This window comes from Tenrec ecaudatus, chromosome 12 (assembly GCF_050624435.1).
Source record: "Tenrec ecaudatus isolate mTenEca1 chromosome 12, mTenEca1.hap1, whole genome shotgun sequence".
NCBI lineage: Eukaryota > Metazoa > Chordata > Mammalia > Afrosoricida > Tenrecidae > Tenrec > Tenrec ecaudatus.
In genome coordinates, this window is record NC_134541.1 from 23,659,103 (window position 1) to 23,781,232 (window position 122,130).

The following is a 122,130-nucleotide window of genomic DNA, read 5'->3' on the forward strand; positions in this document are numbered from 1 at the left end:
CTTGCCCGTGTAGCAGCAGACCACTGCGGCGAAGATGATGAGGAACAAGCCCAGGTAGCCGCCGTGCAGGATGGCGTAGGGCAGGCCCAGCACGAACATGCCCTGTGGAGCAGAGAGGCAACCAGACGAGGGCGCTCAGCAGACGCTGCTTGGGAAGTTGGGGGATGGGGGGGGGGCGAGACCCAAGTCTCCGGCAGTGGGGGCTGGACGTAGGCGTCTGGGGAAGGAAGGCTTAAGGCTGGACTAAGGACAGAAGCCCAAGGTGACACAATGGTTAAAGTGCTTGGAAACCACTAGTGGCTTGACCGGGAGAAATGGGTGGTAATGGGCCTCCCAGATTTACCGACAGATCTACGTCTTATAGGGTCCCTGAGAATCGATTTGGTTTCCTTTGGAATAAAGTTGATGGGTTTGTAGGGGGACCTTGTGCAGAGCCTGGGAGCTGAAGCAGATCCCGAGGTGCACCTCTTTCTGCGTGCTAGAAAGGGAGCTGGGGGTGGGCGAAGCTCCTGGGAGGGAAAAGAAATGTGGAGACATTTGAAACCCGTTCCTGGGAAGGGGGCCCAGAGGGAGGTCACGAGCCAGTGAACAGAGGAGGACAGGGAAAAGGGGGCCAGAGAGCTGGACACGAAGGAAGGGTTTTCAGTTGGGGTTGGAGTGCGTGCTAATGGGGGAAACACCAGTGTCTGGAGGCCGAGCCCTAGAGAAGGAAACGGGAAGGAGGCAGCGGAGGGTAAGGAAGGGGTCAGGCAGGAAAAGGCCTGAGGGTGGTGCAGTCACCCAGAGAGGCTGAGGATTCAGGAAGGAGCTCGACTTACAGTGGGGGGTGTTAGCGGAGGGACAGAGGAGCATTGTTAATAAGGGGGTCTAAGAGCCAGACAGAGTAGGGTTGGGTCTAAGAGAAGGGGATTTAATTGGGTGGTGGAAGCAAGCAGTTGGTGGGGTCTAAGTGGGGGAAGGGAGCAGGGACGGGACTGCGTGAAAAGCCAGAGGCAGCCTGAGGGATCTAGGGCCCGAGCTGTCCGGAGGGCTGGTCGGATTCGAAGGAGAGTTTAGAATCCATAGGTGAAACAAAGCTAACGAAATCCAGGGTCTTGCAGGCCTAAGGACCTCCAGCCTCCCGCCCTGACCTCCCCCTGTGCTTACCGAACTCGGCCCGCTAAGAGCACCCCCCCCCCCCCCCGACGACCACCCTGTGGGTGGCAACGAAAGCGGATGCGGCCCTCCATCCCTGGCCCTGCGTGGCCCTCTCGTGGGCCCTGTAGGGAGAGGCACCTCCAGTCGGTTGTCCAGTTTGCAGGACCAGGGAGAGGCCCCCCACCCAGTCTGGGGTACTAACAACCCCGTCATTTCCTTCCGCTCCCGAGAGACCTGCGTCCTGTACCCCAACGACTGTGTGCTCTTAGGGCATCTGGGGTGCCAAGCCGCAAGTCCCGGAGGCGCCTAGGGCGGCGGCCTCCTCCGCACCACGAGCCGCAGCCTGCAGGGCCTCCAAACCCCCTCCTGGCAGAGTTCCGCGGAGCGGGGGTGGGGAGGGGCTGGGACCCCTTGGCTGCACAGCCGCTCTGGACACCGAAAGGGCCTTGGCAGGTCTCCCTCCGGCTGTCTCCTGGGGTGCATCTGGGGTTTCGGGAGAGAGGGGTGAGTGTGCGCAGGGAGCGCACGTGCTCCTGCTGCCCCTGACAGTGCAGGCTGGGCCCGGTGTGCAAGTGTTCCTGCACGAGCGTTCTGGTCAAAAGTGTGTGTGTGTGTGTGACGCATTGGTATGCGATTCTGTGATGGGCGCTAGTGGGGACAGTTCCGTGGTGTAAATATAGAATCATCTCGGGGGCGCCCGTGCGTGCGCGTGTGCTCGTGGGAGGGGGGGCTGTGGCATGGGTGTCTGCCTATGTACGCGTGTGCTCGGGTCTGTGCGTGTGTCTGGGGGAGGAGACTCCCAACTCAGTAATTTCCTCCTGAAAATGCAGTTGTGAGTCCATTCCGGAGACCCAGCCACACCGTGCGTGCATGGAATCCTGATTTTCCTTCTCTCTCAACCCCCACCCTCCCCAGCATCTCCCCAGCGCCCCCCACCCCCGCCAGGTTTTCTGTTCTCCTTTCCCAGTTTTGCTCGGTCCCAGACAGGTGTCTCTAGCTACACCTCAGCCCCCGCTATCCTGCAGTTAGGGTCTTGGGAAGGGGACATGACCAAGGGCAGAAACACCTCCCCTGCGCTCGCAGGGTTGGGAAGGATGGGTTCCGGTGGGAACCCAGGGCCATGATCCCACTGAGACTCCGTTCTGGGCTGTGTCCTTAGCACCGGGTTGGAGGGTGGGTTGGGGGGCGGCCAGCAGAGCCCGGAATCCCACCGTAGGGCGGCGCGCCCTGCGCTCACCTGGATGGCGTTGGTCACGTTCCAGCCCGCCTCCCACGCTGTGATCTTGGGTTTGTCTTGTCCCCCGAACTCGCCACCAGCCCCTAAGGCCTGGTCCTTGGAGCCCGAGGGCGGCAGCGGCGCGCCGTCGCCGCGCTGATAATGGATATCTCCCTCGACGGGCGGCCCAGCGCTGTCGTCCCCGCTGGGTTCTCCTTCGGCTTTCAGGACGTCCATCTGCAGGCCCTGGCGGTGCTCATAGTCAAGGTCGTCGCAATGCGCGAAGCCCACCGCCTCCTCATCCGTGGCCGCCTGAAAGCCCATCCTGGCGAACATACCGCTCACCTTGGCCTGGGACTTGTTGGACACGGATGTGGCCACGTTGGACAGCTTGCTGCGGAGGAGGGTGGCCATGGCGGCAGCGAAGCCCGAAGGGGCTCGGGGAAGAGCACGAGGGACCGGGACGCGGGAAGGGGGCGGCGAGGGCCGGAGGCCGCGCGGCTGCTATCTCAGTTCGCTCTCCCCGCGGCGCCCCGGGGCGCCCTGGTTCATGACCCTCGCTGCGGGAGGAGAGGCTTGCTGGGGTCGACTGGCAGGCGGGCGGCGGGGCTGGCGGAGCAGCGGCGGCGAGTGCACTGCGGAGCTGCCGCGGGGCGCGGGTTGGGCTGCGGAGGGCGGCGGCGGCGTCAGAGCAGCGACGCGAGGCTGGCGCGGCGCCCCCACCCGTGCGCAGCCCTGTGCGCTTCAGCCGCTCGGCATCCAGGGGGGCCGCTGGAGAAGGGCAAGCGCCAGGAGGCAGGGGGCATGGGGAGGGGGCGACAGGATTCTGGACCTAGGAGACGGGGCAGGGGGAGGGCGTCCTTGGAAAGGGGGCGGGAGGGAGCGCACGGAAAAGGAGGGGTGCGGGGGTGGGGGACCCCAGAGCTGCATTTCTGGGGGAGGTGCTAAGCTCTGATCCTGGCCCTTCCCACCTCGCATCCGCACGGAGGGGGGGGGCGGGACGAGCTGATCCTCGAGGTACCCCGCCCCCAGATCATCCCCTCCAGAACTGGGGAGCCGCGCGTCAGGAGATATCTTGGCCAAGGACTGGCTTGGGCGCCCAGAAAGCCAGCAGGGCCAAGTGGCTGTTCCCGGGCCGCGAAAGGCGTCTGGACGTCGGTCTGCCTCGCTCACATCCAGTGCACTTAAATCTGGCCGCCAGACCTGCTGAAGGGCCGAAGAGTCCGACTTGGGCTACCCTCACGCCAGCCCGCTCCGTCTCTGGGGCTGAGCCTGCGCGTCCAGGGACGCCTCGGTGGAAGTGAGTCCGCGGGTCGCTAGTCCACCAACCCGCTCTCCAACTGTGTGCAGAACGGAGGCGAAAGGTTGGCTTTTCGTTTTATTTTCGTTTCGAGGGGGAAGGGAGGGGCTGCAAGAAGGCAGGACTCGGTGAGGACCCCTCTCAACTGCTTCGTGGAGGGTCGGGCGAGAGCCTGGGCGATCGAGGGGCGCAGCTGGAGCTGGTGCTGAGGAACGAAGGGGCTGGCAGCGATGCTGACCAGGGCAAGGAGGCGCGCGCGGCGCGTTAGAACGCTGCCGAGTCTCCTGCCGCTGCCTGGACTCAGACCCAGACCCTGACAAGGGAGCCTGAGCTGTTTTTGTTGAGGCTGGGGCGGGAGTGAGGGGTCCAGATATGTGTGTGCACGTGTGTGAGTGTGTACGTGCCCGCGCGCGCGCACGCGCGTGTGCCAAAGACTAAAAGAGAGCCAGAGACAAAGACAGATAGTGCATCAGAAATTATTATTACAGCCTGGATCTGTGAGCGTCTGAGAGGGCAAGACTTTACTTAAGTGTGTCTTTTGTGAATGTGTGGTTTTGTGCTCACAGAGAGCAGCTGGGTGTCCCTGTGATCGTGCATGTGTGAGTCCTTTTTCATATGTGGCACTGCTCTGTGAGGGTGTGTGTGTGTGTGTGTGTGTGTGTGTGTGTGTCCCTGCTGTGCCTCCAACTGGGCTCCTTGAAACAGTTCAGGGTAGGGCTGACCTGGCAGGGCCACCTCTGTGGCTGTGACTAGGGGGGAGCCCGAAAGAAAGGAAAAAAAGAAGGGGTCTCCAATGTTTTTCTGTTCAGGCTCTTTCTTTCTGGGACCCCGGTCTTCTACGCGCTGCAGGGTTTACAGATTAGCTCAAGTCAGCGCATAAGTAAGGCGGCCTGAGGGCTTTGACGAGGCACTTGGACCTGCCAAGACTTGTCAGGCTGGCCCCTCCCCCACTTACATTCTTCTGGAAGCTCCTTCCTAGGTAGGGAATCTCCACCATCTTGGACTGAGGTGTTCTGAATCCCTCCTGGAGTTCAGGAAATCCCTGAGCCCAGCCCAGCCCTAGCCCTCTTAACGGAAGAACTCCCCTCTTCCCCCAGCCACTATGCTGAACAACCTCCCTACTACAGAGCCCTTCCCTAAACAGACCCTCTCAGGCAGGCAAGTCTCTCAAAGACAGGGCAGAGACCCTCGGCCCCCCTCCATCTCAAGCACAGAGATCCTTTCTTCTAAGAAGCTCTGAAATAGAATTGAACTCCCATCCCAAGATTAGCCCTGTCTAGACAGATCTCTCTCCTCAACACCCCACTCCCAGAGGCTGCAGAGAGATTCTTGCCTCTGTCTATAGGTTCCTGTAGACAAAGATCTCCACTGGCTAACCCCATCCCCTCGCCTTTGTTTCCGGTGCAAATCTTTAGATCCACTGGGACCATCTGGAAAGAGAATTTGTAGGGTTCTCTGGTGCCTGTTCAGCCCCCCTCCTCCACATCCAGACCTTGAGATGACATTCAATGCCTTCCTTGACAGGTGAACCAGTGACTCAAGTTGGTTGACCCTTGTTGATTCAGGTGTGGCTTTTATGAGGACTCAGGTGCTTACTCTCTCTTTTATTGATTATAGTTGTTGACGACAAAGCATGCTGTGGTACTCTTTCATCAGAGTGGGGGTGAGAAAGAGGGTCATTCATTCAGCAAACATTCTCAGAGCCCTTTTTATGCAGAGGACTTTTCTGGCTGTGGGAGGATGCACCAAGAGGACCCAAGCATGGTCATTCCTATACTCCTCACCCCGACCACATCTTGTTCCAATTCTCGCCCCCCCCCTCCCATTCTTGGCTGGTGTCTGATCATCTCACTGTTCAGATAGAGAAAACTCAAAAGCAGATTCTAGCCTCCCTGGGTGCCAGCAGTTGGGGGAGGGGACTCCTCTGTTTGCTCCTTTGCCTTTTACAAGAAATGCTGCTTCCAAGGCAGAAAGTGGCAAGTTTCCAAAAGCAGCCCTGCCCCATGATGGGGAGTCCTGCCCATCACGTGCCGTGTCACTCTGGACCAGTTCCTTCACTTCTCTTTGCTTCCCTTTCTTCATCCATAAAATGGAAAATAGTAACAGCCCTGTCCAGTTATTGAGAGAATGCAATGTCGTATATAAAAGGCCTACCTCATACCTGCTAGATGATAGCAGTTAGTGTTGTTTGTTACTGCATCTGATGGCCATTTGTCATTTTGGGGGGAAAATGCCTTTCCCAGAAAAGGCCTGTGAGTCAGTCAGAGCTTTGGAGTGCATTGAATATAAGTTCTCCGCCCTTACCTCACCTCATTGTCCCCCACCCCTATCCAGCTCACCTGCAGGGAAGGGAATGGAGATCAGGAGGAGAGGGGCCAGAGAGCCCTGGAAGGCAGGCAAGAGGACTTACCTAGCTTCTGCCTGCCCTTCATCCTTCAGCTCCCTTTACCCCGGAACGAGCTGGGTTGGGCTTTCGTGAAGCCACCAACCTCTAGATGCATGGCTTGCATGTCTCCTCTAAGGGTCCCTCGATGAGAGGCCATTACTGCAGCCTGCCCCCCACCCCCACCCCACTGACACACTGACACCCCACTGACACACACACACACTGACAAACCCAGCTGACAGCTGCACAAAGATGTGGGTCAACCCACAGATTGAGCACCTGGTCAGATTCACACAGATGGACAGAGCAACACATCCAGGTCGAGGACGGGCTGGCCCACAGACACATCCTCCAGCTTATTCGGAGACTGCCAGGTGCACAAAGAAACCAGGACAGACTCCCAGACACACTCACCTGGGCAGAGTCATCGGACTAACAGGCTTAGACACCGAGGAGCAAAGACAGGCACACACAGAGAGTCAGATAGGCAGTGACGACAGCCAGGCACAAGGACACATACACTGAGACTCCCTTGAAGACCAACAGCCTGTGCCCTACAAATGCATCAATGCCCCCTCCCCCTTCCCCCCCCCATGACCACTGAAGGGGAAAGGAGGAGAGAACAAAGGGAGGGAAAGGGGGCAGGGGCAACACAGACTGATCCAGCAACAAGAGGGTGGCAGGGAAACAGAAAGGGGCATTCCAGGCGGAGGAGCAAGTCAGTGGGGCCAGAGAGGCAGAGATCCCACAGCCTTCCTCTGCCAGTGGGGATGGAAGCTTGGTGGGGGCATGGTGTGCCATAGGAGCAGGAAGAACCTGCTCAACCTGGGAGTGGGCAGAGGAGCTTCCCCCTAGGGCCACCCAAGGACCCACTAGTCTTGGGGGGACCCAGGGCTATGGAAGAGTCAGATTCCAGAGTCCAGACTCCTGGAAGCTGGGCCCAGCTGAAAGGCACACTCCGTCCCTCCCTCTAGACTGGGCCTCTGGTGCCATTGCTACCTAGGGGTGAACTGCCTGGCTAAACAATTTGGAGACCACTTTGCAGGCAGGAAGGGGGAATGAATAGGGTTAAATAGAACTGGGCTTATCTCCCAGAACAGGCAGCAGCATTGGGGCAGGGGGGCGGGGGGAGGTCCTTGAATTAATGGCCTGGAAAGCCATCATCATGAGCATCATTTTGGGGCTGGATAATCACAGACAGACCATTTCCCCTCCTCCCCACATCCTGAGCTCTGGCTTGGAGCCCTCTAGGGGACGAGATTCATCCAGACTTCTGCTTTCTAGTCCTATTGATACCGAGGGTCAGGTGAGAGATCTGTCTTGGACATCTCATGAATAGTTACAAATTCTATCCACATGGTTACAGTGAACATTAGCATGGAACACAAGTTTCTTCTATGCCAGGTTTCAGGCTAAACATCTTAGAAGTATTCTCTCACTGAAGCCTGACCACATCCACTGGTTGGGCTTGGTTTTGTGTCCATGATGAAGATGAGGACCATGGGGTGTGCAGCGTAATTGGCCCAAAGTCTAAAAGCTAGGTTGTCGGATGCCAGTGGAGGTTCAGGAGTCCAGCAGAGGACTTTCTGATCCCAGAGCTGACCCTAGAACTTCAGCACTCTGGGTGAGTCTGCCAGGAAGGACCAGGCGGGTGTGTGTGTGTGTGTGTGTGTGTGTGTGTGTATGTATCTGTGTGTGTGTGTGTCTCCACTCTGAGCCACCTTTATCCTCCCAACTACAGGAAGGCAGGGACACAGGGCCAGCACATGGTCAGTGTGCACAAGAGCTGATAGAGTGTCTGAACAAGGGGGTGCTGGACCCTTTGTCTTCAACTTTCCAGCTCCCTAAACACCTGGTCCTTGCCCATGGGGTGGCTTCGGCAGCAAGCCCTACATAGCTGATAAAGCCCTACACAGCTCTTGAGTCGTTTATTGTTTCCTAACCTGGAAGTTGGGTTTTGGGCTACTCACCTCAAGGTCATCAGTTCAAATCCACCAGCTGCTCCTCACACCCCGGGAACAAGCGCTGGTAAAGATTGATAGTATCAGAAACCTCATTTAGTGAGGCTGGCTATGGATCAGAACCCATTCCATGGCAGTGAGTTTGGTTTGGGTTGAAACCTGGGCTCTGAGATCTCCCCCAGCTTTGGCTAATGCCCTACTTTTACATCTAAGAAAACCAAAGTATACTACTATCACATGATTCTAAATCTCCGGAATGACCAATTACCCCTGTTGCCATCTGGGGTCTCCTGACAATAGGGTGGGAGGGTGGGGAAGCGGGCTGCATACCGAAGCAGACAGAACCACCTCCACCACACTGTGAGCGGCCATTTAATCTGGGCCAAACGTCATCCATCACATTGAATTAGTCGTGCGACTGAAATTTCTGATGCTGTCGCTTGGTCTGGATGGTGCTGGGAGAGCCAGCGAAGACAATAAAGGGTGTGGGCATAGCTTTACGTTTGTGCCTTGTTCAGACAAATTGTAATAAAGATAATCTGTCAACTGTTGGGGGCTGTGGTCCCTGCACCTCCCGTGCCCCACCCCACCCCCCTTTGAAAATGGCTTGTGCACTACTCAAGTGTGAGAAGCATGCGGTTAATTCATTCTGACCAAGGAGAAAATAAGCTTCACACGCCGGTGCCCCCCATACAGTCCCTGCCACCTGGACGTCCCTCCATCCTCAGCCTGGCTCCCCCACGGCTGCCTTCAAGGGGAAATATGACAGCGTAATGAACAGTTGTACGACGTGCTATAAAAAGGCAATTAAGGGAACTATTGGACTGGGACAAGCCAGTGCGACCTGGTTAATAGCTCTGAGCAGAGCCAGGCCGTGGGGAAAAGCTGGTGGAGGAGGGGGAGCGGGGCTCACAGTTATACAGTGAGGGGCTGAAGTGCTTCCAAGATAGCCAGGCTGGCCTTATGACCATTGGCTGAGGCACCTATGGGTTCAGAGCTGAACTCTGGAATCAGCTGTGCCACCCGCTCCTGGGTCAGTGACCTTGGGCAGGTCTCAGCCTCAGTTTACTCCTCTGTAAAATGGGTGTGAACACCTCGGTCTAGAACGGAGCCCTCGGGAGGAAGGAGTGGGTGGTGCAGTCACTGTTCAGCTGCACCTGGGCAGAGCTGCACCTGGGAGCCCAAAGGTTGCTTGGAACGAGGTGTGTAACTCCATGTTCAAGTTGGCTCCTTCGGTGCAACACCGCCCCTGGCTCTGTGTGTGTGTGTGTGTGTGTGTGTGTGTTCTGTCCAGTCAGCCCACCCAGGCCCTCACCCTCTGCAGGATCAGCGCTCTTTGATCAGATCTTAGTGGTCACCCCTTCTCCCCTCTCTGGCACCCCTCCCCCCAGTGCCTCAGTCCTTGTCCCCTTTCAAATGCCCTTGGTTGCTAGCCACCATTGGTGCATCTCATTCAACAGAAGAGGTTCAGAGAGAAGCACTTCTCACCCCACCCCTCCCCTCTACTTCACAGGGTGGGAGGAGGAAGGATTCCCGAGCCAGCCGTGGTGTGACTAGGATGCAGTGAAGCATGTGGCACACAGTCAGTGCTCAATGAAAAACAAACTCTTGTGATGATCCTTGTCACCATAGGAAAGCTCTGGGTTTATAGGCAACACCTGGTACAGTGCCTGAACACATAGTAGGTGCTTCACAAATGGCTGTTGGACGGATTCACATGAGCGATGCTCTCAACTTGGGTCTACTATCGCCTAGCTGTCTGGTCTCACACACTAACCCCTCACAGAGTCCCTCTGAACTATGAGGTCCCACCCATGGTGGGAGCTGGTTGTAGTCAACCCGTATCCATGCCCCACTTGTCTGTGCCTGACGCATGGATCTCTGAGAGCCCAGGGGCTGCTCAGCCCCCATGACACTCTCCCCTCTTAGGGTGATAGAAAACAGAATGAAAATAAACAAACCGACTGCCATCAAGTTTCCTGAAATGGGAAAACAGTGGTGCCCATCGCTCTGCATGGCCTGGTGGACCCCCACAGCACCCTACAGCCCCCCTCCCACTCCTGGAAGGAAGTGGTGCTTAGAGGCAGCCCAGGGACAAAGGAGCAATCAGGAGTGATTACGGCTCATTGAGGGCAGCTTTGACTATTGGCTGAGAAGCCCCCATCTCGCTCCTCATAAAAGATGAAGAGGCTTTCAGGAGGCTGCCGGAAACCGGGTCCCCTGACTCCTTCTCTGCAGGGATGGAGCCCCAGGGAGGCTGTGAAAGGCAGGTGGTGTTCGGGCATCTAGAGTGACCCTCCAGACCTGTGCCTCACTGTCCCTAGCCACTGCAGTTAAGGGTCTACCTGGTAGAGTACTGAAGTTAAGTCTGTCCTTCCCATCACCCAACAGTCCTTGGATCGGGCTCCAAACTCCCAACACTATGGTCCCAACCTGCCTCAGCTGCCTGCTCCCCAGCAACTCGACAATATCCCCTCAATCGGGTACAGGAAGGGACCTCTTTCCAATGCCTTTCTTGTTTACTCCATCTCTGGAGATCAGAACACACTTCCTGAAGACAGACAGCTAAGTTCAAATCCAGTCCCCATAATGTTGTAGCTGTTTACCTAAGGAGTCTCATGTTAACTAACGATCCTCAGTTTTCTCATCTGCTCAGTGGGGGTAACCAGACCTCTTAGTAAAGACTGAATTGAAGGAAATAAATACACACGAAATACAGCCTCAGGGATACTAGCTGTTTTCACTCTGTAAATCACTCCAGAAAGCTGTCTGTGATTCTCCAAGTCTGGGAAGAGCCTTTGATAAATGCACTGTGCCTGTGGGCACGGCTGCTCTTTCAGCCACTCTGTACCCTGGGGCTCAGCTCACAGCCTGGCATGGAGAAGGCTTGCCACAGGTTTTTGGGCAAACCAGGGTGTTGACAGCCAGATAGGGACCAGAAGGGCCCTCTGCCCCACCACAGGCTATCTCCGTGAGTGTTTATCTGCCCTGATTCCGTACTCGCTGAATACTTGGAGTAATCCTGCAGCAGAACTAGCCCATTGTTATCAAGAGAATTCTGACCCATAGTAACCTTACAGGCCAGAGCTCAGCTGCCCTGTGGGCGCATCTTTGGGGGAGTAACCCATGGAGAAATGGTGGGTGGGAACCACCCAACGTTTGGGTTAGCAGCTGAGTCCTTGAGCCACGGTGCCACTAGGGCTCCTGATTGTAATAATTGCTGATCATTACCCTTGACATCCGAGTCTACGTGTACTAATACATGTCATTTTTGAGACTCTATGGGCACAGTTTTTATAAAGTTCTTGAGACTTTATGGGTGCTGACAGCTTCATTTTTCTCCTGTAGAGTAGCTGATAGATTTGAACCCAAGGTGCCACCGGGGTTCCTTTATTGCAATAACAGTTATCCCTTACCAAATACTTCTTTTTGGTTGACCCTCTAAGTTCCCAAGAAGGACATCTTTTTACAGGGACCGGTTCCTTCTGATGACATGTCCAAAGCACATGAGATGGTGTCTCACTGTCCTTCTGTCTAATGAGCATTCTAGCTATACTTCTTCCAAAATAGATGTTTCATCTTTCTGGTGGAAGACCCTCGATGAGACGGATTGACACTGTGCCCGCCGCCATGAGTTCCAACCCAGGGAGGAGTCTGAAGATGGCACGGGACTGGCAGGGTTTCCTTCTGTTGTATGTTGAATGCAGCACCCAGCACCAGCAACCCCGATGCCTTATTGTTCCCCTGTGATGTACTGAGTGCTCCTCATGTACTACCTCCTGCTACTCTCCACCTTAACCCCTCGCTTAGGTCAAAAGAGGCATTGGCGGGAGGGACCATAGGGTCTCAGTAATTGTGGGAAGGACAGGGAGGAACAGGACCTCAGGAGAGCTGGACCTGGGTCCTCTCTCTGCTCTCTCTTGCTTCTCACAATGGGCTGTCTTCCTTCTCTTCTGCCGTCAACCAGCTTGACCCGTGTCGAGAGCAACATAACTCCTCACAGCTCTCAAACATCCCTTCTTCTTGTCACCACCAGAGTGGGGCTGTTTGTCTTCTGTGTGGCTGGAAAAGTACCAGGGCATGGTTACCACTAGCTCCAGTCAAGCTCTGACTCCTGAGCCCAACAATTATGGTCAGAGGGTCAAGGTTATGTAAGATGATGGCCACCCAACTCTGGCCCTGAAGAATGGGGGTTAGGGAAGATAGTTCTCAGAGCAAGGAGGGGTACTGAGAAGGCAAGGACCCGAATGTCCACCAGATGTCATTAGATGGTGCTGCCCACCTGGAGAACAAGAACCAGAGAGCAGGGGCACCTCACCCAAGGCCACACAACTTCAGGTGCCAGATTTGCCACTTGAGCCCATGTCAAAGTCAAATGATTCCCCAGAGATGCTCCTGAGGGACCAAAGCCAACAGCAAAGACTCTGGAGAAGTCTTAATGATGCAGGGAGTTTCAGGGGAAAGAATCAATTCCTTGTTTGTGGAGGTAATCAATGAGAGCCTGGTATAATGTTGTTAAGAGAACTTATTCTGGGAGCAGGCTGCCTTGATTTAAACCCCAGCGTGCACACTGCTACCTATGAGACCAATGGAAAGTTGTTTAACCTCTGACTCTTTTCCTAATCTCTAAAATAGGCTACTGGTAAGTAGTAGAACCTTTCTCAGAGAGTTTTTGTGAGGCTAGAGGGAGCTTGGTGCCTGAAGCCCAATGCCTTTCAGTCAACACTCCGTAAACGTTGTTGTTCCTATGACCAGCTTTGGTCATGTTCAGGACCCCTGGTGGTGCACTGGCTACTCATTGGGCTGCTAACTGCAAGGTCACAATTCAGAAACATCATCCACTCCCCAGGAGAAGGATGAGGCTTTCCACTCCCGTAAAGAGTTATAGTCTCATAAACCCACAGGGGTAGTTTGACTCTGTTCCCCAGGGTCCCTATGAACCGGCCTAGAATCATGACCCTGGGTTTGGTTGATCATGTTGCCGTGGGCACATGGGCCTTGGGGTTCAAGAGAGAGGGTGGGCTAAAGAGCAGGGCTCTTTCCCAGGCAGAACCAGCTGTTGTGAGAAGGGCTTTTGTGGCCAGGAGGCCACTCCTCAGAGCCTTTTCCACTGCAGCTATAGACCCACAATCAGGGCCACTTTGTCTGCCAACATGAAGGTCATCCACGAGTACGAGGCCCCTCCATCCAAAGATGTAAAGCACAATGAGTGTTCTCACCACTGAGCCTCAGGTACAGGGTTGGGGACACAGAGGCCATAAGTCAATTTGAGGAAAGAGGTCCTCATCATGCGTCCAAGTCTTGATCCCACAGGCAGGGAGAGAGCCTGCCTTTCCCTCTAGAGCCTGGACAACCTCAGGGTTGGGCCAGCCAGACCCAATAGCCCCTTCCTTGCTTGGCCCAGAGGCACCTCTGACCTAAATCTGGCTCTGCAGATCCCTTTTCCCAGCTCACCAGGCAGGGGCTCAGTCCCGCGGGCCCTCCATGCTTTGTGCTCCTTACAAACATCCGTGATCCTCCACACTTGGCTATGCCAATGTAATCCTGATGGCGGCTGGGTGCTCTCTGGCCCCGCCCCCTCCTCGATTACTCCCACTCAACTCCATGGGTTGTGTGAGTCTCTTCACAAGATACTGGCTGTTACAGCATTTTTCTGGGACGGGGAGCAGGGAAGGGAGGGACAGACAAGATTCCATGTTCTTGGCCCCCTTGGCCTTGGCCTCTTGTATTCAGGCTTTTGAGCGTCTCCTCTTCCCCTTCCTCCCCCTTCTCCTCCAGGATGGCCATCCATGGCCCCTTTTAGAGGGTCTGTCTTCCCGATGCCTGTAACCTCAGGCAGCCACCCCCAACTCTGTGCCTCAGCCATAATGGGAGCATGCAGGGGCTGTCACCAAGAGAGATGTGGGGTTTGTTGGAACCATTTTGGAAAGCTTGAGGCTTCTGGGAATTCACCTAATGTTTTCTAATCTCAGATCAATAGTTTGGCAATCAGCAAGCCCTTAATCAAACGGGCCCTTGATAGGATGAGATGTAACGAGGTGCTACCTCAATTGCTTTTCTTCCACAGTTCTCAGGCAAGGAATTCCTCTTCTGCAGCCTTGCCTGGGAGTGGGGGTGGGGATAGGGGTAGGGAGGCAAGCATTTCCTACATATTTTGCTTTTTAAAAATCCCACCACCAGGAAATAAAAACATATAAACTGTATATAGTGAGAAGTTTTCCTCTAACTCCTGTCTCCCATCCACCCATTTCTCAAGTCTCTCCTCACGACTCACAGAGACACAATAGGACAGGGGAGAACTGCCCCTGTGAGTTTCCAAGACTGGAGCTTTAATGAGAGTAGAAAGCCCCGTCTTTCTCCCGAGGAGCAGCTAGTGGTTTCAAACCTCTGAGCTTACAGTTAGCAGCCGAACACATCACCCCTATACCACCAGGGCAGCTACTTCTTAAATAACCTTCAATTGCATATTCACGTGCAGGCACATATTAACAAACATATGTTTGTATTGTTCTCTCCATTTGTGTTTCCTTTGCCTTTATCTGCTTTCTTTGTACTTTACAGCCTGCCTTCACTGGGTACATTATCTATTCCCCAATCTCCAATCCCCTACTCTGGACCGGCCCCTTGCTGAATGCTGAGGATGAAGGAATGAGTGACAATCTCCTCCCCCGAGGATCACAGGCTTGGAGGAGGCAAGGCATGCCCAGTATTAGGGACTGAATCATGAATGTGTGCCGAGAGCCCTATCCCCCAGCCCACTGGAGGGGTCATGGGATGGCAAGAGCAGTTTGTAACTGACTACTAACTTGAAGGTGGGTGGTTTGAATCCACACTGTGCTGCGGCAGAAAGGCCCGGTGACCTGCTTCTGTAAAGATGGCAGCCCAGAAATGTCAGCGGAGCAGCGCTCTAACAAACCGGCTTTCCGGAACTTGTTTTTGTTTTTTCATACCCGTGGATGCAATCCCATTTGGGATTAGTGTCTTCTTGATGTGGCCAATCAGGGCAGGGTATGTCTCCTACCTAGCAACTTTTGAGATTAAAAAAAAAAAAGCAACATTTTCACAGAAGCACAAGAGCAGCGAAGTACAAATAGGGGAAAGAGGGAGGCCACATGGAGGTCGCCAAGGAATGACCTGAGAAGACACCTAGGGAAGCCTGGACAAGGATCCGCCCTGTGGGCAGAGAGCACCTTCTCCTAGAGCCAACCCGGGGCTTGGACTTTGAGTCCCCTAAACTCTGAGGGGTAAACTTCTGTTTGTTCAAGACACCCACTTGGTTCGGTCTTTCTCTCGTAGTAGCATTCGGTCACTAAGACACCAACGAGACTTGGGTGGAGGTGGGGGGAGGGCACAGCCCGGCTCACCTCCATGGCTATGCCTGACCTTCTGCATGACTTTGATCTGGGCTGGTTCCTCTCTTTCCCTCCTGTGGCCACAGCTTGCCCACCTGGAAACTCACCGCCATCGAGTGGACTCCTACCCACAGTGACCCTGGTGGACGGGGTAGAACTGCCCCTGTGGGTTTTGGAGACTAACTCTATGGGAGTAGAAAGCCTCATCTTTCTCCTGCAGAACGGCTGGTAGTTTTGAACGACTGACTTGCAGTTAGCAGCCCAATGTGTCTAGGGGAGATCAATTTTACCTACTTGGGAGCAGAGTTTCCAGGTAGTTTGGGAGACTTTTATGAATCCCCACAGGAGTGCGTGTCCACATTAACAAAACAAAAAAAGGCAAACTCATCCTTACAGTACGACCAGCTCTTCCAGGAGCCAAGACACCCCCAGGATCTCCTTCGCACCAAACCTCAAAAGTGTCCCAACTGAGCTTGTTGGCTGGTGAGGCGAGCAAAGGGTTCAGCATGCGCCGGAAGGTGCCTGCGATGTCGGCGAGGGCATGTGTCCTAGTGAGTGATGATGGCTTTCAGATGGGCAGAGAGCATGATGTGGTAGAGTGGCCACTGCACTGGATGAACCCAATGGATTTCTATGGGTTTCAAAGGACACAGTAGCACCTACCCTCCACAGTGGACCCAGACATGCCAGGCAGGTGGCATGGCCCGGGCAGTGTTCCGATCTGTTATACACCAGGCCCCCATGAGCCGGGGCCAATCCTGCCTGACAGTGACCCTTGAAGGTTCCATGTTGTTGTTGTGCCCCCAAGTTGACAGCAGCGGCAGCAAGCCCATGCAGGCTCTTCTATGAGGAGGTGTTTACGATGGCAGGTGGCCAGATCCTTTTATCTGCAGAAAGGCTGGTGGGTTCTGAGCATTGACCTTCTGGCCAACAGCCAAGTGATTTCTTTACCTGAAGACCACCTTCTCCAGTGACACGGCTACCACGGATGGAATATAAACACCACGCACTGTCCCAGTGACCCTCTGGGGCAGTATGGCCACCATCACCACTCTGCAGGCCAGGGAGCTGAGGAGGGAGGGACGTGCATGGGTCTGCCGGACCCTTTCCTGAGCCTTCATTCAACCGCCCCCTAGCGACCGGTGCACCTCTCTGGGCCTTGATCTTTTTCATCTCTAACACAGACCTAGACCAGTTCACTGCAAGACAGATGGGCAGGTGAAAAATGCAATGCTTTCCGGAGTGCGTCACCCAGGGCCTGATGGCACACTGGTTTAGTGCTCAGCTGCTCGGAGGTTTAAACCTACCAGCTGCTCCCCGGGAGTAAGGACCCAGGGTTGTGCTCCTGTCACAGAGCACAGCCTGGGACAGCCCCACCCCCATCCCGGGGCAGTTCTACCCCATGCTCTAGGGTGGCTGTGAGTCAGTGTGGGCAGAAGGGCAATGATGACGAGATCCTCACCCATGGCACTGTCACGCTCACGCTGCAGGAAGGAGACTCTGTGCAGGGCCTTGGGAAAAAGACGGCCGCTCATGGGAAGAGTCCAGAAGAGGCCCTGAGGAGGTGTCGGGGCCAGCTCATTATTTTCATAAACCCCAGCCCCCACCCCACGTCCCTGGCACCCCTCCTCTGCTGAGCATGCCAGAGTCCCCCTGGGCAGGGGAGTCTGTTTTGGTCCCATCTTCATTACACACTTGGCTGAGCAGGGGGGAGGGGAGCCAGCAGGCGCCAGGCAGTAATTAATTGCCTATTTGGCCTCCTGCTGTTGCCTGGTTGGAGGATGCAGGGAGACTTCCACCTGGGCCGGTGGCCTGAGGGCCCACAGGAGGATCCGGTCTATGTACCTTGGCTCCATTGCCCCATCTAACTCCGTGTCCAGGCTATTCTGGGAGGACCTGTCTAAGAAAGCAAGACACACGGGAGGTCCTCTCCAGTGCTACTGTCTGTGTTACTGGCCCCTGACTTCCTACTGTACGGTTTTCCAGGCAGCACTCTTTGGAGAGGCAGATCACCAGGCCTTTCTTCCGCAGCACTGCTGGGTGTGTTTGAACCACAGGCCTTTAGGTTAGTGGCAGAGTGTAAGGCTCCTGCGCTACCCATGCTCTCGGTGTTCCCAAAACCTAAACAAATCAATCAACCCCACCGCCATCTAGTTGATTCAGGCTCTGTGCAGCCCTATGTAGAGTTTGTGGGATGATAGATCTTTACAGGAGCCGAGAGCTTTATCTTTCTCTTACAGAGAGGGCAGCCCTGTGGTTAGGAGCCCAATGCCTAACTCAGCGCCACCAGGACACCATTCTCCCCGCCCTGGAGGATTGCTACGGGTCGGAATGGACTTTGCGGCAGTGGATCTTGGGAGCCCCCTCACAGTTCTCTGTGTGGGGCTCTCTTGAAGACAGGAAGGGCCACTTGCTTTCGCCTCTATGTTAGTCCAGGTAGACTAGAGAAGCAAATCCAGGGAGACACTGATATACATATAAGAAAGAGCTTTATGTACAAGAGCAACCGAATAGCGAGAAAACATCCCCGCCCAGATCAAGTTCATAAGTCTGTACTAGCCCGTATGTCCGACACCAATCTAGAAATTCCTCTTAAGACTCATACAATACATGCAATGATGCTGAATGCAGGAAGGTCACAGGCCAGTGGGTGGAAAGTCTATGGATCCAGTGGCATTGTAAGCGACGCAGCACTGGCAGGGGTCTCCACGTGACTCCTCTAGCTTCAGAGCACTAGAATAGCTTCATGTGCCTTGTCAGCTGCAGGGTCTCCCAGGGAGTGAGCCAAAAGAGAGTGGTCTGCTGCCTCCAAGGAGGAATGCCAGAATTCCCAGAATCCTCAGGAGAAGGCCATGCCCACACAGAGGCCTCAGTGACTATGACCTGATTGGCAGGCTAGACTCCATCCCTTCACTCTGAATCCTCTCAAGTCGGCACACAATTACTTACCATATATACTGGTATAAGTCGAGTTTTTCAGCACATTTTTAATGCAGTGTTTGTGGTAAATTTAGGTGCCTCAGCTGATATTCTGGTCAGCCTATACTCGAGTATATACGGTAACTACCAGAGTCTCTGAGAAGCGCTCTAATAAAGAGAAAAGTGCCCTGAGCCTAATGTTCTGAAGCCTGAGTTTCAGTCCTAGGCCTCCCACTCACTGAGTGTGGGCCTCCAAAATCCTGAGCCTCACCCCCCTCCTCTGTGAAATGGGAGAGGCAGCCATGCTCCTGGGGACTTGAACTCGGCTTTCCTTCCAGAATCTTCATTCCTTTGGGGAACCACCTGTCCCTCTTGGCGTCCATGGACATCCTCCCCAGTCTATGTGGTTTGGAAGGAGCCGATCCTGCATATGTTTGAATATATTATTCCCTTTTACCTACAACCCCGAGAGTCCTCAAGAATGCTTATGGGGACTCACTGTGGAGACAAGGGCACTGACAGTCCTTTGCAAATCTCAAGGTAGGAAGGAGGAAGATTGTCCTCCTGGAACAAGTGACAATGGAACGGACACTATCTCCTGGACGTCAAGGAGCCTTCCCGAGCCTCTTCATGCTGAGATGATGCTGGCCCCTCCACGCTCCCTCTGTCCAGGACACGCCCAGGCTTCTTATCTAAGTGACCATCAGCTCCAACAGACTATGAGCCACTCGCCTCTGGTCCCTCCCAGATCCTGGTGCTGGCATGGAATTCATGCCAGGAAACCTGGCTTTCATGGCACTTTTATCTTGGGCAGGGGTCCCCCAAAGCAAGGGCTCAAAAACAGGTGGTCTGTTCAGGAGATGATCCCAGAATGAGGAGGGAGGAGAGAAAGGAGAGTGGAGAAAACAGAATAAAGGAGGTGCTAGGAAATTGATTGTTGCAGGGTTGGCAGTTCGAACTTAGCCGCCACTCCTTGGGAGAAAGATGAGGCTGTCTGCTCTCATGAAGACTTGTAGCTCCAGAAACCCTGCCCTCTGGGTCGCTGTGAGTTGGAATTGGGGTCAATGACACTGGGGTCTTTTGGGTGGGCAAGTGAGGCTCGGTTCCATGGAGGACCCTTTGCGGAAGTGAGTGGAATGTGTCTCATGATTGCCTCACCGAAAGATGGTGTACTGGGTCAGTTTGACTGGACCATGATTCTCAGGGCTTTGGCAGATGCTGGATTCTATCCATTATGTACTGTAATCACTTTTCACGATGGGATCATCCAGTCACTTGAAAGGGGTGTTTCCTTGCCATGATAGCCTGCCTCCTGGATAAAGACAGCTGTCTGGCAAAGTTGACTCTCTTTCTATCTCTCTCCTGCACTCTGCTCATTGCCTGGCACTCTGCTCATACACGTTAAGAAGTCTCCAGCCTGCCACCTGACCTGCAGATTCTGGATTTTCCAGCCCCTGTGACCCAGGTCTCCAGCTTGCTGTAGTTTGGGACTCACCCACCCTAAGAATTGTGTGAGCCATTTCCTTGAAGTAAATAAATCAACCAATCTCTGTGTGGGTGTCTATGTCTGTCCGTCTCTCTCTGTACACATTCACTGATTTAGAATAGATGGGGAATCTAGAATATTTATCCACTGACTCTCATGTATGTGTTGAGTTAATTCACTTTCATGGCAACAGAGGAAGAGCAGAGTGCTTGGGATGGATGCTTGAGACAGGAAGCTGCTAGAAGGCTCTGGAACAGCCCACTGATGCTGGACATGAGTTTAGAGGTAACCCAGGGAACGTGAGGGAGGCATAAGCAGCCTGCTACCATTCTGTCCTAGGCCCCAAGCCCCTCTGTAATCTTTCCAAATCACACATTCCTCAGAACCCTTCTTAGCATGGTGCCATTGACCAGGGTGGCATTTAAGAGGAACTGTGTTTGCTGTCCCAGTGGAGACCCAGGGACCAGACCCAGAGGCTCTGTTCTCCATTCCTGGAGGGAAGACCAGAGTGGAGCTGAGCACACTGAGATGTGCTGGGCACTTGTCAGAGGTCGGCACTGAAAGGACCGCAGAACCGAACTCAAAGTCCCTCCTCACAGGGGCTGACCTTTGGGCAGCTGGGCCTTATCTCGGATGACTCTTTCCCCCTGGTCTGCCTTCCTCCAGCCAGTTCTCAGGCAGATGGAGGATCCACCTCTGGGAGACGGAGCTGGGCTTTACGGAAGAGCAGGAACATCTGACAAGGCCGACACTGCTCCCAAACAGTCTGGAGCACAGGCATTTCATCCAGATGGAGCTGGAAGCAGTCCTCCAGGAAGGGAACTGCAGAAGGTTTTAGAAGAGGCTGCCCTCCCCAGGCTACCCTCCCCAGGCTGCCCTCCCCAGGCCAGGGACATGGAGAGTGGCCCTGGGAGGTAACTTGGAGTAAAATGACTGGCTGCCAGGCAGTCAGGGCCATCGTTTGTTCTTCAAGCACACCCAGAGGAGATACAGATTTTAAGGGTCAGTCAAACAGAACCCAGGCATCCAGACAAGGGAGGGAACAGGGATGTGGAGGCTGTGAGCAGCCAATGTAATGCTCTCGGAGGAAGGTGGGAGGAGCCATTGGGAGAAACCTGGGGCCCTAGCCCAGTGTTCTTCCAGCTGACCTGCTCTGCCCAGTGCCCCCTGATTCTTCAACAGGAGGGGCTGTGGGGTTTCTTCTCCTCGCCTGTATGAGGTTGGGGACCCCAAGAAGCAGATCCTGAGACATGGATGCCAGCTGGTAGTTAAGCTGGAAGGTGACTGAGTAAGTGGAACAGGAGGAAAGGAAGCCAATGAGAAGCTGTGGAGCAGGTTCTGCTTTGGGCAGCTGGGACTCGGTTCCTCTGGAGACATCTGGGGGACAGGGAAGGACATTTTGAGTTTGGGACAAGGGAGCTGGGCACGTGTTCTTTGCTCCCTCTCGTTACAGGCTGAGGGCCGCGCACAGAGAGTGAACTCCCAGATTCCCACAGCCGAGGTAGAGCACTGGAGCTCAGGGGTGAACTAGGATGGTGCGTGTCTGTGGGACAGCAAGAATATCTGCTGTATCATTCTCTCCTTTCTTTACCTTTCCTCCTCTAGGGATTTACCGTGTTCCCTATTCTCAGCGCCCTTCCCTGGTGGTCCCTGGAAGACCTGGATTCTTTTCCAAATATAGATCCCGAGGCCCCACCCCCACACTGGTCAGAACCTTTGGGTGTGGGCCTAGGAGTCTCCGTTAAACAAATACCCCAGTGGTTCTGATGCACAAGAAGGTTGCTACCTAGCCCCGCTATATGATGGAAGCAGCGGGTTTTGGCTGGTTAGTTGTGGTGGACTCTCCAGTCTCCTCCCCCCATTCCCACCTGGCTGCTTGTCTCTCTAGATTGAGCAGCCTCAACCAAATTGCTGTTCCCTGGTGGTGGTGGTGGTGGGGGGTCTTCTCTTATCCAACTGTGGGATTGGCTGCCCCTTGGCTGCTGCCTCTGCCCTGGGCTGTATTCTACAATGGAGGGCTTGGGTCCGTATCCAACAAGAGACGAAAGAGGATACTCCAATTCCACCTGCCAAGCAGTCACACGTGCATATCTGGCCAGGGGTTTTGGGGTGGATCCTGGCCCACTGGGAAAAGAAACCAGGTATTCGACAAAAACACACAGGGCCCTGCAACTTCACCGCATATACTATAGTATCCCAATTCACAGAGGAGGATGCAGGTGTCTCATTGTACAAATAGCATTGCCCACGACCAGACTGCATCAATGACGATTTTACGGTGCGTGTGCACACATGAACACACACAGAGGTCGCATCTCCAAGTGAACTACTAAACCACCCACAAGAACACAGCACTTCAACACTAACACGCAAGCACACAGCATGGAAAGGACCCTGGGCAAGACATGGCTCGAGATCTATGGTCTCATTGGGACATAGGCACAGGGTCCCAAAGCCACACATATATGGTCACTTGGGGCACAGAAGTACACACAGAATGCCACATACTGGCCAAAAGGGCACACAGGGCACAGCCCCCAGAGGGAGACCCGCTCAGGGCTGAGGGCATAACAACACATGTGTCAGCTGACAAGTGGTACGGCCCAGGGCGCAGACAAGCCGTAACACACAATTAATGCAGCCAGTCAGGCAGGGCAGAGCAGGGCAGGCACAGGGGAGTTGGATGGAGTCTGGCCATGCAGGGAAAGGTTGGCTTTGTTTGAACAGATGCCTTGTAGAGGAGCCGGGGCATTATTGAGCTACTTTGGTGAGCTAATGGAGTCCAGTGGCCAGGGACCCTGGGGACGTGCTCCGTGGCCCTGAGAGCAAAGGCCTGTTTTCCATGCTCCTCCCTGATTTCACAAGTCTTTTTGCAACAGCAGCCAGCCCTCCATCCCCAAAGGGAATGCTGTGTTTGAACAAGGAGGGGAGAAACTGAGCAAATATTTGCATCTTCAGGCTGCACTCGGCACTCACTGGGGTAGGGATTTCCTTCCAGGCTGAGTACAGCCTTGGCCAGGCAGATTCTGCACTGCGTGGCCTGGGTGGGAGGCTGGGTCTCTTCTGGACCCCCTTTTGCCTCACTGGGATGGCCCTACTCTCCATCACCCCCCTGTTCACCCTGCTACCTTTTCCATCATTACAGCCAGCCTCTTCCAGGGCTGCATCTACCACAGCTCTCCCACCTCCCACCCACTTTCTCCCTCTCTCTGATTTGGCTGCACCCACCACCACCATCACCACCACCACCTCCTCCTCCACCACCTCCACCTCCACCTCCACCTCCACCTCCACCACCACCACCACCACCACCACCACCACCACCTCCACCACCACCACTGCCATCACCACCCCATGACCACCACGACCATGACCACCACCACCTCCACCTCCACCACTACCACCGCCGCCACCATCACCTCCACCACCACCACCACCTCCTCCACCCCATGACCACCATGACCACGACCACCCTTCTCCTTTCTGCCCGAGTGTCTTCATCTCCTCATCCATTCTGTGGCCTGCGAGACTGTTGATCAGAGTCTCCCCTCCATCTGACCCCAGTCGACCCCCACATCTCCCGCTGCTTTTCCTACCTCTAGTTTTTGCCTTCTTCCTCCTTCACAAGCCCGTGCCCTTACGAGTTAATGCTCCCTGGTCTCAGCCACTGGCTCTTTCCAAATGGCTCCCGGGTGACCTTGGAGACCCATAGCCCATGTCCCCACCTCATGTGATGGGCAGCCCAGACTCCCTCAGGTAAAACCCTGGCTTTGGCACTTGCTAGCTGTGGGGATTTGGGGGGGTTCGTTTTGCTTTTGTGCACCTGTTTCCCCATCTGTAACAGTGGCAGCTCCTACATCCCAGGAGGAGGCTGTGAGAGTTAAGTGAGTTAGGGAACATCAAGTGCTTACAATGGTGCTTGGTAGGTATGGACTGCCACAGGTGGCTTGGCCGGTATCCTCATGCCCAGATACTGTGAGGACTCACACATCTGTATGAGAGCGAAGTATGCGCATGCTTGGGTTGCTAGCCTCCTGGAGCTGGAACGCAAAGGGAAACGGACAAGTCAGCACCAGCAGCGGTGCCCCAAAGGAGGCAGATATGACTTTAAAACTCCCCACTTAAAAACAACTTCTGAACCAGGAGGGTGGTCCCCCTTTCCCTTGGGAACCTACCTCACTATGGAAGCCAGACTTCCAGATGCCCCCCACGGACTCTCACCTAGAATGCATGCCTTCATTAGTCCCCTGCAACATTGACACGTACAACTCCCCGAGACCAAGCCAAACTCCTGGCCATGGAGTCAAGGCCGACCCACAGCCACCTTCCCCATAGGACAGGATAGAACTGTGCTCCAGTGAGTTTTTGAGACTGATTTTTTTTTAGATTGAAATTTATTTTATTGACTTTTAAAAAATAGTTTTATTAGGGACTCCCACAACTCATATCACAATCCAATCGTACATCAATTGTGTAAAGCACATTTGTACATTCATTGCTCTCATCATTCTCAAAACATTTGCTCTCTACTTAAGCCCCTGGCATCAGGTCCTCGTTTTTTCCCCTCCCTCTCCACTTCCCCCTCCCTCATGAACCCTTGATAATTTATAAACTATTATTTTGTCATGTCTTGCCCTGTCCGACATCTCCCTTCAACCACTTTTCTGTTGTCCGTCCCCCAGGGAGGAGGTCACATGTAGATCCTTGTAATCGGTTCCCCCTTTCCACCCCACCCTCCCTCTACGCTCTCAGAATCGCCACTCACACCACGGGTCCTGAAGGGATCATCTGCCCTGGATTCCCTGTGTTTCCAGTTCTTATCTGTACTAGTGTACAACCTCTGGTCTAGCCAGACTTGCAAGGCAGAATTGAGATCATGGTAGTGGCGGGGGGGGGGGTGGGGGTGGTGAGGAAGCAGAGGAACTAGAGGAAAGTTGTATGTTCCACCGTCGCTACATTGCACCGTAACTGGCTTGTTTCCTCCCTGAGATCCTTTTGTAAGAGGATGTCCAGTGGCCTACAAATGGGTTTTGGGTCTCCACTCCACATGCCCCCCCTCACCCCATTCACTATGGTAAGATTTTTTTGTTCTGATGAGGCCTGATACCTGATCCCTTCAACGCCTCATGATCGCACAGACTGTTGTGCTTCTTCCACGTGGGCTTTGTTGCTTCCCAGCTAGATGGCTGCTTGTTTACCTTCAAACCTTTAAGACCCCAGATGCTATATCTTTTGATAGTCAGGAACCATCAGCTTTCTTCTCCACATTTGCTTATGCACACATTGTTGAGACTGACTCTTAATGGAGTCAAAAGCTTAATCCTCTTCCTTTGGAAGCTTGGGCAGGGAAGGGGTGTGTAGCAGTCAGGGAGGGAAGGGGTGAACCAGGGAAATAGAACCTACCCCCAAACTAGGGCCCAAGTGTGGGGTCCACACTTTGCACTGAGGGATGGATGGGCCAGGCACTGCGAAAAGCTCTTGTAGCCCTACCGTGCCCACCCTTTCCCCCCTTCCTTAAAGATTAGGAAGGAATAAAAGGCTTCTCTAAAGAGAGCTGGGTTGGCGTAGGTGGGCCTCTAAAGTGGATGTGAGCAGCCTGGATCCAGAGAGGGCCTGTTAGGCTGAGCCCGTGGACTGGGTAAGCCATTACGAGGCAGCTCTGCCCTCTGTGGATCAGGGATATGGAGAGGGACCCGCTTGCCCGTTATCATCCATGAACACCTGTGCTCTAACGATAACATGATTAACTTCAGGGAACAGGGGTGGGCCTAGGGGGCTCCTGATGGGGCTGGGGTTTCCGGGTAACAGGAGGAGCTCTCAGGATCTGCTGGGGGGAGGAGAAGGACTCAGAGCACTGGCCCCTGCTGCTTGCTTGGGAAGCTCCAGGCAGGTCCCTCCGTAGGGAGAGGGGCCTCTCATTGTTCGCTTATCTCTGTGAACCAGTGGCAGCCTGTCCTGAATGATTGCTGAGCGTGTGACTCTGTTATCACCATGTGCCTGTCATGGGCCAGGATGGAGGGGTTGTTGATTTCTGATGAACAGCACCTGAGCGCCAAAGGGAATCTGTCCTTGGCCTTATCACTGGCCTGGGCTCCACGTTCCCCATCCCTGTGTGGCCGTCTCTGTACCAGGAGCAGTCCCTGGGGCACTCGATAAGGCTCGGTCCTCTATGCCTTGGAACTCTGCGAAATGGCTGTGGGAAGGGCAGCGCTCTGGTTGGCATCTCTGTTCCAGGTCTGCATCTCGGGGGCCTCGTTCTCAGGCACTCTGGTGGTTGCCATGACCACGCCAAGGGTAATAAATTAGCTTGAAGGGGGTCCCCAACTTCCACACCTGCTAGCTAGGTGGCATTCAGCATCGTTTTATTTGCACACAGTTTCTTTCACTAGCTAGCTAAACGGAGACAACATGTTCAGCACCGAGGACAGCTCCTGGCGGGGCTTCCCACTCAGAAGTGGAAAGGACCTTAGGAGGGAAGGGGAGGGAGAGTTTCTTTTTAGGCCAGGTGTTGCTGTTAGGTGTTCTCGAGTGGGTTCTGACCCATAACGACCCCACACGCCCTGGTCCTGCGCCACCCTCACAATTGTCCTGAGGCTGGAGCCCAGGTTGCAGCCACCGTGCCAACCCACAGTCAAGTGGCGGTTCTGGTCTCTACTTTTCAGTTTGCAATTCTTCAAAGGCAGGATGCAGGAGAGTAATTGGGTCCTTCTGACCTTGGACCCCCCCAAAAAAAGACTTGGGCCAATTCTGTGTTCCACACCAATGAATGTCAAAGACGGGAGTGGAAGGGAATGAGGACAACAGAAAAGCCAGTAGTTCCTGTGCCATCTCTGGCCCGAGGCTCTTGATGCTCAAAACCCAGAAGACAACAACAAAGACAAAACCAGCTGTCCTCCGATGCTGGGAGAGTGGAGGGTGAGTGGGTTGGAAAGGGGGAACTGATTACAAGTATCCACATGTGACCTCTTCCCTGGGGAAGGGACAGCAGAGAAGGGGGGAAGGGAGACTCCGGATAGGGCAAGATATGACAAAATAACGATGTATACATTACCAAAGGCACATGGGGGGGGGGAGGGAAAGGGGAGGGAGGGAAAAAAAAAGAGGACCTGATGCAAGGGGCTTAAGTGGAAAGCAAATGCCTTGAGAATGATTGGGGCAGGGAATGTATGGATGTGCTTTATACAATTGATGTATGTATATGTATGGATTGTGATAAGAGTTGTATGAGTCCCTAATAAAATGTAAAAAAAGAAAAGAGGAGAAAAAAATGATTAGGGCAAAGACTGTACAGATGTGCTTTATACAATTGATGTATGTATATGTATGAACTGTGATAAGAATTGTATGAGCCCCAATAAATTGTTAAAAACAAAACAAAAAACCAGCTGTCCTCAGATGGACTCCAACTCACGGCAGCCACAGGGGGTTCAAGGCTGTTGTCTTTTGGAAGCAGATTGACAGGTCTTTCTTTGTTCTTGACGCACCTTTGGGTGAGTTTGACCGTTTAACCTACGGGTTAGTGGCTAAGCTCTTCACCCGCTGTTGCCCCTAGACCCTTGTTAATGTTGGCAACTCACTTAATCTGCCTTCCCCTTGTGATGCAAGTGCTGTCCTGGCCCCTTCTCACAAATGAGGACATGGATTAGGGGCTGGTGTCAAGGAGAGTCCGACTTCCAGCAGGGAGCAATGCCGGTAGGTGTGGGAGGAACTGGGTCACTGCTTTGCCTCCCGATCCAACCATCCCTTCCCCACCTTCTCCATCCACTGTGAGTTTTTGATATTGCAGAACGGGCATGTCCGGGTTCCATCTTTTAGTCTCAAAAGCTCTTTGGGATTTTCCTAGCCTGGAGTCATCTTCGTAGTGACTCCATAGGGCAGGGTAGAACTGTCTCTATGGGTTCTAAGACTGGGCCTCTTTATGGGAACAGAAATTCGTGTCTTTATCCTGAGGCATGGCTGGCAGTTTTCAACAACTAACTCGGCAGTTAGCAGTCCAGTGTGTAACCACGACATCACCGGGGCTGCTACGAGTCAGAAACGACTCAGTGTCAGTTTTTTGGTTTTGCATCAGCCAGTGCGTGGTTGGGCCCCACATGTTCTGGGCAGAGAAGGGGCTGTTCTGGGAAGGCCCAAGGTCCAATGTCCTGTCAGTAGTCACACTGTGGCCAACTCTCGTGGAGGGAAGGAGACTAAACCGGTTAGTGAAGGAGGGCCATGCTCACCCAAGACTGCCAGGCCGGTGTGATCCTCCCGTGTTAGTGGCAGGAAGACCAAAGTCAGTCTCAGGTCACCTGGCTAGTCAGTGGCACATCGGTGTCAATGTGCAAAGTCCATGCCACACTGGCCCTACCTTTCTGGAGGAATACCCCCAGAACACACTAACCAAAATCACAGGTGAGCCAACAGGGGCAGTCAGGGGAGACTCTGGGCCCTGGAGAAGGGGTGTGTGGGCAGAGAGTCCCATGATCCCCTTACAGAGAGCTCCCAGCACAAGCTCTAGCTCTGTTGTTGGGCACAGCCCAGCTCACCCGCTCACATGCTCCCAGGGCCTCTGGGGAAGGTGGGTGTTTTCAGTGATTTCTGCTCCTCCCAGCCCCAGAAGTCCATGAAGCCGGGTCTGACTTCAAGCTAGTTCCATTTGCCTCTGCAGATGAGCCAGTGAGGCAGAAAATGTAGACAATAAAGAGAGTTAATGGCAGGGCTCCCCGGCTGCCCGAGCTGGTCCTGAGGGAAAAGAGGCAATGAGCTCCTGTCGATGCTGGATGGCTGCTCGATTGGTTCATCTCCTCCCTCACTCCGGCCTAGTCCCCTCCTAGCCTGGCGGGCAAGGACAGTGGTCACAGCGCCTCCTGTTTGCGCTGCAAGATTGCTAGGCCAGGCGGTGTAAGGACGTGGGAACAGGAGGCAGCTTGCTTCCCTTGGGAAATGATGGCACAGCTTCCCCAGCGCCCCACAAAAGGGTCTTCCTCAACATCCTGATAAGGGTTCCACCCTAGAACTCATGCTTAACTGAAAAACAAGACAACACAACCAAGTCCAACTCTGCCTCCTAGGAAACCCATGTACACCAGAGGATAACTGAATTCTATGGAACTTCCAGTAGCAGGTCTTTCAGAAATAGGTCAGTAGGCATCTCCTCTGAGGTGCCTCTGGAAGGCACCTCCAAACCTCCTACCCAATGGTTAGCAGCCCACCCATTAGCTATTTGTACCACCCATGGACACCCGAGGTTAATAAAACCACTCATGATAACTAATGCTGGGGGTGAGGTGGGTTATAATGTATCAGGCATCGCACCAAGTGTATTATGTACAGTACCACAATCAGACCTGAAAACAACCTTCCGATGCTGCTACTATGCTTGTTTCCATTTTACAGAGAGGAGCCGACTTCAGAACGGTGATGACATCTTCCTAAAGTCACACAGCGTGTGCGTGTAGATCTGGGATCCAAACTCAGGCCACTAGACCTGTAATTTTAGGTTGGGTGGTCTCCCACCTTACGCTTTGTCACGTAGGCCAGTCTGTTTTGTTAATTTATTCAGATATTAGCCAGTCCAGTGGGGAAATGGTCACTAAGTGTTTATAACTTCCCATGCTGTGGGCACGCCTCACAGCCTTGGACTGTGTGTTTTCTTGATACCAGCTGAATCACGTGATTGACACTTGTTAAGTTTGTGGTAGCTGGCTCACTTAAGAGAAGCCTGGCGGCACTGAGGTTCAGCAGCATGGCTTCTAGCTGACAAGTCGGTGGTTTGAAACTACCAATTGCTTTGTGGATGAAAGATGTGTCCAGTTGACTTCTGCAGAGATTACAGTCTTGGAAACCCTTTGAGGCAGTTCTTTGTCCAAGAGAACCTTCAAATCTCTTGCATATGAACTAGGGTCAAATCAGAATTGTGTGGCCTGAATCTACACGGGTCTTAAGAAGTTTCACTGTCATGTTGTGGTTAGGTGGCAGGAAGCTGGTTCCAGTTCACAGACCCCCATCTGAAACACTTCCTGGTCCTACAGCATCCTACCCATCATTGCTATGTTTGAACCCATTGTTGCAGACCCTGTATCTCATAAAAGATCTTCCTCCCTACCTCCACCCCCCCAGACCCTCGATTTTATCAAGCATGATATTTCTCTTCAAGGACTAGCCTTTCCCATCAGGGACTAGTTATCAACTTGGCCAAAGTACATGAGACAAAAATCTCACCATCCTCATGTCCAAATAGCATTCTGGCTCTACTTGTTCTAAGACAGATTTATTCATTATTCTGGCAGTGCATGGTATATTCAGTATTCTTTGCCGGCATCATAATTCAAAGGCATCAATTCTTTGGTTTTTATTCATTGTTCAGCACCCTGTGCACATGGGGTGATTGCAAAGACTATGGCTTGGATCAGACACACCTTAGTACTTAAGACGACAGCTCTGTTCTCTTTAAACACTTTAAAGAAGTCTTTTGCATCAGACTTGTCCAATTTCTGGACTATTTCTTCGATAGGGGTGTTGACAGTGGATCCAAGCAAAATGAAATCCTTGACAACTTCAATATTTTCTGTTTATCCTGATACTGCTCATTGGTCCAGTTGCGGGGATTTTTGTTTTCTGCTAAGTTATAATTCATTTGGAAGGTTGTAGTCTTTGGTCTTCATTAGTAGATGCCTCAAGTCCCTTTCACTTTCAGCAAGCGAGGTGGTATCATCTGAATATTGCAGTCCTCATCAATCCTGATGCTCCATTCTTCTTTACATAGCCCAGCTTCTTGCATCATTTCTCAGCACACACATGAATAATATAGTGAAAAGATGCAGCCTGGTGCACACCTGGCCTGATTTTAAAGTGTGCAATATAATTCTATTTTGGTTAAATAGCTACCTCTTTGTCTATATACAGTTTTGACATGAGCACAATTAAATTATCTGGGATATTTATCTTTTAAAGATTATCCATAGTTGGTTATGATCTACACAGGTGAATGCCTTTGCAGAATCAATAAAACACAGGAAAACATCTTTCTGATCAAGCCCTAATTGTGTGGCCTGGATTTATAATGGTTTCAAGAGGTTCCACTGTCAGGAAGACCTAGTGTCTCCCTCCCTTATTCAAAACAGAATATTGGACTGAGATCTGATTTTAGTTCTGCTCTTCCTGCCCTAATTCCCTTCCAAATGACCCCAAACATCTCTACTGAGAAAGTATTACCCCCATCTTTAAAACCTTTCCCGTTTCCATATTTCCTATAGAGGAAGAGCTAACCAAACTACTTAGTCTGGTAAGCAGTGCCCTTCATCATCAGTGCCCAACTTGCTTTCATAGGCTCATTGACTATGACATCCTTCTGTCCTTCACAGGCACCTTGTATCTTGCCAAACCTATCTTTGTTGGAATACATCCTGGAATCCCTTTTCTCCTAACTACTGTGTTCCTCAATGGGGTTTTGTCTGGGTCACCATTGGAACTTCATCTTTCCCATCCTGACACTGTGATGTTAATGGTGTACACCTCACAGGATGGGGTTTTAGGAAACAGAACTGGTTCAGTCACAGTTCTGGTACACAGGGGGATTCTCAACAGGTGGTCGCATTCCATTTCAAAGCCCATAGAACAGTGGTTCTCAACCCTGCTAATGTCGAGACCCTTTCATACAGTTCCTCGTGTTGTGGTGATCCCCCCAACAATACAATTATTTTCGTTGCTACTTCATAACTGTCATTTTGCTACTGTTATGAATCATCATGTAAATATCTGATATGCAAGGATGTATGTTCATGATTACAAATTGAAAATAATTAAAGCATAATGATGAATCACAAAACAAGGTGTAATTATATACTGTGAGTATTTCTAATGACAAATAAATGAAATTTTGTCTCAAAGCATGGTGTAGCATGGGTAACAGTCTTCACGTTGGGTACTCGTAGGTGGACGTATCTGCATGTGGGTGGACCCGCCTGGAGATGGATAGAGGAGCAGTGTTTTGGTTCCTAAAACCATTGAAAATGTGTTTTCCAATGGTCTTAGGTGACCCCTGTGAAAGGGTCATTCGACCACCAAAGGGGTCTCGACCCACAGGTTGAGAACCACTGCTATAGAGACACTGCCCACGCACAGCTAAGGCACTGTAGCTATGGAAAGCTTTCTCATAAGACTGTCCCACAGGCTGACTCTGAGGTCTGCTGTGTACCTAGATGTTCGATGCCTTGCCAAGAGGTTTGTAAAGAGGTATGTTTCCTTCCCGAGGATCCTAATGCTAGACCAGTGGTGTCCAGATACCAGTTTTGAAAGCGATGGTAGTGTATGTTGAAATTGTCTGTAGTTCTTAACAAAATGATTGAGCCTGGGAGTGGGGAGAACACAATGAAGTAAATTTTTACAACGTTGTTTCCTTTGAGATTATACATTTGCTAATATTTCAGTTTTAATATGTCATTTGTTTTTGCGAAGCGATAGAGATATTAGAAGGCAGTTGTTTTCAAATGCACTCACTTGGCATTTCCCTAGAGTGTTTAACAATGTTGCTGGTTCACAGAATGCTGTTGTCTTTGAGCAAGGTGAACTTGGAGACCCGTCGCAATGTCTACAGAATAGGATCCAATGATTTTGAGTTGACTCCCCCCCCCCCCCATTTTTCACAGCACCATAACTCGTATGTAATAGGTTGTCTGTAACTTTTGTTGATAGAATAAATAAATGATACTGTAATGTAGCATTTTGCTGTGTGTCTGTTACTGGTCAGAAAGAATCTGATGAAGGAGGTCAAACTTTTATTGAACTGACAACTGTGGACCAGGCATTTATCTCCGAGTGTTGATAGGTATTCAAACGCTTCTCCCCCGCAGCTGTCAGCACCACGGACAGCTCAGCTACAATTACCAGTGTCTCCTCGGAGACCCTGAGAAAGACGGTTTTACATTATCTTTTCTCTACTTTGTTATTTAAACAAGCGCCTCCTGTTCATACACGAGCCTTCCTCTTGGCGCCCTCAAATCCACCCTTCTCAGATTGTTTGCCTCATCGCCTGCAATTCCCTAGCAAAACGACCAGCTCCAACCTGAGCTTTGGAAATGCCAATTTTAATTAAAAGTGTGATTTTCAAATCCACCGGAAGCTCAGAGAGACTGTGGCATGCTTGATGCCCTGTGAGCTTTCGGGCTGCTTTGTTGATTAAAATGGGTGCCGTTCTAAGTGCTTTGTCACATCTTCACAAAAAAACGAGAAGAAACTGACATTTACACCTTTATACCGGCAAGAAAGTGATATATTAGATTCACCCCTATTGCCACAAAAGCTTGCTTTTGGCTTAAGGATAGCAGGAAGCCTAACGGTCCCCAGTGATGGCTCTGTTTGATGCCTCAGTCTTGAGGGCTCGCTCTGCAGCTGGTAACGGGGTAGCAGAGGGTTCACTAGGTCCTTTCCCCACTGATTTCCCTAACCCCTCTTAACGGGTCTTCATTCCCAAACCCAAAGCAAACTCACTGCCGTCCAGTTGATTCTGTTTTGTTGCAACCCTCTAAGACTGAGGAGAACTTCCCCAGAGGGTCTCTGGGAGTGTAGATGTTTAGGTCTATTTTTTTTCCTGGCCAAGTGGCTGATGGGTTTGAACCACTGACCTTGTGGCTAACCCATTGTGCCATCAAGGTTCCTGAGTGACATGGAGTCCCTTGTCATCCTGTCCTCTTTCCAGACAGTCATCTGTGCCCATTCCAAGACTGTGGGCTTCTAGGTTCTCAAACCAGTAGCTACAAGAAAAAGCAAAGAAGCCCCCTTAAAACGCAGAGTTCTCAGCCCTACCCCTAGAAGTTCTGATCCAGTAAGCTCAGGGTAGCGCCCCAGAATGTGAATCTTAATGACCAACCAGATCATTCTTTGTCCTCTGAGAAACTGTGTTCTAGCAGTTTCCACAAAAACTGACCACAGGGAGAGAGTTTGAGTTATGGAATGGTCCAGGGATGAGACCCCACTAGAGCTCTCTAGAGGCGGGACCCTGTTCAGCTCCCACACTCCCCTTGCGGTGTTCTTGGACATCGCATTCCTCTTCTCTGAGCTACCACTTCTCCATGTTTACAAGTGAAGGATCATGAGGACAAATTAACTGCAAATCGTTCCTGAAGCAGTAACCATCTGGAGCCAAAGGCGAGTCAGCAGTAGGGCAAGCATTTCTTGGAGAAGAAAACACAAATGACGACCACCCATTTTTAGAGATAATTAACTTCAATAGGAGTCAAGGAAGTGCCAATTAAAATAACAACTTGGGGTTTGGGTTTTGCTTTTTTGGTTATATTGGTGAATGTTCACCCCCTGCCTTCTTTGCTCATTATATTGGGAGGGGACCATACTCTGTGAATTGATAACAGCTGGTGTTGGAAGGAGCATGGAGAAATGGGAATTCCTCTGTATCACTGGTGTGCGTGTGAATGACTACAACATTTTGAGAAGGCAATCTGTCAGGATTTATTAAAATCAACAAGGGCATCTTTTCCACTCAGCCATATGATCAGCCATAGGATCTACCCTATAGGAAGCAAAGCCCCAGGATCTCAGGCTACTGGGTAATGAGTGTTTATCAAACATTACTTTAGCAACAAAAATTGGACGTTAGCTAAAAGTCTATCAACAAGATAGACATCTGGTGGAGTGAATCATGCTATAGCTAAATGGATGAATATCACATTCCTTTTGAAAATGATGATTCCATCTGTAAAGGTAGATCTTGAATGTTGTCCATGATGTAATGTGAAAAGGTCAAGTTATAGAGTAATAAGTATAATATGCCATTTTTGAAACAATCCCCAGATTGTGATTGTATAAGTATTATAAGCTTAACATGACATATGGAATAAAATATCCCAGGTTATTAATATTAGTTTCCTCATAGAATGAAATTATAAGGGGCATAGAACACCAGTCATATCTTCTTGACTGACATCCATGTTGCATGATTCGTTAGAACAGACTCTATTATTCTGATACGTAAACAATTATAAAGTTTATTTGAGGCCACAATCAAGACCCAAAGGCTGTGGAGGGCAGGACTCAGTTCCAACCAGTTTGGGACGCTCATCCCCTTTCCCATCTGGAGCCAATTCTATGGAAAAGTCAAGGATTCAGGGTCAGCCAGAACCAGCTCAAATCCACATGGCAATGTCTATTCTAGGACACCCCTTCAAAGCCCATGCCAGAGAGAGATTCAGGTCCCTGCAGTCAGAAGGAATTTGTGACCAGATCACATTTCCAGATCCTCGCCCACCTGGGAATTTGTAGGTGAGAAGACAAAAAGCATTGCTTGGCTTCTCCTCAGTTTCTCTTACAGCATCATCTGTGAAAGCCATACCTGGGCCCATCTGGGAGGCCCACTTGAGAACCAGCTGTGCTGTATTGTATGGTGATGATCCATGAGGAAGCCAAAGAGCTGCAGGCTCAGGTCACCCCTGGTACCTCCTGTGATGGCTTAATGTTCTCCATTTCACCTCTCTACGTACCAATATCCATTGTAATGGCTACACAGAACTCACAGACAAAATTTATGATGAAAACATTAAGGAAGTTGACAAGTATTAATGCCAGTGGGAAGTCCTCAGAGTCCAGGTATCAGGACATGCTGCAAAGTGCAATCAAGTATTCAAATAAATACCCAAAGGGCATGCCACTCCACTGTAAGCCTCACCTCAAAAGGTACTCGACTCAAGCTTCATGGGTCAGCAAAACCAGCTCCCTAAATACCGTGAGGGTCCAGAAGCCCCCTACTCCAGTAAGCCTCAACCTGAAAGCTCTGAGCCCTACTTCTGTGGGTCAGCAAGTCCAACGTCCACAATTACGTAAGTACCCAGAGGTGTGCCACTCTGCAAGCCAGTCTCCTGCACAAAAACACTCAGCTCCACTTGCTCCATGGTTTGGGAAGTCCATCACTCTGTTCCATGCTCTGGCTTCTGGTTCTGCTGAGGCTCCTCTGATGATACAGCTGTCTTCTGAATCCAGTATGTTCACTGTGCAGGTATCTTGGATCCAAGAAGGTTCTCTGTACTCTCTGCTCTCGCTGGTAATGAGATCCCTCCTCCTGCTTCTCAGAGGGCTCATTTCATACACAGCAGAATCCCCATCATTCTAGGGACTCCTGTTTGCAGGTACTCCTGGGTGAATCATATCAGTATATCTCCCCTCCCACCCCTGCCCCCTACAAGACCCATGCAGGAAAATGTCATTTGGTGAGAGTTGGAGACTTTGGCTCGAAGGATCCCATTCAATAATCTGCTGTCCCTGCATCGCCATCGGGAGAGTTATCCGTGTTGGCTCACACCCAGCCTCCAAGCAGGGGTTGGTTTCCAGAAGATTTCTGAAAGCCACGTCCAGCCCTCCCAGTTTCTCACAAGCATACGCAGAGACAAGACCCAGGGACAATGGCCACAATGATACTTTCTTTTGTACTTTAGTTAATAAGAATTACTAACACACCCAGGACATTTCCATAAAAGGTAAATATGCATAGTTAATAATTATAAAGAAAACACGTGTGTAGCCATCACTACAAGAACTAGAGCATTGTTGGCACCACCCAATCTCTCCTCAGAAATTCCCTCTCCTCCCTAGAGAGAGAATCACCGTCCTGACTTTTATGGGCAAACACTTTCTTGTGTTCTTTGGATAGATTCACCACTTTGTACACGTCTGCACAATATTTTTGTTTTGTCTGCTTTGAACCCGATACAAAGGAACTCATGTTCTATGTGTGCATATTCTTGGTGTCAGCATGAGAAAGAGTCACTCATGTTGCTACGTGTAGCTGCAGTTAATTCGCTTTCAGCATTGCACAGTCCTCTGTTATTATAACATAATTTATCATTCTACTATTGATGACACTTGGGCTGTTTCCAAGGATTAACTATTACAAACCATGTTGCTATTGCCTTTGCATGCATCTCTCTTAATGCGGTGTATGGTCTTCCTTATGATTTTATGGTAAGACCATAAAGGAATGGATGTATTTGAATTGTGGTGCTGGAGAAGAATATTGAAAGTACCATGAACTGCTAAAAGGTTACTTAGAGGGAAGGAGGGCAAGACTTCCTCTTACATGCTTTGGACATGTTGTCAGGAGAGACCAGTCCCTGGAGAATGTCCTATGTGGTAAAGTGTAAGGACAGTGAAAAGGGGGAAGGGTCTTGATGAGATGGATTGTCACAGAGGCTGCGTCAAGGGGCTCAGGCACAGGAACCACTGTGGGGATGGCGCAGGGTCATGCAGTGGTTGGTTCTGTTGTGACGGGCTTGTTGGTGGAGCTGACTTGATGGCATCTAACAAAAACAATGTGGTGTGCACAAATGTTTCTAGAAAGAAATGGAATCGTTGAGTCACAGGACTCCATACTGCCAGTTTTATTAGCTGCTCAACTATTTCTTGGAGTGGTTCACCAGAATTTCATGAATGGCCTTTCTTTCCTTATAATCTGTGAATATGATGACTCTCTGCCCAGAGCACTCTTTCCTTGTTTCTTTCCCCAGTTCTATTCTTATCGCTAAGGACCCTTCTCTCTGAAAGGCTTCCGTGGGTCCTTAAGTCTAGGCTATGTGTCCTCCACATTCCCAAAGCCCCACCACAGCACAAGGGCAATTAAAAAGCATTGCTACTCTGTTTCCAGTTCATACATGCACAGACTTACTTTGTTTAAACATGCCTTCAATCCGTGGATAGCTGCAGGCAAGTCCTCTCAGTAATATCCTGGTCTTAGTCTAGTTAAGATACCTTCAGAAAAGAAGTACAACCAAAATGATGGCTTCTGAGGGGATCTGCTGGGTCAGTTAAGTTCAAAATCAGGAGGTCAGGTCAGAGGTATGGCAACTTAATTTTGGATCCCAAAGGATAATCTTGGTGGGTTTTTGATGGAAATAAGATGATCATGGGGCTAGTTAAGAATTTATATGAAATGGAACATTGCATTGCGATTAAAAAAAAGCCAGGAAAGTTGCACTTCCCTACCCTCGTCACAATGCACCTGCTCGGTCTTCAAGGGCAAAAGGGCTGTCCTACGGGGAGTTTCATTGACACCCCTTTTCCTACCCAGCCTGCAGCCCTGGTTTTACGCCATGAAGACTTGCTTTTGCTTTCCAAACTCAAAAGACATTTCAAAGGACGTCCCCGGGAGGATGCCCAAATGACTGTATGGATGTGGGGTGAATCAAAGAGCCAAGAAAGCTTTGAGGAAGAGATGGAAACAGGACCTTCAGAAGCGTATGGACTCGGATGGAGGATATCTCAGGAAACAATAGTTCACACGGTGATACTTTGTTTAGTAGAGGTTCCAGTGACTTTGTAGCAAGGCTTTTTGGCTTAGGCTCATGTGTCTGTATCACAGTGGATTGTAACTGCCTGTTTACTTGTCACACTGACATCCCCCAGACAGAGGGCTCCCTGAAGGCAGGGGGTAGATCGTGATCTCCTGCAGGCCCTGGCACGCAGTCAGTGCTCAATCCACCACCGCTGAACAAACAGGGAGAATCCACTTCTTCTCCAGCAACCATCGGGAAGCCAGGTGAGTAGCAAGGCTTTTCAGAGCATTGTTGCCAAAACAACAAATAATAACTCTGGGGAAATTAATTGGCAGATCTGGCTCTTTCATTAGTGGCTCATCAAAGGACTGTGAGCCCCCAGGGGGACTCTTAAAAATAAGTAACCGATCAGCATGGAAGGCAGGGCATCCTCTTCCCAGAGACTCCCCCCACCAGCCCCCCAACATGCAAACAGACACACCCCCTGCGAATCACCAGGCCTGGCCATTTAACACAGTTATTACCAACTTCCACTTAGTGAATTATGAGCAAGAGCCTCGGGAGAGCTTTCAAAGATCATCAAATGGATGTTTAAAAGCCTGCGGTAGCTCAGACAGGCTCAGCTAATGGCATTTATTACTTGGAGGATAGGGTATTTACATAAAGCTGGCTTTTTATTATAATGGTCAGATGGTTCTGGGAGAGGGGCACTGGCAGCGAGGAGGGAGGATGGGTAAAGGTGCAGGCATTCTACATAAGGTCTATGTGAGCAGAGGGGATCCAACCCTCTGTGCCCACCATAGGGCCGGTCCCCTCAGGTGCTAGTGCAGCAGTTCTCAACCTGTGAGTCGCGGCCCCTTTGGGGGGTGAATGACCCTTTCATAGGGGTCGCCTAATTCATAGCTGTAGCAAAATTATAGTTATGAAGTAGCAACGAAAAATAATTTTATGATTGGGGGGCCACAACATGAGGAACTGTATGAAAGGGTCGTGGCATCAGGAAGGTTGAGAACCACTGTGCTAGTGACTAGCAGAGCCTAGGGCCAATAATAAACCTTTTCTTGGTGCGTGCATGGCATAATCAGTCTTGACCTTCAATCCAGATTTTGCGTGGAGGGCCCACCCACATTTGGGGTAACCACGACAGGCCTCCAGACTCTGGATCATTTCCTCCCTGGTCACTCTAGTGTCACCAGAGACCAGACTCTTGCCCCTTTCACCATCGACAGGGTCCATTTACAAAATAGCCTCCGTTCTCTCCCTCACAGACAGGCCAGCTCTCAGACTGGATGGGCTTTGTAGAAGGCAGGACATGGCCTGCCATGCTTTCCTGGCTGCCCTGGACAATAGTGGAGCTGGGCCAAAGCTGTTGCCTCTTTTCCTTGCACACCCCTGGGGTCTCTTCTAGGCTGGGTGGGTTGAGATCTAAGGCTTTCTTGTTAACCTCGTTTTTGAACGTGTATCTAAAAAATAACTATTTACTGAGCACCGACTGTGTGCTGGGAGCTGTGCTGGCTACTGAAGACACAGTCCCGTGTGAAACTGTGATGTCCTCCCCTTTCAAGGAGCATGCACACCACTGGGCCCACGGATAAGGGAAAGGGAGAGAACCACAGTGCCAGGGTAATTTCAGACGACGACGAATGCAACATCAAAGTTAAAAGAGGTTGATGGAAAGTGACTGTGGGTGGAGCTGCTTTAGCCAGAAGGTCATGTCGTGTCCACACAGGAAGCACAAAGGAAAAGTGGTGATGAGGGTGGGCATTGGGATTTGGGGAGCCGAGCTAAGGAAATCAAACTGTCTGATCCCTTTTTCAACTTGAGTGTCTTAAAAATAATAAACACCTTTGCTTTTTAGGGAAGTTTTATGTTTACAGAAACAGTGCACAGAAGGTTCAGAGTTCCCTTATAGACCATTTCCCCTATGAGTAGCAGCGTGTAGCAGTGCAGTACATTGGTTACCACTAGAAGATGATTATCAACTGAAGTCCATCGTTTACATTAGGGTGTGCTCTTTGTAATGCAGGCTTGTGTTTTGCTTAAGCCAGTAACGTCGCTAATGGAAGCTTCTTCATCTGCCATGGCAGTGCTAATGCCCAACCCTTAGGGGCCACGAGGAGTGATGAAGCAATGTATGTGAAGTCCTTGGTGCACGGCTCCTGCCTTCCCGAGGGTGCTAGATAGATAGCAAACACAGGAGCCGAGCAAGGTGGGACTCTGACTTGGTGGCACCGGGACATCAAAACTGACAGGAATGTGTTAAGATGGCCCAGACCAGACGATGATGGTACACGGCAGGCTGGAATAGCTGGGAAGTGTGTTTGGACAAAAAGGTATTGAGATCTGCTGTAACATCGGGATCAGCACCACGGACAGCGCAAGCCTCTGTCCAAGGTACAAAAACTGACTGCCATTGAGTTGATGTCAACTCATAGGGACCCTATATGCCAGGGCAGACTTTCCCTATGTGTTTTTGCGACTGTAACCCTTTAGAGGCACAGAGAACCTTTTCTCCCTCGGATCATTTGGTAGCTTTGACTGCTGACCTTGCTAACTGCAGGCCAATGTGTAACCACTAGGCTACCAGGGCTCCTAAGGTACACTCTTGGTCAGCTCTCATTCCTACAGCTTCAGAGCCCCTCTGCTGCTGGTGGAATGGTGGTCACTTACTATCCTGGAGTGAGAATCAATGCTCCCTTGGCTTCATCAACAGTTCTAGGGATCCCCATGTACTCCTCTACATAACCGTGAGCAGCATGAAGAGCTTATAATTGTCCATTGCCAAATAACAAACCACTACCCAAACTTAAGAGGCTTAAAGTAACATTGTTTCCCATGACTCTACAGACAAACAAGGCAATTCTTCTGCTGGGCTCCTTGATGAAAGTACCATCAGCTGATAGATCAGGGGTTGAAGGGCCAGGCAGTGAGTGCAGATTTGAAGGAGGTGATTCATTCATCGTGCATGGGCCTGGAAGATGCGTCTGTGTCTGACAGATGTGTCGCTCTAAGAAGAACACATTAGGAAGAGCAAGAAGGATGTGAGCAAAGGACGGAAATGCTTAGGGGCCATTTGGAAGTCCACAGGGTTTGGCGTGTCCAGATCCTAAGAGAGAATTGGCTGAGAAGGACTTCAGATGTCTGACTGAAGAGGTGAGTAGGACACTGGATACCATGCAGGAGACTCTAGACCAGGGGTTGGAAACCTTTTGAAGTGATAGAGCTAATCCTGTTCCTTCCAAAAGTTTAAAAATTATTCGAGATCCATATGTATATATTTTTACAAATTAAATCACCATTATCTGAACAATATCCTTGACCTTTTTCCAATTTGACTTCTGAGCCACCCATATGCGCTGAAAGAAGCACCAATGGCCCGAGAGCTGCAGTTTGCAGACCCCTGCTGCAGACAATGACCCTGCGTGTATTGAAGAAGCCCACTGGATAAGGATCATTTAAGTCAGTGCTTCTCAACCTTCCTAATGCCGCGACCCTTGAACACAGTTCCTCATGTGGTGGTGACCCCCACCCCCAACCATAGCATTATTTTCATTGCTACTTCATTACTGTCATTTTGCTAGTTATGAATTGGGCGACCCCCAAAGGGATTGCAACCCACAGGTTGAGAACCGCTGACTTAAATGAGGAAATATTACCTGGAACCTCTGCCTGGCACAACCATCGAACACTCGACTACTAATTGAAAGCTTGATGGCTTGAATTCAACCTGGGCCCCTTCATGGCCCCTGGGGTCACCATGAATCAGAACTGACTCAAAAGTGCCTGGGTGCTTGTGTGTTACATTCATGAGTTTGGCCGTGCAGTCCTCAGACTCCCCGACTGGATTATATGAAGAGTGGGGCCTCAGAACTGGAGGAAGGCCTCTCAGCAACTTCCACTATGCTGGTGGCACAGCCTTGCTCACTAAAGTGAGGAGGACTTGAGGCACGTGCTGCTGAAGATCCAGGATGAACGCCTTCAGTATGGATCACCATGCAATGTCAAGAAAACCAAAAGCCTCACAAGTGGACCAGTGTGGAACACCAAGATAAACAGAGAAGAGATCAAAACTGCCAAGGATCTCGTCTTGCTCAGATAGACGCTCGGTGATGATGGAAGCCACAGTCATGGGATCAAACCGTGCACTTCATTGGGTGAATCTGCTATGCAAGACTTTTTAAAATGTTGAAGAGCAACGATGTTACTTTGAGGACCAAGGTACTCCTGACCCAAGCCATTGCCTTTTCAATGACCTCAGATGCATGTGAAGTTGGACGCTGAATAAGGAAAACCCAACAAGAATTGACACATTTGAATATGGTGCTGGTGAAGAAGACTGAAAAGACCAGGGACTGCTAAAAGGACAAACAAATCTGGGAAGAAGTGTGTCCAGAGTTCTCCTTAGAGGCAAGGATGGTGAGGCTTTGTCTGACATACTTTGGACATGGTAGGAAAGACCAGTCCCTGGAGAAGGACATCATGTGTAGTCAAGCCGAGGGACAATAAAAGAAGAGGAAGTCCTCTGACAAGATGGATGGACACAGCAGCTGCATTGAGGGGCTCATGCACAGGAACAATTGTGAGGCTGGAGCAGGACTGGACAGTGCTTCATAGCGTCCTTATGAGTCGGACCTGACTGGTCAGCACCTAAAAACAGCAATATGGTCTCCCGGAATAATAGGCTCCCTGGGTGACCCAGCCAGTAAGTGACTGAGTTGTGACTGAACTCAGGGAGCCTGGCTGTAGACTGGCTGCTTTAATTCCTATCTGTCATAGCCCTCCGGAGAGGACTTCGAGTTGTATGTAGAGCCGGTAATGAGAGATAGGGCAGGATTACATATTCATTTTAGGGAAAATAAAGAGATCACACAATTCAATAAATGGAAGACTATTGGGTAAAACAAAAGCTACCTGATGTCTTTACTGCTGAAGATCTCAGAGCCCTTACTATGCTAAGGTGCTTAAGTAAGCTCAGAGAGCGAGTGGGTTTGTTTGTTTGTTTTTTGTCTCTTACTGATATGACAGTTCAGGCACAGAGCACATAACTCCGCACAAGTGTACTGAATTAGTAAATACTTGGAAGGGTTATGTTATATATCACCAAATCACACAGAGTGGCTCTTCACCCCGATTTCCCCCCATTTGTGGAACTTACCGGGAACCGTAACGCTGACTGGAATCCCTTTGGGAAATTGAACGGTAGAGTTTATGCGCAATCAACTTCGGTTGTATACCCATGACTTTCAGACACACCTCTTCATCCATGTATTCATTCACGCCTTCTAGAAGCATGAATTGAGAGTGTCACTCATCCAGCAACCCCCCCCAAAGCACTAGGACACAAAGATGAAAAGATATGGCCTACACCCTCAGAAAATCCTCAGTTGGCTGGCATTTCTCCTTTTGTACAGGATTTTATTTTAGGTGACTCTCTGGGGGTTCAGAGAGGTGAGGTGGCTTCCCACAGTCTTAGCAGAGCCAGGAGGAAAATGGCTGGGCCCTGAGGTGATGGATTACCCTTGCCCCCTTGCAGAAGAGGAAGAAGCCTCCCCATCTACCTATGACTTGGTAAGACTTGGGCCTGTGGACTGACTGCTCAGGAGAATTCTGAGACAGCAAGGTAGCTGGTCCTGAGCTTCTTAGTAGGTGGGGCCAACCCTCAGTCCTAAACCAACACACAAGGCCTCTTACTCTGGGACAGGTGAGGTGGGAACTTCTGTCATCATGAAATGTCTCTACCTCTACCTCCTGTGCCTACAGGCACATACACTGCACACATGTGCAAACACGTGAACCAACAGTACCATAGCCTAAAGCACATGGAGAGCAGGGCACACAATTGAACCAGTACACACAGCATCACGGATGGAATGCAAACAAGTGGGCTTGGACACAGCTGCACATGCACACACACCTTAAAGGAAAAGAGAGAGCTAGCTGGGGGACCTGCGCTGATGGCCCTGGCTAGAAGGAGAGAGGTCGTCACTGGAGAGGACATCAGAAGAGGTGCCAAAGCCAAGTGGGCCTGGTGGAGCTGGTGACATGTTATCCCAAAGCTGAGAGAAGGCAACTTCTGTGCCTTCCCAGGATACTGTCTGCCGAGGCGGGCCAGCTGGTGGTCAATAGCAAGCTCCTTCCTGCAGCTGGACATCTGGGTGCCCTTCCTAGACATCACAGAGATCCGCACTTGGGTATGCAGAGGGCCACAGACACCCTGCCCCACCAAAATGAGACTGTCATATACCAGTGTGCTGGGGAACAATTGGTTAAAAGGGGGTGCTGGAATGTGTCTTCTCTCCTCTGCCTGGTCCTCCAGCACAAATGTATCCATCCTGACATGCTTAATTCAAATGAAATGCACGTCCTCGGTGCTATAAAAATGACTTTATCACAGTCACTGAGAGAATGATTAGAAGAAATGAATATGTGGGTGATTGAATACAGGATGTCCAGTGACAGGGGATAGAGGACACAGATCGCTATCTCAGCTCAGTCGGCTGGGTTTATGATGCGTCCGGATCAGCTCCCTTGTTGGGCTGAGGCAGGGTGGCCAAGAACACTCCTCTGCCCATGCCTGGCAGCCACCACCTGCCACTGCTAGGCTTTGCAAATGGGCTGTCCCAGCCATGCCCAGCCTCCGGCACTGGTCTGCTAGCAGGAAGCAGAGAGCTTGGGATTTGGGGGTGCTCTGTCTAGTTTGGGACACTAGTTCTCCCATGTCATATCTGTGTGGCCTGGAGCAGGCTGACTTGCTGAGTTTTTCTCCATTGGAAAGTGGGGACAACAACCGTGGAGGCTTCATGCTTTGCCGTGGGGATGGACGGGGCCGAGCGATGGTGCCACAGAGGAGGGTAGGGTCGCCTGGCTTGGTGTCAGCATCTCCGCTCACTCGGACTCAAGCAGTCTCTCTGGACCTGGCAATGGGATGCTTCCCCTTGGGGAGAGGATCTTCAGAGCTGGGTGGGGCCTCACATGTGTCTGTGATGTTATCTCTGAACCTTTCCAGCTAGTCACCACAGTCCCCTGATGTGTCCGTTCTCGGTGATTAGTGCAGCTCCTAGAGTTCAGTTCTTGGGTTCAGCCTGGCCACTGTGTGAACCTGAGCACATTACTCTGCCTCAGCTCCTCATCTGATCACTGTGGGCAGTAGCACTAAACAATATAACCTGCATGCAGCAGCACCCTAGTCCCAGAACAAAAACCAAACCAAGCTCATTGCCATCGAGTTGAGGCCCACGCCTAGGGGCCCTATAGGTCAGGGTAGAGTGGCCCCTGTGGGTTTCCAGGACTGCAACTATTTATGGGAGTAGGGAGTCTCATCTTTCTCAAGGGCGGCTGGTGGTTTTGAATTGAAAACCTTGAGGTTAACAATGCAATGTGGGTAGTAACCACCAGGGCTGCTGTTGGGGCAAAGGAGGTGCTCAGCGAACACCAGCTGTTATTAGGCTGCTACTTATTGGTGTGTCATGACACCCTTTCTCATACTCAGGTCTTAACTTCGGTAATGTCAGCCTTTGCAGAGCTATCCCTTTCTTCCTGCCTTCTCAAACACAGTGGTACCGAGTGCTTGGCCTGAGGTTCAGTAGGAACCCCGAGAAGCCTAGCTATGCACACATTGGGTTGATAACTGCAAGGTCTGCAGTTTAAAACCACCAGCCGCTTGGTGGGAGACGATGGGGCTTTCTCTTCCACACTGAAATGACCAACTCCCCAACCTCTTAGTCCATCCCCACTTGTTTGGTGCACTTTGTTGGTCCTGACTCATAGCAGCTCCCATTACAGAAAGAAACACTGCCTGGTCTGCACCTCCTCATGAGGGTTAGCTTTGAGCCCATTGTTGCAGATACCCTGTCACTCCATATCTCTGTGGGGGACCAGCCCCAACAATTGAACGGGTCCAAGGGGCAGTTGTATAATTGATGGGTAAAATTAAGGAGACATCAGGCAAAATAAAGCATGCCAGTGCTCACCTCCAGGACCGCCGTGACTTCAGGAGCCAGGTTCGTGCAGAGAGAGAAGATATTTCCAACCAAGGTTTATATACTCTCTAGGGTCGTGAAAGCCCCCCCACCCTAATTACAGATAACCGCATACATAACACAGTGGGCTGTACCTTAACCCTAAAGGTCCCTGAGTACATTGGAGTAGTAACCTAACACCAGTGCTGGGGACAGGTAAGGGGCAGGGACTGTCTGGAAAGCCTAGGGAACAGCAGCACAGGTCTGCCCCTATAGTTAAAGTTGCCGACCACATAGCAATCAGCCCTATGCTGAGGTAGCACTGTTATGGGAGGGTATAATGGGGAGCAATACTAATTATGGGAATGTGATTGGACTTACTTCCAACTCACAGCGGTAAAGGCCAGGTTTCTTAATATATGAGAATAAAGGATTCATCTGAATACACTCTCTTCCCGTTCTCTGCTCCCCACACGTCTCTGGAAGGGTTTCCTCTTTTTCCCTGACCCTGTACTTTACCAAACACCATGTCCTTCTCCCCGGACGTCCTTGGAAAAGGACATTCTGGAGCGGGTTGAGCCTCAGCTTTCTTTTACAGATCAGCTGATGGATTCGAACCAAGACTCCCAGAGTGCGCTAAGCAGCAACCCGGATCATTAGATTGGAATGTCTGCACCTGGAGCGGGGAGCAAGTGGCTGAGAGATAGGGACCCACCCTGGGGTCCAGGTTTGAGTAATCCGCAATTTGAAACGCCCTTCTTGCCTCCAGCCGCCTCCCCCCCCCCACCCCCACCGCAGGAAAAAGGGCTGGGGGCGGAGCCTCGCGGCCTGTAACTGTGCGTGCTACCCGGTGCTGCCAGAGGCGCTGGGGACCCGGGAACAAAGGGCCCTAATGGGACGCAGCTGCGGCGGGAAGCCCGGCCCCTCCCGCGCGCCATCCCCAGCGCCGGTGGCCAGCGCTCACTGCGCCTGCGCAGACGGACCCGCGCGCTGGGATCCCGGAGGGGGAGCTGGGCACCCCGTGCAGGAGCAGGGGTCTGATGCCCAGAAAATGGGGTTCCCATGACTAAACAATGGCGGGAAGGGGCGAATACGCCTGCCAAGGAGCCATTAGCAACTCTGATCTCGCTCACCCCGCTTGGACAGGTGGGGGCTGGGATGCAGGGACGCTGGGAAAAGGGGGCACGGCTGCTGGGGCCCCGGGAGGAGGGTCTGTACAGACCCTGTTGCTGGACGTTGAAGCCCTGGAACATAATGTCCCGAGCCCCCAAAAGTCCCAAAGGCCTACCAGACTTATTACTCCAGATACTTCAGAGCATCAGCATCATCAAGGGTTTCCTGTCCGGGGAACTGGGGTGGGGTAAACCTGACTTCTCACATTGCCAGTGGAGATCCAGTGTGATCCTGCCCTGCCTTATCCACTAGTAGGATGTCTGTTCCTCCTACAAGCCCGTGGCTTTCCTGTCCTCGGGTCTTCGTGGAATTGACCCTTCCACTCCGGCTTAAATCCCACCACCTTGGAGAGGCCCACCCACCACCCTTCGCGAAGTGGATTGCTCACCACTTGTCTCCTTTCTTTCTCTCCTGTGCCATGTATCGATCGACCTTTGTAACTGGGTGTTTGTTCATTTGCTTCAAGCTTCATTCTGACAGCGACCTCCATTTTCTGGTTCTCCACCCCTTTCCCAAATTCCCAGCTGAGAGTGCACAGTGGGATAGATGAGTTAGGAATGAATCCTCAGGAGAGTCACTATGCAACTGAAAGTGAGCCTGGCAGAGGAGAAAGCATCCCTTGGCAGACAGTCAGGCAATTGGGGTGTCCAGGGTGGGCAGGACCTTTGGTGACCTGGCCCCTGAGGGTGCCACCCCAAATCCAGCCTTAGACTCAGAATCTGAGCACCTGACACAGTAGAGGTGTGGCTGTCCAATATGGTAACTCTCAAACCAAAATCAAACTGCCCTCAAGTAGTTTCGGAGTCATCGTGTCCCTATATACAGATCATGGAAGAATAGCCCCTGTGGGTTTCCAAGACAATAACTCTTTACTGGAGTAGAAAGCCTCATTTTTCTCCCTTGGAGTAGCTGGTAGTTTCAAACTGCTGACCTTGTGGTTAACAGCCCGGTGTGTAACCACTGCACCAGCAGGGCTACTAACCCCATTCAAAGGAACCTTGGTGGTGTGATGGGTTTCCCATTTGCCTGCTCATACAAGGTCAGCAGTTCAAGACAAGGCTTTCTACTCCCACACAGTTATGGTCTCAGAAATCCAGAGTGGGCATTTCTGCCCTGTCCTAGCGGGCCGTGTTATAGTTGACTCTGGTAGGGGGTTAGTATCCCGTTAAATGTATCAATTCCAAATAGGGATGAGGTGTAAGCGTCAAATCAGACCAGACTCGAAGACTTAGAATGAAGAGGGTAAATAAACATCTTGTCAATTTTAAAAACTGATCACACGTTGAAGTGATAATACCTGGTGCTTTTAGATTTTTTTTTCAGATTAAATAAAAGGACCCCTCGTGGTGCAGCTGGTTAAGTGCTGGGATGCTATTTGGAAGGTTGGTGGTTTGAATCCACTCAGCAGCTCTACGGGGCATAGCCCTGGTGATCCACTTCTAGACGTCAGCCAGGAAAACCCTCGGATCCAGTTCTAGGCTGTCACATGGGTTGCCGAGCAAGAAGGCTAAATAAGGGCTTATTAAAATTGGTGTCCTGTCTAAATAAGGCTAAATAAGGGCTTATTAAAATTGGTGTCCTGTCTCATTTTTTAAATGGCCACCAGAACTTTTAAATGACTAGAACATTTAAATGGCTCACAGCATTTCCTTTAGACAGAGCTGCCAGGAGCACCTGAGTTAGCCTCACTGATTGGACCCCTGGCTCCTGGCCCAGCTGGACCTGTCAAGAGGACTTCTGAGACCCTTCCATAGGCTGTGCCGTTCCAGATCCCCAGACCCTAGCCTGGATGCAAGGAGGTTAGCCCTGCCACTGATGGGTTAGGCCCCAGCCACCAAACTTGTGGAACTGAAGGGTAAGAACCAAGCAATGATTGAAAGTGACTCAAGTAAACAAACAAAAACAAAACTCATGGCCATTGAGTCAATTCCAACTCCTTGTGACCCCTGGAACTGCCTCTGTGGGTTTCTGAGTCTGTAACTCTTTACAGGGGGTGGGTGGGGGGGTGTTAGGAAGCACTAGGACAGTGGTTCTCCCCCTTCCTAATGCTGCAACCCTTTCATACAGTTCCTCATGTTGTGGTGACCCCTAACCATAAAATTTTCTTTGCTACTTCAGAACTGCAATTTGCTACTGTTATGAATCGGGCAACCCCTGTGAAAAGGTCGTTCGACCTCCAAAGGGGTCGCGACCCACAGGGTGAGAACCGCTGCACCAGTATGTCCCTAATATTGATATTTCTGGGGTCAGGTAAGTACAAGAGGAGGGAGCTGAGGACAAGAGGTTGCTTGGAGATTCCCAGGTCTGGGCTTTCGGAAGGTCAAGAACTTTGCTGTATTGAACGTGTGGGACTGTCTGTCAGCTCGTCCTGCTGTGGCAGGCCGTGTTGCACGTCGCTGGGCACTGGGAGTTATGCCCTGGTAATATACTAGCAGCATTGTTAGGTATCGGGGATGGCTTTTCCCTGTTCTTGCTTCGCAAAGCTGCAGAAGCACTTTTGTAATCCAAGCAACTTTGATGGGGGAAGTTACGGAAAATACAATCTCAGCACACGCTGCCCCTGGACAGCGTGCAAGGAAGCATGGTGGGGGCCGTGGGGAAGTTCGAGAAGGAAAATGGTGCTTCGGAGGAGCACAAAAAACTGCATGTAAGGAACATTGCAACAAGAGTGCGAACAAGAGACGGCCGTGGAACCAAAAGAGGAAGCCAGGACTGAAGGGGGAAGACCAGCACGGGGAGCCGTGAGGGCGCATGTGGGTCCCCGCCACACACACAGGAGAGATCCTGCCCTCTGCCCTGAGGGGGTGGGTTGTGGCCCGCTATTTATCCCCTCCTATCCCCATTGGCAGGGAGGGGTGGGAGTGGTTTAGGCACATGTGTGACGTAATGTTGCTGGGTGCCTAGTGTGTGCCCACAAGCTGACCTTCACCTGGGCCGAAGTGACCTTGGTCTTTGTGGGTGCCCAGCTTTGGATGGTCGACATAGGTGTCTAATGTGTGCTTGATGTTTTCCAAACCCCTTTACTGTGACACGGCCAGCTAATTTGCTTTCAGCGTGGGCATTTAGTGGAGACAACTCCCTCGACCCCTAATCTGCCTACCTCTCCGTAGCACCTATGGTGGACAGATTGCAGCAGAACTTTCAGACAAAGACAGACTAGGAAGAAAGGTCTGCTGATCTACTTCCAAAAAATCAGCCAATAAAAACATGGCTCAACGTAGTGCTGCAAGAAATGGCAACCTCTAGGTTAGAGACTCACTGCCAAGTTGATTCCCCCTTGAGCTATCCTATACGGCAGGGTAGAAAGCAGAGAACTGCAGAGCTGGCTAGGACTGGGCAGCTGGACTTGGGCTTCAGAACCCGTGAGCATCCATCCCTCTGCTGCCTTGCAGACATTAAGGTTCACAGTTATAACGGAACACCTAGGGCGTGGCGGCCGAGTTGCGGTAAATTCTCTGTCCTTAAGCCCTGATGGTTTTACAGTAAAAACCTTCCAACAGTGATAGAAAAGCTGAGTGTCGTTAGCCAAGTCTTGTTTCTGGTCTGCTCTGAGATTGCAAATAGGCCGCCGTTGGCAGGGGCGGTGGGCACTGAGATTAGCAGCGCTAAACCCGGGCCACTGGGTTGCTGATCCTTGCACCAGCTGAGCCTCCAAACAACACAGCCTTTGAAATTGGGCTTATCACCTCACTTGAGGGAGGGGCTGGGTTAGAGCTGGGGAAGGATGGGTTGGGGGCCTCAGGGCCCTAGGGAGGGAAAACCAGGCCTCAGCCAATCTCTCCCAGCATCGGGAGGTGGGGCCAGCCCGAACCTTTTCACAGCTAAGAATAGTCAAAAAGGCAATTATGATGCTAATTTGCAGCGCTAATGGCTACAGCAGTGGGGTGAGGGGAGCTGGATGCATTGTCAATCAGAGTCTGCAGGGGTGGTCCCATTCAGCTGGGATGGGGCCAATGGGAAGCAGGCCCTGGTCCCAGCTAAGGCTCAGCTCTGCCAGGGGCTTGCTTAGTGCCCAGAAGGAAGGGGTAGAGAGAGCCAGGACTTCAGGCCAAGCAGGAGTCAGGAAGGAGTCTCCTGCTACCTTCTGCCATCCCGTCAGGTGGAGTCCCACTCATAGCTACCCGTTAGGTGCTATTGAGTCAGTTCCGACCCTTCCCCCCACCCCACCCCCACACACACAGAAGGAAACCCCGCCCGGTCCCGCACCACCCGCACCACTGTTCCATGGTTGCAGCCGCTGTGTCAGTCCATCTCACTGAGGGACTTCCTCTTTTACACTGTCCTACTTTACCAGCACCATGTTCTCCAGGGACCGGTCTCTCCTGACAACACGCCCAAAGTACGTGAGAAGAAGTCTCACCATCCTCACTTCTCACTTGGGACATTTTAGCTCAACTTCCTCTAAGACTGAGGCGTGCGTTTGGCAGTCCATGTTACCCTCAATATTCTTTGCCAGCTCCACAATTCAAACGCACCCATTCTTCAATCCTCCTTATTCAATGTCCAACTTTCACATGCACATGAGGCGATTGAAAATACCATGGCTTGGTGCAGGCAAATGGCCCTGTAGGATAGAGCAAAACTACTCCTGAGGAATTCTGCAACTGTAAATCTTCACAGGAGCAGGCAGCCTCATCGTTCTCCTGTGCAGCAGCTGGTGGCTTTGAACTACTGACCTCGTGGTTATCAGCCCAAACCTGAACCCACTGCACCACCAGGCCTCCTTTCTGCATCACCCAGAGGTGATGGGAATGCTCAGCATAGTCCCTCATTTTCCCTTTGTGAGGTTTCTCGGGGTACCTCGGTTCTTGGCTGATTTGCGATTCAAATAGGTTTTTCTAAGAAGTTTCAGGTTTTTCAGTCTCAAAAGAGTACAAGCTATTTCGGGGAGGCGTGCCAAACCTCTTGCTAGCTGCGTTGGGGCTCGCCACTGAACAAGGGCAACCTCCTGGGACTGCTTACCCACATGTGATGACCTGAGGCCAAGAGACCGTGGCAGGAGGAAGCACAGAAGCAAAGTCCAAACAGACCAAGGAAGGCAAAAAAGGGATTTAAACCTCAGGCTGGGGAGGCATGGTCGGAGGTATTGGTTGACCCCATTGGCTGAATTAAGCCCACCTGGGTCTAGTTTGGGCATCCCAGGTATACTGCCCACCTGGCTGGAGGGTGGGGGACCCAAATTGAAATATGCCCAGTTAAAGTCTTTATAGCTGGCTAAGGCTCGCTTGATTCTCTTCCAACCTCCTCCAGGGGGGCTTTGTGCAGGCATAGGGGGGGCAACCCCCTCTCTCCCTATTCTGCTACCTAACACTGTTGCTTTTTGGCTCCCTCCGAATAATGACAAAAACAGTAGCCACCACAAAATGTGTGTGTTTACTGTAGGCAGGCTTGAGGCAGTGTACTTTACTCCCTGGGCCTTTGTCTGCTCATCTGTAAGTTGGGGTGACAAGGATAACAGCTATCTCACAGGGCAGTTACTAGGTTTAAACCAGACGGGACCTGTAGAGCCCTTGGCAGGATCTCTGCTGCTGTGTACCCTTGCTCCTAGCTCCGAGAGAGCCTGGAGGACAGGGCAGCATGGCCCCACAGGGTCTCCTGGGCCGTGATCTTGTGAGGGGCATAGAGTGCTAGGTCTTTCTGTTGGGGAGTTCGGACCTCTGACCTTTCTGTTAGCACCCGAGTGCTGACCCATTGGGCCACGGTGGTGTGGTGCTTGGCACAAAGTGATTAACTCCACCAGAGGGAGCTGCTGGGATGGTGGTAGCATTGGGCAGGAAGCTGGGATGTCAGGCCAGGAAAGAACCTGGCTTCATGGAGAAGGGAGAGACATTAACCAGGGGATTAGAGAAGAGGAAGAGTGCTATGATGGGGGAGGCAAAACCAAACCACACGCGCTGCCGTGGTGTTAATTCTGACTCGTTGTTGTTGTTGTTAGGTGCCACTGAGTTGGATCATAGCGACTCTGTACAACAGCAGGAGACACCGCCTGGTCGGGAGCCCTCCTCTCCACGGTTCTTATGCTTGAGCCTATTGTTACAGCCACTGTGTCCGTCCAGCTCCTCAAGGGCCTTCTTTTTGGCTGCCCTCCACTTTACCAAAAATGACGCCCTTCTCCAGGGACTGATCTCTCCTGACAACACGTCCAAAGCATGTGAGACAAAGTGTCCCTATCCTGGCTTCCAAGGACCATTCTAGCTGTACTTCTTCCAAGAGAGCTCTTTGAATTCTTTTGGCAGTCTGTGCGTGGTACGGTCCATCTTCTTCACCAACACCATAGTTCAAACACATGGATTTTTCATCAATCCTGTCCCATGACCAACTGTCACAGGCATATGAGGCAACTGAAAATACCATGGCTTTGGTCAGGTGCACCTTAGTCTTGAAAGTAACATCCTTACTTTTCAGCCCTTTAAAGAGGTCTTGTGCAGCAGAAGTCCCCAATGCAATGTGTCATTTGATCTTGACTGCTGCCTCCATGAGCATTGATTGTGGATCCAAGCAAGACAAAATCCTTGGCATCTTCAACTTTTTCTACATTTATCATGATGTTTCTCACCTATTGGCCCAGCTGTGAGGATTTTGGTTTTCTCAACTCAATTTTACATTGAGTTGAAATCCATCCCTATAGGACTCTATAGACCAGTGGTTCTCAACCTTCCTAAGGGGTCGTGACCCACATGTTGAGAACTGGTGCTATAGACACTCTAAGTCAGAGTAGAACGGCCCCCTTTCCATTTCAGAGGCTGTAAGTCTTTATAGGAGCAGACAGCCTCACCTGTCTTCAGAGGACTGGCTGGTAAATTTGAACCGCTGACCTGTTGACCTTGCAGTTAGCAGCTCAATGCATAACCTGCTTAATAGGGAAGGCAGCGAGGGCGTAATGCAGATTGGAGGATGGGAAGGGACAGGCTGGGAGGAAGAAGTGGTACCGTTTGGCAGCCAAGGCTGCGAGTCTGACCTTGTCACACAAGGGCTGGGGAGTGGGGTTTACCTTGGGGGTCGGGGGGTCCTTCTCCATAACTGTTCTATCAGCAGACCCAACCGGGCTACGGCAGTCAGTCACACGCACAGTGTCCTTTCTCTCCGAAATGCAGGCTCAGGACTTGCCCGAAAGAGTGGTTGATGAGATCCTTGCAGGCAGCGCGGGCACACAAATGAGGGAATTACCCACAATTACCCGTGATTATGTCATTGTGACTGATGCCGTCCATGGCAAAAGTGTCTTTTGAGTGGGAGAGAGCCAGCCAGCGGGGGAGCAGGACCGAACACTAGAATCAGGTGCCGCTGAAAATGGGCAGAGGACAAGGGCACCCCTGCCTCCTCAGAGATGGGGTGAGGTGGGGAGGCCCCGGGGAGGGAGGCTGTGGAGGCAGTCACCGGGCCCTAAACCAGGAACTATCTGGAAGGGCTCCCTCGCACATCTGACCGCCCCTGGCTCTTTGCTTTCACTCCCGCTTGCTCATGGGTCTCAGACTTGAGCATGCGCAGAGCCACCTGCGAACCTAGTCCTCGAGCTCCCTATCCAGTAGGATTGGGGGCGGGGCGGGGCGGGACGGGGGGCTGGAATTGCATCTCTAACCAGGTCCTAGGTGGTGCGATGCAGTTAGCGCTGGGAACACACTTTCATTGCTCTCACCTCAGCCCCACGGGAGACCTAACACATCCCACCACCCCCATGCCTTTGCCCAGGCTGATCCCCCTCCCAAAAGCTCCCTTCCCCTGCTTTCCTGCTTCTCTATCAGGAAAGGACTGCCTCTCCTTTGAAGTTCAATTCTCCTGCTATTGCTCCTGGGAAGCTGTCTCTGACCGTCTAAACCCCACCACATCCAAGGCCTTCTGTTTGAAGGCTGACAGTCTCTACGGAGGAGCCCTGTGGGGTCGTGGATTACGTGTTGGACCGTGAACCACAAGGTCAACAGTTTGAAACCACCAGGGGCTCTGCAGGAGAAAGATGAGGCGTTCTACTCATGAATAAGGAGCCATAGTCTTGGGAACGTACAGGGGCAGTTCTACTCGGCCCTGCTGGGTTGCTATGGGTCCGAATGGACTCACCAGATGGCAGTGTTTTTAGAAATCTTCAAGGAAGCAGCCAGCCACACCTCTGTTCTGTGGCAGTGGTTGGGTGGGTTTACATCAGCGATCTTTCCATCAGCAGTAGAGCATTTTACCACTGTGCCAACAGGATTCCTCTGACTCCTCTCAAACCCCAACCAAACTCAACTGCCATCGAGTGGATACCAACGAACAGCGACCCTACAGAACAGGGCAGAATCTGGCTCTGTGGCGCAATGGATAACTCATTGGACTTCTAGACAGAACAGGGCAGAACCGCCCCGTGCGTTTCTGAGATGGTTTCTCCCTCGAAGCAGCTGGTGCTTTTGAACTGCTGACCTTGCAGTTAGCAGCCTAGCAAGTGACCATGGCGCCACCAGGACTCCCGGATGCCTCTCGATGTGGCTAGTTCCTTCTCTGTATTTCCAGAACAGTTTGTTTAAAGCCATGTGTGCTTCTCACGCTTAGCACAAGGCTTGGCATACATCAGGTGCCTGCTCTGGGTTTGTTGATATCTGAGAGTCTTTGAATGAAAAAGTAAACCATTTTGGTGTCTCATTGTTTACATTTACTGGCAGTCTCTGGCTCATGAGATATATGACGGAATTCCCTTCCAATGATTCCATCGTAAGGAAACTGTCATAAATCAAAGGCCTCATTATTACTGTCTTTATTCTCAGCATCCTTATAAGTCCTATCTTTGTCTTTGGGGCTTAGAAACATGATAGATAAACGTACACGTATTTTTAATACACATGTAAGACCCCAAACCCAACCCACTGTCATCTAGTTGATTCTGACTCAGCAATCCCATAGGACAGAGTGGAACTGCCCTTTTGGATTTCCAAGACTTTAAATCTTTGTGGGAGGAGAGAGCCTTGTCTTTCTCCTGCAGAGAAAATAGTGGAGTCGAACTGCTGATCTCTCAGTGAACAGTCCCACACACCAAACACGGCTCCTGGCATAAAGATGTATGAATCCTAAGAATTATCTCTGACGATAAAGAGGAGTTGAACGATGTTGGCATTGAGTCCATTGCACCTGTGGAAGAAGGTTCTGGATCACCTAGATCAGCGGTTCTCAGCCTGTGGGTCTCGACCTCTCTTTGGGGGTTGAATGACCCTTTCAAAGGAGTCACCATATTCATAACAGTAGCAAAATGACAGTGATGAAGTAAAACGAAAATGATGTTATGGTTGAGGGGGTCACCACCACCTGAGGAACTGTATGAAAGGGTCACAGCAGTAGGAAGGTTGAGAACCACTGCTCTAGATGATCCCTGGGGATGGAGATGGCGTGCATATCAGTCAGAAAATTACCGAGAGTGGTCTTTAATGCCCCTTTCTTATTTTTTCCTCTATTGCATAGTGACTTCTCACTGCTTCCCCAATATACCTGCCGGCGTTAGCAAAGTGATCCACCTTTGGATCCATGTTTTTAAGCAAATCCCCTGATTTAGAAAAAAAAATTCCAGCTAATCCCTCTGGAGTGTGGGGTGTGTGCATGTGTGTGTGTGTGTGTGAAAGAGAAAGAGGAGAGACAACTTCTCCCTTTCCCTTTCCTTATTATTTTTATCCAGTATTTCTTTCTTCAAAGTCTATTAAGTCCTGGCCTGTCAATTTCCCCTTTTCATGATCTGGAGGCTGTTCCACGTCAACGATATCAAGTTCTAAAATCTGGGTTCTTGCCACGCAGACAGGTGTCTCATTGATCTCTTCCATCATATTGTCTTGACTACATGCGTGGAGCATCCCACAGGAATCAACAGTCTCTTTGCTTGCCCCCTGCACGCGTGTTTCCATTACTTCCTCCCAGGGAGATGGCCTGAGGGATAGTTTGTTGTAATTGAATGTGCCTTCAGCAAAGGAAGCCCCTGCCTGCTGCTGCTGTGTGCCAGCCAGCTGAATCTCATTCACGTAACCAGCACAACTGCCCAGTAGGGTTTCCCAGGCTATCACCTTTGTGGAGCCCATTGGCAGCTCTTTCTTCCGATGACTTTGAGGCACTAACCTTTTGTTTGGGAGCCAGGTGCTCAACTAGTGCACCTCTGCTTCTCTCTCCAGTGGGAAACTAACGCTGAGGGAAATGTGATGAGGACTGTATTCCCTAACCTATAACACAGGGAATCTGGAAAGCTAGTATTCCATGGTAGGAAAGTCACTGCTTTGGTAAGTTAGAGATAAAGTCCAAGTACTCATTGATTCTGCTTTAAATAACATTCCCACAGATTCTCCCCTGACAGCTATGCTGCCTTAAAGTGAGCACATGGTTACTTCTATCTCCCTATAGAAGCAGACATTGTTGTTATCTCCTCCCGCCCCAGCACCCATTCCCTCATTGCAGGTATTAGGTTTCCTCACATGTGAGCCCAGGGACCTTACTATAGTTACCACCCACCTTGTGATGTATGTAACTACTGAATATACATGTCTTATGGCTACGTATAATTATCCCAAGACAGTAAAGACTCTTTCTGCGAAGACCTGGCTGCTGAAATCATGGCCATTCTGGAGGCGAGCATGCTACCATGAAATGTGTCTGACTCCTTTATTGTACTCCTTCTCCTCTCTTCTGTGACTTTATTATGATCTTTATTTATTATAACTGTACAATTGCGCCTACGGACCCCTTAGTTGTTAGAGGCTGGTTTACTCTCCCACTCTCCCTCTCCCACCCTCTCTCTAATGATATATAAACGTGTGTGTGATCTCAAAAGTTTGTTCGAAAATGAAATGAAAGGATAATGGAACTTCTCCATGAAATTTTTTGAGTCCCCTCATCTACACTCTGGTTATCCGGTGCCAGGAAATCAGTTACGGACTCACTGTGACTCTATGTGCAATGGACGAAAACATGGCTCAGCCCTGCGCCTGCCCCACCCTCCCCATCACTGGCGTGAGGGAGCCCATGGCTGTAGCTCCTGGGTCAGTCTAGCTCACAGAGGCTCTCCCACCCTGCTTTCTAAGAACTAGTCCAGGTGTACTTCCTCCCAAACAGAGTTGTTTGCTCTTCTGAAAGTCTCTGGTACATTCATTATCCTTCTCCAGCATCATAATGTAAGTGTATCAATTCGTCATTGGTCTTCCTTATTCATCGCCAAGTTACACCATGCATATGAGGCAATTGAAAAGATCAAGGCTTGGTTCAGGTGCGCCTAAAATGTTAAGGTGACATCTTTGTTTTTCTATTTTAAAAAAATCACATTGAAGAGGTCTTTTGTCAAAGATTTACTTAAACCAGTGTGTTTTTTGATTTCTTGATTACTTGTGGATCCAAGTAAGATGAAGTCCTGGACCACCGACTTCAACTTTTCCTCCATGTATCATGACGTTGCTTTGGGTGGACTTGTATCTTTTGTTCTATATTTGAGGTTGTAGTCTTTGAACTTCATCAGTAAATACTTCAAGTTGTGTTGCCTTTTGGCAACCAAGAGTCTATCATCTTGATACTGAAGGTCGTTATATATACAATGTAAGGTATGCATAAGCTTCTCTGAAATTTACTCATTTAAACAGGAGTTTCATTTGCTGGAGATCCCTTGGGGGCAAAGAATTGGGTGAGCTCAGCTGTTTGGTTCCTCTGCTCCATGTGCCAGCAGGTGGCTGGAAGGTCCAAAACTGCTTCACTCAATTGGTACAGATTTCAAAAGGGCCTCTCCACGTGGCTGTGTGGGCTTCCTCACAACGTGGCTCTGGTTCCCAACGGAGCATTTTGTGGGACAAAGAGAGCAACTGCTGATCTCTTCTAGCAGTCTCAGAGCTTCATCACTCATGACTGTCGCATTCGACTCCTCAAATAAGCCACGAGGGCAGCCTCCATGTCAAAGGAAAGCACGCGGAGTCCATCTCTTCATGGAGGACTAGCCAATGCTTTGCAACCATCTCAGCCTGCGGCACCTGCAGATGTCAAGGTGCGGCACTCAAGTGGGGGCTCATCATCGTTTCTTAATACATTAACAAAGCAATTGAATTTTCAGAACTGACTGGGGCTCACCCTGTCACACAGATCCTAGGGTTATCCGGTGACCCCTTGCACAAACACAGACCTAGTTCTGACCCAGCTCCATGCTACAGCTTTTGGGGTGATGGGTGACTTCTTCCCCCAGGCTAGCATGTGGGAGCTAAGAAAGGAGTGTGGGCCTTAAAATGGGGGCTCCACCAAGGTCTATGGGTAGGGGTTACTGAAAACCAGCTGCACTCTCAGAGGAGGGAGCCCGGACTCCCAGAGAACCTTTCCAGCTCAGTGATGTGGAATGGGAGAAAATGCCGGATTTCTCTTTTTCTTCTTTTTTTTTTTAGGGGCACTGGAGACAGGGAGCAATCTGGGTTGCTATGCAACCAAAGCCTGTGCCCAGCTGATAACACCAGAGGAATTAACTGTCCTTGTCCTGCTCAGGCTCCGCAGGAGGGGCAGGCCCTGCTCCCAGCACCTCTGCCTCAGGGCCAGTAGGGACGGGGAGCTTGAGGTGGGGGGATCCTTGCCCCCTCTCTTTGCTTCACAAAGAGCAACCAAGGGGGACTCCCCTGCTTCTGGCCAAATGTAGCACCTTGTTGATATGAGGGGAAGGGCTGCTAAGAATCCCTGAGACTGGGGTGGGGATAGGGGTGGGGGGTGTCTCTGTACACTTTGATCTGCTAATAAGCTGTGAATTAAAGACAAATGTGAAGTCCCAGGGAGGCTGTAGGGAGATGGGAGAGTGAGGACCAGCTTCTGGGCAACAGAGAAGCCCAAACACAGGCCTTTTAGGGGCCAAGTCCTGGGAGAGGCAGGCCAGGCGGGGGTATGAGGTTTCGGTGGGCAGGGAACTGTGTTCAGGCGTGGCAGAGGACTATACCCAGTGTCTAAAGAGCAGAGGGCAGCCTGTCTGGGAACTCTGGTGGATGCTATGGGGATATGTGGTGCAGGGTGACCCAGGAAACATTCTTCCCTTCATCACACTGTGGCTCCAGCAAGACCAACCACGCGTCCCATGAGCACGAGACCTGCTATTTCTAGTTGTGTGGCCTGGGGCTAGCCACTTCACCTTCCTGAATACCAGTCTTCTCAGCTACAGAATGGGAACAGCCCTAATAGCCACTGGTGGGAAGGATGGGAGAGATGTGTGTTAGGTGGAACCAGGGCCTACGCTGCAGTTTCGGCGGGTGAAGAGGGGCCAGGGGATGGCTCGGCCGGGGATGGGGTGGAGTGTCAACCTGAAGCCCTCAGCACAGAGTCCAGCACCTGCTTCTCACTCAGTAGAGGGCTGCCACCGATGTATCATTGTGTTGGGCTGGATGGTGGCCCGGCACTGAATGAATGAATGAAGAAATGAAGACAATCAGGAGGCTAGGACTGAGTGGATATGGTGCTTACTTGGTGGATGGTGCATATCGTGGGGTAATTCTCTTCAGGGCCAGGACCATTGCCCAGAAGCCCAGGAGGCCACGTTCACAGCCCCTGCCCCTCGCTCTGGGCTCTGGGCCCTGAAGAGGCAGCCCCCTCCTCCCTGAGCACTCCATGCACACGTGCATTTATTGCTCGTGCTTGCCCCATTTCTTGAGCAAAAGTCATGTTTGCAGGTTGCCATGGTCACCGTTTACGTGCACACTTACTCTGTGCCAGCATCCCGGTGAACCACTTTGTGGACATTAACTCACATTTACCTTGGACAGCAACTTAACCCAGACCTTGCGTTTAACTCTTTGAGGCAGGGCTTTAAACCCTATCCAGGTGAAATGCACTTGCTGTCAAGTGCAATCCAGGAGTTGATGAGTTTTGCCAGTGCAACCCATACCACAATCAAGAGACAACATTTCCAGAAAGTTCCCTCATGCCCCTTTGCAACCAGGACCCTATCCTGGTTCCTGGCAACCACTGATCATTGCAGGTTCACTGTGGGTTTTCCAGAAACTTGCATTTAAGTTTCGCAGGTCAGGAATTCTGGGAGAGAAATTCTGTCCCAGGATCTCATCCATATTCGATTCCAAAGACCCAGTAGCTGAGATTTGGGACTTATAGCATCGATTTCAGACTTTGGGGGCGGCGTTTTTGCATGTGTGAAGAATACAAATATGGGGGAGACCAAGGAATGTTAGAGATTGAACAGTGTCTCCCCAAGATATGTGTTGGAAATGTTGTCGTTCTGCGACATTGAGTCGACCCCATCAAATAGCAACCCAACAGTAGAACTGGAAGCCCCACGAGGCCATTTTCTGGCATAAAGAACAAACAAACAAACAAACAAAAATACCTGGGAAGCATGTCTGGTACAGAACAGAAGGCATTGGGTACTGAGACAACAGGGAGATCAGCACCGTGGACAGCTCACAGCCTCTGCCCAAGGTACCAAACTCTGCCATGAAGTTGATGCCCATTCGCAGCCACCCTATAGGACTGGGTAGAACTGCCCCTGAACGTTTCCGCGGGCGGTTTTGAACTGCTGACCTTGCAATTAGTGGCCCAACCCCTAGCTGCTATGCCACCGGGGCTCCGCTCTCTGTTGTAGGGTTTCTCTGAATGTCAATCGACTGCACAATCATCTTGAGAGAAGCAGACATTCTCCCTCAGAGCCGCTGTTGGGTTTGAATTGCTAGTGTTTCCTTTAGCAGCGAGCAAACCACTCCCACCCCAGGGCTCCTTCTGTGTTGGAATGCCCTCCCTTTACCTGGGGATCTAATCCTCTTTGGGAAGAAAGTTAATTGGGCTAGCTCATTGTAGGTATGTCCTGAATCAGATCACTCCTGAGGACTAGAAAGAGTGGATTAGACACAGGAGAGGCACCCACAGGAAGAAGGCCCGGTGAACCTCGCCAGGAAACCAAGGCTACAGGGCTGCGAGAAACCAGGATCTCAGAGCCTACAGAGCAGACCCTTGGGCCCTGAATCGGAACTCCGGTCCCCTAATGTGAGAACTGTCTCCTCTCTTGAGCTGCTCAATGGTGCATCTTTGTTTTAGCTGGACTAGAAACCAAGACAGGGTACTCTGGTGCCAAGGTGCTCCACGGGAACCCAGAGCTGCCTCCCAATTCTGGCCTAAGTCTCCTGACACAGGGCTTCTCCTGTGCCTAAACTCAGGCTCTTGCCAATATGACATCTCCTGGGGATGGAGGGTAGAGGGGGACGGGCAGCCTGGGCCTTCCCTGGAGATGAAATATGGGTCCATCAGAGGGTCAGTGCTAATGGGGGAAGAAACACTCTGGAAGGAGGGTCGGAGCAGATGCACAGTCAGAAGTCAGCTATGTCCCTAAACCGTACATGTAGAAACTCAGGAACTTGTGTGTGTTCTGCTGTGTCTGTTTTCCACAAGAACAAAAATAAAATCTATAATAGTTATTTGTAAGGACTATGAGGGTGATGTGACTTTCCTACAGTTTGGAATGATTCTCTTAGGCTGGAGATCTGGCTGAACCAGGTTCAAGAATCTGAATGTTCTTTCTGCTCCTAATCTGTGGTGGCATTCTCGTCACTAAAAATGTACTGCCATCTTGCCGGATTCTGAATCACGGTGAGCCCACAGGACAGGACAGAGCTGTCCCCGTGGACTCTCAGATGGCAGCTCTTTATGGGAGTAGAAAGTCTCATCTTTCAACCACAAAGCGGTAGCTGGTTTCGAACGACTGGCCTTGTGGATTTCACCCCAAGGTGTAGCCCCAATGCCGGGGCTCCTTCCTAACAGAAATGGGAAAAAGTAAATAACTGCATCATGAAAAGGGTTCAGTGACCTGGTAAGATAGAGAATGAATGACTGAGGAAGCTGAGCCATATTCAGTTGGGCTCACCCAGGAGTTGCCATCTGGAGGTGTGGACACACGGAGCTACCCCAAGCCAGCCAGGGCTGAAACCCATGCTTGTGGGAGGTCAAGGCCACCCTGCTATCTCAATAGGGTGAACCTGGTGGCCACAGCTCAGTTCTGCCCACTGCCTCAGTTCCATTCAGCACCTTGGGCCCCATGACCAGGCTGGAGGTTGACTGAAGAAGGCGGTGGATTTAAGGAGATGTGCACTGTGATTTTCCCAGAGCGTCCCCCCACCCCCAAACCTCCAACCTCACAATCTGTCAGCCATACCTCCACTTCCTTCACCAAGCACCCTGTGTGTGTGACAAGCACGGGTTAAGGTGGGGCCGGAGTGAGGAGTTGGGAGACAAGTCAAGCCAGTGTCTGGTGTCTGGAGGGTACAGACCCAGAGGAAAGGCGCCATGCCCACCTGTGAAATGGGACTGAACCCACTACCTGCTTCACAGGGTTGGATGGGACAGGACGGAGCTTGACAAGGGAGGCGTGTCACTCTTCCTTCCTTCCTTCCTTCCTTCCATCCTTCCTTCCTTCCTTCCTTCCTTCCTTCCTTCCTCCCTCCCTCTTGGCTGTCAGAGAAGCCCTAAGAGGCCAAACTGGGTGGTCTCAGGGGCTGAGTTCTGGGAAAGGAGAAGCAGCCAGGGAGGAATTGCCGCCCCCCCATACCTTTCCTGCAGGGGAGAAAACTCAGCTCACTGAGAGAAAAGTAAGGTCCACAAGCTGAATTTCCTGCATTTCCCCACCCCCACCCCAATCAGGATCTGGTCTCCCATCAACTCCCCCCCTCCCATGTTCCCCCCTCCCACCATCACACCCCTCAGATCCATCAGGGCCTGATTGTTCTCCAGGCCTCCCCAGTCCAAAGCTCTTGATGGATTTGGTAATTGGGGTAATTACGGTAATTTTACCTTAAAGACAGGCAGCTGCAGATTCCCTAGGGGAGCCCCACCCCCCATCCCAGGCCTCCTGCCAGCCAGTGTTCAGGGACAATGACTAGTGGGCTCCCACTCCCCTCCCCCAGAATGCAAAGAGGTTGGGGTATGGGGGTGGGGGTCTGTTCTGAGAGAAGGCATCTCCTTGCCTTTCTTAGAGAGGGTGCGGGGCAGCAGGATGGCTTTGACATGAACCAATTTCCTTTTCACCACCCAGCCTTGGTTCAAGGGACTTGCAAGGCATCAGCAGTGACCTTCATCCCTTCCCTATTAGGCCCCCAAATCAAGACACGAGACCCCCAAGTATGTCTTTGAAGTCCTCACAGAGCTATTAAAAGCCTAACTGCACATATCCTTCGACCTTCGCGTGTGAGAGTCAGGCAGCGATGAAGAGCAGGGGCAGAACAAGACAGGGAGGTCTTGCTAGGTACCGGGCAGCACCCTCCCCTCCCCTCCCCTTCCCTCCCCTCCCCCAAAGCCAGAGCCTGTGCTGCCCCCAGTGGCAGCCTGAGGAATATTCACCGCTGCCCAGAAACCAAAGAGCAAAGTGCTGGAGAGGTGGAAATTCCCTTTTGATTTGGAGGTTGAAAGACCTCTCAGAGATGTGGGCTTCTTGAAATAATCGAAAGATTGAATTGTGTGATATATTCCAATAAAGCTGTTTTCAAAAAAGAGTTGTGGCCTTTCAGCAAGATCTCCCAAGATGTCTAAGACCCCCTCAGAGCACCTTGGTAATGAGGGCCCCTCAGCAGGGACATTTGGGAGGCTGCCCATTGAACATACCTGTTGTCTTCTAGTGAATCCCACTAGGGTGATCCCCGGTGTGTTCCCAAGGAGACCTGTGCTGGAGAGGGCTTTTAAAGGCTGGTTTGGGGGAAGCAGATCGCCAGGCCTTTCTTTTGAGGTGCTTCTGGGTGGGCTTGAACCCCCCAACCTTTCATATGCACAACACCGGGGCTACCCTGCTCATAAACACGCTGATGGTGTCTCCTTCCACCCCACTGTCCCCCTCTGGCGTTACCTCCAAAATCAGCAACCTATCCTTTAATTCTTGGCTCAGAATCTGCTGCTGAGGCCTCCCAACTTGAAGACTCCAAACTATTTCCCCCCTGCCACACACCCCATGCTCCATGCTCCCTGTGCTGTTCCACATAGATATTTGGCAGAACTGCATCAATGTCGAAAACCACACTGGGTCTAATCCAGGGGGTGTCTCCCTCTGGTTCTGAGAGAGCTGGGAGGTGTCCCTGACTGGCTCTCTGCTCTGAGCCTGGCCCAGCTCAGGGTCTGGCCCATGCTGCTGGCCCGGCCATTCTGACTCCCGGGGGCCTCACATGGGCAGGGCAGAATTACTCTTGAAAATTCTCAAGGCTGTGTGACCTTTCAGAAGCAGGGTCCCAGAGGTGTCCTGGGACGCCTCTGCGTGGGTTCAAACCACTGGCCTTCAGGCTTCTGTTGAGCCATTAGCTGTATGCACCATCCGCCGGAACTCCTCGTCAGACATGTACTTGTTGCTGGGGGGCAGCAGGTGGATTCCAGGGCAGAGCGACCCTGGAGGTCTGAGTAGAACAGCTCCATAGGGTTTCCGAGGCGGTGAGTCTTTATGAAGAGCCCAGTGGCATCGTGGTTCCTTGTTGGGCTGCCAACTACAAGGTCAGCTGTTTGAGACCACCAGCTGCTCCTTGGGAGGAAAGATGGGGCTGTCTATTCCCATCAGGAGTGAGAGTCTCAGAAACTCCCAGGAGCAGTGCTACCCTGACCTACAGGGCCACTGGGAGTCGGGATTGACTGGATGTTCTTCATGGGAGCACCTGGCAAAGTCTTTTTTCCTGCAGAGCCACTGGTGGGTTTAAACCGCTCACCTTTTGGTTAGCAGCTGAGCGCTTAACCATTGCACTAACAGGGTTTCTAGACCCAGCTCTAAACTCACTGCCATTGAGTCGATTCTGACTCATAGCAATCCTGCAGGACTGAGTTTCCTAGAAAACCCTTGTCGGTTTCCTAGACTTTAAATCTTTATGGGAGTAACAGCCTCATGTTTCTCCCAAGGAGTGGATTAGAACCACTAGCCTTGTGTTTAGCAACTCAGTGCATAGCCCACTGTGCCATCAGGGCTCCTTCATGGACACAGGCTCTCAATGTAATTGCTGAATGACTGGAGACACCTGTATCTCATCCCCACCATTCTCTTCCGTGGTTTACAAATAGCAAGTCACTTCCTCAGGTGCACAGAAAGGTAGGGCAAGTTACGGCAGGCAGCACGCAGCAGTGGACAGGAACCCAGGGCCTGCTCCCCCCCAGCTCAGCATGGCTGCCACTCACAGCTGCCTCACCCCCAGAACTACCCACCAGAATGCCAGATGAGACCTCCTCTTGCTCAGGGGGTCACTTCTACCCTTTACCCCAGGAAACACTCCCACTTCCCTTCCAAACTGCAGAGGGGGGTGGGAGGGTGTGCGTGTGGGCATGCCTGCGGGTGGGGGGGGGGGACTCTTTAAAGAAACAAGGTCCCAGCCCCAGCCAGTGGCTGCCTGCAGAGAGCTGGGCACCTACTGTGAGCTATGCTAGCCCTGCATGGGGCAAGGGCTGGTTCATCAATCACAAGCAGGCCACTGGGAGGAAAGAGCCTGAAGATGAATGGGGAAAGTGACAGGTGATTAAGCTGGAACCCTTCTCACTGCCTGCAGCCTGCAGCCTGCTCTCACAGGACCTGCCCCTCCTCCGCTGAGGCCAAAGAAGCTTCTCTCTAGGAGTGAAGAGGGGAGCAATGGGACCCTCAGAGGTGCTGGGGACCGTGGGAGACAAGCACATTGGTCACCATTGCAGCCCGCCTTGTTCTTGGTACTAATTTGTGATGGTCACCAACAATCTGGCTGGACACTGGCTGCCCGGTGTTTCAGGGGCACAGTCTCAGGTCCACACAGCCAACTGGGGACTCCAAACTCACTGCACGGAGTTGATAACTCATAGCGACCCTCTCCGACAGGGCAGAGCCGCCCCTGTGAGTTTCAGAGATTTTTACTCCGTACAGGAGTAGACAGCTCCCTTTTCTCCCTCGGGGAAGCTGGTGGTTTCACACTGCTGACCTTGCAGATCACAACCCACTCCACCACCAGGGCTCCCGGCCAGGGACACCGAGGAAATCAACAAGGGTGGCCCCACAGTCTGTCGTCACCAAGTTGACTGGAGTCACCCTCATCACCCCATGCTAGCAACTCCTCCCAGGTCCTGTTAGCACACACAAACTGTGAAGTGGCCAACTCCGGGCAGCCGGCATCTGTGAATCATGACCGGGGGGCTTTCTCTGGCCATTGGAGGCTGCTCAGGCCTGGTGGGAGTGCCAAAGAATAGCTGCTTACCCACCTCAGACGCAGCCCCACCGAGTGACTCACAGGAGCCGATGAGCAAATGCCTCTGTTCTCTCACGCCCTGAGTGGAATATTGAGAATGTGCTAGTTTCTCAGGATTGAGCTCTGGTTGTTCACGACAGTGAACTTGCTTAATGACGCCATTATGGGCTGTCAAGGTCAGCAGTTGACGTCAGCGGGCTGCTCTGCGGGGGGTGGGGGGGGAATGGGACTGTCTGCTCTAGCAGTTTTCCAGTTTCTTGGGTGTGAGGACGTGGCATTGGGCTGTATGGGTCATAGCAATGAGAAGAATGGGCATATTCCAGAACACTTCAGTGTGCTCACGGGGAACCTGCCGCCGAGCAAGAGGCAGCTGCGCACACAGAACAAGGGACTGCTGCGTGGTTTGCAGTCAGGAAGGCAGGGCGTCGCAGCTGTCTCTGTTCATCACACCAGTTCTGTCCACAGGCTGAGAAGGTGAACTCTGTTACCAAGAACTCGGCATCAGGATCGGAGGAAGGCTGACCGACAACCCTCCATATGCCGAAGATACAACCTTGCTTTCTGAACACGCGGAGGACTGGAAGCTCTGGCTGATGAAGATCACAGATGTCAGCCTTCGGGATTGGTGACTTTAATGTAAAGGAAACAAACATTCTCACAACTGGACCCAGCAGGTCACATCCATGGTAAATGGAAGAAAGGTTGAATGGTCGAGGATTCTGTCTTGCTTGGATCCACAGTCAACGCTCCTGGAAGCAGCCGTCAAGAGATCCGATGATGCGTGGCACTGGGCAAATCTGCTGCCCGAGATGCCTGTCTGTAGAGAGCTGCAGAGCAAGGATGACACTTTGAAGACAAAGGTGTGCCTGACCCCAGCCCTGGTCTCTTCCATGGTCTCACATGCATGTCAGAGTTGGACATCGAATAAGGAAGACGGAAGAAGAACGGAGGCACGTGAATTCCAGTGGGAGTGAAGAAGGGCACCGTGGACTTCCAGGAGAACCAACAGCTGTCTTGGAGGCAGGACAGACAGAGTGCTCCTTACACGTGACGAGGGTGAGATTGCATCTCACGTGCTTTGGACATGGTATCAGGAGAGACCAGTCCTTGGAGAAGGATGTCCGCTTGGGGAAGCAGGGCTACGGTGAAGAGGGGCAGAGCACCAGGTGGATTGTCACAGACGCTGCAGCACAGGCTCCCACACGCGGTGCTGCTGAGCGGAGGGCGGGGCCAGGCTGGTGGGCTCGGCCAGGCTGGTGGGCTCGGCACGGGGTTGCTGTGAGTTGGTGGAACAGGCTTGATGGCTCCGGGCTTGGGTTTAGTTTATTTCTCACCTTCTCACTCACCTACCCCCCCCCCCCCACTTGCCCCCAGCGCTGTCCTGTTTCCTGGGATCGCTATTTACTCTTGCAATTTTCGCCTCTGGCTGTGCTTCTAAGAAATCCAAATGGAGACACTGGCTTGGGCTGAAAATGACCTTTGTAATGCTCTTGGCATATAGTAAATGCTCTAGAAATTCACTGTTGAGTGAATGAATTCCCAGACCAAGAGCAGGGGAAAGTTCGAAGGGAGAGATCCCAGACCCCAGGAGAGCAGGGGGTGGCAGGGAGAGACCCGCACCCCCTGACAGCGGGACAGGGAAGAAACAAAGAAACCAGAAAGAAGTCGGAGTGACGCTGAACTTGTGCTTTTAAATAGGAGTTAAATATATTTTTAAAATGGCAAGATTGTACACACCAACACAAAGACTGAAAGGTATGTGGGGGGGGGTGGCGGTGGAGGATGGGGATGGGGGCTTGTCTTCCAGGTCTTCTTGGCTGTCCTGGTCAAGGTGCTGGCTCCTCCAGGTTCACCGTTCTCCGCCTTCCCCTCCCCGCTCCTTCCCTGAGGCTGAGAGAGGAGTCGTGCTCCCCATCTTCTCCCGAACTTTTCCGACTGTGTTGTGTGTGTGTTGTGTGCGCATGCGCTTTTCAAAGTGGTTTTCCCTGAGGGGGCAGACCTTCCCCTTGGTAGAGGTGCTGCATTTTCAAGATCCCTTTGGAGCTCGGGAATCGTGGACAAACATCCATGAAGCTGCAGGTACACCAAGTGGTGGAGTGTGTGGACCTGAGGGGCACGGGTGCAGAGGAGCCAGCCCAGTCCTGGGGCGAGAGGCATTTTAGAAAGGAGGGCTGTCCCAGACAGGTGATCCGATGCTGGGCACGCTTCTTGGAGCTTTCTGGAGAGCTCCTTCCTGTTGGACCTGACCCTCGAATCCTGAGCAGAGCCTGCCTCCAATGGTTGCTGATGGTGAGGAGAGCAGGCCCAGGTCCTTGGGGTTGGAGGAGGGAGTGCGGCAGCAAGTGACTCCTGGGTCCAGGCTTAGGTGGGGCTCTGTTTAATGACCCACTCACCGTGGGGGTTGGCGCGGTACAGGTCTAGGAGGTAGGCTTCTGGGTCCAGGCGGTGCTCACCTGTGGGAGGAAGGGGGCAGAGGATGGCGAGTGACCTTGGAAGATGCCAGTGGTCCATGACCCCCGCTGGGTGAACCTATAGGTGCCCAACCAGGATGAATCTCACTGAGGAAAGATGCTTTGTTTGAGGCACTGCCTCCCCCACATTAGGCCTCCACCCCCCATGCCCTGGGCAGGCCCTGGCTTGGGCTGATTACACCCCAAGGTAGATAAGCCCAGCCCCCGGCCTCACAAGGGAACAGCTCGGGTGCAACCTACATTCCAGCACCCCCTGGGGACTGGGCAGCAGCTCCTGTTCCCTGGAGGCCATGTGCCTCCCCTTCCCCCCCTTTCCTCCCCCTTCCCTGAGTCGCACCCCCTGGCACTGCCCTCTTAAAGCTCTGCTTCTTGACCAGTGGTTCCCAAAGTATGCCCTCAGGACCAGAGCAGCACCAGCCTCTGGGAGCATCCAAGCAAGGCATGTGGGAGCTCCTGAATGTTGGGGGTGCCACCCAGCGACCAGTCAGGAGTGAGAGGGGAGCTCACAGGACTCACTTCACTCTGGGCTCCCGCAGAGCCAATTCTTAAGGAGTCCCTGACCCAATGGCCGGGAGGAGGTCCACCTCAGCTAGGGTGTCCTATGTGGTGGTACTGAGACACACAAAGTATATGTCTGCGTGCACCTCTGCATGTATACGCACAGAGAGCACCCTGGTGGTGCAGTGGGTAAGTGCTAGGTCGGTGGTTTGAACCCCCTCCAGCTGCTCTTTGAGAGCAAAGCCCTGACGGCCTGAGAAATGCTAAGGACAATTCTCTGTCCTGCGGGGTTGCCAGGAACTGGGAGCGGCTTGACGGTACACAACAAACACACAGTGAGACACGGACGGGCAGGCAGACAGACTGAATGCCCCCGTCTCCCAGTCAGACTACCCTGTCTCCAAGGTCAGCTCCAGAGAAGGCTCCCTACCACCTGGAAGCTCAAGGACAGGCTGACCTTCCCCCTCCACGTAGGCCTGCGCCTGAGTTTGTAGGTCTCAGTAGAGGCAGGGTGATCTCGAGGTGGACTCCTGCCTCCCCTTGGGCAGCTAGCAAGCTCCTGGGACCAGCCCCGGACCCCATTCCCACACGGCACTTACTGATATTCCCTCCAACTTCATAGAGGCGGATGTCAGCTGACTGCCTGGGCTTGCTGCTGCAGGACACACAGAGGACAATGGTAGCTGCTGGTTCTGGGGCGGCGAGGCCAGCAGCAGCTCACCAGAAACCAGCTGCTCCCTGGGTTGAGGTCCTAGGCAGAACAGACTCAAGGACCCAGTGCCAGGAGTGGGGAAGGGGCAGCTAGAGGGTACTCCACAAGAAACACAGGCCCTCGCCTGCAGGGCACTGGATGCAGGTATGTGTGAGACAGTGGGGTGAGTGGGACAGAGGGGAACCTGCCATGAGGGGCAGATGTGGAGTCCAGATTGTGGATGCTGTTGGACTTTGTATGTTTCCACTGGCCAATGTCATTTTCAGAAGTGGTGCACCAGGCCCTTCTTTCTAGTCTGTCTTAGTCTGGAAGCTCTGCTTGGACCTGTCCACCATGGGTGATCCTGCTGGAATTTGAAATATTGGTGGCATCGCTTCCGGCATTACAGCCACACTCAAGGCGGCACGGTCCTACGAACTGCCAAAGGAGGGGTGGAAGCCCTGATCGAGGAAGATCAAATGCTACAGCCTCAACATGAAAAGAGAAAAATCCCCTCAGGTGGGCCAATAAGCAACATCACAATAAACAGAGAACAGATCGAGGGTGTCAAGGATGTCAAGAACCGAAGGTGTTATTCTTGCATTGGGCCAATCTGCAGAGGTGCGAGCAAGCAGAGGCGGACCTTTCCAAGCTGGAGGATGAATAATCGAGAGCAAGCACGATGCCTTTGGATTACGGTGTTGCCAAAGACACTGGGCTGCTGGATGGAGAATGAAGGAACCTATCTTGTGGGGAGCACAGCCAGAGTATCCCTTAGAAGCAGAGATGGGGAGACTTCATCTCACATCGCAAGGTATGTCATCAGAAGGGACCAGTCCCCCGAGAAGGGCATCAGGCTGGGTAAAGCAGAGGGTCAGTGAAAAAGAGAAAGATCCGCAAGGAGCTGGATGGGCATAGTGGCCACAGCAGCGGCTCCACCACAGGAAGGATCGTTAGGACGGCACCGGGTCTCTAGGAATCGGAAGGGATTCAACAGCACCTACCAGTGACAATAACAGTATGACTGCCTGGAGGGATCCTTATTGCTCTCCCGAGTCCAATTCCAGGATTGGCCCCACTTTCCTGTGTGACTCTCTGCAAGGCCTTTTCCTTCCCTGGCTGATTATTCCAATTTGCACACAAAAAGACTGGAGCAGACCCTGGCTAAGGGTTGACCTTCTCAAAGTCTCTGGTGTCAACTCCGTTCAGAGGCCTTGTGGTTGTTACACAATTTCATGTCAACTTGAAGATGTAAAAGTATAGGGTGGAGTCTAGCCTTCTAATCAGGTCGCAGCCTGCAGGTACCTCCTGGTGGGTGTGACTTTCTCATAAAGAGGGTCCTGGGAACCTCACTTTCTCTGCCTTCACTTCACCTTGTGAGCCCTGTGATATGGCTACCGCCACCACTGGATCCATTCAACCCTGCACCCACTGGCCAGTGATCTTCCTGCTTTCTGCATCATTGCAATGTGGTTGTGTGAGTCTCTAGAGGGATTTATAGAGTAGTATCCGACTTATGGACTCAATCTGGACTGAGCTGGGACGCGTGCTTGATCTATAATTACTTCTTGATGTAAAGCTCTCTCTTACACATATATGACAGTCACTGGATTTGTTTCTCTAGTCAACCTGGCCTACCACAGGGCTACTAAGGGTTCAGGCTATCTCTTGCTTCCTGGGATGATGAGCAAGCATCAGCCCCACTGACCTCCTTCAGCTCATGGGTGATGCTGTACCCCTTGCTGCCTCAGGACCTTTGCACAGGCTATTTTCAGCTTAGAAACCCTTTCCCTACACCCAGACTGTACCAGGTGTGTGACATCTTTCTTATAGAGCCTAGCACAGTGAAGAAGTTAATGTTTATTTTGTGGTTATTTGCTCCATGTGTGTGTCTTCCATCGGGGAGTCGGGGGTGAGCTTGTTAGGGCAGGGTCTCTGTGTGTTCTTTGCTATTCTCGCATTCCACATGTTCCCTGGCCTAGTGTTTATCACCTAACTGTTAAATGAATACTCGGAGCCCAGAAGCTCTTGAAGACGGTTGGGAGAGCCCATTTTTGACCACCCCACAAAGGAAAGACCAAACACTTGGCCAGCAGTGAATGTAGCCCCCCTCCTTGGAGGCCCTCAGCTCTGAGGGCTCCCTTTTCCCTAGGCCCCCACCCCGCATCCTGCAGGGATGGATGCCAGCCACAGGGAGGTGCCACTTACCAAGGGAGGCAGCTGTGGGTGCCCTCGCTGCCCTCCTGGCCCTGTGAATCGGGCCTGAGGGGCGCTGAGAGCTCCCTGAGCACGTGGGCCACTTTGGTGCTGTGGGTCAGGAGCACCTCCACGGGGCCCTTGGTGGTCCATGGCACATGGATCTTGGCCACGCTGGGAGTCTGCAGAGAAGGAAGGTTCACTGCATCCAGTGCACTCTTGGACGCCAAGTGCAGGTGTGTGAACACACATCCCCGGAACTGACACAGCACAGAGACCCCCCAATGATCCAAACAACACACATCACAAACTCACTCGGCATAGGTGCATAGACTGTATCATGTCCACGCATACCCATGCCCTGACATGTGTCGACAGAGGATAATACACATGCATTCATACGTGCACACATATGGTACAAGTGCATGCTCTGCACCCACAATATCTGTGTTGGTTCTCGGTACCCACACTCATCCCACACAGCCTAGGCACCACTCCGGCAAATCCTTATGTTCTGGGCTTTATTAAGAGCTCTGGTGGTGTAGAGGGCTGTTAGCGGCAAGGCTGGCAGTTCAAAACGACCAGCCGCTTTGTGGGAGAAAGATGAGGCTTTCTGTTCTCATGAACAGATACAGCCTCAGAACCCCCCAGGAACAGTGCTACTCTATCTTATAGGGTCGCTGTGAGTCAGAATTGACCCCCAGGCAGTGCGTCTTGGCTTGGTTGGAACCTTAAGAGAGTCACTGAGTGTCAATGGTGCGTGCTTGGAGGTCAAGTCCACCTTGGCGTCTATCTCAGGTAGCAAAAGCAGTTGCTGGAAAGCCCCACACTGCACAGGTCTGCGCTGAACCCGACAGGGTCACCATCAGTCGGGATCCACTCCCTGGCATCTGGCTCGGTTGGACTTTGATAAGGGCCTTCTCCCCACCCCCACCCCCCCACCCCCGTGTTCAAGAGCGCTCCCAGGCTCCCTCAGTATTTGTGGATGGCTCTTCCTTCTCCCCCGCGCTTCCTCTTTATCCCACAGGTCACAAACGCCCCTGTTTTCCCACCCCTCGGTCAGGGTCACGCACACAGGAGCAGGGGAACAAGAAGCCCCCACCTCCGTCAGTCACCCTCCTCCTCCTGCGGCCGCTCACCCCGCCTGCCTGGCCCCCGGAGGACCCGCTCCTCTCCCCACCACGGGGCCTGCGCGCCCTCTGGTGCTCCGCGGCTGCAGCGCCCTTCCTAGCTCGGCCACCCGTCCCTTCCTCCTTCTGTCCACGGGGGCCACTCACCGCCTCGGACGCGTCTCGCGCCCCGTCCCCGTCTGCATGCACCCTCCGCAGCCACGTCTTGAGAGCCCTGTCGCACAGCTGGGAGTGCCGGTGGCTGCTGTCGTTCAATTTGCGCACCTGCGCCACCAAGAAGGCGGCGACCTGGCCAGACAGAATCGAATCTTAAAGGGCGCGCTGCAGTTGGGAGTGGGAGACAGGGTCAAGGTAGCCTCTTCCCTGTCCCCGCCCCCCTCCCCCCACCGGATTTGACTCTGCCTCCCTGTTGCACGTAGATTCAAACCTAGTCTGGGGGAGCAGAGGGGATTGAGCCCCTAGAGGGGGCTACTGAGTCGGTGGTCCAAGGCCTCAGGAGGAGGCTGGAGGCTTGTGCTGTGCACAAGTGTACATCTAGAGGGGGCTGGACTCTGAGGCTCCCAGCCAGCCTGCGCTGGAGAATTCCCACAGACCCAGGCCCGAGTAGAGTCAGAACCAGCCGAGGCAGGCTCCCAGGCGCAGGGATTCGAAGGCAGAGCTGGATTTGGTTCCAGGCTCCTCACGGTCTAGCTGTGTGATGTTGAAATAAGAAAGAGGAGGCTGGCGAGGCACCTCGAAGTGAGATGTTTGGCACAAAGGATTTGTACTTACTTGGCTGCTAATCTAAAGATGCAGTTCAAACCCAAGAAAGCCCAGAGATCTGCTACTGCGTCAAGGTTACAGCAAAGAAAACCCTGCGCTCTGACACATGAACCGAACTACTCAGATGGGGTTGGGGTGTGTGTTGCTGAAGCTTTTAATGAGAAGGTATGGAAGCATTTCTTACATTAAAAACATCCCTATAATAAAAACTATTAAAAGCCAACGTGTTTCCATGGGATCCAGGACAGATATACCCTGTAGGACCAATCATGAGAGTAGAGCTACCAGAAGGGTGGGGGTCAGGTGGGGGGAGAAAGGGAAAACTGATCACAATGATCTATATACAGCCCCCTACCAAGAGGACAGATAACAGAAAAGTGGGTGAAGGGAGACGTCTGTATAAGACATGAAAAAATAATTATAAATTATCAAGGGTTCATGAGGGAGGGGTGCCAGAGGGAGGGGAAAAATGAGGAACTGATACCAAAGGCTCAAGTAGAAAGAAATGTTTTGAGAATGATGATGGCAACATATGTACAGATGTGCTTGACACAATGGATGGATGGATTGTGATAAGAGCTGTATGAGTCTCCAATAAAATGATTTTAAAAAATAAAGCCAGTGTGTTTCATAGCGAATTGACATCCAACGAATGACAGACATGCACCGTGGACTCTCTCCCCACAGGGTGGTCAGCCCAATGGCAGTGCCCAGAGCAGCCTTTCATTTCTGCTACACGGTCCATCTTGTCGTTGGGACAAGGCTCGTGGTGGGGTGGGAAGGCAGGGTCGTGGGGGTTCCCAGCTCCGGCCTCTGTCTTAGGTAGGCACCCTCTCCCTGAGCCTCAGGGTGGGTTTTCTCGGCATCAGTCAAGCTTGGGGGGGGGAGGCTCTTGGTGGGGGCTCAGATGACACCTGCTGCCCAGGGCACAGCAGAGGACAGGGGTGACTACCAGTGTTTTGGGGAGACAGAAGGCACTAAGGCAGGGGGAGGAAGGAGATACAGCCCAGACTAGGGGCTCACTGAGTCTGTGGTCCTCAGGTTTAGAGAACAGGCTACAGGGGAACAGGAAGAGACACTGGGTTCCAGAGGATGGCACACATGACCCTGGAGTCAGTCGCCTGTCACCACCAGGTGGCACTCCCTCCCTGCTGCCTGGCGTCTGCAGCACCTACCATCCACAGCAGCTCCTGGTAGTGCACCATCAGCTGCACCACCTGGGCAGCCCCCTCGGCCAGCAGCTTCTCCTTGCCCTTGGGGACTTTGGGAGGCCACCCGTGCTGCAGGAAGAGACTCGGGGCCATCACCATGGACACGCTCCACAGCGTCATCTTGTTGCTTGGTTCATGGGCCACCACCTTCCTGAGGAATTCCAGGAGCACCTGGGGAAGGGCGCAGAGCTTCCCTGCATTCCAGCACGTTCCAGACAGGGCCGGGCCGGCTCCAAACAACCTGATGTGCAAGTGGGGGCATGTGCGAGGTGCCCCCAAAACACCCTTACATGTTACCTTTGCTTTACTGAAAAGTAAACGCACACACAGGTTTCTTCAGACAGAATTGAGGCACAAGAGAGGAAGGTCACTCAACCCCAGTTCTATCTGGTTACAAAAGCTTTTGGGGGCCCACCATCTGCACCAGACCAAGGTCCCAGGGGCTACTGGGCATCTTCAGAACTTCACTCGGACAGTTCATCTTGAGTCTGACCCAGAGACACTCCGGATGGTGTAAGGAACAAGGTCAAGGTTGTGTCCTAGTCCTGAGCACCCACTCCAACAGCACACAGAGGGACTTCCCTAAGGGGCTATTCCCAAACTTCCCCTCCTGCCTCCACCCCCTAGAACACCAGGGCCATGCCCTGCTCTCCGCAACAAAAGTGGCTGCTGAGCAAGAGCGTTTGGGACGTGCCGCCTCCTGGAAGTCCACTCAGAAACACACGGAGCCTCCGCATGTGGCTGACTCTGAAGCCGTCTTGTCTGGAAGAGCTGGCCCTGACTTTGCTTCCCCCACCTGGGACTTGCTTCCCCAATGTATTTGGACACAGCACCCACTCCCCTGTGATGCCCATCACGGTCAAACAGAATGGATGGTCTGCGTGCCTACTCCAGAGACAGGATTGTGTTTCAGGACCCAGGTGTTGCCTGACCGACTCAGCACACTTGGAGCCGTGGCTGTGGTGGTAGGCTGCGGGGGGCCGAGCAGAGGCAGCTCGTGGTCACCTTTACCTGCAAGGAGTTCCGGTTGGCTTCTGGGAGGAGCAGGATGAGTAGATGGAGGGCTTGCAGGCGCTGCTTCAGGTCTGGGATGTCTGAGGAAGACAGAGGGTCTCTATCTCCATGGGCGGCTCAGGGTCCCCCTTCCTCCATCTAGAGACCCTGTGTCCAGAATAGTCAAGAATGCCTTCTACCTAAGGCCTGGTGCCGCTTGGGGAGCAGGGGGCAGCATCAACTCAGAAAGAGCCTTGACCTTGCAGGTGCAGAGGCTCCCTCCTTGAGCTTCGTGAACATGCACCCACACAGAGATGTGTGCACCCACAGGAACATGTGCACACAACACACACAAGTTCCCACAGACACACGTGCACACACAGAGACTGAGAGAAAGCGGAGGGTGTGTGTTTGGGGGCGTGGGGTGGTGAGGTGGTACTTGAACTAGTGAACTTTCTGAGAACAGAAGGAGCTGGGTTTGTCCTCTGTGGACCGTGAGCAGTTCAGACAGGAACACATAGTTGGGAGGTGCTCCAGGCCAGGGGCAGCGGTGAGTGCTGGGTGAGTATGAACCTTACTCGTCCCCTCCCCAGGCCCCCTGCCACCACTGTGGGGGTCTGAGCACAGAAGCAGCCATCCCCTGCCTCCCCACCACGCCCCTCCCACCAAGGGCAGGGCCGCAGCCCCAGTCCCTGGCTTACTGGGCAGCAGCGCGAAGGCGGGCAGGTATTCAGCCGTGAGCAGAGGTGCCGGCAGCTGGCGGAGAAATCTTTTCAGCAGATCAGCAGCATCATTGGGATGGAGCTCGTCCCAGTCAAAGAGGCCGGCGTAGAAGTCTCTCTCCAGTTTCTGTTCCAGCCCCTGGGAGAGCGGGGACTTTCAGCAGCAGTGGCCTTCTCCCAAGGGCCTTAGGGAACGCTAAGAGCACCTCCCTGGTAGGGTTGACCCCAAGGATCAAATGGCCACCAAGGACAGGCTGAGCAGTGGCACGGCTTGGCAGTCTCCAGATTCTGTCTCCTTGCTGCCTCATGGGAGTGCCTGGGATAGGCCAGCTTTAAATCTCACCCCTCCAATTTCAAGATGAAATAGCCACCTGGTCTGGTCCTGCTGTCTCAGTCAAGTACCTTCCGCACTCATGGTGTCCAGGGATGTCATTCTGTGCCCCCCTAGTGCCCCCTGGACTTGTGCCCCAGAGCCCAGTGCCCCTTCTGCCCACCCCAATGTCTGCCTGTTGAGGGCACCGGGACATACAGGGCCTATAGACACTCCTCCCTGCCACCCTCCACGTGCGTGCATGTCAGACCTCCCACAAGCCAGTCTTAGGGGCACACTCTCACCTCCCTGACCTTCCAAGCCCTCCAGAATCCCACAGCCTGACAGAGACTCGGGCAGAACCCTGACAAGCCCCAGCGGGGACTCTCTCTCAGGTCTCCAGCTCTGCGTGGGCCTAGAGGCCTGGGGGATGTAGCCACCAAGAGGGAGAGGATGCCAAAGGCTTACCTTGAGCCTGGCCTGGGATCCTGGCACCCTGAGGATGCCTTCCATGTCCAGCCCTTTGCTTTCCAAACAGGACAGCAGCTTGGAGAGAGAGAGAGAGAGAGAGAGAGAGAGAGAGAGAGAGAGAGAGAGAGAGAGAGAGAGAGAGAGAGAGAGAGAGAGAGAGAGAGAGAACAAAACAACATTGCAAAGCAGCCATGATCCCAAACCCCAGACTCAAACGCACTGCCCTTGAGTGGCTTCTGACTCACAGTGACCCAATAGGACAGGGTAGAACTGCTCCTGTGGGTTTCCCAGACTGCAAACCCTTATGAGAGAGAAAGCCTGTCTCTCACCCCACCCCAAGGACCAGTGCTGAGCTCAAACTGCTGGCCTTGCAGTTAGAAACCTGATGATGCCCAAGCACTACGCCACCAGGGCCCCTGTTACAATTCCAAAGTGGGGTTCAAACCAGAGCATCTGCTGCCCATGGGAACCCAGCAAGAGGGGTTCCATCTTGCTTCAAAGAAGCATGACAGCTTTCTGGACCATTTGCAAGAGCCAGGCATTGTGTGGCCAGCTTTACCTGCGTGGTTGTCTCATTGAGGAGGACAATATTCTTATTAGTAAGCCCTCTTGACATGTGCTGACAGGGATGTGCACCAGGATGGATTCAGTAATTCATCCCGGCCCTCTCCAGGAGCAACTGTAAGAGCCAGGATTCAAACCAAGTTCTCCCTGGGTTGCCTAGAATCCCGCTCTGAGCCCTGTGCTATGCACTTTCCAACAGTGGGGTCTCTCAAGAGGCCCTGAGAGGCTCAAGCAAGGGGCAACTTACAGCTTGAAGGACCAGCGGGACCTGGGTGCCCGGGACAAGTTTGCGATCGGCTTCCAGCAAGGCATCAAGGGGCACACCGAAAAGGCGCGTTTCTATAGGAAGTCAAGAGGACAAAGGCAAGCTCACCTCCTGGACTCACAAGTGGGCTCTAAGCTGAATGAGCTCCTGGGCAGATGGACTGCAGTCTTTGTCCCTTGGAAGGGCTGGGAACTCCCTGGAGAGTAGCCCAGCCCAAACATCACCACATCCCTTGAGAAGAACACTTCGCCTTAACAATAAACAATGGGTTGGGTGGTGTACCACAGAGCAGAAAGCCCAGCTGGAGAGAGAATCCTGGATCCTCTGTGACACAGCCATCTGAGATGGAGCATTTAGCTCTGCAGCCATGCGCCTGGCTGCTAAGACGTGCGTTTTCCAGGTCTCCTCAACCACCTTGTCTTTGGGTCTTCTCTGGAAAAATCCCTCTTTCCAAATCTTTCCTACAACCTTCTTTCTCCCCCCAGCACCTACCTATCACCTGCTCAGCTAGATTTCTAGTGCCACTTACCTAGTTCATTTTACAGTTTATCTGGCCAGAAAGAAAATCACGATGTACATTGTTGACCAGGATGTGAGTTGAACACCCTCATATCGTATTGTGTACACCTACTCCTTACTCCCGTCACTTCTCCGTCAGTCTGTCTTACTGTGGGGGCTGGTGGGTTGCCGTGGTGCTGGACGCTATGCCACTGGTGTTTGAAACACCAGCAGGGCCACCCATGAAGTGGATAGGCTTCAGCTGAGCTTTCAGGTTAAGGACGCATTAGGAGGAAGGAGGCGGCGGCCTTTTCCTAAGAGAGTCAAAAGTGGCCCTACAGGGCAGGATGGAAATGCCTCTGTGACTTTCCAAGACTGTGACATTTTATGGGAGTAGAAGGTCTTGGTTTTTCTCCTTTGGAGCAGGTGGTGGTTTCAAACTACAGACCCTGAGGACTGCAGCCTGATGCATAACCACCATGCCACCAGGGCTCCTCCCAAGAGGCTGGCTGCTGCGAGTCATAGGAATGAATAGCAGTGGAAGGTTATCCAACATTGTGCCAGAATATGAGGCCTTCATGTGAGAAACCAGAGAAAACCAGGCTCATTGTCCGAGCTGCCTCATCAAAGTAGAGTTGACCTAATAGCTCGACTAGAGCAAAGCTTTGGGGATTTCCATTTGCTGATGGGGCATGAGTCAAAATGAGGACAGCTGCAAATACCCATGAGTAATCAGAACACACTGGAATGGGCAAAAGAATAAGTGTAGAAGAACGGAAAGTCATCAAAATGAAATGGAACACACAGAGAGATTGCTATGCCAGGCACTGGGGAGCCGCCATGGACCTGTGTGGGCCGATTTGAATCAGATAGTTATGTGGCTTACTATTCTGGGAACTGTGCTGGGATGACGAATTCAATAGAAACGGCATCACATTCATCATCCAAAATAATATTTCAAGATCTGTCTTGAATTACAATGTTGCCTGTGATAGGATAATATCTATAGGCCTACAAGAAAGACCCATTAATACAATTATCATTAAAGTGTGCCTACCATCCACAAAAGCCGGCGATGAAGACAATACAGAAGTCTACCGACTTCTTCAGTCTGAAATTGATCAAACAATCAAGATGCACTGATGATTACTGGCAATTGGAATTTAAAAGTTGGAGATTCGAGCATCAGTCATTGGAAAAATATTACTTTGGTGATAGAAATGAAGCTGGGGATTGCATGATTGAATTGTGCACGACCATGACTTCCTCATGGGTAACACTTTTCCAACAACATAAATAGCGACTCTGCATGTGGACCTTGCCAGATGGGATACATAGGAAGCACACGGACTACATCTGTGGGATGAGACAATGGGGAAGCACAATCCCCTCAGCCCAAACAAAGCTGACTGTGGAACAGAACATCAATCGCTCATATGCAGGTTCAGGTTGAAGCTGAAGAAAATTAAAACAAGTTCACAAGAGCCAAACAATAAACTTGGGTATTTTCCATCTGAATTTGGAGACTATCTCAACAATGTATTGAACGCTAAGGACCAAGACCAATGAGCTGTGGGATGACATAAAGGACATTGTACACGAAGAACGTAAAATGTCCCTAAGAAGACAGGGAAGAATGAGAAGAGCAAAGAGGATGTTAGAGAAGGCTCCGAAACTTGCTCTTGAGTGTAGAGAACCTAAAGTGAGTGGATTAAATGATGACGTCCAAGAGCCGAAAGACAAATAGCAAGGGGCGCCTTGAGAAGACAAACTAAAACAAAGAGAGTTAGTAAACCAGAGGGAAAGAAAAACTCAAGCTGAAAGAACTGAAGACAAATGTTCAAGCCGTGAGTGGTGCTATTGAAGGATTCTGTGAGCAAAATAAGGAACAATGCAGGAAGTGTCAAAAGAAGATGGAAGGAACACACAGGGTCACTGTGCCCAAAAGAAGTGGTCAACATCCAGTCATTTCAAAAGGTAGCATACAATCAAGAATCAATGGTGAGGAGCTGATGCCAGGGGCTTAGGCGGAGAGCAAATGTTTTGAGAATGATGAGGGCAATGAATGGACAAATGTGCTTTACACAATTGATGTATGTATGGATTATGATAAGAGTTGTATGAGCCCCTAATAAAATGAGTTAAAAAAAAGAATCAATGGTATTGAAGGAAGACATCCAAGCTGCAGGGAAGGTATTAATGAAGAACAAATCCCCAGGAATTTGTAGAATACCAACTGAAATGACTCAACAGTTGGCACATTACTAGAAGTCTATGCCAAGGAATGTGGAAGACAGCTACTTGGCCATTGGACTGGAAGAGATCTGGGTTTGTGCCATTCCGAATATGGCAATGGTCACACAATATCAGTAACATCACATACAAGTAAAATGTTGCTGAAGATAATTTAAGAAATGGCTGCAACAGTACAGCGTCATGGAGCTGCCAGAAATTCAGGTTGGATTCGCAAGAGGATGTGGAACTAGGGATATCATTGCTGCTGTCAGATGGAACTTGGCTGAAACTTGTGTTTTATCGGCATAGAAAGCCATTCGACTATGTGGATCACAACAAACTATGCATAACATTTTGAAGAAAGGGAATGCAAGAACACCTACCTTTGTTCATGTGGAACCTGTACATAGAAAAGGGGCCCTTGGTTTGAAATCAGAAAAGGTGTGTGTCAGGGTTGTATCCATTCACCATTCATATTGAATCTATATGCTGAGCGAAAAACTGGAGAAGCTAGACTAGGTGAAGAATAATGAGGTAATTAAATCGACCGGAGCCTCATTAACAGCCTGTGGTCTGCAGATGACATCCTTACTTGCTGAAACTGAAGAGGACTTTGGGCACTAGCTTACATAGATCAAAGACTACAACCTTCACTATGGATTGCAACTCAATGTCAAGAAAACCAGATAGAGAAATCATTATAAATGGAGAAATTCACTCATTGCCATCGAGTTGATGCCAACTCATAGTAACCCAATAGGACAGGGTACAACTGCCCCTGTGAGTTTCTGAGACTGTAACTTTTCCCCCTCTCTTTAAAAAAGTTTTATTATCACTTCATCCATAAGCCATACAATTAAATAATTCAATAATATCAAGAAGAGTTGTACAATTATCACCACTTTCAATTCTGGAACCTTTTCTTCTTCCTTGTACTCATTGTTATTCATGTAACACCCCCCCCCCCTCCAAATTGTGGCAAAAATACACAAAACAAAACATTCTCCAATTCCACAAGTTCTACATATATGATCCAGGGCCAATGATTCTACTCTTCGTCTTGTACAACCATTATTGATATCCTTTTCCAAATTATTCCACCACTATTAACATAAACTCAATGCCCCCTAAGCAACAACTTTCTCCTTCACTCGGGGTAACCCATTGGTCAAGTCTGGCTTCCTTTTTCTTAGTAGTTTTCTTGAGATAGTATTTACACATCACATGCATCCACGGTTACATCGCTTTTAAAAAGAGTTTTGTAAACACCATCGCAATCAGCGCTAGTGCTTCCTCCCTCTCCCTAATTCATTGTTTGCTCCTCAAATCCCCCCACCCTCCCCACCCCTCAACCCCCAGAGACTCATGGGAATAGAAAGCCCCATCTTTCTCTCAAGGCAGTAGTGGTTTCAAACAACTGACCTTAGCATTAACAGCTCAACATGTAACCCACACCCCCTCAGGGTTCCTTCAGGCATATGGGAGAAGCCAGGTACCACCCGCCGTCACAGAGTCAATGCTGATTCATTGTGACACCCTGTGGTTTCTGTTTGCGGACAGGTATAGGAAGCCCAGTCTCGCTCCCTAGGAGCTACTGTGTGGTTTCGAACCACTGGTCATGTGGATCGCAGCCCAACTCGTAACCACTACACCACCAGGGCTTCACAGGTACACTCGATGAAGGTTCCCTAAGGTTGTCAGGCCAAGTGAAAACGAGGTCCATGAGCCACCTAACTAACAAGTGCGTCCCACAATAATCTAAGATGCTTCTACAGTTCTGTGTTTCACAATAGCCACCGTGTGGCATGTAAAAGCAAAACAATGGAAACTGCCCTGCAGATGGTTCCATACGTGTAAATCAGGCCAGAGCCACAAGGAGGAAACCATGCTTTCAAAGAATGTTTAACGGTTGTGGTAAATCAGTGGTTCTCAACCTTCCTAATGACGTGACCCTTTCATATAGTTCCTCATGTTGTGGTGACCCCATAAAACTATTTTCGTTGCTACTTCATAACTGTCATTTTACTACTGTTATGAATTGTCATGTAAATATCTGATATGCACGATGTATTTTCACTGTTAAATATTGAACTTAATTAAAGCATAGTAATTAATCATAAAAACAATATGTAATTATATATTGTGAAATATTTCTTTCTAATGACAAATAAATGAAATTTTGTCTTGAAGCATGATGTAGCATGGGTAACAGTCTTCACGCTGGGTACTCATAGGTGGGCGTATCTCCATGTGGACTGACCCACCTGGAGACGGATAGAGGAACGGTTTCTTGGTTCCTAAGACTATCAGAAATATGCTTTCCGGTGGTCTTAGGCGACCCCTGTGAAAGGGTCCTTCGACTCCCAAAGGGGTCCTGACCCACAGGTTGAGAACCGCTGGTGGTAAATGATGCTATCATTTGAAATCCACTGCCCCTCCCTGCCCGCATACCCTCTGCCATGGGAACTCACAGTTCTCCCCACGAGAGAAGCTGCGTACTTCCCACCCTACATTTAGGCTTGGCCAGGTGATAGACATCTATGTGAGGCCAGCGGGCCTCCTGGGGTGTTGTGTTGTGGGCTTGCCTTTCTGTCCCTCCCAGGGTGGCTTCCAGAGAACAGGGGCTCCAGCTGGCCTCATGGAGTCAGGAGGACAGAAATTGATGGTGCTACCTTCAACCCAGCCTGTAGCTTGGCCCCCAGCCCTGCTTAGATCAGCCAGCCCTCAGGGTGCCTGCAACCACCTGAACAAGCACAAAGAGCCAATGGTTCAGGCCACTGAATTTTGTGAGTGTTGGTAAGGTAGCATGACAGATACACTCATGGGAAATGTCTATAATTCTATAATATTAAGTAAAAAAATACATGCACATCCACGTGAAAAAATTGGGAGATGAGCTACATGTCAACAGTGCTTGTATCTGAATCATTGTGTGTGTGTATTTGACTCGATTTCTCAAATGTTCCACAGTGAGCAGGCGTTAGTTCCACAGGCAGAAACACACAATAAATGGAAGGACTAGAGACGCTAAGGAGCTCGGAGGTGTCAGAGTGGGTTTCCCACTGGCAGTTGGAAAGCAAGAGGAGGCTTTCTGCTCCTTGGCTCGGAAAACCGCAGGGGCAGTTCGATTCTGCCCCGTAGGCTCACTGTAAGTCAGAAATGACTGGATGGTAGATTTTTTTTTGTTTGCTTGTTTTGTTTGGAAGCCGGGTTTCAAGCGCTCCCCTGGCTGTGCTGAACGGTGATAAGCTCGCCTGCGATCCCAAAGGTGGACAGTTCGAACGCTCCAGCAGCTCTGACGGAGAAAAGGTGAGACAACCTGTGCGGTAGAGATCACGCACACCCCTCTCCTAGAAAACGCTGCAGGGCGGCGTCGCTCTGTGCTACAGGGTCCCTGTGGGCTGGAACCGCCCTTATACAGACAAGCAGCATGTACTGGGGGCGCCGTTTAGCCCCCTGTGCGCAATGACACGGGGACAGCTGACCTGTGGCTCTCCGCTTGGCCGCCTGGCTCCTCTTCAGGTCCAGGCCGAGCACATCGCAGAGCGCGGTCAGCTCGATGAGGGCCAGCGGGCCGACCTTCTTCCTGTCCTGCAGGGACAAGTCGCCCATGCGTGTCACGCCGAGTCTGCCCGGGGGGATTCGAAACGTCTAGGGCGGGAACGAAAAACAGTGTCTCGAATTGGTGCAAACCTCAGCTCCTCTGCTTTTCACTTGACCGGCACCCCGAGCCTCTGCCTCCCCGTCTGTAACCCCAAAGGAAGGCACGTCCAGAGTGAATGCCTATAACGCGCTCTGCATTCTGCGGCTCCCCCGACACCCCAAACTCTCCTCTCCCCTCCCCTCCTCCACTCTCCAATAAATGGAAGCTTCTTTTAACACGGGCATTCCAACATCAGGGCTGGGAGAGAGCTGGCTCCCTGGGCCTCTTGTTGATGCTTGTACTCTTAGTTACTCTCTGTCACCCATCTGTCCCTACCCTCTGTCAGTCTGTTGGGTAGCCAGAACAGGGACCAGGTTGTCTCCTGGGCATGCTCCAAATTCAGGCTCTAAACCAGGAAGGGGCGGGACACCTAGGTGGGAGGGACACCTGGGTGGGCCCCAATCTAGGCCAGGTGGGCTTAATTCAGCCAGTGGGGTCAACCAGTACGGATGAGTACACACCAGATTAAGGAGCCCACCGCCCTCTTTCCCAGCTGCCCTCTGCCCAGTGCTGCGGTTTCTACACGTGGGTGTGAAGTGCCCTCAGGGTGCCCGTGTAAAACCTGAAACTCCTTCTCCATTATAAAAACTTACTTGGATCACAAACCAGGTTTCGGTTGTGAATTCTTTCTAGTGTGAAACCAAGGGCAAGGTATTTCAAACAGGAGAAACCTAACAAGTCCATCCGCAGCGCCCACGCTCCACCTCCAATCACAAATAAATGGTGCCTCCAGCGCCGTCTAGAGGCCATCATGGGCTCTGCAGGCAGCTCTCTCCAGCCTTGCGGCCAGGCGGCAGCAAAGGGGAGGGTCAGATTTGTCCAACTCAACCTGGGTTTGATCGCTAGAACGCTCAGAGCAAGGCCACAGTGTAAACGAGTGCTTGGCCTGTGGGTATGGAGACGTACTTCCCGAGTTCAAATCCCGAACACCCGTGAGTTCTGGAAAATGATACACCTTTATGCCTGTTGATTTTCACGTCTGTAAATGGGGTTTATGAAAGCATCTGTCTCCCAGCGTTGTTGGGGAGATTGGATTAGATAACGCATACAGACAACCGACCACATTGCAGTTACAATGACTTAAGGATGTGAACTGCTTGGTACAGTGCGTGGCCCAGGAGGAAAGTTCTATATGTGCGTATCTGTCGGCATCATTCACTGTTACCATTCGAATTCACAGGGAAATGGAGGAATCAAACCATCCAGGCTAGAAACAAAGTTCTGTTGGGTATTCATGGTCTCTGATGCTCTAAGAGCAAAAACTCAGTATTTAGACTGGGTTTTGTTTTTTTTTGGCGGTGGGGGGGGGGTGGTTTACCATGAGCATCTGAGCAAATCGTCAGGGAAGTAGACCTCGATGTGGAAGAATGGGGCATCAGGATGGGAGGAAGGCGCGTAAACAGCCTGCAATACACAGCTGACACAACTTTGCTTGCTGAGAGAAAGCAGGAGTTGAAGCACTTGCTGGTGAAGATCAAGGACTGCAGCCTTCACGCTGAGCCCGCAGCCAAAGGGCAATGGTTGAGGGCTTAACCGCTTTCAACATCAGCTGACCTGCACCTTGTGGTTGTTAGGTGTCGTCAATTCTGTTCCAACCCATCGGGACCCCGTGTACAACAGAATGAAACACCGCTGGGCCCTGCGCCGTCCTGACCATTGTCTTCCAGGCCATGCAGCCACTGTGTCCGTGCCTCTTCCTCCCTATTTTTTGCTGACCCTCTTCTGTTACCAAGCATGATGTCCTTCTCCAGGGACAACCAACTGGAGCAGGTGAGACAAAGTCTCACCATCCTCCCCTTTCAGGAGCATTCTGGCTGTCCTTCTTCCAAGTCAGATCTATTTGTCCCTTTGGCAGCCCGTGGTACTTCCAATGTTCTTCGCCAACACCACTGTTTAAATGCATCTGTGTTTCTTCCGTCTTCTGGAAAATTCCTTGTACCACAGACACCCCGCCTCCCACTAAAATGTTCCCCAGGGTTCTCAGGCCACCTGAAAGAGAGCTCCAGGAAGAACCCCTTCCCTTACAAACAGTGAGAAGATGAAACCTGAGGTGAGAAGATTAAACCGGAGGGGCACGTGGTGCTGACAGGGCAGGGGAGGAGGAACCAGAGAGAACAAGAGAATGTTCTTCATCTGCACCTGGCTGGTGACTGTACAGGTGTACTCCTCAAGCTGTGCACGGTAAACATCTGAGCACTATCACTTCTGCCTCAGTCTTAAGACTCCAAGTATAAATGACGATATCCTAAAATTTGAAGGAACTGGACTGGGATAAAATTTGAAAGAAAAAACATGTTAAGAATTTGGATCTCTCACACCAGAATATAAAATTAATTCAAACAGATCGAAACAACTAGGGGGAAACATCTATCTCTTGATAGATAGATAGATATCCATTTGCTAAATGTGGAAGGAATCTCTAAGCATAAAATCAGAGGACACCCTAACAGAAAGGCTGTAAGCTGGCGGCTCCCCTGATGTGTGGCGGTCACTTAGTGAATATTTGCAGTGTGTGCAGAGTGCATGGGCGGTTTACCATGGGCAGCATGGAGGGAGTGAGGAGGGCGGGGCAAGACTCTGCTGGTCCCTCAGGACCAGGCCCGGCTGCCAACCCTCTGGGCAACATCCTCACCGGCAGGGAGACTTTGCCTTGGGCACAGGTGCCCTCAGGGGGTGGCCTGCACCTCTGGGGCAGTGCTGCTGCCTGCTCTGAGTAGGCAGTGTCCATACTGAAGGTGTCCACCCTTCCGGCCTGCTCCTGGGGCCCCTCCAGCGTTGCTGCTGCTGCTGCTGCTGCTGCTGCTGGGAAATGGAACAGAGTGGCAGTTAGGACCAGCTGCCTCCCCATCTCGCCCACAGCAGTACCCAGGCCTGGGTCCTTGTTCAAGCCACCTGGACACCAATGAGAAAAGGTTTAAGATCAAGGATCTCAGTCGATAATCCAAGGAAGCAAATTCTTAGGCTCTAAGAAGCAGTTGCCCAATCTCAAACTCAACGCCCCACACCACTGGGATTAGAGACCAGACCCCATTGTCCTAGCAAGTGATTTTCCCCATGGAGACCCATGGCCCCAGGAAGCAATCATCGCCCAGGCACTCATCCAGCCTCAGATTCCCTGGCCTGATGGCAGACCCCTGTCTGAAGGCCAGCACTCCTTCCTGCTGCTCTCCTCCAGGAAACGTGAGGGGCCTGCAGCGCCAGGGAAATGGGTGACAGAGCGCCCAGCCCCTTCGTGCAGCCCGGAGTGGTCATGAGTGCCCCTGAAGAATGAAGGCCACGTACCTGGCGGATACTGACATAGCCTGGAACTGAGCAGGGTCCATTTCACTCCTGCGTCTCCATTCACTGAAGATCCCTCCTGGTAAATTACAGATGGTGCCTCATTAGTGCCTGGGAGACAGGCCCAGCCCGGCCCCATCTTCACAGAGAGATGAGGTCACCTGCCCAAACTCCTGTAACTGCTCAGTGGTGGCCTGGGAGGCTTTCTACTCCCATAAAGTCGTGGAAATTTGCAGGGGCAGCTCTACCCCGTCCTACTGAGTCGCTATGAGTCCGAATGGACTCTACGGCAGAGCATTTTTGAGTCCTACCCTGAAGGCTGTCGGCAGTCCGGACCCATCAAGTGGTGTGCTGTGAAAGAAAGACCTGGTAATCCAATTCCACAAAGATTCAAAACCAAACCAAACCAAAAACAAACCTCACTACCATCGGGTTGAGTCTGACTCATGCTGGCCCTTTAGGACAGAGTAGAAACTACCTCTGTGCTTTTCTAAGGCTGTAACCCTATACAGGAGTAGAAAGCCTCATCTTTCTCCCATGGAGCTGGCTGGTGGCTTTGAACTGCCAACCTTGTGGTTAGTAACCCAATGCATAACCACTATGCCACCAGGGCTCTCTTCTATAAAGGTGACAGCCAGGAAATCTCTATGGGCATCCATGAGTCAATAGAGGTTTGGAGAGGACATTTCATGTGCGAGTTTGCACGTCCTGCAAATATATCCATGGAGCTGGTACAGCAGGCAGCAGGGGGCAGAGTTAAGCTCACGTTTGAACCATCACAAAACTCCTTGAGGGAAGGAGCCACTGGGCCTGCGGACATCTGGGTTCCTGGCATGACATATTCCACAAAGACAATGCTCTACATCTTGCTTTGGCGAGTGGCCACCTAAGAACCAACTGTTGGTCTCTTTCCCCACAAGGAAGAGTGACAAAGATAAAACCTCAGGTGACCACTCGTCTCGAGAGGTAAGGACTCTGGGAACCACAGCCTCCACTCCCCGGAAACCAGTAACTGGACCGTAGGTTCTAGTCCTTCTTTGGCCCACAACCGTCCTTTTCAGAAAAAAAGAGTACTCAGCGCCCTCCTGACAATGAAAGATGTTTGCCCTAGTCTAGCCCACAATCCAGGTGAAAAATGTAGGTGTTTGCTTCTGCAGCCCCGTGGGTCATTCCAGCGCCCTCCAGAGGCGGTCTTGGCCACTTTGAGAAACACTGAACTAGGTGCCCGGCTGCCACTGGGGCCATGTTATTCTGATCGGGGTCACAACAGAGGTCCTGACCAGGGCGGGAGGAAATGTAGAACACAATTCAGTCAAAAGAAAGACCAACCTCACTGGTCTGGGGGACCCCTGAGACTGGGGCCCTTAAACACCCTTCAAGCCTGGAACGGGACCTACCCTTGGGCTCACCTTGCTGTCACACAATCGACATCTCTAGAAATGGCATAACAGCCCCTGCGTGGAACAGTCAGCCAGCAGGCCCGCATCTGCCCCCAAACGCAGCGCCGAAGGCAGCATGGGGCAGGGAAGGGGTAGGAGTGGAAGTGGGGGGAGAGGTGCTGCATTGACTGTAGGTGGAATTGCAGCTCACATCATGAACCAGAAACGGGTGCGCCTTGCGGGTGGAAAGCCGCTGTGCTCTGTGAATTTCCACCCAAACCACAGTTTCCCAAGCTATGCAGTAGCCATTCTGCAACCCAACACAGGGGCGCCACGTGGCAGAATCGACTCCATGGCACGGAGTCTGTTCTCTTCACTGAATGTTACATAGAGAGAACGGAAGCTTCCAGACCCACCGGGACACACAGCGGCATAAGACGATGTATGCAGGCAGACGAGGGCCCCAGATAACACGGGAGCCTCCAGGCATGCACGGAAACACACGGGTGCATGCACACACATTCCACACGCACATGCACACGCACATGCTCACGCACATGCACCCTACTGCCCCGGCACGTATGATGGCATCACAAAGACCCCAGGCAGGCAGGCTCTGCCGTGGCCCTCGTGCCACTTACCCCTGAATCGCAGCCACCAAAGATGTCCCTGACATCCCTGATAGGTGCCTTGTGGCGTCTTCGGGCTGAGCGGGCATAGATGTCCAGCCGGCGGCACACAGCAGTCACCTGCGTCTGTGTGAGGGTGGACAAGAGCTCCCGGTGGTCACCATTCGTGCCCAGGCCGCCAAGGAGGCCCCACAGGCCCGTGTCCTGCAGCCACTGGGATTCGGCTTCGCCCTCTGCCAAGAGAGGGACGACACCAGATGAGCACACTCAGAGCCAGCTCAGTCACACGTCAGCCGAAGTCCCGTCTAGACACCACGCTCATCTGGACACAGGGCACACCTGTAGTCGACCACGAGACCCCTTAATACCCCAACACCGACCAGACTCTCCAAGGGGGAAATAGCTAGCTAATGAACAAGGCCTCTGAGATTTGGGGGTGTTGCTGGGGGTTGGGCAGTAATTGGCTGCAGCCCCTTGTGAGCACAGAGCAGGCCGGACAAGATGCCTCTAGATTGTGATTCTAGAATGTGGGTCACGTGGGCCCAGCTGGGCACGGGTGACCCGGGAAGCCCGAGTGGTTGGTGACCCACTTTATGGCGGGGCAGACCCTCAGCTGTGCTCCAGACAGATGCTGCTGCCGCCCTTCCCCCAAAGCTGTAACCGGAATCTGGGGTGTGCTGGCTGTGCTGGGGCCTGGGTCCCACCTGCGCCTGCAGGGCCCCTACTCCAGGTACTCAGAGTGGTGCCTGGGACTCAGCACTTGGGGCACCCTCCCCAGATGAATCTAATGTACTGGGGGCTTCAGGCCACACGGGCATGCCGGCTTCCTGGCTCTGGCTTGAGAGCGTCAGACACACTGGAGATTGGAGTGGGGGTGGTGGAGGTGAGGGAGCAAGAAAGCCTCATCATGCCCAGTGCTGGCCAAGTTAGACAACCAGGTCCTCACAGCTTAAAAACCCGGTGTCATGGCAGCCTGTGTCGTGCTTGTCAAGCAAGCGCGAAAGCTTCCTCAGCACCCCCCCTGTGCTTGGCAACCAGCAGCAAAGCCACCAGGCAGCCACCAGGCTCCGCACCCCTGTGTGCCCGCTGGAGGAGGTGCCCATTCAATGCTGGTGCTGGGATTGTCACTGCCCCCTGCTAACCCCGGGTCGGGAGCCCCCCGGCGGCACGCTTGGTTAAGCCCTGGGCTTCTAGCCACAAAGGGTGGTGGTTCGAACCCACCCAGATGTGCCTTGGGAGAAAGGCCTGGTGATCTGCTGTCATGCAAACCCTAGGCACACAGCCCTCCGCAGTCCAGCTAGGGTCACCACGAGCTGGCAGGCACGGTGGGGCAACTCCAGAGCGGGAGTGAGGGGTCGCCCTCTCGGGGAAGTATCGCTGCTTTCCATCCCTACCGTTGGGCTAGTCACTGTGAGGCAGCAAGAGGTGATGGAGCACCTGGCTGTCGACGACTCACAGAAAGACGGGGGACACTGGAGACTCCTGAGCAGAGGACTCAGAATCCCGCATGCAGGCAGGGACAGAGACTCTGCGTTGTGTCCACTGCTGTGTGTCCGAGTCTGGCAGAACTGAGGCCGGCCCTCAGTACTTGCTGAGGGAATTAATGAAAGGAAAGCATTCACCTGTCATCTTGACTCCTGCTGGCGTGCAGGCTGTAGGGCGTGAAGGGGCTACTGCAATGCAACTGTCCAGGTCGTTGGAGCCCCTACCTGTTCTGTTCATGGGAGCATCCACTCACCCCACCCCCACCCCCCACCGCCAGCCCACAGCTCCCAGCCAGGACCCTCACCCTCAGGGAGCCGGCCTTCGGCCCCGCCGGCCTCCTCCAGCTGCTCAGCCTGCTGTTGGAGCCGCTCCACCTCTGTCCAGAAGCTGTCCAGGGACAAGCTCTCTGCCAAGGACAGCCGGGAGCGGGGACAGTGGGCAGAGGGTGGCTGCTGCTGGGGGGTCTTCTGGGGAAGCAGATGCATTTGGTCCGAGGCAGGGCCAGAGCTGTAACAAGGATTGGGGTGGGGGGTTAGGCAGAGTCTGATCAGGGTGGGGGCTGCCTAAGGCTCAGTGTTGCTCAGTCATGAGATTCCTGAGCCTGTTTCTCAAGGGTGAGGACAAGCCCCTCGTATCAGGAGAATGGTCTGCAGTGGCCTCTGCATCTCTCACCCAGGCCACCACATCAAAAGCTTGGAGGGAGACAATTTTCTGATGACAGAGGCTGTGTATTGAGTCAGTTTCTCTCTATCCAGCTCCATTCTTTCTGATCAGAGAGCCTCCTTGCCCTTTCTGGGCACCCAGAGAAGCCGCTGCTGTGTTCATCCGTTCATGTCACGGGGTGCTTGCTCATCCCCATTTCTCTATCAGGGCCCGTACTACCTGAGGCATGCACACAGGCCACCAGCCCTGCAGGTCCCGGGAGACAGTGCCACCTCTGAAGCTGAGCTCCCCTGGCCTCCTGTCTGGGTGGGGAGAGCAGTCACACACAGGGCCTGTGCGCCACTCACCCGGTGCCTCGGCTTGCCATCAGGAAAGTGACGGGTTAGGTGTTCCCTGTGCAGCCTCCCTTGTAAACAAGGCTGTAGGGGCAGGGAGAAGGCCACACGGCTCTGTTTCTTGACACATTCTTGGGCAAGGAGGACAATCTTTCATGCCCGTGAGGAGCCTTAGTGATGCCATGACTTAGCTGTCCTCTTGCTAACTGGGAGCTTGAGCGTTCAAACCCACCAGCGATTTCGAGGGAGAAATTACCTGGTGATCTACTACCATAAAGTTTTCAACCTACACGATTAAAGCAGAAATGTAGCCACACATACACACACACAATAACTCAGTGACATGAATATAAAGAAGCTCGCTCAAGGCCATAAACCTTGCCAAGGATGGAGCTAGAAATCCCCTTATAGTAGAGAGTGAACTTGTATCTCAACTTAGACTCACTGCCATCAAGTGGATGCTGACTCACAGAGACCCTTTAAGACAAGCTAGAACTGTCTCTGTTGGTTTCTGAGACTATAACTCTTCATGGGAGTAGAACACCCTTCTTTCTCCCACAGAGCACCTGGTGGCTTTGAACTGCTGACCTTGCAGTTAGCCCCCCAACTCATAGCTCTTCACAATCAGGACTCCTTGAAATTGTATAGAGCACATGCCAGTACAGCTTCTGATCCACCTTCCCAGACTGGAACCAGCCATGGCTACTCTGCTCCCTACTCAAACCTCCTAATTTGTGAATCCGACTTGTGGAGCCTTGACTTTTCATTTATAACACAGGAACACCCCTTCCTTGCTAGGTGTGTAGTCGACAGTCCTCAGCACCAGACCGCAGAGCCACCTGTGCCTCTCCAGCTGTCCAACCAAGGGACCCGGGATGAGGGAGTCGGTGTCAAGTGCAGCCTGAGCCTGGGGAGTCCTGTGGTGATCCGGGAGCTGGAGCAGCCAAACTTGACTCCAGCGTGCGGTGAGTGGGCCCAGGGGTGTCGGAGTAGAACCGCACTCCACTTTGCTCCGGGCCCCTCGATGCCCCTCACTCACCTCACCTCCACCCCCAGTGGCTGGTCTCCATTCCCCTTCTTTCTGCACCCTCGGACCTTTGTCCTTGGTCTAGGCTGCTCTTTGGGGTCTCAGACAGTTACTCTTTGGAACACAGGTCCTTTCCAGCCCTGAAGGGTGAGCTAGGGCCCTGGTCTCAGGGAGGAGGCGGTCCCACCTGTCTTGACCAGAAAACCCAGTTTCCTTGGCGATTTTCAGCATTTCCCTCCCACGTTACCCAGGGCAAAGCTGTTTCCACCACAGGGGCAGACTGCCTGCCACACCCACCTGCCTCCCGCAGTCACTGTGGGCCCCAGGCTCCCGGGTGAGGTTAGCAGCCCCCTGGGGGCTCAAGGGCAGGACCCTGGGGACCACCCTCCGGGACTCCTTGTAGCCACTGGAGCTCTGCGCCTGGATGAAGACTCTGTGGTGGTCATCTTGAAATTCGGATGAATGTGAACCTGTGTTCATCTTGCACCTGGCCAGTGCCTTCCAAGGGCCCTGCCCACACGCTGCGCTCTGGCCCGAAGCCCACTCAGATGGAGTCGAACAAAGCCACGCCAGGTCCAGGCGTGCAGACCTCTCGCCCGCCCGGCAGCTCTTGGCCATACTCACGGAGCAGATGCTTCCCCGGAGACCAATTCCCAGCTAATTATAAAATTGGCTGTTCCGCTCCGTGTGTGCGGTTGGAGAAGCCGCGAGTCAGCGTGTGTGCTGCGAATCTGTTTTGTACCCATGCTGGCGCGCGGCTCTGCTTCTTTCGTTGCTTGGCGATTGGTTTGGAAAAAAAGAAAAAGAAAAAATGACCCGCATCTGTGTGTTTTCGTGACAACTTGAAAGCGGCAGTGACTAAAGCCAAACAAAAGGCATCCACTGGGTCACCCTTTTGTCTGCTCAGCAGCGTCTCCTCCACTTTCTCTGGGAGAACCTTTGAAGTGGGCCAGAGGGCGCAGGAGAGAGCAGAAAGGAAAGAGGGCTGCGGAAAGTTCTAAGCACATCACAGCTCTGAGACCACATTTTGCTTGGGGGGCCGTGTGGCCCCCCCCGGCAGGAGAGCCACAGCCTGAAATTTGTTCAGAGCCTCACAAGCACAGCCTATGCTTTTGCCTGGTTCTTAGCATGTAATTGACATGTAGTGCATGCAGAAAAGCAGGCCTCATCTGAGAGTGCGGTTGTAGGGGTCAGTTCTGATCCGTAGCCATCCGTGCACAGCGGAACAAAGCACTGCCCAGGCCTGTGCCCGCGTCACTCTCCTTGCTGTTTTGAGCCCCGTGTCACAGCCACGTGGTCAACCCACCGCTGAGGGGCTTCCTCTTTATTTTGCTGACCTTCTGATTTGCCAAGTCCAATGTCCTTCTCCAGGGACCGGTCTCTCCTGGTGACATGTCTAAAGGATGGGACCCAGTCTCGTCATTCTCATGTCTAAGGAGCATCCTGCCTGTAGATCTCCCAACGAAGATTTGTTTGTTCTTCCCGCCGCCTGTGGATACTGTGTTAGTCTGGGTAGACTAGAGACACAAATCCAGGGAGACACTCATATGTGTATAAGAAAGAGCTTTATATACAAGAGCCACTGAGTGGGAAGTCTTGTGGATCCAGTGGCGCTATAAGCATCTCCGCATGGCTCCTCCAGCTCAGGGCACCAACAGGGCACTGACATAGCTCCATGTGTCTTGTCAACTGCAATGTCTCCCAGTGAGTAAGTCTGCATCCTGCCTCCATCGAGCTACTTATATGTAACACCTTAGTGCCTCCAAATGAGGTCATCAAGCTACGACCTGATTGACAGGCTAGACTCCAATCCTTCACTCTTAATCCTCTCAAATTGACCCAGATTATGCAACCACCACAGATATCATCGATATACTTCTCCAACACCGTAATTACAGGGCACCCGTTGTCCTCCTGGTTCTCCCAGTTGCTTCTTCACTGTCCAGCTTTCACATGCCAGTGAGGCGATTGAAAATCCCACAGCGTGAGTCATGTGCACCTGGGTTCTCGAAGTGGCAGATTGGCTTTTGAACACTTTAAAAGAGGGAGGTGTCTCGCAGAGGGTTTGCCCAGTGCCACGTGTCCTTTGATTTCTTCGCCTGCTGCTTCTGCGGGTGCTGATTATGGATCTACAGCCAATGAAATCCTTGTCAGCTCTGGCCTTTTCTTTGTTTTTCATGCCGTGGTCTATTGGTCCGGCGGTGAGATCTCAGTTCAGAGCATGGTTCACTGTCCCCAGTTGTAATTTTGTTTTCAAACTTTCACTGACATTTGACCCCATGCCAGCCGCCCCCTCTCTCACCTGGACAACAGCAGCCGCAGGAATGCTGCTCTTCTTGGTCCCCTTATCTGGTTCAGAACCATCTTTAAGGCTCACAAAACTGACCCTATCAGTCCACTGCTTAGACTCCCCAATGACGTCCCAGTATCCTAAGGCAAAGGTCGAAATGCCTTAAGAGGGAATTGATTTGACTTTCTACGCTTGTGAAGTGTTATTGTCTTGGAAACTCCCCAGGGCAATTAGACCCTGTCCTCGATGATTGCGAGGAGCTGGCACTGCCATGGCAGTGAGGTTTGTTTGCTTGTTTGGCTACATCATTTCTGGCCTCATCACCCCTTCTTTTTTTACTCCCCCCTCCCTCCTCTGACCAGCTCCTGAGGTCTCAGCCTGCAGGTCACTCCCTCTTCCAGCCCTTCCCCGAGGCCAGATTATCCATGGCCATTGAGTAGACTCACTCACAGCGACCCTACAGGACAGAGTAGAACTGCCTCATGGGGCTTCCAGAGCTGTCATCTTTACAGAAGCAGACCGCCTCATCTTTCTCCCATGGAGAGGCTGGTGGTTTCGAACTGCCAACCTTTTGGTTAGTAGCTGAGTGCTTTAACGACCATGCTATCAGATGTCCTTGACCGAGTGTTAGGTAAAAGCAAATAGCAGAGCTGGATCAAGTGGTTTAGTCAGTGCTTAGAACCCACAGGCGTAACGCTCGTGTCGACTGGAAATGTTTACTTGCTGATTTTCCTGTCGGTTTCTATCTCCTCGAACACCAGCTTGCATGTAGTCGGTGGGTCGAACATAAGATTCTCTGAGCCTTTTCCCAGGGAGAGGTGGGGTCTATGCTCCCTTGCCCTGGAATCTGGGAAGGCTTGTGATTTCTTTAACCAATAGGTTGCAGCTATGTGACTCTTGGGTCGGGCCAAGCTCGGCCATGGAGATCCTTGGGAACCCAGCTGTCACCATGGAAGGCCTGAAGCCAAAGGAGCAGTCCCTTGTAGGTGCTCCAGTTAACAGTACCAGCTGAACCAAACGATCGAATCCTTTTGCTGCTGGGAACAAGAGTCCAGGATTGCCTGCCACTGTTTCAGCCGAAGATAGAGATGGAAGTTGATTCTGGAAACCCTGAGCACCGTTCACTACCTTCAAACTGCTGTCAAAAGCCAGTGAAATCTCGCAGATGATCAACCCAACGGATGTGACCAAAAGCCAGTTTTGCGATGCTCCCAGGCAACAACCACCTGAACATTCATTTCCCCAAGGCTGAGGCTGAGCAGTCCCTGAAACCCCCTGCTCCGCTGCGCCTCTCTGTGGTGGATACTTCAGTCCTGGCTGCCTGTCTTCCATGGCCTTGCTTGCCCCACCCCAACTTAGAAAGCCGTCCCTACTGACTAAGCTGGAAAGGAGTTTTTATTGCAAGTGAGAGGATTGGTGCACCTTGCTACAGAAAACTCCATTTTAAATTAAATTATATTAGAGTTCTAGGGTTTTGATGAACAGTAGGCTCTCTTTCCACTCCCAGCCCCTGTCCATTTCAGACACTCAAGAGAAGCTTCCAGATCGCTCCATCCCCCAGGGGGGGGGAGTCACTCCAAGCCATTCAGTCTTCCAGCTGAGCCCCAGGCCGCCTGGCGCAGATGGACACCATCCTTCTGGGCTTGAGCAGCATTCCAGAGTGGAGCAGAACAAACCGGGGCTCGAAGCAGCCACTAAGCTGTAGAGAGCCACTAAGCTGTACAGCCACTAAGTTGTAGAGAGTTTGGAAGTGAAGAGCTTTGCTTTCTCTGCCGGCTGGAAGTGGAATCCCGGATCTGTTGGTAATGGCGTAATCACACAGTCCCCGAACCTCGCCAGACCGGCCTCCTCGCCGTATTACAGAGCTTACCACCGAGACAACCAGCTATAGGCGTGGAGTTTCAGGGCTCATGCATTTATTTCCTCAGCAAATATTTCCTGAGCCTCTACCCAGTGGTGTCAGCAGTAAGCATGTTCGGCTGTGAAACAAAGGTAGTTGGAGTTTGGAAGGGAGGCTGGAATCCCACTGAGGTGCCACAGCAGAAAGGCGGCCATTGAGGACTCCAGGAGGCCCGGTTCCCCTCCCAGGCACTGGCTCACCCGGGGGACAACCGATGGGCCAGTCACTGCAAGCTTACAGACCTAGGACACGGGGAGCAGGGAGGCCTCCATATGCGTTAGCTCCATACGTATGAGCTGCTTCTGGCACGTCCTGCCTGAAAGTTAGAAAGGACGAGTGACTGACTCATCCGGGGCCAAGTTCCTGCCTGGCGACCAGTGTCCAGAGGCCAAGAAGCCCAGCACAGGGAAGGAACAAACACCCAAGTCAGGGATTGGGGGCCAGGGGTCAGTCCTCATCTGTACAGTCACACACACACACACACACACACACACACACACACACACACACACACACACACACGTGCGGGCTCAACTTCCAGCCAGCTGGCCTGTGCAAAGGGCAGGGACTCTGGATGCTCAGCTACAGCCTGGGTCTCAGTTTCCATTTCTGTGAAATGGTAAGCTGAGGTCGGGAGGGAGGCTTTGCCGGATGTTTGCCTGCAAGGGCCTGGCACCTGGCCGCGTGTCTCCGATGCAGTGTGGGCCTGAGCAGCAGCTGCTGGGATGGCAACCAGCAGAGGTGGCAGCCCTCTCTCAGGAGGCCCAGAGCCAGCGTGACAAAGGCATGGGGAATGTGGCACTTCAGGCTGAGCTGGTGGAGGCCGGAGGTGTGGCAGCAACTCAGCCTGCACCTGGGGGGCCAGCAGTTGGCTAGGGGCTTCTTCCCAAAATGGAGAAGGGGTTCTGGGAATGGCTCTTTGAGCATGGCCTGGCCCTTGAGAAATACTGGCAGGTCGCAGACCAGGGTGATGACCATGGGCATGGCGTGCCAGGATCAGGCAGAGGCTGACGCCAACTCTGACTACCTGACACCACAGACCAGGGGTCTCATCTCTCTAAGCCTTCTAGTGTTGCTACTTCCAAGTGGAGAAGTATTCCTATACACGGATGTCTTCCCAGTGGAGTGTCTAGCCCAGCCTCTTCTCCTGTTACATGGACCACAGTGAGCAGAACAAGTCGTGGCAATTGACATAGCCACAGCATCACCCCTCTGCTCTGCCCGGATATCAGAGCTAAGCCCAAGGCTGCAGTCACAGGCGCAGGTGATGCGTCCCCAGTGACAAAGCAACCCCAAACACTGGCCCTTCAACAGAATGGCCGACGTGCATGCTTTTGAGTTTGGGGCTCACTCGTACTATACGGATTGCTGACTCAGATGTGGCTGACCTACCCTTATACCTTCCCAGCCGCTAGTACCCACACCGCTAATACGCGCTCACCCCCAAGGGCCCTGACCTCCAGATGAAATGACAAGTCAGGCTCTCAGTCCAGTGAAGACTGAGAATCAGACCTCTGTGTGCCAGGGAGTGTGTCCGTGCCTACATTCCCATGAGCGCACACAGGGCTGAGTGTGCCAGTGTGTATTTAAGAAGTGAGTCTCTCCTTGGCGACTTCTGGACATGCCAGGAGGTGTGGGTTCTCCGTGCCAACCTAGGCACTCTCGTATCACATGGCACCTGGCCAGGCTGTGAATGCTCCTTCAGTGGGTTGTGCACAACCTGACATTCGTGCACAGCAACACTGCCCTCTGAAGCGATCACTCCAAAGATGGGGACTGCAGGGATGGCAGGAAGATGTGCTGGAATGAGGGGCTATAAAAGGTAACTCTTGGCTCCACATTTCTGGGGGTCACCCCCACTGGACTTCTACCATTCTGCTAAAGACAAAAGCATTCTGGCTCATTCCAGCTACTCTGCCTGGTCATCGAAGCATCCATCAATGCTCCATATGTCTCTTGCATGTAACAATTCTGCCTGAGTTTACCTCTGGCCAGGGGAACTAACGAGCGTGGCTCTTTTTTCATCAATAACAACACTAAAATATGCTGAACGAGAATCAATGGAAGTCCGGTTCCTGAATCAGATCTGAGGTTGGCCAGTGCCTGGTAAAAGTACATGTGTGGGCACTCATTCAGCTGGCCAGTGTAAGCAAGAACCAGAGACGCAGGAGACCCAGGCTGGGCCCAGGGAGCTGCATTCCAGGCAGAGAGCAGGCTCCTTGGTCCTGGCTATAAATTGGAATCCCTGGAGAATTCCAAAGTCTGGGTACCCAAGGCATACCCCAGCCAGTGACATCAGGTTCTTGGAGAGGGGACCCTGGGCAAGCTGTCCAGTGGATTGTGGGGTGAAGAGCGGTCCAAGAGTCTCTGTCTAGCTGCTACCAGAGGACCAGAGCACTTCCCTGAACAGGTGTGAAGGGTGGGGTGGGACCTAATGGATGACATCAGAGTCCTCCCTTGGCAGGCGGTCCTGGGAGGGGTAGCCCGCATTTTTTAGATGACTGGGGGAGATTAAGGTGCTGCCATGACCTCTGTCTAAGATGAAGATGATAGACGTTCCCAACTAGAAGATCTGGCTCTACCAAACTCTGAAGTCCAGGTTAGCCACCTCCGCTGTGTTGCAAAGACATTTCGTTGTGGCAATGTGGATTGTGTGTGTGTGTGCACCTGTAGATACCCAACGTAGATGCAAACCATGTATCATTTTAACCATTTCCCCCCAAGTCAATAGCCTCACATTATTTATAAATTGTTAACCTCTCAATGCGGAAGCATAAAAACCAAGGATGCACCCAGATGTTTGCCAATTGATCAGTTGGTGGCCAAGTGGACAGAAGGCCGGGGAGCCTAGTGTCAATGCTGCTGCAGGTGAGCCCCCTCACCCCCACCCTCGGGCGGCTCCTTACGGATCCAGCCTGGTTCTTCTCCAATGTCTTCTCATGGAGTTAGTTGCACCTGATCTTATTACCTTCATTCAATTGATCTTCACTCAAATCCACTGGGGAATGGGCTGATTCTGCTTTTGTTTCTTTTACTTTTTCCATGTCATTTTATTGGGGGTTTGTACAACCCAATCCATCCATCCATCCTTCCATTGCTGCTTTCGTTTCTTGGCCAGGAATCTCTTGATCAGGTAAGTCTTAGGGGGGAGACACTGTGAAGATGGAAGACTACAGCCCTCGGGATGGCGGAGAGGGACATTGGGAGCCATTTTAACCATTTTTGAGCGTACAATTCAATGGTGCTAATTAAAGTTTACCACGTTGCATAACTGTCACTGGGGAGCCATGGTGGCATAGTGGTTATGCATCGGGCCTCGATCTGCAAGGTCAGAAGTTCAAAACCATCAGTTGCTCCTCAGGGGAAAGATGGAGCTTTCTACTCCTGTAAAGAATTTAAGCCTCAGAAGCTCACGGGGGCAGGTCTAGGCGGTCCTATAGGGTCTCTATGAGTCGGCATGGATTCAATGGCAGTGAGTTTGGTTTTGAGATCACCACTGTCTACTTGTGAAAGTTTTCCATCACACCCAGACAGAAACACAGGTCCCTTTGAGCAATCCCTCCCTGCTTTTCCTCCCCACTGGCTGGTATGAATCAAACCCATGGTCCCAGTGATTCTGACTTAGCCCGACCCTCTAGGGCAGAGCAGAACTGCCCGTAGTGTTTCCGGGCTGTCATCTTTGTGGAAGCAGCCTGGGTTTGAACTGCCGACCTTTTGATTAGCATTGGGATGCCTAGCCAACTGGCTCATACCAAAGGTGACCCCAGCCTCTAGCCTAGTTCAGGTTGATAAGATTGGCTTCTCCGCCATCTCTTCCTACAGAGGATTCCTGTGGATTCCATCTGATGAAACCCACAGGTACCGTCGCCTTTTATGCTGTTAAAAGAAAGAAAGAAGAGCTTGTGCAACGCTGTTGTTGGTCTTGCAAAAGTCCTTCATGCCGCGTCTCCAGCTTCCTTTTGATCACCAACTCCTCCTCCTTCCTCTGTTTCCAACGTTCGAATTGCAATCACAGTAATTACAGTGCGTCTTGATTGCATGTTGGATCGATTTCGGACAGCAGACGTTGGTAGGATTCTTCAGTGTCCTCATCATGGGCATTAGCAGCTAGAGCATAGATTTGGCCCGTCGCCATGTGAAAGGGTCCCGGGTGGCGCAGCGGGTGATGTGCCAGGGGCCCAATTGCCCGTCCATAATTTGAACCCATCAGCTGCTCCTAGAAATAGTTACAGCTTCAGAAACCTTACACAGCAGCGCTGAGTCTAAACCCACTTGGTGGCAGTAGTGGGTGGCTCACTTGGGTAAGAGTTAGACTGCTAATGGCAAGGTTGGCAGTTCAAACCCACCAGTCTCTCCACAGAAGGAAGTACTCATAAAGATTTACAGCCTCAGAAACCCTAACGAGTATAGCCAGGATGGATTGACCTGAGGGCAGTGGGTGGGGATGAGGTTAAATAAAATATGAAAGTGTTCAGTGGGTTCCGTTTGCCTCAGTCTGCCACTGGGCCACCATCCTCACCATGCCCATCCGGTTCTCCACCTCCCACAGGACCCCACATGGTGGCTTGTCTAACCCTTGTAGACGACAGTCTACATTTCCTTCCGAACAGGAGAGGGGACAGTTTTAAAATCTTGAGACTCTTTCTCAGCAGGTAAGTGCTTTCAGTCACTTGTGGATTTCTGAAGGTCCAGCCTTGGACCCAGATCAGTAACCAACAAGCAGTTGCCATGGCATAGATTCTGACCCGTGGTGACCCCAAAGCAGAGTTGGGGGACCTGGGGTGGATCAATAAGGTCTCTCTCTCTCTCTCTCTCTCTCTCTCTCTCTCTCTCTCTCTTGATGTGCCGTGGGGTGGGCTTGACCCTTCAATTTATCAGTCAGCAGGGAACCTGTTAACCTGCTTGCATCCTAGAGGAGTTCTCAGCTTTAATGACCAGTTGGAGAACCTCAAACAGGCTGCATGGTTACATCTCCTTTTCCCAAGGTTTCCCAAGCTTTGCCCAATCGCAGCAGCTGCTGCTGCCAGGGACATACTCTCCTTCCCGTCTGTCCTTGGCCTGGTTATGTCTACCTGGAGGTTCAGCTCAGACACAGCCTCCTCCAGGAAGCCTTCCCTGCAGGCCCTCCCCCACTTTCTATCACGGGCGCACCGTGGTCAACCCCGGCTGCTAGCTGCTGAGGCTGGCTGTACAGACATAGGATCGCCTCTGCCTACTGCAGCTGTTTCCGGAGGGCGAAAGGAAGAAACCCTCAAAGACTCTGCCGATAGAGCAATGGATTCACACGTGCTGCTACATCCACACAGCGGGAAATTGCGCACCCCTACGAAACACTGCCGCCTCTGCTAACCACCAAAAGACACGCACAAAACTAGAGAACACGCGGCTCAGCAAAGTGAGCCAGTCTCGTAAATATTTCATGACACATTATAAGGAAGAAAAAGAAAAGCAGTTTTTCACACCAAAGGATCAGACTGGAGACTTCGAGGAGGCGAGGGGGGTGGGGGGCGGGGCAGGGACAGGCAGAGGGGCGGGACAGGAAACGATGGGAGGGGCAAGAAAAGCACCCCATTCGTGGGGGCCTACGGAATACTATTACCCACCCGATTGGTGGAACAGGCTGTGCAACTACACAGAATACGTTTTTCTTAAAAACAAAAACAAAAACATGAAATAAATGAATAAAGTTAAACTTTTAAGTTTTACGAAATCGTCCTGAAATGCAGGCACAAAAGAATTTAAGTTTCTAAAACCGACAGTGGTGATGATTGTACAACCCTTCTTGATGCGATTGAAATATTGAATTGTATGAGAGATGAATGATATGCCCATAAAACTGTCGGGGGGGGGGGAAGAGAATTGAAGTCCAATTCAAGTTGACCTTTCCTTCTCTTAAACCACGCAGACCAGTCGCGTCAGGCATCTGGAGGCTTCTGCAGGCGGTGCTGATGCAGGTTCTAACTACAGGCTCTGCAGGAGGGAGGCAGGTGGCCACATTCAAACAGCACTCCGACAGGCAGAGTAATGGCCCCACCAAAGACTTCCACGTCCTCATTCCCAGAAACCGTGAAAATGAGGTGTGGCACGGGCAGGGGGAGGCTCCCTTGAATGAGGGCGGCGCCTGAACATGAAGCTTGCTAACCACCTGACCCGCAAACACGGCGATTATGCTACCCTAGCCGGAGGGGCCTACGTGTGCTAGTCCACGAGGGTCCTCTGTGGGGAAGACTGCAAACCCGAGCGAAGGAACTGTGAGGAAGACTCCAGCGGCCAGTCCCGATTCTGCAGCGAGGGCACCACGAGCCAAGGAGAGTGGGCAACCTCGAGAAGCCGGGGGCGTGGCTATGTCTAGCCAAGACGAGGCCTGCTAACTCCTGGAGTGTCATCCACTGAGACCCATCTTGCATTCTGACCTTCAGAACCAGAGGATAATAGATGTGTACTGTTTAAGCCGCTAACCTGGTGGCAATTTCTTACAGTAGTCAGAGGATTAATACAGTGATTAAGGGCCCAGGCCCTGGGGCGGAATCTTTTTCAAGAGGCTATCTTTTTAGACCTCACCCTCTTCTCTCCCCACCGGCTTCACAGGGGGGGAAGGAGGGGGGCGATGCTAGTCCTCTGTCCAAGGTTGTGGGGAAGGAGAAAGTCATGCATGAAGCCTGCTGCCCGGTGTGGTTCTGCTGGAGTGTGAAGGGCAGGCAGCGTGGTGTCCAGCATCACAGCGACATCCAGGCTGCCACAGTGGGGCAGTCAGACAGCAGGGTGGGTAAACTTAATCAGAGATATACATAAGCATAGGTGCCTATCTCAACAGGTGAACAAAAGTTCACACTGAAAACAGAGGCCCGTGGAGGCAGCACTGAAAGATGGGAGAGCCTACCAAATTCAGGAGAAGGCAAGTGGTTAACAGCATGCTCAGCTTGAGAGGTAGGGTCTAATCTAATAGCTGTAAGACACCGTCTATCGTACTATATTAATGTCAACAATTTTAATAGTATTGCTTTTGAGCTTGGTTGGTTTGGATGATGTGTGTTCCATTCTGTGGTGGCATGAGAGCTAAAATTAATGTGGCATCTCACCTAGTATATTATAAAATAACCGATGAACAATAACAAAATAGTAAGAGTTACGCAGGTAAAACATTTGGCACAGAGTAACTGCCCCAGTGCAGGTGTAGAGACAATCCATGAAGCACCTACCAACTGCGGACCAACAGGGCAGAGGCAGGGGGTGCAGTGGGCCCAGAGTAGATGGGGTTGGGACGGGATCCTTGGAGGTCGCAGGAAAAGCTTGTGACACATAGTGAAGTAGCATGGTCTATTCTATATAAAAAGTTCCTAGAAATCAATATGGGGGTGGGGGGAGAATACCGCCCCCCACTGTCCACGAGAAAAGTTGCCAGAGATGAAGAAGCAAGCGTCGTGCAAGCGAAGGCAAATGGCTGCGTGGAAAGGCTGGACACCAGGGAAATGCAGATGACCCCGAGATGTTTGCACCCATCCGACCGGCCAGCAGGGAAAGGATCCGGAACAACCAGGGCTGCCAAGTGTTAAGAAAAGGATGTTTTATTTCATTTTATGAGCAGAGCTGCTGGGCAACCCGGGCAACGCCAGGCACCCCTGGTGAGAGGGGGCTGGAGGACTGGCTTCACAGAGCAGGCAGGATGGACTCATGGGCTGCCAGAGGTGGCTGTCTCACCCCGGTGTGTGACGAGGGCCTTCCCCTGCTGCTTCACTGTGTGGCAAGTGAGGGAACAGGAGGACTCGTCAGAAGGGACCTGCCCTTAGCTCGGCTGTGAGCAAGACTGGGAGCCTCTAGGTGGTACACAGGTTCAATGCACTGGGATGCTAAGTGCAAGGTTGGAAGTTCAAGGTCACCCTCAGGCTCTTTAGAGGTGCCTCCAGAACTGTAACCACACATGGATGGTACATGAAGCCACTCCATGCCACCTTTGCTGTGAGTGCCGTAGGAAACAAACACAGGTGGACTTTGTCATTTACTCCACAAAGTAACAACAATACTACCCTTCCTCCCAACAAAAGCCTCAAACTCACTACCACTGAGGAGATTCCAATTCACAGTGAGTCCAACTGCCCTGTGGGTTTCTGTACAGGAGCAGAAAGCCTCACCTTTCTCCATTGGAGCAGCTGGTGGTTTTGAACCACAGACCTTGTAGCTGTGTACAAGGTCAAGACACTTAACTCATTAATAAAGGGAATCTGGCTATTACATGGACACATGGGTTTCCTGCCTCTATGGTTGATCTTTGAAGGTCAGCCAGGTGCCGAGCATGAGAAAATGTCCAACTTCACTAATAAAGGTAAACAAAGGCAAGATCTGCTCATCTGCCTATCGGATGACAAGAGTAAGAATGTTCCATCAAGAATGTAGTCAAGAATTCAAGGAGACAAACTTGCACCCACTTAGTCTGCAAAATGGGTGCAGCATCCTGGGGAAAGTTCCAAGTTTAAAAGCACACGCTGTGGGATGTGACTCCTATTCCGGGAATTTGTCATGAAGATGCGTGTGCAGGGCTATTGGGATGAATTATAGGAATGTGTTTGGCACACAGTAGGAGAAAGGTTGCTGGGCCCTGGTGGCATTGCGGTAACGCGTTGGGCTGCTAACTGCAAGGTTAGCAGTTCAAACCCACCAGCTGCTCCTGGGGAGAAACATGAGGCTCTCTAATAAAAGTTCCTGTTTTGGGAACCCACAGGGCCAGTTCTACCCTGTCCTGTGGGGTCACTAGGCATTGGCATTGACTTGGTGGCGGCGAAAAGTGAACGTCGGGCACACAGTGAGTGCACACAAGCCCGCTGCTGTTGGATTGAACATGGGCCAGTAAGAAGTCATGCCGGACACAGACTATAGGCACCTTCATGGCTCAACTACGTCTCCCAGCACATGTCAAACACAAGGCCACGGAACTGCCAGCGGTTTCAAACAGGACATCAGTGGCCCCTGAAGAAAACCCACAAAGGCCACTCCAAACAGAGGCTTGCTTCCGACTGAACTAAAAAACTTACTGCCACCCATTCAACGGCCACTCACAGTGCCTCAGTGGGACAGCATAGAACTAACCCTGTGAGTTCTCCAGACTGTAAATCTGTATGGGAGCACACCACCCCATCTTTCACCAGAAGAGCAGCAGATGGGTCCCAATGGCGGTCCATGTGGTGAACAGCCCAAAGCACATGTCACTCATTACACATCTAAGAATCATCCTATGTTTGCATCACAGCCCAGGAGGAGCGCTCACGGTTTAAATTAGGGTGATATAAACAAACAAACAAATAAATAATAAGGATGAAAATCCAGGAAGGAAAAGAAACCCCCACTGGGGGGACGGAGACACACTGATCTGATCTTTTCTATCTTCCCAGCTGGTCCCTCTCCTGGTGTAGCAGCAGCCAGGATTTGGAGGTTTCTGTGTGCAACTCTCTGCTCTGGTCTCAGTCACCTCTACCATGCCCTCTGCCTAAGACTGAAGACAGGCTCAAAACTGAGCAGAAAAAACCTATTAGTACAGACACACACAACACACACACACACACACACACAGCAGGACACTCCCCAGCGCAAAGGCAAAAAAAAACACAAAAACCCAAAGGAAACAGGTAAAAGGCTAGTTACAGTATCATTCAGTCATAAGACAACACAGCCTTTAAAGAGAACCATGGAGGTCTCTGAGTCTTTCCATGAAAATATGAGAAGGGAAAAGCAGATCACAACATAGCACAGATAATATAATCTAATTTGTGTATAAATAAGTATAGTTTCATACATGGATTAGATCGGATCCACTCTGTCCTCACCCACACGGTTAGGTTCAGAAGACCAGGTTGTCGTACAAAATTCAGCGTTTTTCAAAAACGGAGGATACAGACCCATGAGATCACAAAACGGAGGATGATTACATCAGCATATAACTGCCAAGCCACGGCATGACATGATGACAGACCACTGGGAACCACAGTCCGGCCCAGTTGACCCATAACCCGAACCATCAACGCCACTGAGCATTGAGTGTCATCACTTTGCACTTTGGGTTTCGTCGCTGCCAGACTTACTGTCATCAGTGCCCAAATTAGTCGGAAGTAGATTCGTTACTACTGTGAATGTAAATTGTCAGATAGTGAAGTCACCTATACGTGAGAACCAGGTGCATTAAAACACGAGTCCCCGGAGACGTGTGTCATAACATTGTTTAGAAGGGTTGGAAGTTGGAAGCACGATAATGTCCATTCGTCAGGACCGACTTATCAAAGGCCATCTACACAGCTGGATTTGGGGGATCCACTCAGATGAATGAATTGGACTTCCTGTGACTGATGTGTAAAGAGATCATAACACAATTTGGGGGTAAAAGCAAGGCTAGACGCACATGTGTACTGTGATTCCATTTGTGTAAAGCAGGCAGGTTTATATATGTCAAATATGTCTCCTGAGGCACATGCTAAAGCTCCAACAGCAAAACCCAACTCCATCGCTGTCGATCCGACTCTTACCGACTCTACAGGGCAGAGCAGAACTGCCCAGTGGGTCTTCAAAGCTGTCAATCTTTACAGAAACAGACGGACTCTGGTGGATTTGAACCCCTAATCTTAGTTAACAGCCATGCACTTAAGCACTGCGACATCAGATCTCCTTCAATCGTGCTAAATTCTGGGGCCCATACATTCTCTGTGCTGTTTGAATTGTTACAAGAACACCGTTAAAAAAAGGAGGAATCACGGTTGGGTGAAACGACCTCGAAAAAAATCCTGGTTCTGGCTGTCAGAGGCACACTGAGCGGAAAGTGGTATGTGGCCCATGTCCCAGCTGGGGCGGCCAGATGCAGCTGCACTGACCAGCTGAGATGCCACTTCTGAAGGCCTGTGCCCTGGTTGCTGTGGGTTGTGGAGCAGACTCCAGGTTCTGGTGACCCCAGGTATGTCAGAGTAGGCCAATGCCCCTTTTTGGTTTTCAGTAGCTGGTGTTTCTTCCGAGTTGCCTCTGGGTAGACTGGAACTGCAAACCTTTTGGTTAGCAACAGAATGCATTACCCATGTGAACCTCCCAAGGGTCTCAGAAGAAGACACAAGTCCCTAGTGCCCTGTCAGCAAAGCAAAGGAACACGGCCACATCGCTGATCCAGGGACACCCACCCCAGCTCTGTGTAAGGGCTGTCAGCAGAGTGCTCGGGGAGCACCTGTGTCCTCCTCACCTGTGTGAGGAGAGGCTCCTCCTGCCCTCCTGAGGGTGTGATGAGAGTCAGCGAGAAGACACACGTCCCCAGCACACAATACCACCTCTATCAGCAGACCCTGAGACATCTAGGCCCAGACCCCCTCCCTACCATGACCATACCTGCAGCCCACATCGGCCCAGTGCCAACGGGGCCTGGACTGTCTGACGATGTGGGCCCTTGGGATCCGGGGGCACGGGGAGGCCAGGGGCAGCATGGCCAGCTTCTCCATCAGGACGACCGGGAGAAGGGCAGGCTGTGGCAGGGGCTGGCTCCCTGGCTGCTCCGTGCTGCTGCTCTGGGCTGACTCACTGGGCCGTGGGAGCAGGAGGGAAGCAGAGCCTCTGGGCACACCCAACTCCCAGACACCCCCGTGCGAAACAAGCGTCCAACCTCCTCTCAGTGGGGCTGGCTCAGCCAGGGCCAGCTACAGGCACACACACACACACACACACACACGGGCCACGCCCATCTGCCTGGTCGCTGGCACCTGGTGAAGTGGAAACAGCACCTTTGATGTCAGAGACGCCAACAGCAGTGTCTGCACCGCTGCCTTCACCACCTGCAGCCGGTCTGACTAAAAACTGAGTTCATCCGGCGCCTTGCTGGTGTGGGGGAGAAAAAGCAATCATGGTGAGGTCTTGGCCCTGGGTTGGCCACCCCCTCTGTGGCCTTGAGCAGGTCGTTGGCCTCCCTATGCTGCTCCCCCTCCTCTGTGAAAGCGACGGGAGGCAGGGACACACACAGGGAGCCCTGCGGCCAGGGTTGTATAAAGGGAAGTTGCGGGGGGCGGGTTGCCGAGCTAAGGGGGCATGGAACAGCAGGGCTCGGGCTTGGGATCAGGAAAGCCCCCGTCCCCCTTGGAATTGACCTATTTGAAGGCACTGTCGCCGCCGTCGGGTGAAAGTTTGGGGAAGGGGAGGCTTAGGGAGCACTGCACAGCCCTCTCCCGTGAAACGGGGACTCGCTCATTTATTCCACAGGTGTTGACTGAGGCCCTGCTGGGGCAAGAGAGAAGAGCATGATTGTGACTCCAGGAGGGCTTTCCAGAGGTGGCGGCATCTCAATCAAGATGAGAACAGGGGATCGGATGGGGATCAGGTTGAAATCGGAAATACAGGGGTGGAGGTGCTGGTGTAGAGAATGGTGCTTGTGAGGTGGAAAATGGGGCATGTGGGGACATTCAAGAACCATCCCTCCCCACCACTCTGCTGTGTGGTCTCCTCTCCAGACCCACTGTGGGTTCAGAGTTCCCCCAGGAAGGTCATGGCCTCCATAGACTACCCTGGCTCACATTCAAGGCCCCAGGTGTTGGTGGCCCCCTCAGGTGACATATATCTTTCCACCTAAAACGAGAGGCCACATGGTGCACCTCAAGGAGCTGGCCCAGATCCATTAGTCACCCCGCTCTAGAGCTGTGCTCTGGCCTGGGGAAGACAAAAAGTGGGGCCCAAGACACTGGAACTATGAACCCCTCACCCCCAGAGCCACACTGCTTCAGACTGTCCACAACTCCTGCGTCGAGAGTAGGAGGCCTGGGACAGAGGGTCCTCTTAGGAGACCCACGGCTCAGGTAGCCATTGCTGGTTTTGACTGGCCGTCCACTTCCCCTGAGCCTCCCACTGTGGAGAAGACTGGAACCATGCCGTGGAAGGCTGACGAGCTCTGGTCCACCCTCCCTAAGTGGTGTGGGTTAGGAGCAAAAGTAGTGAAAAAGTCCTGTTGGAGCTGTGTGGAAACACACCGGGTACTTAAAGGCTGCGTGGCTGAAAGGTTGTGTGTGGAAAAATGGTAGATGAGAGGAAGACAGGAGGACAACTGGACAAGAGGATGAGTGGGTGAGCAGATGGGTTATGAGTGGGTGGATGGGTGAGTGGATGGATGGATGGATGGAAGAGTGAGTAGGATAAGCATGAGGGAATGAATAAATTCACAAGCCATTTGGTGAATGAGTGGACAAGTCAATGAATAAACACACAAATAAGCACTTGGGTGAGTACGTGCGTTCATAAATAAACTCCCAGTTCAAAATAGGACACCTAGTTGGCTGTGACCAATCTTAGGGGCAGGGCTTCCACAGAAAGCAAGGAGAGAGAGTAACTGCACTTGGGCCTCTTGCAGGAAGCCAGCTTCCTGGAGAGCTGGTGCACCAGCAGGGAACTAGGAGCAGTGTGGCCCACCCGCACATTCCTCGGGTGGCCCCATGGGGAGGACCCGGCCTGGCCGGTTAGGTCAAAGCCCAGTGACTCAGACCTGCCTTCTCAGCATGCTGGCAGCCCTCCAGCACCTCGCAGCCAGCCCATGACCCAGCTAACCTGCTCACTGTCGCCGAGACAGGCCCACTCCCACCAGGCCCGAAGGCAATACAGATCGTGTGCGCGCTGCAGGACAGCCCTTCCCCGTGATGGGCGCTGGCCCACCCAGTGTGGCTGGCCCGCGGCCGGTGATCAGCTCTGCCATGGAGGCTAGGTGACTTCACACCACGGGCCTTCACCTCTGAGTCCCAGCTGCCTTGTGGGCTCAGTGAAGATCCTGTCTGCCTTGAGGGACTGTTGGGAGGATTCAGTGGGAGGATGTATGCCACACACTGAAACCAGGCGCGAGTATCTTGTTTCCAGGTGTTGTTTGTTTCAGGAAGAATGTAATTTATCGAGCAACTTGAACGGTGCTAGCCGGCCTGTGCTCAAAGCTCCTCATCCATCCCACCTTGTAAGAAGGGCATTGCCTCAATTAGCAGGTGGAGACCCTGAGGCTAGCGGGAGGGTGAGGTACTTGCATTGGGATCCCTGACTGGTGGGCCCAGGGGAGCAGGTGTGCCTGGATGTGTCGATGGGATGAGACATCAGTTCAAGAGCCTGAGGAACCCTGCATTGCTGGCACCCCCAGTCTCAGACCAGGGACTGTCCTCCCAGCAAAACCATACCCACCCCTGTGTTCCTTGGGATAGAGAAGACATGGGCAGGTAGGTTTCCTTTAAACGGCAGTAGCACCGTCAGCTGCATCATGGGAAACCAAGAGGTGGCAAAGGTGTGTGTGTCCCTGTGGAGCTTGAGAAACATACCTTAGATGGTGATGGTCCAAAGGGGCAGCGCTCTGGCTGCCTTTGTGACATTGGACAAGTATCAACCATCTCTGGGCCTCACTGGAAGATGGAACTATAGCCTCCCCACAGGGCGGTTGTCAGGGTCCACGAAGGCAAGGCCTGGGGCTGGCACCCCACAGTGGCACTCAGCAGAATGAAGTGCAGAAGAGGGGACCCTCAGGGATCTGTGGCTAGAGAGCACAGAGTGGGTTTACTAGGTACATGTTTTCTCTCTCTCTCTCTCTCTCTCTCTCTCTCTCTCTCTCTCTTTCTCTCTCTCTCACACACACACACCACTCACTCACTCTGCCTCTTGGTCTAGGGTCTCAGCTCCATCCTGATAGCAGCAGGTAGGCCTTCCCTCCTCCCCTCCCCTCCCCTCCCTCCTCCCAGGACTGCTTAGCTGCCAGGAGCTCAGAGGGGCTGTCCTGCCTGCTTCCTGGCCCAGGTATCCTCCCCCTGGGCCCCAAGGCACCAGAGCCCAGCGGTGCCTCCTCACTCATGTCCAAGCACCCCTGGGCTCCTCAGAGTGGCTGGGAACCAGGGAACTTGGTGGCTGCTGGCTTTTCTAGGTCAGCACCAAACTGAACAAGGGCAGGTTAGGGGGGCCTGGCCCAGCCCACACCCCAGGAGGCAGTCCGTGGAGACTCCCAGAACCTGCAGTGGGGGAGGAGGGAGACAAAGGCAGGGAGCTGCAGCAGAGAAGTCTGTGAGCCAGCGCAGGCCCCCTGAGAGTCAGCAGCCCCAGCACACCATGTGTGTGTGTGAGCGTGTGTGAACGTAGGAGTGTGTTATATGAATGTACACAGAGGTGACAGTGTGTGATCGTGTGTGTGTGAGACTGTGTGCCATGTGTGAGTATATGGTGTTAGCATGTGAAAGGGAATAGCGTGTGAGACAGTGTGTGTGAGGCTGTGAGTCCATTGTGTGAGTGTGTGCGTGTCTGAGATTGTGTGAACGTGTTAGAGACGGGCAGTGTGAGCATGTATGCGTCAGTGGGAGAGAACATGTCAGTGGCATACGAAAGTGTGTGATTCCCCCACCCCCACGAGGGGGATGAACAACAGAAACGTGGGTGAAGGGAGACAGCAGATGGTGCAAGATATGGAATAATAATTTCTAATTACCAAGGGCTCACGAGGGTGGGAAGGATGGGGAGGGAGGGAGAAAAAGGAGCTGATATCAAGGGCTCAAGCGGAAAGTCATGTTTCGTAAAGGTTGATGGCAACACATGTACAAATGTGTCCGAAACAATTGATGTAAGGATTGTTATGAGCTGCAAGAGCCCCCAATAAGGCGATTTATTATATAAATAAATGAGTGTGAGAGAGAGATTGTGTGGCACATGTGTGTGTGTGTGAGGCTGGGCGAGTGTGGTTGAGAGGTGTGTGAGGGTCCAAGAGAGTCAGTGTGCACAGGGGGGGGGGTCATGTGCAGTGCAGCTGAGGGCGCGGGAAGCAGGCACTTGTATGGATGCCCCCTTTGGCAGGGGGGTCTGACAGATGCAAAGTCAACTGGATGGCAAAATATGAAATATCGACGCACATTTGGCTGCAACGGTGTTCAGTTCAGCCTTCAGGGTGAGACTAGGAGTCACATTCAGCAAATGGGGTGCTCTCTACTCCTGCGTGGGCTGGGCTCCCACTCCAGGGAGCCATGGAGAGCATGTTCCAATGTGTGCATGGGATGGATCCTGCTAGCTAAGAGTGGGGAGGCATAAGCCTGGGAGATGAATCTAGGGCTCCATTCCCTGTTCCTTGGACATCGGAATAGTCTGTAAATGGTGAGAGGTGGGGTGTGGCTGGTGAGAACCAGGAGGGGAACAATGATCCCCAAGTGGCACCCAGCAGGGCAAGTCTTCTCCAGGCCTGGTTAACAAGCCTCCTGCCTCATCTCCATGGCCCAGCCTGGGGAGGAAGGCCTGAAATCACTCTGAGCAAGTACCTGGCTGCTCAGCGCTTCAGTTTTCTCAATGGTCAGGCAGGGATCAGCAATCACCCTGCCTCCTGAGATGCATGGAACGCCCGGCTGAGAGTGCCGCCCGACAGGCAGTGTTCACTCCACCTGCGTTCCCTCGTAACCAGGCAATGTGGCACACACTCCATATACACACGTGTGTTTAAAACAGAAACTCTCATTATTAAAATCAATTAAAGCCTAATCAGAGTGAGTTTTAAATGAGAGTCAACACAACCCTGGCCCCCACACCTTTGAAAAGAAGGGAAGAGGCTGGAGATGCACAGGAAAGGGCAATGGGTATCTCAGCGAGGTGCCAGGGCTGGGACCTTGGACTCCAAAGTTTGTTGAATGATTGGACCTGAGTCAGGCCTGGCCAGTTTACTAGGGGGTTCTTATACCTGTTTTCTTTAATGGAGAGCCCACACCCTCTGGCCCCATCCAGTCTTGGGGCTGCTTCTGAAATCAGTTAGCCACCTTCTCCTCATGTGGCTGCTGACTGGGTCTTCGTGACCTGGGCTGGGCTGTCTGGCGGACCATCTGTGGTGGTAAAACACAGCTGTTTCCTTGGGGGCTTCCATGTGTCCATCCAGCAGGGAGATAGGGCAGGGCCAAAGGAGCTCCTCCCTCTGCTCCATTGCCTTCCATCTCCCTGGGAGGGCCCCTCCTGTCCACACAGCCCTGCCACAGCCCAGCTGACTCCAGGAAATCAGGGCTGAAAGAAAGTTGGGAGGTTGAGTCTTAGGAGGGTTTGGGGGTGATATGGTGGAGAGTGGGGGTGGGAGGAGAACTCTCTTCATGGGAGAAGGGACCTGCAGCAGAGCCTAGGAGGCCCATTTCCTCCTCCCACCAACTGAACACAAATAGATATGGCTGCATCATTGGTGAGACTCCTCATCAAAGGAACACGTGCGGCCCTTTATTGAAAAGTAACCCAAGGCAACAGGAGTAGCTGCAGGATATGAAACCATGTGGGGCCTTCTGAGCCTGGGGCCTAGTCCGACTGCCCAGGTCACACCAATGGAGCCCTCCCTGGACACGAAGCTCAGAGTGTGCTGTCCTGGGGAAAGGGCTCTCAACCATTAAGATGTGTGAGCCCGAAAGGTCAGGGCCCGGCCTAACTGATGTTAAGTGATGGTCCCTGCATCTTCATCCTCACCTTGTCCCTCCATTTCAGATGGCAGGGACTTCAAGTTGTGACCTATGGGGGTTGAGGGGTCATGTGGCAGTGGGATGGCAAGAAGTGGATGCAGAAGAGATGGAGAGTAGCCTCTGGAGGTCCAGCCGATGGACTGGGTGTGGAGCAGGTGAAAAGGGCACAAAGGGGCTCAGCATCCATGGAGATAGACTCCTAGGAGCAGCCGGGTTGATCACTGGTGGTACTGTTTATTGGAATGGCCAAAGGATTGGGGCCCCTGTATTTTGCTTTGTTGGGGAACAGTGTGCATCGAGAAATCCATTCTGGATGGGATCAAGTCACAAGCAGACAGACAACAGAGCTCAGAAAGGAGGTCAGGGGCCCCATGCAGGGGTCACTGGCAGAACGAGAGCTCCTAGGGGTTCCATGTGGGTGCTTCCCAGTTTCCTCATCTGTGGAATGGAGCTAAGAAGAAAACCCTTTTCCGAGGATTTCATATGTTTCTGAAAGGGAAATGCTTATAACTAGCCCTGCTACTGGTCAAACATCCACTACATTATTATGGATATTGACATGGCTGTGTCATTTCTTCCAAACAGTGCTTCTGTGTCCTGTGTCAGGGGTTACTTTGGGTGTTCCAGAGACATCTGTGGACAAGGTAAAGTACCTAGCCTCCCAGATGGACGTAAGCATTAGGGAAAGAGAAAGAATGGAGCAAGGTGGAGGGATCGTGAGAGGGGTGGAGAGTACAGTATTAAATATTGTTGTTGGGGGTGAGGTTTCAGCAAGAACTTGAAAGTGACAATTGGCCCTGCGGATGTCTGGGAGAGAGGACTCACAGGCAGAAAGAACATCCTGGACAAAGACCCTGAAGATGCGCGTGAGTGGCGGTCTGGGTGGTGAAGAGGCCAGTGAGCGCTGGGAGAGAGGTGGGAGGTGAAGTCCCACAGGTAAGGTGAGGGGGCCTTTAGGCGGAGTTTCCTCAGGGCAGAGGGCTGATCCGCCAACATGGCAGAGGCAACCAGCCCTCCAGCCTAGCAGAAACAGCGGCTCTCCAACTGGGCCCAGGAGGCAAGCGTCCCAACATGGAGGGTACCACTTCCCCAGGATGACAGAGGGAGCGGGAAGCTTTCTAACCAGGCTCTGGACACTCTCTAAGGCCTGCCTTTCCCAGCCACCCCCTCACAGCAAGAAAGGCCTCACCTGGCTGCATGGGCTCATCAGAGGAGCCTCTCCTCCTCCTGGCTATCCAGCACCTCCTCCCAGCAAAACTCAGCCAGCCCTTTGTCCCAGGGCTCCCAATCAAAGCATAAGCTGGAGTCATCCTCCTCTGAATCTGTGGGGGTAGGAGACAAGAGTGGGTGGTCACACCGCCTCCTACTTCTGACCCCAAAAGGACCCCTTCCTAGGGCTTGGCGTCCCAGCAGCCTTCTCTGCAGTCAGGGGGATCTAGTCCAACTCATGACCTAAGATCAGGTCTCAGGGAGCCTTCAAGCCCTTAAAGGGTGGCCAGGGGCCAAGAAAGAAGGTTGTCTCGTGACTTCCTAAGTGGCTAAGCCCATCTACTAGAGAGTGACCCTAGAGGTTAGTAAATGACCTGCCTGTATTGGGCAAGGTCCAAGGGGGAGTCCTGAGGGGACACAAGCCTTATCACTGAGCCTCCCTCCATTCCTCAGCAGCTCACCATCAATCAATATCCATTAATATCATTTACAATGATCCTCACAGCTCCGGCTTGTGGTTACACACGCATGAAGTCTGACTGACTGAACGGTGGTACACCCACACCTCCTGGAGACCTGGTCCCTTCCACCCAATGGCATGCCCTGAAACTAGGAAGAGAATTGTAGCAGGTCTCTGACATGCATGCATGCTGAGCAAGCTGCAGAGGGATGTTTATGGTAGCAACAGACCCTCCTCCTCAGAAGTGCTGTTGTGCAAGCCTCCCAGGTTACAAAGTGTGCATTTGACCTGGCTAACCTTGATTGTCTTGGGAAGGATGGTGGGGGAGATTACTTTTCACACTCTAGTCTTGTATTGCTTCATGGGTTGTAGAAGAGTGAAGGAGGGTGCAGAGCGGCCCTCAGACTGCAGACCAAGGAAGAGCAGGAGCTAGAAAAGCCCCGGCTTCTTCGTCTGTACAAGGGGCACAATGATGGCATCTAAGAGGAGCGTGAACTGAAGCAGCGCTCCCACAGGCCTCGCACGGGCTAAATCAACCCAATGCGGGGGTGGGGGTGAGTTTGAAGTCGAGAGATTCAAAGGCAGCTTTGCATTTCAAATCTTGTCCAAGGATGGCCATGTGGGGTGGGAAGGGCTTCAATCAACCTGGTCCAGGCGGGAGTGTGGACTGCAGAGCTGCAGCACGGGCCTTCGTCTGCTTCAGTCCCCAGTCCACCTCTCCGGAGCGTCCCCTGCTCCCCTCTGAAAATTCCTGTTGAAGCACAGAGGGGATTACATCAGGGGACCTCCTCCTAGAAGAGGACCCAGGTCTTCATCCTCTCCTCATGAGATCCCACTTGTCGGTTTTCTGAGGGCTCAGCTGTCCCTGGGCTTAGTACATCAGTCTTGCCAGGCGGATTCTCTTCCTCCATCAGTCCGGGAGAGTGCCACTCTGGCCCAGGGCCTCACCTACCACACTCCCTCCCTCCGCTTCACTGGCTCCTTCAGTTTGGGTTGGATTGGGTTCTTCAGAGAGTTCTGCTGAAGTCTGCACCACCGCTCCCTGTGACTGTGACTTTGTTTGAGAATGAGGTCTTCTCAGGTGTCAATTCCAGGTCATCACCACCCCATGTGACACAGAACTGTCCCACATGTCTTTTCTCCGCCTGTAGTTATTATGGGAGCAGGTTCTTAGGGTGTCGGGTCTCCCCACCGGGTGGGTTCACACAGCCATTTTTCTTAGCAGCCAAGCACTAACCATTAGGCTAAGCAGGACTCCTCGACGAGGTCATCTGTCATCCCAAGGCCAATAGAATTGGTGTCCTCATACGACAGACCCAAAGGGAGCAGGCTGTATGACTAGAGGCAGAGGTTGGACTGAGGGGTCCACAGGCCTGAGGAGCCACGGGGATTGTCCGCATGGACCAGACTCTTGAGGCTTCAGAGCGAGGGGCCCTGAGCCCTGGACTGGTAGCCTCCAGAACCGAGCAGAAGGTGCTGTGGTCTCAATCACCCATCCGTGGTCACTTGTAGCGGCAGCCCTCGGACTCAACTACAGGAGACTCATACCTCAGAGACATGCCAGTTTGATCTCAGGCCACCGCAACCGAGCACGTACTGCAATAAAGCAAGCCACGCTGTTTGTGGTTTCCTCGTGCATATGAAGGTTATGTTTATGGTGTACTGCAGTCTCCTGATTGTGCAAGAGCATCACAAAGAAGTGTGAAATGTGGTGAGAATTACCACCATGGGGCAGACTCGGTCAATAAAGTAAAGGCCATCAGACCAGGTACACTGGCCAGTCTCCTGCCCTGACATGGACCCGCCAAGCCTGTGACTCATACAAACTGGATCCCAGGCCAAAGAGATTCTCAGAGGGGAAGTTAGAAAAGCACAAGGCTAGGTGTTTGGAGACCCTCTTCCCACAGGCCCTGGCTCACGGGCAGGACACACACAGTAATAATGAGTGCCAGGAAGGCAGGCAGGACCCTGGGGGGGGTTCACTTTGGTGAAAAACTCAGAAAAGTTCTTCGAAAACACCACATCAGTGAACAGCCTTTCGAGAGAAAATGGGAAGAATGGCCGGGTAGGGTAAGCTGTGGCCATCTCCCTGGACACCTTGCTGGGGGGAGTGAGCCTCAGATCTGGACGGGGGTGGGGGTGCCCTGCTCTGGAGAAACCAGGCAAAGCCACTCCCACAAGTCACCATAGACAAAATCCCACCCGAGATAGTCTTCTCCAAGGACCTGCTGGGTGCCAGCCCGAGGCGCCTGCCATGCACTGACCTGCTGAGGCTTCCACGACCCACCGCACAGCACCGGTGCCCTCACCAGCTTCCTCTAGGGGAGAAGAGTACGGCTCAGACACCAGCCAGCTAGCTTTTCCTAAGTCTCACTTTCTTCAACTCTAAGACAGGGGTGACTATTTCATAGGGTTATTCTGAGGTGCACGTGAGATAAGAATGCGTGTCGTACTCTGGTGCTTTAGCACAGGGCCTGGTACACAGTTACGGGTCAGTCTCTGCTTCTGCAGTTCATAGCTCTGGGAACCAGCTGGGGCAGCTCTGCTTTGCCATATAGCGTGACTAGGAGTCAGAATCCACTCAATGGCACATAGCTTATTTTCAGAAATTCACTTATTTTTGTTGTTGAGCAGAACAAAACGCCAACCCAACATGCACATGCCATTCAGTGACATGGATTCTCACCCTCCTTTTCTTTGCCGTTCCTTTTCCATTAACACCAGGCCAAGGTGTATTGGTGGCGGTCCTAAAGACCCACCAAGTCACCTCCCCAGAAAAACCACCGAGCAGCGTGCACACGCACGCACACTGTATGCACTTATTTGCCCCCACTACCTCTCTCTCTTCCTCGAGGTCAAACTCGGGAATTCCCTGCGCCACCAGGATTCAACCTTGGACCCTGGACTATGAACCCTTCACTGCCATCCCAGTATGTCCCTCTTGCACGGACGGCTTTTATCTGAGCCACAGTGGGAACGCCTGACCCAAACCCTTCTCTACCAGGGTTCCAGGAGCTCTTGGTCTGCTGGGCCCCCACAGCCCAGCCTGGGAGGCTCACCTTGGCCAAGTAAGAAGCACAGCCAGATGACTAACAGGAACAGCAGCAAGCCCGCAGGCAGGCAGAGCCAGAAAACCAGAAAGGAAAAGGTGAGGTCGTTCACCAGTGGCACCAGCGGGTACTTCATGGTGCATGAGTGGGGGCCAACCAGCCAGGGCTAGGTTACACACTGCCCTCAGCCCCATTGTGACTAAGGGGCTGAGGTAACAGGGAAGCCAGTGTCCTTCAGGTGAAGCTAGTAGGGCAGACCTGAGGGCGCCCTGTTTTGGACAAGTGGGTGAGAGGCAGTGGGAATTCAGCTGAGGTCTCCTAAAGCCGAGGCCTCTAGGCAGGCAGGCAGGCCTGGGTCTGGGATCCGAGCTAAGCTGCTGGTGGGCTAATGAGACACCTCCCTGATTCTTGCTTGTGAGACGGAAATAATACTAATATAGTTAAGGTTTATTGTGCCAACCTGGCCGATAAACACATGTGGGATTAAGTGAAGGGCAAAGAGATAATTAGATCAGTAAGCCTCGCCTTTCTAGTTCTTGGATCTCTTGCTCTCTTAATGGTCGGACCAGAGTGTAGCTGCCCTAGTCAGTTCCCTGCTTCAGTTGGCAAGGCTCAATTCTTCCTGCAAGAAATCCCTGAGAAGCCACATGGACCTACCCTGATGCAGCCCTGGGTGTTGGAGAAGCCAAGTGGAGACCCCTCCCGGCGCTGAGATGCTTACCTGCTCACTGATTCGGCTTTCCTCCTGCAGTCGGCATCACTGTGTGTTTTGTGAAATTGAGGAGGACTTTGTAGATCAGTGTCGGACATATGGGCTAATGTTGGACATATGAGCTTGGGCAGCACTGGGTTGGGATGCTCTCTTAATGTACATTTACCCTTTATATAAAACTCTCTCTTGTGCATGAGTTTCTGTGGATTTGTGTCTACTGTACCCAGACTAACACAACTACATACCTTGCCAAGCTGCTAACAGTGAGAAAGATAGCTGGTGACACGGAGTCCTGGGTGGATGTGAGAAGGAGCCCTGGGAGCCAGCA

At 52.2% G+C, this 122,130-nt stretch overlaps 3 protein-coding genes across 3 annotated transcripts in view; all 3 read right to left on the reverse strand.

Annotated features, from left to right (window-relative positions):
• The window catches only part of SLC32A1 (solute carrier family 32 member 1), a 3,853-nt gene extending 1,086 nt beyond the window's left edge, over window positions 1–2,767 (reverse strand). Inside the window, exons 1-2 of the mRNA XM_075528614.1 lie at window positions 2,375–2,767; window positions 1–102 (exon numbers count right to left, since the gene is read on the reverse strand). The exon at window positions 1–102 is cut by the window's left edge and continues 1,086 nt beyond it. Coding sequence (XP_075384729.1) covers window positions 1–102; window positions 2,375–2,767 — 495 coding nt within the window. The remainder of the gene's footprint in view (window positions 103–2,374) is intronic.
• Window positions 2,768–69,608: 66,841 nt separating this feature from the next.
• Window positions 69,609–112,641, reverse strand: ARHGAP40 (Rho GTPase activating protein 40). The gene is made up of 16 exons (XM_075527931.1): window positions 112,505–112,641; window positions 110,304–110,492; window positions 93,044–93,246; window positions 91,267–91,487; window positions 89,250–89,325; window positions 88,600–88,748; window positions 85,750–85,915; window positions 79,514–79,605; window positions 78,700–78,777; window positions 77,901–78,060; window positions 77,218–77,300; window positions 76,171–76,377; window positions 74,381–74,521; window positions 73,116–73,285; window positions 70,816–70,871; window positions 69,609–69,700 (listed from the first exon to the last, which is right to left on the reverse strand). Exons 1-16 carry the CDS (start codon window positions 112,639–112,641, stop codon window positions 69,609–69,611), a joined length of 2,220 nt encoding a protein of 739 aa, XP_075384046.1.
• A 4,936-nt stretch (window positions 112,642–117,577) lies between these two features.
• ADIG (adipogenin) lies at window positions 117,578–121,226 on the reverse strand. The gene is made up of 2 exons (XM_075527933.1): window positions 121,100–121,226; window positions 117,578–117,693 (listed from the first exon to the last, which is right to left on the reverse strand). The coding sequence occupies exons 1-2, from the start codon at window positions 121,224–121,226 to the stop codon at window positions 117,578–117,580; spliced, it is 243 nt and encodes an 80-aa protein (XP_075384048.1).
• Window positions 121,227–122,130: the final 904 nt, after the last annotated feature.

Excerpts from the sequence above, each read along its gene's own strand:
- ARHGAP40 (XM_075527931.1), bottom strand. The coding sequence starts at position 112,641 with ATGGCAGAGCTGATCACCGGCCGCGGGCCAGCCACACTGGGTGGGCCA. Across the intron at positions 89,326-91,266 it reads TTGGTGGCTGCGATTCAGGG|GAGGGATCTTCAGTGAATGG; the intron begins GTAAGTGGCACG and ends GTAATTTACCAG. Across the intron at positions 78,061-78,699 it reads GATCCCAGGCCAGGCTCAAG|GGGCTGGAACAGAAACTGGA; the intron begins GTAAGCCTTTGG and ends CCGCTCTCCCAG.
- ADIG (XM_075527933.1), bottom strand. The coding sequence starts at position 121,226 with ATGAAGTACCCGCTGGTGCCACTGGTGAACGACCTCACCTTTTCCTTT. Across the intron at positions 117,694-121,099 it reads GTGCTTCTTACTTGGCCAAG|ATTCAGAGGAGGATGACTCC; the intron begins GTGAGCCTCCCA and ends CTACCCCCACAG.